This window comes from Gobius niger (assembly GCF_951799975.1).
Source record: "Gobius niger genome assembly, chromosome: 1".
Lineage (NCBI taxonomy): Eukaryota > Metazoa > Chordata > Actinopteri > Gobiiformes > Gobiidae > Gobius > Gobius niger.
In genome coordinates this window covers 62,307,177-62,451,355 of record NC_136852.1, presented here as the reverse complement: position 1 = coordinate 62,451,355, position 144,179 = coordinate 62,307,177, and the positions used below count along the sequence as shown (strand labels likewise).

The 144,179-nt window shown below is 41.6% G+C and overlaps 1 protein-coding gene across 1 annotated transcript; it reads left to right on the top strand.

The window, feature by feature from the left end:
- Nucleotides 1-40,875: 40,875 nt before the first annotated feature.
- rtn4r (reticulon 4 receptor) lies at nucleotides 40,876-108,834 on the top strand. The gene is made up of 2 exons (XM_079554234.1): nucleotides 40,876-41,421; nucleotides 106,760-108,834. Exons 1-2 carry the CDS (start codon nucleotides 41,400-41,402, stop codon nucleotides 108,130-108,132), a joined length of 1,395 nt encoding a protein of 464 aa, XP_079410360.1. The 5' UTR covers nucleotides 40,876-41,399; the 3' UTR covers nucleotides 108,133-108,834.
- The last annotated feature ends 35,345 nt before the right edge of the window (nucleotides 108,835-144,179 follow it).

Here is a 144,179-nt window from a genome sequence, read left to right as displayed (position 1 = left end):
TCAACTCTGTTGGTTCTCATGATTGCGATTTTGTTCACTCAGTCACTGCGGAAATGCTAAAAGCCCAGTGATCAGCAATCAGCTGTGGGCTTTGCAGAAGAGTAAGTGATTGTTTGATGGTGGTATAGGAGAGGTCGCAGGACACTGAGGTGGGGGTTGTGAGATGAAAGCTGTATATTTTTTGTGTGATATTAGGCCAATATGGTTTCAGCTTGATGACTAGACAAGGTAAAGCTGCATGGCAATATCCCTGTCAAGAGGTGAGACATGGACATTACTGGTGAGGATGTGTCTGAATGTTAAGCTTGTGATCGTTGCACAAAATCCCACTAAAACAATTTTTAAATTGTAACTAACTGAACATTTTCCACATCTCATATTTCTTCTGTCAACAAACTATGTACTGTGTATTAGTGTGGACTAGTAAACCGTAATATTTTCTTGGGTCCTTCAGGTGGTATTGCAGGCTGAGTGAGTTAAATGTCTTACTCAATTATTCATTGTAAATCTTTATTCGCTTTGCTCTCTGCTGATCACATGTCAATCTTTTGTACAGAAAGAAAAAAACTACTGCTGAACAGGAACACATGATGGATCCTTCTCTGGGTAATCAGAATTCAATATTAAGCAAATGCATCGCCTGTTTTTGGCAAAAGTGACCAAAACAGTTATTAGTGTGAAACATTTGACCTCATTCTGAATCTGGATAAATCTAGTCAGGTCCTCTTCTGCGTTTACAGCTATTAAACCTTTGAGAGATATTCAGTTATCAAAGTGCTTTAAAAATCGATCACAGACAGATTGTTATGGCTTGCAGACTGTGTTTTCTGAGCAGTAGCTGTAAACTCTGAAGCCAAAACACACGGAAAACATTCAGAGACTGCAAGATGAAAAAGAGATTTGTTTATCTTACATCTAAATCTAGTGTGACATTGAGCTTTCATATGAGAGATATAAATGTGCTAAATAGACGACTCCATTACAGATTGACTTGTATATGAGAATATTCATAGGCCTTTGACTCAGTGTTTTGGCTTTGAGAGCGAGCAGTGAAGAAGAATTTATTTCAAAACCTTTCCCCTGCACTCCGCCAAGACAAAATAAATAAACTATACAATTTCTTTGTTCTAAACAAACAATTTCCATGAGATGACATGTTAGATATTAAAGGAACAGGACAACGTTTCTCCACACCGAGATATGTTCTTACCTGAGTTTAGACGAGCTGATGAGTAGCTGGATAGTGTGTGCGCTCAGTCACGTAAAAAGACCAAAGATGTTGTTAGCATTTAGCCTCTCCTCCTCTCCTCTATGGGGCAGAAGTTGAAGTTAGAAGCAACCAAGCTCTTCCACATTTTCCCTATTTAAATACAGTTACCCCCAGATTCCACATTCTCCGTGCTCGCCCCGCTCCGTTCCACTCTGACCTCCGCAGCAAATGCGTTGCTATGTTGAACGTTCAGAAACATTCCACATCGTCCACTCCGCTCCGAGGGGCCTACGTCGCCTCTCCGCCACTCCGCCGAAGTGCTCCTAAGGTGTACAATATAGTACCCCTTTTAAACCGCTTTGAAAATCAACATGTTTGATTATGTGTAACTCTACTTGGATCGTGTAACTACTCAAGTAACCATATTTAAATAGGAAAAACGTGGAAGAGCTTGGTCGCTTCTAAAGCTGTCGTTCCACATAGCACGAGGAGCGCGCTGTACAGATCGTCATTAACGTTTTGTAAGCCGCGATGAGAACAAATGTGGACAAATACTGCCTTCTGTTGGGAGTTATGGAATCATTCAGAGGTGCCAAGCTGTATTAAAACAGATAAGAAACCGCTAAATACAACTATGAAGGTAAGGTACATACACATTGTTATGCTAACACCAGCTTAAGTTGCGCTAACAGTGGCAAAATCCCCTTGTAGAACAGTGGTATGATGTTGTGAAATATTATCCGTATGACCTGCCTGTCAATAGTGAGGGCGGTCCACTCTCTCATAGCCAATCAGGGGCCAGTTTGTTCACGTCACATCAGACACAGACTAGCGCGCTTTGGCCGCAGCCAGAGGTCAGTCCCAAAACCTATACCTGGTCAAACTGGTTTGGTGCTGGCCTTTGTTATGGAAAAGTCTTCTTGCGTGACTGAGCGCACGCACAAAGTCCAAACAGGTACGCAGCAGTTCGTCAGAGTGTGGCACATTTCTGTTTCTGGTGATGTAGAAACCGTGTCATGCTGATGAATCTCGTTGCTTTACACAATACGTTCTTGAAATGTTAGAAAAATAAACCGGAAGTAGTTTTGCATGAACTTTAGCTCAATGTATTTCGAACCCATGGAGTAAAGAACAGCTTGAGTTGAAAAACATTGCAGCGCACAGCTTGACAAGCAGATGGCTCACAACTGTACAAGAATAATTAAAAAAATGAACCCAGTGTTTGCTGTTTGTAATAGTGGGAAGCACATTAAGCGGTAGTCTTTTGGACACATTGTGCTTGTTTACAATAGCTGCAGTGACCCCTTCTGAGTCCGCCGCATTACACACTGTTAAACCAGAATAAGAAATAGCTGGTGTGTGTGCATGAGCTAATGTCATGTACTATTTGGCTCACTACAATGGACTTTAACACCAGCACCCGGCACTATTTGCATTCTGAACAGCCATGACAAATCTTTGAGCTGAACTGAACCAAGGAGAGGTCAGGGCGCCGACAAAAGCAATTTTCTCTTTTTAGAAACACACTCCACACACAGTTTCATCACAGGAAATCCGTTCAACGTACTTAGCTCATATATTGTATTCCATATTCCAGATGTTCCACAGCTATTACAGTGAGGATCATGTTGGAAATGGGAATGGTTCATTTTCTTGTGTGCCTGAGAATAAAAACAACAATGTTAAGAGTGTAAAATGTTGTCATGTGTTCCTGTGTAGCTTTTATTACTAATGCATTGACATGAAACTATTTTAACACAAATTTCTTATCAGGATGAAATTCTGATCTTTTGCAGACCTTTTTGGACTTACTCTATTAACCAAAGTCCCAGAAGTGAATGCAATTGAGCCTCACTTACTATATCTGTCATAAACCACCAGTGTGAAAAAGAAAAGTAATAAATAAACACGCCTTTATTTTATAGAGCGTATTTTCTTTAGTATCATGCTTTTTGCACACTACGCTGAGGTTACTTTCATTTGCTCTGTAAGCACTATGGGAATCTAGCCAACACCGGTGGATTATACGGATATTCTTTGTTTTGTGGATGACTCCTCGCAACAGGACTTTTCACTAGCGACACATGAGGAAGCTGCCATGTGTTTATGGAGTTTTAATGAGGCTAAACAGACGTAATGCTACGCACCTCAATGCTACGGGTGAGTCCATGTTTACACCACGGTTCACATCTGTGTTGTTAACTTTAGCAGGACATAAACAGCTCCTTTATGCTCTTATGTTCTTGTGCCTAGGGTAAATGCATTGTTAGGTAATAGTCTGCTATTTAAATGATGTTATGTAGCTGCTTGTCTGACTGCCTTGCCTTGTTGTAGGTCTGATGCTCTGGGCATAAGAGTTGTCTGTAATGCTTGTTCCGTGGGTATTTGCTGATAGTATGTGCCAACATTCTTCTTTTTAGTAATGCCTTTAGTAGATCTGATAGTAAAACCAAAACAAAAAAACAACATGAACACCTTGTGCAACAGCCCCACCTAGTTTACATCACCAGCCGCCACTGCCCCTAAATAACAATCCACAGATGACACACAGGGGAGAGCTTTTTCCAATCGCTGGTAAATGACCAAAAACACACAGTAGGTCAGTTTCGTAATTTATAATCCTGTTCGAATGTTAACACGGAACAGCCATTAACACGGCATCCACAACACACATCTGCCCTTCGCCGATTGGTTCCTCCGCTTCCTGTTTGCTCGCGTATGTTCTGCTCCAGAAATGTAGTTGATGCCACGGTCCCCAGACTCAATCGCTGCTACAGCAGCGAGTCTGGATTTTTCCAGGCAAGCTCTGTGGCTTTTCTTTGTGATTAAAGGATGAAGCTGAGCAAGAGATCGAGAGGTGAGGAAAGCATTTCCTGGAAACAAAGCATCTCAGGAGGAGCTTTGTGGGAGCTGCTGCTGGGGAGCTATGAATAGCTACTAGAGAAGATTCAAAGATTGTTAAGACTTATTAAGACGCGCGTGTCTCTAAAAAGTACATTTTGAATAATATCCTGCCTCCCAACATGAAAAGTAAGCATTATGGGTTAAACTCCGAGCTCTGCTGTCCTATTCAATAAAGCCAAAGACATTTTCTCACGTTGTTAATGTGTCCACAATACCTTTGCCAATGTGACTTTTTGTCTTTTAATAGCTTCACTGATGATGCCTCAAATTCATCTATATGCACTGTAGGTCTTCTGCTAATCCGAAGCATTGACCTAGGAGCATTCAGAACTGGTGCAGATAAGAGAATCGTCTGAATATTTGCACTTGCAGAGCTGTAATATCATAGCAATATTGTGTGGAAAATCAGTTTGTCCTGCATATCCTTGTCTGCCTTCGCTATCCCCAAGTCCACATTGTTATCTTTTAATGGAAACTTCCAGTCTGCCTCATCACCCTCAATGGGCTCTAACAATGTCATGTCATAATTAGAGCCGCTTCCTTTCAGGTGAATCATCCAATGAATGGTAGAAAATGACAAAATAATGTTCACGTGGGATGATACGTTTGGACATGTCGGGATAGAAATTAAATTATGATGGACGTTTAATAATTATGATCACATTGAGCTATTGTACTATCATTTTTGGTTTTAAATTTAGACTGTGGACATACCACAGCTTTACTACATATAATTGTAGCTTTTAGGCAAGCTTGTGGGTACCTCAGCATTGATAACGCCAACATGGGAAAGACAATAAAGAGCACAAGCATGAGCTGCTCAGGAGTGAGAATAGCTTGTGTTACATCCATTACTCAAATAAATTCCAAGAAATACAAATCAAATTGCTTCAGCAGTTGAGGAAACAATCAACAAGTAATGAGGATTTCACAAAGCTGCATAAATGAAGTATGTTTTTGATTAGGTAGCAGCATACAAAAGCCAGAGTACATTTAGCATATGCCCCCAACACATGTCATCCCTAAGATAGAAAATACATAAGATTTAACAGATTTTATTTTTCTCAACTGTAAAAATGCTTTATAATTCCTATAATACTCCACAACTGATACCTCCCTGTGGTGTTGCAGTGAGAAAGCAAGCAGAAATAAATTATTCATACAGTCCCATTACTTGAAACAACTAAATGTTGTTAGCTTTTTACGTCTCACATGAGAATTTTGCTAATGACTCATTTATCTGCCTTATAATAAAAAGATGCTTGTACTCATTTCTGTCTGTAGCTCATTGGTTGCTTTAGAAAAGGCTAGTGACTTTACAATTGCCATAGCTTCTGAAATTGGGCATAAAACATGAAACAATAAGGTGATTGCATTTTGATTTATTTTTACAGCAAAAAAATAAAGGCTTCAAAACATAGAGGTGGTCAGTATTTGACCTGGTCAGTAATTTTAATGTGTCATGCACATGGAAGCCCTGTTAGTATTAATAGCTCACCCTGTATTGTAGCTCATTTCCGATAGTTGCCCTGTAATTTGAATCCTTGAACATCAATCTTCACAAACATTTAGGCACATATCCAGTATAAGCATTGACGTACAGTGAGAGACTCAATGCAGTCTCACAGAAGGCGAGGAAAGTTGCACCAAGAATTTTATCAGTATGAACCTTAAACGGCGCCCTCCAGAGGCCAATAATAACTGAAAACTGCTTACAAGTCGCTAATTTGCAGTTAATGTCATACTATAAGACCAATACAATCAGAGCCAGAGCGAGCCTTTCTGGTCTTGTGAGAGTAACAATTTGGGTCCGCCTTCATTGGTTGAGAACCATGCCTTTTCCTTTGCCATGGCCAGACTGCTGTTTAGCATGATGACGCACTGGTAAACAACATGGCTGCCCCCTACGAAAGTCAGAATGAAGCTGTCCGTGGCAAGATTTTTGGAAATAAACCACTAAATCTTTGTTTGGAAGATATGCGGGACAAGGAAACTTGCACTAAAGCCACTTTATATCCCGGGGGAGTCATTTTTGGCTGGGACATTCATTTTGAGCTAGCACACAAAATGAAGAGCGGAACGCGGTGAAAGTTTCAGTCTCATTTAGTTCTGAAGTTATTGTCAGTTGAATTAAACATAGAACATGTGGTCAAACACGACCTTAGGATCAATTCAAGTTTTTTTTTTTATATCGGACTATTCAAACAAATCGTGGCCCACAGTTTAAGAACCACTGATTCAAAACAACTTTATCAGACTACTGAGATTTACTCTGAAGACAATACATTTTAAACCATCCACACTCAGAGAACTTAAGGAGCAGTTACTGAAAGTAACTAGACTGCTCTTAGAATCAACTCCCCTTTGAGCTAGCTAAATCTGCTTACTCAGTTATTCTCTACTTGGACGCAACCAGTAGACGGCTTAATCTGTTTTTGCAGCTTTTAAGCACATCAGGAGAAAACATGAGGCGATCACCACTTCAAACATCGAAACATGGAAGACAGTACCTCGCGGGATTACAGGGGAAAGTTGTCTACCCTGACCTGAAGTGGAGGAGAGGAAGGCCTAGTGCTCCACTTAGATGTTATGTGTAACAAAGTTTAGGGGAGTGAGAGAGAGAGCGCTATCAGACTTGGCCTGTCGCTTTAAATAACAGAACAAGACTTTGATTTGTCTGAAATATGGGGCCCTTGCGGCTCCGGGGGCCATCTGCAGCTTGTATAATCTGCATATAGGAAGAACTGGCTCTGAATACGATCCAACATAATAATATTTTTTTCCACTTGCTATACCTGTATGGAAGAGCCTAAAAAGTAAAGTGTTCTGAGCCCAGACTCTTTCAAATGTAGATAAGATAATCTGTATCACCCCTTCCCGTCCGAGCCATATTTGTTAGATCCATCTTTAAAACACGTATAACAGGGTTCCCTTCGGGAGTCAAGACTTCCCTGAAAAAGGAAAATGATTTGTCTCATCTGTGTCATATTTTACCATAAGACTATGTGAGCGTTTAATCAGTTACTCATGATGGCTGCCCTCACCCTCACCCTATTATTATTTATTCTGGATACAATCTGCTGACACTGGACACATTGTCAGTTATACAAGGGGCTTTGGGGTGTTCTGGGTCTTACCACAATCCATCTTTGCTCTTCTAGCATTGATATTATGGGACTTTAATTGGCTTCATCACATTATCACAAATGCAGTTATCTCCACCGAATAACCCAGTGATTATTAAAAGATGAAACAACACATCAAGTTGCAATCTTGTTTTCACCGATGCTTCTCTGATTGGCTGTCCTACACCTCAGGCCTATTACACTACACACTGACACACAACGCGGCACCAGGACGGACACCACAGCCCCAGTCAGAGAGCTGCAGAGATGGGAAATCAGAGCGTTTCAAATGCCTAAGCAGAACCTGAGCCGTGCAATCTGCTGGAGCCTTTTGTGCAGGGAGAGTGACAGTGGGTCAATAACTGTGATTAATTAACTTCTAATGAGTTCATCTAAGCCACCAAGTTGGACACATCCCATGGCCTCTTTGTCTCTGACCTATGGCGTCTGCCTCAACTCCTATTGACATAATAGAAATGTGTGTAAAAAGTAATGGGTGTAATCATAATAGTAATAGTAGTGTAATGTTGTAATGAACAGAAAAGATCATGTGTTTGGGGTAATAATCACAAACACATCTTTATCATGATCTTACACTTTGTTGGTTTGAAAATGCAATATTGATCTAAGACAGCAAAAACAGAATATCCTGTAGTTTTGCTTCCGATTTTCACACATTCTCACAGTAATGGGCTCGACACGCGGGAGGCGATGTCGCTCCTCTTCAATTAATTTCCAATGGAACTAGTGCGAAAAGGTGAAAATTGTCCTTCCTCCTCCTGCTACTCGACAGGCGACATTCGTTCATGTGAAATTTCACAGTCGTTCGTCCATGTAGACGTGCACATACGGGCATGAAAGTTGAGAAATGTTCAACTTTTGTCGCTGTTGCCCGACGGGAGGGGTTTTCCTCTCTTAAAAAATATGTTCCTTCATCTCCACACCATGTTGCTAGAAATACTGTCAACTGCATTTTTGTCGTGTCTGTTGGTTTTCACCTCGGAGGCGATGGATTTCGCCAGTCGCTGTCGTTTGTCGCCTCCCGTGTGCGAGCCCATAAGCCTGTAACACTCGCCTCCATGCCCCTCCTCTCGCTCCCCTTAGCTGTTGCAATAAAGGGAAAAAAGAAAGAATGGTAAATGGTCTCTACTTATACAGCGCTTTTCCACCTACATTAGGCACTCAAAGCGCTTTACAGCAAGGATCCGCTCACCCATTCATACTCTCATTCATACGCCAATGTACGCAGACAAGAAACCTCAAGAGGAGGAGCTTTTTGGGAGCTGCCACCTCAATAGCCACCGGTGAAGATTCAGCGATTACTCAAAGATGTGCAAGTGGCTAAAACACAACTCCAGGTGTGGTTCTGATGAGAGAACAACAATCCTAACCAGCACCAAAAAAATCTCCATATTTAGGTACAAATGTTCAATAGATTATTAAGTTTATAGACTGAATTTAGACAAGAGAATGTTCCATCGTTTACTAATTTATATTTGCAAATGCAATTACAAAGGCCACCTATTTATTTATTTTTTGCCTAATCCTATTATTCTAATATATGCCTAATATTTTGTCATATCTTTCCTCTCAGGGGTTTGTTGTTATTCAACAGTTAAACATAACCCTTTAAAATGACCAGCAGTGATATAATCCATAAAAATATTATTGGTTTTCTTTTGTAGCCCCATGACTTCTCTTGGGACACAGCTCATAGCGTAACCTCATTGCTAACCGTCCTTATTATTGTGTATCAATAACATGATGCAAAGTGGAGATCGAAGCTTATTGAGTTGACCTCGTTTCCCCCTGGCCAAAGTTAGCACAGGGGGGCTGTTGTTGGTAGACAGATGCTTCTAGCGCGTGATTACCCCAGAAATCATTATGATCCTTGAGATAATACAAGTGAAGGCTAGAAGTGCTGGAGCAATGGAGACAAATGGTCATGTGAATGGGCAAGTGCATTGGGAGAACAAGGCAGCTTTGTCTGTCCTTCTTCCCCTCTCCATATCTTTTCTGCTGTGAGGGCCACGCGCACGCTTATTTGTCTCACTGTGAAATTAGTAATCGTGCTGCCATCCATCACTGGCTGACCTGCTATTGATTGCAAGCACACCTTCTCTTTTCTACTAAATTATATTACGAAAAAAGAATAACAAATGTCCACCGATGCAATGTGGCTCATGCTACTGCTCGCCTCAGCAGAAGAGTTTTCTGTGTGCGACACCAATGGGACATGTCGAGCCGTCCCATTCAAAGAGATTAGGGTTGTTGTTCGGAGGGTGACAAGTGCGGCTTAAACAAACAGAGGATGTGAAGTGAGGGGGATTTTAGCTGGCAAGGCTTGTTAAGAATTGGTGACACGGCGATGACAAATGCTGCATGCTGTTCCCTTGTCCTAAACAATATACACCGTGGAACATGCTGATACAAGCATCAACTTGTGAATGTTTTAAAGGCCTAACTCACACACTCCTGCAATGGCATTCTGCACAGCATTGTGTCTCTAAATATAAACCCTCACTTTCAGCTATCAAAATGTACCGCAGTGCACCAAATTCAGGTCAAGAGCAGCCCACATTTTGTCTAGACTTTCATGTAACACAGTCAATAGCAAAGATGGCCTTTGTGGTGACCAGAGCTCTCTGTGATTGATCATAATGCTACACAAGTATTTTCAAAGTCTGACAGTCCACACATAGCGCACTGGCGAGAAGAGGATTCCAAGATAGATGCTCTAACCAGAGGATGTGAATTTAATCATCAGGCCAGGCAACCAGCCAGTTGCAAATGACAACAAACAAAAAGTGTATAGATTATTGTCTAGAATTCCTTGTCCTTTCAAAGAGTCAATTTGATCATTTGTATGTTGTTTACATTCTTGTTAATAATAGGCGATATAAATTTCCATTATAGATTAAGTATTCTACACCACAACAGACCAGAGTCTTTCACCTGAATGCTGATATATTGTTACTTTAATCAGAGCATATAACAGAGCAACAATTATTCACCATCAATGTGAAAGCGAATGGGACAATGGATAATACAAACACATCATCAGTCTATTTTTTTTTATATAAAATCACCAAAAGGCACATTGGATGAACTGAGATTAGTGTCATGTGGTCTAGAACACGCTTCCACCATGTGTGGGGCCGTGCATGTGACAGGAGAAGATGGAACATTTCCTGTGTTAAATCCCCTCTCAGAGAGATCACACCAGGCCGAAGCACTACGTACACGGCCTTTCAAACAGAACCACTGCCTCGCTATTAACCACCCCCGATTCACTCTTATTTTCCCTATTTACAAATCCCTAATCCCCGCCCCCAGAAGTAGGACACTTTAGTGGAATTCTCAGCCATATAATCACTACACAGCGACAGTAATCCCACAGGCTCTCCACTTCCAAGTGCACACGTCTGAAAGCACTGTTCGACACGCAAGACTTGGTAGAGGTTAAATCTTGGCGCCTCATATATTGGACACACTTTGTCAGATAATCAAAAGGTTTTAATTGGAAAGGAAGGGAGCAAAATAATGTCTTATTGACCTCCCCAAATCCTCCTCTCGCTGTGATGCGCACTAAAGATTCCAAGCCCTCTTCCCAAATTCTTTCTCATAGTTAGCTGTCCGCTCTTCAGGGTTTGAATTTCTCTCATGCGTCTTGTGTATTTTGGACTTTGAACTGTGGATGCCCTGGGCGTCCTGCGGAGATCTGAGCGGGTGGGTGGTTTTTCGGCCTCCAATCTGTCATATCTGGCCTGCGGCTATGGACAAACTCACTGTACGCTAACACACATCACAAGTATCGATCCCATCCACGGCCCACTGCTACCAGCTCCTTCTCAGATTGCGGTCCAATTGAGCTTGCGTGTGGAAAAATAGATATATGACACCACTTCAAAATAGACTGCTTAGCCACACAACAGATCTGCTCTGGCCTTTATCAATGCTGCAACAGATTGCTATTCTCGCTCCTTTGCCAAGTTTGGAATGTTCCCAGAATCAGAGGCTTACCGCTAAAATTACCCAAAGTCATTGTCACTTCCTTTTTCCTGGGAATGACGTTGATTATATGATGAACATTTTATGCTCTGGGAGGCCTGTGTTCTTCCTGATTTCGCAACACATGTTTCACCCCGATACATTCACGAAAGTGCGCATTTACCTTTTTGAAGCTATTCTCCACGAAGTCAATGCCGGCAAATTATCGGAGGAAAAAAAATAAAAAATGAGAGGCTGCAATTGAAGGCTCAAACCATTAATTTCCCTGGAGAAAGTGTGCACTCTGCTTGGAGGGCCGGAGTGACCTTTCCCTGACAGGAATGCAGCAGCTCAGACAGGCACAGTGGACAAATGAGATATTAGAATACAGAGGCTACAAGATAGAGCAGAGTCCAGCAGCGCCACACAGATGTTTAATCAATAGGCTCCTTGTGTCATTGTGAGTCATTGTGAACAGCGTCAGTCTGTGATGATGTTCTGGTCTTGACAGAGTTATACGAGGTCATCTTATCATATCAAATGATGGGAACAGCCTTTGCTTTGCTTGAATTGAGAGTAATTTCATCCAGTTTGTCTTTGAGTATTGAGCCGTTCTTCTCATTGAAAAAAACAAACTAAGGAGTATTTTGTTCTAACTGCGTATAGTCCAAAGCAGGGAACATTTACTTCACTCCAATAGGGACATGAAGTACTTTAAGGAGCCAACTGTCTAATCTAAAGAGAATAGAAGGAATGCAGGTAATGTCAGAGTTTGCAAACAAGCTCGCTCTTCATTATGTCAAAGCACAAAAAACCAAAAGCATGTCTTCTGTGAGCCCACCCGACCCGATTATATAGATTCAAAGTATTTCTTCCGTCTCTGGTATCATCCATGTGCTTATTGTGAAGCACAGGGAAATTCTGTCACTGCCTGCACTCTGTCACATTGATGGACAAGATTACTTAAACAGTCCACTGCACCGGCACACTTCCATCAGCTCTATTGTGAAATCCATGAGCACTGTTTGCTGTGAGACCGGGGGTAGCCTTATGAGTGAAGCCTGAAAGTAATAAAGCGGAGAAACAGGAGACCAGTGACACAGAGTACAGCACACCCGGCAGAAGGTGCTGACTTTTCCAACTGCACAAGGCTAAAACTCAAGTCAAGCTGAATGCAATACACCGCTGTCACAGGTATGGAATATGTACAGGAATTGTTGTTTGCTTACAAGGCGTTTTAGACAAGAGAAGCGTGGTAGTTTGTGAATGGAGCACGTGGACAATCCCAGTGCTCATACTGTAAATGCAGACTCCCACATTAGACTGGTGTGAAAAGGTCTTAAAAATAAGATTTAAAAACATTGCATTTGCTCTACTACGGTCTTGATCAAGTTTAGATAGTGTGTGGCATGGTGGGTGGAAATTTTAATCTACTTGTGATTTTAATAAAGGTTGATCACAATATCGCGTGGTGCGTTTTAATCGAGGAGAATTGAAAAAAATATGTACGGCGCAATGCTGCACCACATTTGGTTAAAGCAGTACTAAGCACCTCATGCCCCTAGAGGCAATAAGTGCCACTGCAGGGGTCGTAGCATGTTACGTTTTTTTACTCATTAATTGTTCGTGAGAATAAATACTACGTTGACAGAAAAGACGAAAGGAGAGAGGGATATTGTACATCCAATTACACAATGGAGATTTTTTTTTTCACTCAACCTTGTCGGTAAATACTGTTTAAGCGGCGCTAGCCCACAGTTAGCTTTGCCTGTTAGCCTGTTAGCTTCTTCTTCGTGATTTCATCAGTGTGTATTGATGACACCTACCCACAATTGTGGTTTTCTGGCCGGAGACACCAGGGGGAGATGAAAGCCCCCCAATCATCCCATTAACACTTGTATTACCCCCAGAGGGACTAAGAACAGTTAAGGGTTCAGCAGGTTTGTCCATTCAGTCCAGTTTCACCAGTGAGTTTCACATTCCCAGCTTAGCTTTCTTTTAGTTCACATTCTGTTCAAATTTTTTTAAATATTGGAAATGCCAGTACGCACAAGAAGCAGTCTTGAACAATCCAGTGAACAGAGCAACAGTTGTCAATGTCTCTGGGTTCCTATACCTATGAATGAGAGTTAGCATGATGTTAGCACACAAAGCAGGAAGTGCTTGAGGTCAGAGAACAGGAAGCTAACCTGATGGGCCATTCAGCTGGCAGGAGGGAACACAACAGGTGCCATGTCACACAATAATTGCTCTGTGTCGATCTAATATCCAAATTATATTAATATCAGTATACTTGGTGGTGTACTTATTTTGACAGCTTCTCATCTCATGGAATAAACTGACTGATGAGTAAGGCAAGTTCATTTGACCCTTGTTGCCAAAGTAATCAGGCATTACTGAATGTAGCCTGACACAACAAGGACAAACATCGTGGAGCCCAGAGCCAGGCCAGTGGGGCGGGCTGGTCATGTTCAAAGTATGATAATGAGTTCCGTCTCTGTGTTATCGGAGTGGAACATCCATGGAACATCCACTTCTACCATGGGCCAAATGAGGCATACAGAAGCAATGGAGGGCAGCATGATATGAAATGATGAGTTGGCTTGACCTATTTAATTTGGTAAGACATGAATGACATGTCGCTATACTGATTGTTTCCTTCTCTCTTACTGCGGCGCACAATTCTTCAGTGTTCTGACCGGTCTTTCATTCTGTGTGAGCTTTTCCAAAACTCCAATACTATATCACTCTTTTCAAACAAACAAATCCAACAAAACCCACTACCCACACCCACTGACAGCAGATATATCAATAATCAGACAATGCAGCTGAAAGAAGAGTCTGGGGTGTGTAAAGTCTAGGATAGAATTTTCTTCCCCTCTCTGGATAAGGGGTAGAAAATTAATGGGTGATACTTCTTCATGCTCTTGTGTCGAGTGAAGACTGACTTTTCCAGGGAAAGCTCTTGAAGCTCTAGGAATTGCCACATACTGTTACTGGATATATTTTTAAGCTTTCAAGATTCTGTTTCACAAACTAATTCCTTGTCTTTTATGAAAAATAAGCATCTACCTGCAACATTTCCCTTCTTCAAAAGCTAACCGCGAACAGTGGAGGTGTTGAAGGGCACATTATGATGTCTCCGTGCACCAGGAGCAGCGTGCTTTCAGTAGTCCTCTTGTTTGCTATTAATTATAATGATGAGGATGTGGATCAGTGTGCTAATCTCATAATATGCATCCTCTGCCCACACGGAGTGCCATTCAACAGCAGTCCCAGCGGTGACTAATGACTAACACCCACATGTTGGGGCCAAACTTCACAGTAGCCACTTAATTCAATGGATATGCGGCACTAATGGACACTGCTGGAGCTTAGAAAGAGTATGACTGAGAGGAGTTTATTAAAACCTGTGGTGAGGAGTTATGAAAAAGTCAATTATGAAAGTCACAGCCATTAACAGGTGTCTTGTTTGTTGTGGAAATGTGTCTGCTTGGTAAAAATATTGAGTATGGAGAGAATCTATAATAACACTGTAGGTATGTAAGTGAATTTTATTGAATTGAAGGACTTTGTGCAGAGTTAAGGGTGAACATGTCAGAGTCAGAGCCAAATGGCTCTCCCTTGAAAAAACCCAGTTTGCGACCTAAAAACAGAGCTGAAGAGTTTTTCCAAAACCAATAATATGCAGATGACTATTTGAAAATGATAGAAGACTCCTGCATAACTGAGCAAACACATTACAGTATGATCAGAAAAAACTAAAAATTCAATTCAGCCCAAAATCTCTATCACTATGTGATCTTGCCTGCCTTACCCGCTTGTTGGTAATCTCTGATAACATGAACCCTCTTATTCCCACATTTTGCAGAGAAAATGCTTACTGGATGTGATGTATCTGACACCCTGATAGCGTGTGTGCAGAGAGAAGGCTCTAATTGGTTGTGAAGTATTGACTGCTGGCTGTGTTACTGGTGATCGATGCACAGAGGTTGGTGGTCAGAGGGGAAAAGCCGCCCTCTCACTCACATCTTTTGCCTTGAGGTCATCAGAGAGAGTATCAGAACACTCAGCAAACCACCCAGACACACTACCGGTGTCTTCTCCAGACCTCTGCAGGCGTTAGGCCTTACCACACAGGTTAACCCGGTGAAATACTGTACAGTTTGTATGCTTCAATGTTGGAAAAAGTACTCGACATTTTGCACTACAAAATGCAAATGAATGTTATGGCTTTAATGAAGCCATGTTTTAATGAATTTTCCATATCTGAAGATTAGATTACTACTACCCAAACTACTAGATCTTCCCCTTCATACATACTTTGTTGTTTGCTGTGGAGCACACATGCCACATGAGAAAATGAATCCTTACAGTGTGCTTTTGTGACACTTAATACTCACACAGCTGACAAAACAGTGAAACATACGAGCATATGTTAACATCGTTTCTCATGCTTTGATGTCTTAGAAATAGATAACTATAGACCAACAATGAGATGTAAACATGCAGTCTGTGTTCCAGGGGTACAACAAACGCTATTTGCATAAAGCAGAAAGCAGATTCACACAAAGTTGAATGTCCATGGGAAATTGCTGACTTGTGTGAGAAGTGAAGCATCTTATTTTGCCGCTGGCACATCAAGAGATTTCTTGCTGGCTTTGACATGATGTGAACATGTTGGATTTTGAAGTGTTACAGTAGCTTCATACACTGCCCATCAGCCCAGGAAACACTGCAGAAGAACACTTTCCCAGGGGGTTCAGATACATTCACTTAAGTTACATGTACAGCAGGCTTTATTGTTGTGCAGACATTGTCACTGCTAAATAATGACAATACAGGAAGAGGTAAGAATAAATGTTTTAAATTTGAAGTGTGCAGAAAATACACAATTTATTTGTATTTTGTCTGAAATACATCCCTGCCTATAAAAGGCCACTACCTTCATCTGCACTTTCCCTCACCTGACCTCCCACCCCGTGACATCAGACGCTGGTGCAGTTGGCATGGCGGCGAGACTGGGGCTCCAAGCTGTTGTTGGGCACGATTAGGCGCACCAGAGCTTCTGAGGGCATCCAGCGCAGTAGCTAGAGATGGTGGCGTGGGCATCGTGGGTAAGCGTTGAAGCAGTCTCGTGGTTTTAAGTAACTTGTCTGGTGTGCAGCTAACGGCCCTATTCTTTCTAGTCCTCGGCGGCTCGGGGATTGTTGCGACTGTTGCGGGCCAAAGGGTGGCGCGGCATCGCTGTACGTCTCGGTATGTCCTTGGTGTCATGTATTTTTGTTTATATGCTTATGTTGCCTATTTATGATTTTCTGTCACATTTATAATGTTTTTGTGTGGGCGCTGCGGACTTGGGAGGCCCAGCCTGACTCCAACACAGGCAGTGGAAGCTGTTGGAAACCACTAGTCTAAATAAAGAAACACATTTTTATTTTTCAAAAGGGAATGCATTTACACCCGAGAAAGCCTGAGTCTGCCTATACACATCAACAAAGCTGTGTTGCTTTTGACATGCTGTGAGCGGTGCCGGTTCAAGGGACTGTTTGTGTGTGTGTCTTTGCACCAGACGCAGTGTTACAGTTGCTAATGCGAACCGCCCCTGAAATAGACTATTTCATTATTACAGTGTAATTGCAGTCAGCATCTTGACATGGTTAATCCTAACACTCTTTTCCCCCCTCAAACCGCCCGGAATTGCCTTCTTCCTATTTTCCTGTTTAAAGCAGCCCACCCAATCATGACATCACAGCACTTCACAACAAATTAGCTGCGGTGCTTTCCCCCTAATGATGTTTATCACTTGATGTGTAGATGTAGGGCCCTAATCAAATCACATTCACTGGCTTAAAGACTACGTGTGTATCCTTGAGCCAGGCTAACACAATTGTGTTTAGAGATGCTGTAAGTGCCTCATGACTGGAAAGTTATCTACAGATGGATGTTCAATTACACCCTGACAAGAGGGGAGGTGTTTCAGACAGTACGCAAATGGCTTTTTCTCCTTTCAGCCAATTAAGATCCTTTGACTCTCACTTTTCACGAGAGCCTTGACTGTGGTGTGTTCACGTTTAAGTATGGCTTTATGAAAGGAAAATAAACAGTTTGGAGCATCATACAAAATAGTTCAGGATATTTAGCATTTACCCCTGAGCTAAAACATCACCACATTAAATCCATGTGGTTATGATTCATGACAAACCCCTTGTATTGCAATATTGGTAGTAGAGCTGTAGCAACATTTGGTATTGGTTGTGAAAATAAATAGTACCTGTTTCAGTTGCTACGCCTGTGGTAACATTATGGATACAAGTAGTACTTTCTACTTCTATTTCTACTTCAACTCTCTCTGTAAACGGGCCATTTTGATGCCCTGGCCTGTAAAATTACCTCTCCATATTAGAATCAACGGCGTTAATGACCTTTATAGGATTTAAATACAAATTTTGCATTTTGTGAAGGTGATAAGTCTCTAGTGTGATCCACTTAAATACAAAGCGAGGGAAAAAAATATCAACACTGCACTGTGGTTGCTTTGGTATCAGCGGAAAGACCCAACTCTCCTGTTTTTCTTTGATAGGCATCATGTGGGGCAACTGGACTGAGGTGCATATTCATATGGCCATGTTGTTAGAAGTTAGTTATGGCCCATTAATGGCCCATAGTTGAAATGGAATAATATGACCTAAGTCAAGTTTATTTATACCGTGCATTTCGTACACAAGGCAACTCAATGCGCCTAAGAGTTCACTTCTACTTCAGAGTAAAAGCACTGATTCTACCACTGAGAGAGACCATTTGTTGTCTCCCATATACTATAAAGGAACAGGCCACTGTTTTTCCATACCGAGATATGTTCTTACCTGAGCTTAGACGAGTTGATACGTACCTGTCTGGTTTGCGTACGTGCCTGTGGAAGAGCTTGGTGGCTTCTAACTTCACCCCGTTTGGAGCTATAGGAATATACTGGGAGTGGACAAATGCTAACAGCATCTTTGGTCTTTTGCTTGACTGAGGGCACACAGTTCTTCCATACTGTGATATGTTCTTACCTGAGTTTAGACGAGTTGATACGTACCTGTCTGGTCTTTGTGTGTGCCCGTGAAAGAGCGTGTTTTTTAACTTCACCCCCGTTCGGAGCAATAGGAGCTGACTGAGCGCACTCACAAAGACCAGATAGGTACGTACATACACTCGTCTAAGCTCAGGTAAGAACATATCTCAGTATGGAAAAACGGTGGCCTGTTCCTTTAAAGAGGACCTTTCCCCTTCAATTGACCCCAAGCTCCTCCCATGGCGCTATACGTAAGTGCTCTTCCTACCTCAATCTGTAGCACAGTTCATTCCTCCAACAGGCAATACAATCTGCTGAAGCTTCACTACTTGAAAGTAACACATTGCTGCCACTCTGATAATATGCCTGCCATGTCCAGACAGAAAGCTACATCTGGAGCCGGAGGTTTGTTTTGAAGGGCAGCATGGGGATGAGGGGAGGGGGGCTTCGGGACAATGCACATGCTGAACTTCAACTTACCACCAGCATCTATAAAATGCACTCCTACCGAAGATTCTGTGGGACCTGCCGAGCACTTTCTATATCTTTTCTGCTTCCTTTCTTTCTCTCATTCTCATCCTAAAGCTAGATCTTAAATAAATAATCCTCGTTGCTTCCCGGTGCGCCTGTGTTAATTGGCCTGTCTTCATGAGCCCAGAGGGTGTGGGTTGACCTTTAGCGCAAATAGCCATTCGCCCCGGGCCATGTTCCTACAGAGAGACAAAGTGGATGTGTTATCAGCAGGGCTAAAACCGTGCCACTTCTCTTGCTCCAGCTATGATAACCTCAGCCATGTCAGAATCCATTTAGCCTCACCTGTGATCGCTGCAAAATTCTAATTTCACCTGCTTTGGAAAATAGCTTGGTTCAATACAAAACATTTTCGTGCAGTTTTCAGTCCTTGATGCTGCTGACTCAGGCTGCTACAACTTACATGACAACAGATTAAAATAGCGTTAGCAGCATTAGCACTTCTCCCACCCATGGTCAGTCTCCCCATTAAGCCCCTTTGAAACGGCATTAGCCCAATAGGATGCCTTTGAACTCTGCAAAAGCTTCCAGAGAGGTACAATGTTAATGGAACTGATCTTTCACGAGGAAAGTTTTAAGTAATCTTCAATACTTTTGACCCAAGTAGTTGCAAAGCCAGTTAGATTAAATCCATGTTTGTTTATATGTGTACAAATCTGAAATCATCTCTATGCTCCATGTTCCACGCCGAAACTTAGTCTTTGAATTCCTTTGGTACTCCATTTTGGAATTAGCTCTAAATATCAAAAATTCCATGGGAAACACTTTTTGACCTGTACAACTTCTGTTTTTTGTGGCATGTATATTAGGAAGAAATAATGATTTGAAGAGGGAGCTGAGTCGGGGGGCAAAGCTCTCGATTTACCGATCGATCTACGTTCCCACCCTCACCTATGGTCATGAGATTTGGGTATTGACCGAAAGGACAAGATCGTGGATACAAGCGGCCGAAATGAGTTTCCTTCGCAGGGTGGCTGGGCGCACCCTTCGAGATCGAGTGAAGAGCTCAGTTACCCGGGAGGAGCTCGGAGTATAGTCGCTGCTCCTTTACGTCGAAAGGAGCCAGCTGAGGTGGCTAGGGCATCTGTTCCGGATGCCTCCTATTTGCTTCCCTCGGGAGGTGCTCCAGGCATGTCCTATTGGGACAAGGCTTCGGGAAGGCCCCGGGCACGCTCGTGGAACTATGTCTCCGAGCTGGCCTGGTGTCGCCTCGGGGTCCCCCCAGAACAGCTGGAGGAGGTGTGCGTGGATCGGGAAGTCTGAGCATCTCTGCTGAGACCGGCCCCGGATAAAGCGGACTATGGATGGATGGAAGTTGATTTTCTCAAAAACATGTTTTTGCAACTTTCAATTTAGTTCATTCCAGTTTATTTACTTAAAACAGTACTAAGTAATTTGTCACTTAGTGACAAGCTACTTGTAACTTAATATATCCTTTTCGTAGTCCCTCTGGGGCTAATACAAGTGTTAACGGGATTATTGGGGGGTCTTTCATCTCTCCCAGTGTCAAACCACACCTGCAACTTTCCCTGCACCTTCAACTTTCCCTGCACCGAGTCAGAGGCCCCAACTCCACTAATGGAATCACGAAAAAAAAAGCTAACAGGCTAGCGGGCAAAGCTAACTGCGGGCTAGCGCCACTTAAACAGTATTTACAGCCAAGTTTGAGTGAGAATATTATCTCCATTGTGTCATTGGATTGACAATATCCCCTTCTCCCTTGGTCTTTTCTGTCAGAGTATTTACTCTCACTGACAATTAATGAGTAAAAACCTGTAACATGCTACGACAGCTGCAGTGGCGCTTATGGCCTCTAGGGGCATGAGTTAATTAATACTGCTTTAAATAATGGTGCAAATTTCCATCCATTATTTCTCTGAACACACACAGCAGTAGCTGCATAACACATTTACCCTCTTCTATTTTTGTCGTATATATTCACACCTATAATTGACAGATTTTTTTATATAAATGCAGAAAAGCTCAGGCCCAAAACTAGCACAATAAGAAGTTCAGTTGCCTAACTCCGTTAGTGCTGTAACTGCTGTGTCACTGATTTCCAATGTCTTTATCATATTAGTAGATCAATTGTATTCAAGCCTGGAGGGGTTTTACATTAAAATACAATGAAAATGATTCATCAGCAGAAACTTGAAATGCAATTTTAACAGGTTCTACTATAACAATTATAGCTTATATTCCCGTGGTGGACCGCTGTACAGTGAGGAGACGGAAATTTGCAAGTCTAATAGCTCAGTTCGAGAATGACCTCCATAACTAACAAATGGGTGTAAGGCACTTTTAACTATGTCTATTATTCTGAACGTGCTAGGAGGCATTACCTTGGATCACCAGCATAAACCTGGGGTAGCATTGGCTGAGTTCAACAATGAAATTAAAATAACACAAAGCAAAGTTTTAAAGTGGACACAGCATGAAACTTTGCAGTTTCTATTATTCTTTTTCATTCCTACCATTGTCTCCAATTCAAAATCCTGAACAATGCAGTGTATAAAAAAATAAATAAATAAATAAATCATCAATGCTGCAAAAAACACTTTTAGAAGCTACAATTATGCAAAATGTGCCCTGTTATTTGTGAATAATTCAAATAAGAATATTTATTCTTGTTTGAAAGAATAATATCATTATTTTTAAAAAAAAAGAAACAAATTAAGTAGTAAGGAATTCACTTCCATTAAAACTATTGCATGCCACTGACAGGCATCGCAGATTGTGTTGGTGCTGGTGAATCTATTCAATTGGATTCAGTTTTCCACCCTCTACTGAACACTGAACACTGGCAATCCTCCAGTCAGTTAGGCTTGAACTACAGAGGCTGAACATGCTTCCCCCCTGCTGTGGTTTTACAGTGCCCTGGGGAGGTCTGCCCTGCGGTGAGTGACATGGATGTGTAAGGAATTGATGTAAGAAATCAATCAATACAGCATCATGTTTGAACAGCGTTTATGAGAGAATAATAGGAGAAAAGGTAGCGCGGTAAAGTAGACATACACTGTGTTTCCACAACCTTATTTATGTTAGCCGTCCCTACCATGGGCCACCGGTGGGGTCTGGACTAGTTTGATATTGGAGGAGCTTACCGCTGCTATGCATTGCTTGGACTATTATTCTTTTATTTGGTCAAGACAGTGCATGTTAGTGAACAAACATGTGACTGGGCTAATTTTCATTCGCAGTCCAGCACTCACAGAAAAGCACTCTCAATCATATGTTTTTAATGGTAGGAGGAAACTTGTAGGATGGAAAGTTAGAGTAATTTATATATATGCGCTAATATGTTAAAAAGTAAGGAATAAAAGGCTGCCTTATTTGCTCTTTCCGGTTGTGAACTTGCTTTGAGAATGAAAAACGCTGTATTTCTTGTTTTAGAAGCATTTAGGAAAAAACTTTGAGTTAATAGAATGTACAGTGGTGCAGAGAGGTGCAATTAATACAACGAAACTGGCTATTAACTCGAAGGTTTTCCCACAGCTGTAGTTTAATCTCAGCCACACAGCGCGACAAGACCTTCGGGTCACTCCCACAGTGGTCTGTGTCGGTTTCCTCTCAAGCCTTCTGAAACACAAAACAACTGTACTGTTCCTGAAGAAAGACGGCTTATATATCGCCATCCATCTTCTATAATGGTAAAACTTAGTCACAAAGACATGTCACTGTGTGCGTTAAAAAAAAAAGCCTTTTAAAAATCCGTTTCCCTCAGACACATTAACATAAAAAGTACTACCCACCACCCTCTTTCTTAACACTTCATAATTTATCCTTCTTCAGAACTGTTTTGACACGCCAAGAGACAAAAGACAGCGGGAGACACTCTGTCATTATTGTCAAGCACCATGAAGCAGACAGCTGCCTATTTGTGACTCATGTAAAAGATCCATGGCTTTGTTCTGTTATTACGTGGAGAGGAATGTCTGGTATAGAACCTACTTTCTCCTTGGAAATCACAAATATGAGTCCTAATTTTTCACAAAGCCCCATTGGACGAAAGCTGAAATAAAAGATGATTGTGAATCCGAGATGAGTTTCTCTTCCATCACTTAGGAAAAAAAGGCTGCCATCCAAAATGCTGCATATTTGCAAAGAAGTTCTGATATATTAAAATGGACAAAATGTATTTTTTATTGAGGAAATTGGAGACAATATGACAAGACAAGCATTTCAAAAGAATGAGCTTTATTGTGTGGTAAAAGTGGTGTGGTGGGCTAAAAACAGACTGTATTAGCATTCTCCTCTTCTCTCTTTTTGAGGGATGTCACAGCTAACATTGTGTCCCATTTCTCATTCTGTCCATTGTCCCGGGTTTCATCCTGTATTTGTTAATGACAAAAATACTTGCCATTTTAAGAAACATACCATTATTCTAGCAAGCCGCTTTCAGTTTTGTGCTGGTCAGAGGTGGATTGTGAGAGAGAATGAATGGTGTGAAATGAGCCAGTCTGGCAGATTAGAATAGTCCAAGAAATATTGCGTGTTTTATGGCCGAGCATTGTGCACAGATCCTCCTTTGTCAAATTCAATCTAGACGTCTTATCGTGTTTGTAAGCTCCAAGAAATAGATTTAGATTAAATGATTGCGTATTTTCATAGAATCTTAATATAGTACAGAGCACTATATTAATCTGAGAGATTTAGCAAGAGAACATGCTTGGAATCATCTATGGAGATGGCATCTTGTGTTATACACATGTCTGCCACACATTACAATTTGATAGCATCTGTGTATCCCGGGAGTGCGGAGATCTCATTATATGATCTTACATCATAAACTAGTAACGGTGGCTGGAGATGCCAGTTGAATTTCAATATTTGACTGTAGTGAATCGAAAGATCGGCATTAGATAAAACTCAGTGGAATAACTTTGTGCCGCATCGGGTTACGAGGGCCAAAAAAAGGAATAGCTCTTGACAGTAATTGTCTTGAGGAACACAACAAATCAGATTGAGCCAGGCAAAGGCATTCATGCAACCATGCCCTCAGTGTGATGCTGTCCCAAACACTTACACAGAAAAGAGCTGAAAATACACTACGCTTAACAATCCAATCGGATTCATGACTACAATGAAATCTGCCTCCACACATGTTTGGAACAACACAAGACCAAAGCAGCAGAATTTGGTGTTTAAATCCTTAAAGGGCCTATAGGGAGTTTAAAAATGTAAAAAATATGTATTTTCCTCCCCCTACATGTTCCTGCCATGTCCTAATGTGTAAAATGAGCTCAGACCTGTTCACCACAACTGCCTCTAAAATCCTGCACTGTCACTCAAAAATGTGTCACTTCGGGTTCGAAGTGCCGTCATGCACGAGCTTAAGGTGCAGTTACACGTATGACCTGAGGTGGCAGTAGTGAGTATAAAATGGCCAACTTGCATCCAGCCCTTTTAAAGAGGGGTATTATGCTTTTTTTCAATCACATAGCACCAGTCTATAGCACACTACAATGATGACGAAACCTTCTGTTGGTCTGTAAATGCAGTAAATTAGAATAACTGCCATGCATAAAATTGCTCTCTCAAAATGGCTGTAGTGAATGTCTTGAAATAGGCCTCTGACTCTTTAAGAACCTCAGACCCTTTCGGACACGCCCCCTCCACACGCTGTCTGTGGCATCAGTGGGGAGGGGGTTCTGCTGAGGAGCAGTGGTTGGTTACTCGGCTGGTGACGAAAGCTTGGAGGTGTCTCCAGGAGATGGAGGCGTTCCTAGGAGGACTCAGGCAAACCTATCCCTAAAATGGCTGCCGTCAGAGTTTTTACAGATTACTCAAAAATACATGAATGTGCCAAGGCAACACTTCAGGCATGTTTTTAATGAGGGAATGACATAATAACGTATGTAAAGCTTGAAAAAGTCGATTTTGCATGATACCCCCCCTTTAAATATCTTTTATTATAGAATTCTGAACACATTTGCTGCCTCACAGTCCTGTGTTGTAAGTTATGTTGTCCCACACCGCATCAGTGACTTGCGGTCCCCAAAGGACATATCCGACTTCTTGTAATTTTATGTAACTGTGAAGCACTGTGAATTACCTTGTGTATGAATCGTGCTCTACAAATAAACTTGCCTTACCGTCACATATCTGTAAAAGCCGAGTTATCCTTTTACTGCCCTTGTTCCCTGAGCTCACCCGTCGAGATGCGCTGCAAGCAGAACGCACTGCACCAAGCATACAGTATATTTTATGCTTTATTTCACAATTATGCAGCCCATCTAGTTAAACCAGCCAATGCATATTCCACACGGGAAAAAGTCAGAATGTCACGTAAACATATCCACACATGTCTTTTCAAACACAGCTTGCTGGCTGTACTTCTCCGTTTGATTGACAGTTGTTGCAGCTGGCTCGGTCCAATGAAATGCGTTAAAAGTGTTAACGTTTCCAAATTGTTTGAATTACCTGCACACTAGGGACTCCCATCTGTCTGTCCGTCCATGGGAGTGGGTCTCTCCTTGCTGTGGTTTTGAAATAGTCTCGGCCAGGAGAAAAGAAAAGGTCTTGCTGGCCTTGACTGTCTCTGCCTCGCATACAGGCGAACTGAGAAGATGCCGGTGAATTAATGTTGGCAGCTCAGATTACATTGACTGAAGCAAGCCAAATTACCTAATTCAGTGTATAATCGGCTTTATCTGCTGTGGACTGGGTATTACACAAATCTGGAATAAGAAGGTGGGGAACTGGGGATGAAACCTGAGTGTAAAGATACTTCCATGAGAACTTTTTAATACTTCAATCAAGGACAAAGGTTTTCAAACAAATATAATATGGTGAGATACATTATATTAACTTCATTTACAATGGAAAAACTGTATTTACATTATGTTACTACTACGTATATGCACTAAAATGGGTCCATTAATAAGTGTGTACTGTTACACAGACTACATAGGTTTTGTACTTGGTGTATTCTTTATTTTGTTATGAAGCCTAGGCGTTAATTCAACTTGGGAGACTAATGCATATAACTGAAAGTATATGCATATAACTGAAAGTATTTTATCTACACAATTGCCTCTTACTGTAATTGATTAATTCTATGTTGATGTTTTTATTGATTTTATTTATTTTCTTATATTTATGCAACTGTGAAGCACTTTGAATTGCCTTGTGTATTGTGCTCTACAAATAAACTTGCCTTGCCTTGCCTAATTTCAGCATCACATACCTCCAGCCAATGATCGTTTCCGAGAGGGCCACACCTCCACCTCTGCCATCAGCACAAGAGCCGCACCTCCGTAGCAGCCAATCATCGCCCTCGGTCCCGCTTTTAAGCCCCAGCAATCATGGTTCGTTCACTTCCCAGCTGCCCTGCGACCCACCTCCACCCCATCTCCGCCTCTTCCGTCCACGGCTTCTACCTGCTGCGTCTTCACGGGTCTTCCATACCACCACCAGGGTCCAGGCTCCAGGGGAAGACATCCCTAACTACAAGCTGTTCATCCATACTGACTTTCATACATCGATGTCTACCGGGTCTGATCGCCAAAACTAATATACATGTCAATAAATCTTCCTAATTGCTGCTTTTGTCTGTTTGAGTCTATCCAGGTTGAAAGGCCTTTATTCCAAACTTTCAATCACAATTTACAAAACAATAAAAATCCGTACAAGACCTGAGTGGTGTTCAACAAATTTTACAACAATATGTAATAATTTCGGTTCAGTACAAATGTTTGTGTGTTTTGTGATTGCCAAATTGATCTTAAACAGGACATGTTCAATGGAGCAAGTGATTTGATGAACGGAACAGTAAAATCAAGTTAAGAATTTTCACTCAATGCCGTGGCCAGCCCCTGAGATGCACTTCGGACATGTCTTTCACAGGTGCTACAGTAGAGTATTTGTAAACTTTGTATATTGTGGTACCGCCTGCCCTGAGCCCAACAATGCGGTTGGTTATATCTCTGACTGACGCATGCTCTGACCCAGTGGACAAACCAAAACCCACCAGAGACATGAGAGGCGCTGGTACTCACTGGAGCATCACTCTCTTCTCCGTGTCTTCCCCCCGTCTTCTCTGCACGCTGGGCCACATCTCAAACAGACAGGGCGGAGAAAATCAAGGTCAGGTCAGCGAGCATGTGAAGTTGCAGGAGAATAAATTTCCACACACTTGTCCTCCCCAACCCTCTGACAGTCTGGCAGAATGTAGCCTTGTCAGGCCAGGTAATGTATCACTAGTGAAGACGTATATGGCGTTTTCACGTCGGGCATTCCGTCTTCACTTATGGTACGCATTCTTAGTCTTCAGGTGACATTATTTTGGACTTTTCTTAGGCTTTAGAGCAGGTGAAAGGGGGGGGAAATATTTAAATAAATTTGAAACTTTTGCTGTAGATTACTGATATAAATAAAAAGAAAAAAAATAGTTTTCAAGTTGTCTGCTATTTTATGTTTTGCAAAGAAATCAATAATATCCATTATTATTATTATTGATTTGAAGTCAGGTTTAAAGGTGTTGTTTTATTTTGTTCATTTATTAGTTAAATAAAGATTTTTACTGAGGGGATGTTTAGTTTTTGAGAATCTGTAAAAAAAAATTTAAAAAAATTTTTAAAAAATCTTTGAGGTTCAAAGCTAATAAACTAGGCAAGGAGTTGAACATTAAAGGTGCTTTATGCAACCTTTTATGTGGAAAAAAAGGTTGATATTTTTTTCCACATAAAAAATATTTGAATATGTGGTGACACATATTCAAATGTGTCACCACATTTGAATATGTGGTGACCCGGCAGCTGTAAGAGTGGTCAGCATGGCACCTTAACTTTCCGTCACAGTGGTTTCTAGGACGCTCCAGGATCAATTATTTGGAAGGTTTTCTCTGGTAACGGACCCTTTCACCAGAAAACTAACATAACAATTGATGCTGGAGCATTGTAGAGGCCACCGTGATCGAAAGTAAAGGTGCCATGCTGACAGCTCGTACAGCCGCTGGGTCACTAGTCAAACATGCACAAATATCAACTTTGTTTTTTTTCACATAAAATGTTGTATAAAGTACCTTTAAATGATTCCTCAGAATGGGGGTCTAAAGGAGCTACTTAAGTGCATGTTGTTGGAAGAGTGTGCTGAAGTGTTGTTATATCTGCACATTCGCCCGTACATTTCTCAGCTGTCTCAAAGAAAGGAAATGGCAATAATTTGATTACATCATCTTGGTCGTCTTTCGTGCAACACATGGATACCAAACATGTCATTATTTGAGAATGAAGACTAGAGTGAAAGGGACCACCGCGCGAGCTAGCCGGAGATATATTTCCTGAATGCTATTTTTTTTCCCCTTAAGATGGGAAAGGGCTTTTTCCATTCATTTGAGTGTTTTTAAGGTTAGGTTTAGGTCTTTGGATCAGTTTAGTGGTCTTTCCCATCCTAGGAAAAGAAAAATTGCATCCTGGATATACTGTATCTCCAGCTTGCTAGCAGACATAACGTTATAAAATTTCAGGATTTTTGACATAGGGCCTCATTTCCTAGTTATCCAGAGTGTTGTTGATTTATGGAGATATATATTTTTTAATTCATGCAGTCCTTATATTTGAAGAGTTTGGTGGTGCTTGGCTAGTTCTAGGCTAGTGCATGTCTATGGTAGCTAGTAGCCTGCATTAAAAATAGCATGACCCAAGTACAGCGCACCTGAGGTAAATCACTTATATCACCAGACTACCCTTATAAATGTCTGCGTTGAATGAATATTTTTTTTTAATATAACCATTTTGCATTTAAAATAACTTATATTTAAGCAGCATCAGCTTCCTGGTTGTAAGCTACACAGCGGCAGAGTGATCTGCTAGGTTACCGGATCTTCAGTAGTTTGTTTACTTGCGGCCGGCATTACTACACGTAGAATTCACAAAGGAGCTTTCTACAAATCAGATATGGCAACGTGTGGAGGACTACACAATGATTTTGAAGAGGTTTTTAATGCAGGCTACTAGTTACCATAGACATGCACTAGCCTAGCACTAGCATAGCACCACAGAACTCTTTAAATATAAGGACTGCATGAATAAAAAATAAAATAAATCTCAGAAATCAACAAAACTCTGAGTAAATAGGAAATGAGGCTCTATGTCAAAAATCCTGAAATATCCCTTTAAACTATTTAATAACAACAATAATGTAAACTTCCACTTTTGTTGTAACATTGATACATCCTAACATGCTCAACGGCTAAAAACAGTCAACTATGCATAAGATACAGCCTTTAAAATTCACTCAGGAGGAGATTGGATTAGTGCTTGATTTACAAGTCAAAATTGACCACATCGTCAGTGTTTTTTTATTGAGAGAAATCTAATTAAAATGGCAAAAGGGAATCGCAATGAGAAAGAATAATGAATCAGCATGATTACAGCTTAATGTAAACAAGTCTACACTGTCTTTATTCCAATGAGTTAATGAGGTTACAAACAGGGGAAAAAAACACTTCCATCACTTCTATTGTCTTGCATGGGCCGCAGAAGAAAATGAGCTGTCACCCGATCTTAATGGTGACAGGAGGTTCACCCAGGCCAGAATGAATATGTGAGTCCCGGGCTTAATGAGCGAGAGGAGGGGCTGCAGTGTCCTGTACTGCAGAGGGGAGGCCATGCGCAAACAAGCTAGGGGCGTGGCATGGAGATATGACACAAAGAACAAAGGTAAAAGTGGTTTGATTGGATTCAAAAAACTGTAGAATCTATATGAAAAGGGGGTAAACAGTGGATGCTATGAGAACACAAACCACTCGCTGTACTGTTTCTCAACGTTATATACCTTTCAGCCATTTGACTGCTCTCTTCTTATTTAAGAGTTAAACAGGTTTATTGGGGATGTTCTTCTTGTTGCAACCATGCTACGACCAGTTCTCTTTTTCAACTGGGCAACCATATTCATATGTATATAATTCTTTTGACAGGCCACACCAGAAATTATAATATTATAATATACATATCATATTGTTTTATGTGCGTCATGTGGTTGAATATGCAAAGGGCATGATTTTAGCTTGCAAGCAAATTAAATTCTTGTGGTATTTGGGTGAACGAGTAGAGAATCCATCTTAAACTGCCCTCACCGTTCGGACAGAACCGAAATTGGTTCTGGCAAAAAATACACTATTTAACAACGCGGTGATTACAATAAAACACAAGGTGTGCTGTGACATATAACACAAACACAATAACTTATTTCATAACTAAACATTGCTTGTTCTTGATCCAATCAGCAGCAAATGCTGCTCCAAACGTGCGACCTCTTCCCAAACAATTCAAGCCAGAGCAGTCCCAGATTGATTATTGGCTCTGTAATAACCGTCTGGCTCTTGCCAGGTTAGGCATGCTTGTATTGAACAAATAAACATGAGCATGCAAACTAAAATGGAGACACAGGTTTAAATACTAAATTCAGTATTTTATTTTAGCGTTGCTCTGTGCATTGCTTTTCTGATTGACCTATCTGTGACCTTTTGATTCTCAGGCAAATGCTTGGACTAGACCCAGACACCTAAGTCTATTGTCATATCATATCATTATCTAATAATAATAATCATCAACATAATTAACATTAAAATAAACCAGTTATTGATTATGAAAGTAGTTCTCAGATTTGTGTACAGTGCTGATGATTGTGCCAATAAATTATGCCATGATCAAATTAACTTAAGAATGAATAGGCTTTTATTATGTTTGCGTCTAGTATTTTACCCATTCAATAGTTGAAATCATTGTGACAAAGTAACCTGGCCAGTGAAACTTGTCTTACCCCCCAGTGCTCCAGCATTGACCAAGTGCTCAACTTGACAATATTCCAAATAATCCACAATGCGCTTAATTTTACACTTTACATTCCAAACAATCATTATTTCCATTCTGTGATTATAAAAGTGTCTGAAATATTTTCCCAAGGCCAGTAAAATGTTTTAAAATTTCTTCACTGCTCCGGCTCTGCAGCACCATGCCCAGGAATTCCCTCTCCATACCCAATTTGCATTTCTCTGCTTTATGCATCCCTCGTCCTTTCATCCAATTCATTCCATATTTTATCCTCATCACCCCATGCTGAGGAGCCGGTGAGGAAGTTCTAAAAAGTGTTGCGTAGCCTCAAGTAAAAAATGTGCTATTGCATCCATGCTTCACAGTGCCACTCTAGTGAGGTAAAACCTGCGTGTCCCAGAGCTGGGGAGGATATTTGCATACTTTGGAGGAGTTTCATATTGAGCAAGTTGCCGGTAGACTTGTTCAAACAATGGAGAGGACCTCTGACATAGAACAGGATAGAGATAAGGCCCAGAGGTATTAGAGAGTAGGCTTATCTCGTCTTTACGGTGTAATTACTGGCCTGACTGTGGCGCTCTGGTTAATGGGAGAGGTTTTCAATTATCAAAGCAAAGGCCCCACAATTGAACCTACCCTATTTCATCCGGGGACTCTGGAATATAAAAACCCAACAGCAACAAAAAGTACCATCTGCTTTGGAGCAATGGCTTTACCCATGCTGTTGCAGTGATTAAAGATACACTTGAGTTTTTCCCTCAGTGATATTGCAATGCATTTACTCAAGTTGATTGGTTGGTCAGGCTGACACAAGAGGTAATCACAGAGCAGCAGTCACTCCCACAATCTTGTAATACATTATCTAAATGCATGTTGCTGTGAAGGAGCAGGAGGGAACACAGAAATATGGGGAAGAAAGTTTGGTGCAGGTGTCAGGGAATGTGATTATATGCACTTTGCCAAAAATGCATAGAGCTGTTTTAGTCTAGAAAACACACAAATCAGGCATAAATGCTGTCGGAATCTACAGTTATGGGAGGTGGTATTTGAACATTCTTTATATTCTTTATATTCATAACTGAACTTTATTTTTTTGTCTGGAGTGGAAGAGGACATGAAAGATTTCTACTCCTGGCTCTGAACAGTTTTTCCAGTTGGGGCAGAGCTGTTGGAAGGATATCAAGAACCAGTTTTGGTGATGTTGCAGTTGCGTCACTCCCCACAGGTATGGCTACGAGGGGTGTAACAGTACTATTACAGTTCAGGTCAACCATTTGGACACAACCACTAGATACAAAAAAAACACACATACACACTACAAAACCAATTAGTAATCACTGTCACTGATAAATGCGCTTAATAGTACGCAGTACACATAATATTCATCATCATTGTTATAATTAAAAACGTAAAAACGAGTGAAATATTTCTTCCGCTGCACTTAAACTTGCACGATTAAATGAATGGACCGAAACTGTACTCAAGGGGATCGACCCAAACGTGCTGAACCGACACAGTTCAATATTCCCTGTGAACCGTTACACGCCCAATGGCCTTATCAGTCACAACACACAGCACTGATGAAGCCACGTGATCCAGGTGCTAACATGATTTGCCTGGCGCTGCCATACTATCCGCTGTCCATTCCACACAGGGAAGATAGTCTGGTAACGCAGCAGCTGGAGCAGTTTGAACAGGCGGGCCTAACGCGCACAGATTGTCGGTGAAATAAACCAATCAGCAGTTAGCGGACGTGACAACGGCTGTAGTCCAATACAGAAAATATGAACTGAATATGAACTGGCAAAATCCTTGACGCCTTTATCCGTGATTATGTGGCATAGCGAGCGATTAGCTTAGCAGTTTTAACACAAAGATGCCAATCAACGCCAGCGGGAGATGACCAGAACTAAAGTCTAAGCTCAGGTAAGAACATATCTCAGTATGGAAAAACGGTGGCCTGTTCCTTTAAGTCATTTGTTTTATTCCATATTTTCATTTAGTTATCATTTGATACCACATGCAACATAATTATTCCAATAATAAGGACCAAACAAACAAAAAGGGCGAAGCAAAAGTGGATAAAAGGCAGTGACGACCCTCCTTGACCAAAGGCGTATATTGACGTTAAAAAGGCATGTGTCACTACCACAAGTACAACTTACAAGTTACAATATTATTATTCTTGTATCGACCAAGCCACAAACCTGAGCGGGGGCATTTGCGTGGCTTGGCGCTTTGACAGCGAAGTCCGAGTCAACTACAGCTGATCCCCTCAGCAACCAGCTTGGCCATATACACGGAGAGTATGGACCCATGGCGGCGCCAAGACAACTATACATTAACAGGAACTAGTTAGCACCAACTTAAGTTATTGAATTTAGGGACAATACTAATACTACCTTAGATGGTGATCGATGAGGAGCTACAACCACCAAACGGAAGACTGGAAAGAAAGATCATATTGTCATCGATTGAATATATGGAAAACAAAGTAGTTTGGAAATGTGTGGAAAGTTTTGTTTCTTTCTGGCCCTTGGTTTTGTGTGGTTATTTTGTGCAGTGGATGTTCATGCATATGGAATGTTGATTGTGGACCAGGATTTAGGGCCGTGATGCCAAACTGTTGCTGGGCGAATATATCGCATACCTCAGACTATTGATTTAAGAACATTTCAAACATATAATAGTAATTTAGGGACACTGTATTGTGCTGTTTTGCAAACCAAACAAGTTAGTTTGGTGTAGATTTGATTCAAATACTACAAGTCTAAATACTGTATATATTTGCATTTCAGTTCACAGGCTGCGTGTGTGGGAGATGTGGGCCGCTCCAGGGGGTGATGGGCCTCAGCAGTTACTTCCCAATGTATGATATAATTCCCCAATAGATACTATAATATATATCTATTAAGGAGTGCCTTGGGGCCCGGATTTAAACTCCACGGGTCGGATGTTTGGCCTCCCTGCTTTAGGTGATTCTGACTGTGTTTTGATGGCCAAACACAGTGCATATTGCATGAGCTGTGGAATATATACTGTACAGTGTACTTGCTGTAGTCCTTTGCTCTCTGATTGTGAGGTGCCACTCAAAGACACAAGACACACACACATCAGTTGTTTCTTTTTCTCAGCAAACAGCGTACAGTGTATGCATTGAATTGGATTTGTTTCCTTATTTCTTATATCTTGCACAGCCATTTAAATTGAGTAGTGATTCATTACCATATTATGCTGCAGTTTCAGCAGGTGGTTTCAATCGCATGACTCACCATTGTAGTCTCCAAAGCCTCAGGGATGAACCTTTTTACTATCAACAAAAAATACCGCTTCCTACCTGTGATTCGTTGACTTAAAATGAAGAGAAATGCCGTGCCTCAGCCTTGGGAGGCCTAACAGCTTGCCTCGTTTCATTACCACTATGAATTAAAGATCCCCAATCTCCCTTATTTTTCCACCGGCATTGGAACACTCATTTACAGTCAGGCGACGTGTCAGACATGGCCCTCAAAGCTCTTGTGACAATCTACCTGTGCCTTTTCCACCAGCATATCATTGTCATGCACTGTAGTATAATGACACAAGGACTGTGGCGAGTGTCAGCGCGGTGTGAGCGAGAGGCAGGCTCTTGATCAGGGAAAGTGCACACTTACAGGGACATGGTGATAGCTTCACGACTAAATGAGTGCTTTTCTATAAGATGGTGCACAGAAAGACAATTCTGGCCATTGTGTGACTAACAGGCTGAATTCATCCCATGATTATAAACAATGATGCTTTTGTGAAAAAGAATTGAATGCATGCAAAACAAAAATAGGTTTTACTGCACACTGCAGCATTAAAGCCCTATTCTTCTATGAAAGGATGAAATTGGAGGCCTAAATAGTCATAGCCATTTTGAAGCAGCAGGGGTACCATTAAAAAAAAACATCATATTGCCGGAGTCCTGCTGCGACCAAATCATCACGATTATTAAGAATACTGTTGATGTTGTGAGTTTTCAGTGACTTATTTTACTGTACAAGAAGCAAAGGAAGATTTGTGATCTCAGTTAAAAGGCAACCGTGTCTAAACTGTATTATTACACACATGGAGCTGCTGTTTACATATAGAGCCAAGTGCAGTTGTTTCTAAATGTTACCAGCAATATGGTAATGTAATCAGAGTGAAAATAAGAAACAGGCAGTTTACAGCAACATTATAATGACACTTATGTATGTCATGAATTTGAATAGAGGTAACTATAATGCATAGTTTTGAAAAAGTAGTATCATGTATGACGGTTTGGGGCACTTGAACAGTGGTATTTTTTATATTATATAGTGGCGAGAAAAAGTAAGGAATTTTTCAAATTTCTGCCTAAATTGGTCTCTGAATGTGGTCGGATCTTCATCAAAATCACAAGAATGATTAAACAGATCCTTCTTTTTCAGCAATAACTGCTTCTCTGTAGTTGCAGATTAGACGCTCACAATGATCCGGATGAATCTTGAACCATTCCTCTTTACAAAACTGCTGCAGTTCAGTGAGATTCAGGCGGTGTATTTACTTATTCCACGCTCTCCTGTGAATGTTTACATGTTGTGGCCAATAAAAATATGATCAAATGTAAATGTTTGGGTGGTATTAGTTCAGGCAGACACTGTTTAATCATTCCTGTGATTTTGATGAAGATCAGACCACATTTATTGGTCAATTTAGGCAGAAATGTGAGAAATTCCACAGTGTACTTACTTTTTCTCGGCACTGTAGTTTCATTTCCGTGGATGAAAAGAAGACCACTATAATCCATTATTTGCGTGTCAAGGTTTGGTTAGAGCCCCCTCTGATGGCAGCGGTGAGAATTAAAAAACAGTATGTAAGCCTCAACCTTATCAACTCCTTAACCTCGACACCCAACTGCATGCTAACAAATCAATGGTTCTTGATTAATGCAATTTAAGTTTACAATACTTTTGGATTCTATCTGCAATATGATGCGACGTATTTCTGGACTGCAGTAGAATAATGAATGACCAAAGGAAACAGGATTATTCAACTGTATGAATGAAGCTAAACACTATTCCAGGTCTGTTTTGTCAAAGCAATCTTGGTTAAAAGGTCCAAAAGGGCAGTTTTGTATGATATGTTGCTCTTACACCTAAGCTGCTTCTTGTTCAATGTGAAACTCTATTCAATATTTTAAAGATTTGTGTGTGTTCTCTTCCATTATAAGCTGTATATATTTCCAAAGCTCCTCCTGACTCTGTGAACCTTTGCAGGCAGAGCACACAGTTGAAATGCATAAGCACATTATGCTGCCCGGCTCCTGTGAATGCATTGGGACATATGAGGGACAGTGCAGAGAGTGGAGGGTGACAGCGCTCTCTCTCCACCCCGACTGACCTACCCTCACAGCGGGCTCAGGAGTGCGTCTCCAATGACCATCTGGCCTCGCTGCTCCTGTCTGTTCGGCACACTGAGCAAACACCAGACTGCTGCTCAGCTTTGATTCAATATTGGAGCTATTTTTCACATAGGGTTAGCCAGCCTCCTACATTCTCCCTACACCATGAATACTGCTTGCTTTGACTTTACTCTTTGTAAAATCAGCGGAAGACAAGGAGAGGCTGCAGGTATATCAGGACAAGAGAAATAAATTCCCCCGCCTTCACCAAGCGCATTTTCTCCGGTTCAGCTTTACCCAAATCTAAAAACGTACAACCTATAGGCCAGAGTAATGCCTCATTTGAAAGCTTAGGCCTATAAAACACATCTAATTGGATCATTTTCCTTATGTTGTTGCTGCATTGCCGTCACTTTTTGAACTTTTGCTTTCATTGCTTTTTTAATGCGTTTTCATCACGTTTTTGCCACATTTTCATCGCATCAATAGGCTTGTTTTGCTGTAGATTACTGATATGAATATAAGAAACATTTTCTGTCATTTTGTGTTTTCACATATAGCATAAAAGTGGCCAAAATGTATGTGTGTATGTACACTTTCAGCAATGAAATCTAATAAATTTAAACCAGGTTTAAATGTATTTATTGCATTAGTGTACTAGTAACAACATTTCTTGTTTTGTTTGTTGCGGAGGGGATTTGAGAAATCTGTAATTTTTGAATAAGCAATAAGTGAAAATATCTAAAAGAAAAAAATCTGTTTTGTGTTTTGCAGCTCAAAGCTCAATAAATCAGACTAGGAATTAGATATGAAAGAAATCCCTCTGAAAAAAATAAGAAATTAAAAATATTAGCAGAAGACTGAAAAGTTTGGAGTCTGTAGGAGCTAAAGTGGAGATATTGTTGGAAGAGTGTAAACAAAGGTTTGTATGTTTCTCCCATCTTTAGCTGCGGCTCCCAGAAAGGAAATAACATGACTGCTGGACCTGAGCGCTGCCTTTGACACAGTGGACCACGGGATCTTACTTCACAGGTTAGGTGGGAATCTCTGGTACTGCTCTTAACTGGTTTAAGTCCAATCTCGAGGACAGGACATACTTTGTTGAAATTGGCAACTGTGTCTCAGACAAAATTGCCATGACCTGTGGAGTCCCCCAGGGGTCAATCTTGGGACCCCTCTTATTCAACTTGTACATGCTTCCATTGGGTCAGCTAATAAACAGCAACAATGTGTCGTACCACAACTATGCAGATGACACTCAAATCTACGTGTCACTGACGGCTGGTGAACATGGGCCTGTAGATACTCTCTGTCACTGCATCGAACAGATCAGTTTGTGGATGCAAAATAACTTTCTCCAACTAAACTCAGACAAAACTGAGATCATTGTTTTTGGCCCACAGGCACAAAGACAAAGTGTTATCAGTCACCTGGAGTCTCTCTCTCTAAAACCAAAAAATCAGGTTAGAAATCTAGGAGTAATCATGGACTCAGACCTGAACTTAAACAGCCACATCAAAGCAATAATATCAGCAGCTTTTTACCTTCTGAAAAACATTGCTAAGATCAGAGGAATAGTGTCAAAACCAGACTTAGAGAGACTTATCCATGCATTTGTCTCCAGCAGGTTAGACTAGTAGACTAACGGCTGCTCACTGGCCTCTCTAAACAAGCTATCAGACAGCTACAGAACATCCAGAACGCTGCTGCTCGAGTCCTGACAAGAACCAGGAAAGACGACCATATTAGTCCAGTACTCCGGTCTCTGCACTGGCTTCCTGTCACTCAGAGAATAGAATTTAAAACAGCTCTGCTTGTGTACAAGTCTTTTCATGGTTTAGCACCAAAGTATATCTCTGGCATGTTACCGCCATATGAACCATCTCGGGGCCCTGAGAACTTCAGGGAGGGGCCTCCTGGTGGTTCCCAGAGTCAATAATAAACACGGTCAGGCTGCGTTTCAGTTTCATGCAGCTAAAATCTGGAATTACTGTTTGGCCATAGTTTGTTTTTCAGAGACTTAAACAAGCAAACAAACAACAACAGCAGAAGAGATTTATGTCCAAAAGTGTAACAAACTGCAACTGTTGCTGTGCCAAGGTAGCGCGCGGGATATTTACTCATGAAAGAAAGGCACAGGTTTGAAGTTCTGACCGGTGTGACATCTGTGCATAAACTTTGCTTTTCTTGTGTCTTCAAAGGTTTCTTCCAGCTGCTCCATTTTCCCCCTAAGCCTCCAAAGAGTGCGGGACTGGTTACTGGGCATAATGGTATTTGCTCAGGGTGACCTCTGTGGCTGCTGCACTTGCACATGTTTACAGGCAAACGGGACATTTCAATTGCGTATTGTTACTGTGATTCAACATGGGCGCTATTGAATAAAAAGAATTAGCCTTCCTCTGGACTACGCAACACCCACCTTTCCGTTGTTTACTTATAATACTGTTTCTGCCCGTGCCAAGACGATGCAGATATGCGTAATACAGAAAACCGCAATTAGTGCAAGCTACTGATCCACTGCCAATGCAAATAAAAGAAAAAAAAGGGCTTGGAATATATCCGTATCCTGTTTAACTGATAAGCCGCTTTTCAAAGTGAGAGACTATTACGGAGAGCTGGAAACTTTCCCCCTGCTACTTTTTTAAAGGGAACAGTTAAAAGCCAGAGGGTCTGCGAAATAAAATGGAAAAAAAAAAAGAAAAGACAAAAAAAAAGTCTGTGATGCATTTTTAATAGCCTAACACCTACAAAGGCTTTGCTGTACAATTGCATGTCAATGGATTCAACTGTTGGGGTGGGAAAGTGTGTTGTTTGGAGCAGTTCAATTCAAGGGCAAATGCCTTTAGTATGTTATATAAAGTAGGGCAACGTTTGAGGGAAGGGCATCTGACACAAAAAAAAACCCCACATAGGTTACACTAGTCATGTGCAGTCATGGCGTTGACATTGTTCTGTGAAGGAAAAGAAAAGAAACAAATATAAATGACAAACTTACAATTCTCCATTTAAAGGAACAGGCCACCGTTATTCCATTCTGAGATATGTTCTTACCCTAGTTTAGACGAGTTGATGCGTACCTGTCTGGTCTTTGTGTGTGCGCGTGGAAGAGCGTGGTCACTTCTAACTTCACCCTGTTTGGAACTATAGGAATATACAAGGCCAAATGCTAACAACACATTACTGAGGGCACACCGTTCTTCCATACTGTGATATGTTCTTACCTGAGTTTAGACGAGTTGATACGTACCTGTTTGGTCTTTGTGCGTGCCCGTGGAAGAGCGTGGTAGTTGGAAGAACTTCACCTCCGTTTGGAACTATAGGAATATGCTGGAAGAAGCCAAATGCTAACAACATCTATGGTTGTTTTGCGCGACTGAGCGCACGCACAGAGACCAGACAGGTACGCATCAACTCGTCTAAGCTCAGGTAAGAACATATCTCAGTATGGAAAAACGGTGGCCTGTTCCTTTAAAGATGGTTGACTTTTGCTTTAACCTTTAACCTTTACCAGAGAGCTTACAGCCTATAGGCCAGTGTAACGCCTCATTTGAAAGCTAAGACCGTAATGTTTTTGTCGCCCCTGTGTTGTCACATTTCTGAAGTGTTTTTATCATTTTTCATTGCTTTTTTCCACTCCTTTGTTGCATCGGTACCGTCACTCTTTTTTTTTGGGTGTTCGCTCTTCTGTGCCTTACATGTACTAAAAATGTACATGTACATTTTTAGTACATGTTTTCGTCTTCTTTCCCCTGCTTTTGTCATTTTACTGTTGCTTTTTCATGTTTTTTTTCTCTCCGTTGCAATATAAAATGCATTTGGTTAAGGCGGGGGTTAAAAAAAATATATAAAACAATAACTTTTCATTATTTATTCGGTTAAACATGCACTGCAAACTTGTAAAGATTCTCACTCAACGTTTTTGTTTTTGGTTACATCCACCATGCGCGTGCACATTTCCCACATTATCCACTCCCCGCGTCTACTGTACTGTATTTGAAGAGTGTGAAGTCGCCAGGTGCACTGGGAGCTTTTTTCTCTGTGCCTCTGACGGTGCTGGCGATACATATTGTTAAAATTCACCGGTAGGGGGCGTGTGTTACCAAAGGATAACAGCGCGATGTTGCTGTGTATGATGTGAACCCGCTCCTCCCGGGCTCCGCAGCAGACCAGAGAGAGATTACACACACCATCCAGATGCACTACCCCACTGCTCACTGTTATCCGCGCCCATCTTCCGCACTAAACGCTTTCCGCGCACTTCATCTAAATAAAACAAACAGGTGTGGGGGGCCCGTTTATCTTCACCCCCCCCCCCAGCAAACGCGCAGTCTGGAGTCTGACTTTTCAGTTTGCTCTCGCTCGGTCTGCCTGGTTACCGACTCAAGTTTTCTCTCCATCTCTATATATGCGTGCCGTGTCCGTGCTCGGATTCAAATAGATTCCCCTCACGTCAACCCCCCCCCCCCCCCCCTCGAATAAAACATTCATTAGGGCGCTCTGCGAGAGACGTCTCCGCGAAACAAACCATCAGCGCTCGCTTCAGGTCCAGCCAAAGAACTTATTTATCACGTTGCAGAAATCAGTGCGCGCGCTGGGCTTGGTGCGAATAACTGTAGGCTACGCGGACAAACACTTCGCCTAGAACTAATCGAAATACATTAACCTCTCTTTCTCGAGCAGATTAATGCCGCTTGTTTGGTTTTTGATTGATCTGAAAATCCACTTCGAGACAGAAGAGGAGCGAAACATTTTTTTTTTCTTTTTTCTTTTTTCGTGCAGCCTGATAAAGACCCATAAAACATTCATATCTCTTATACCCTCCCTCCCCTCTCGTTTCTCTCTCTCTCTCTCTCCGTATCTCTATCTATCTCTCCCCCCTTTCCCAACGCACCTCGGCTCCCCGCCCTCGCCTCCCACCTCCCCCCGCGGAAGACGCACTCTGTCGCGCACCAGAGCGGAGTGGCCGGCATCCAAACGGGCACTTTTCTCCTTCTTGTTTTCTCCTCCGGTGGAAATACGTGTTCAGGACAAGTTGAGTCGGACAGGGACTGGATACGTATGCGCTATGGATCCCGTACTGCTTTTGCTTCCCATGTTCCGTTGATTGTGTGAGGGGCACTTTTATTTTATTTTTTTTTTTTTTTTTTGGCGCGTCCTAGATTCCCCCCCCTCCCCTGTTCGCGGAGGTGACTCTTCGGATGTTTATTTGTTGTTGCCGGTTTTGAAAGCCTTCTCCGCCCGAATGACTGGACTCGGGTGCCACCGGAGACGCGGCTCTCCACTTGGGAAGACCTACGGTTAAAGTTTGACGATCCGCAGAGGAGCTGTCCGTCTCCCCAGCCTGGATTCCCTTTCACATTTCCTATCTGGGATTCAATCTGCTCGGATTAAAACAGCTCTCGCCGCCCCCGTTTGCACCATGAAGACCACTAACATGGACGGTGAGTACAGCTCTTGGTAAAGTTAGCACGGACTGACGGGAGTGGAGACGCCTGTGTTATACTGCGCACGGCTTAAATCCACATGGGCCAGCATCTCTTCATGCAGTGGACTTAAACACGCACACCATACATGTTGGAAGTGAAGTTTACTCTACTGATCTTTATCGCATGCGTAAAATGTCACTAATCTAAATGATTCCCACAGACTGACTTTACGACCTTGGCTCAGAATCGGGGCATATTTCAAAGCAGTTTCTGTCTCGGGAAAGATGCTCGTCTGTCTGTCTGTCTGTCTGTCTGTCTGTCTGTCTGTCTGTCTGTCTGTCTGTCTGTCTGTCTGTCTGTCTGTCTGTCTGTCTGTCTGTGAGTTTACGTGTGTGGGTGAGTGTTTGTGGTCAGTTTTCATTGCGCGATATGGCAACTTAACCCGCGTTTTCTCTCCGCGCCTTTAATGAAGTCTGCAGATGGTCAGTTTGGCTTGGCTGGCCGTGTTGTGGCTTGGGTGCCCAATAATACCAGCCTTCCCCTCTCCAGCCTGCGGGTCCTTGGCGGATATAATTGGTGCTTCTATTTTGTGGCATCGTCCCACTCAGGGCACCGCCAAAGTGACAGGAATTACGCCTTGCAGTTTTCGGCACTATTCTAATGAGGACTGTATTGTCAGTATAACGCTTGGTGTATGTGCGTGGGGGGGTGCACGCGCTCGTATAGGTAGGGAAATTGGGAGGGAGGAAAGGGAAGCACCTGGCGTCAGCGCGCGTTCCCCCTCACGCCTGTAAACATGCAGCAGCAGCAGAGAAGATGGCGTGCAGAGAATCAGATTGTGCGCATCCAATTTGTTATGTTAAGAAAAGCTGGTGGGAAAGACTCATCTCCGCCTGACACGCCCTACGCGCACATGCACGCGCACTCACGTGTTTCCTTGTGCACGCAGGACCGTATGGTCCATAATATAGGGGTGTGAAGTGCAGAGACTCCCAATTGTGAAATCACAGTTAAAAAAAGGGGGGAAAAAAGAAAGTAGACTTGATATAAGGAATTTTAACTATAAGCGCATTGACTTAATTATAAGACAAAGTGTGTTTAATTATTCTGATAGATATGCTTTCTTTCAAGAACACAGTCAGTAGCAGTTAGATTGTGGAAAAATGCATTCAAATGAGAAAACCTTTGAAGAATTACAATTTCATTTACATGAATAGCTTGTTTAAGAGAACAAAATAGTGTGCCTCTTGCAAAAAAAAAAAAAATCATTAACACAAGTCAAAGCCTGTGCTGGCCTACATTATACTGTATACAGCAATGCTGCATTAGAAAAAGAAGATATCATGAGGAAGAGGCAATGACTTCCTGGAGATTTCTCAGTACAGGCATTACAGCCTCTTCAGCACATTTGTACATTACTATCTTATTCCTCCTGTACTTAAAGGAGGGCAGCACTGTCCAAAGCTGTATCAACAATACGTCTCTTCATACTTGACCACAGAGAGACAAAGACAGTTTAGGGAGAGGGAGTTGTGCTTATGCAATGTACTTTCCGCTGGCTCTTCCTCCGCGCTCATTACTTTGCTAAAACTGCAGGATTATGGGAAGAAATCCTGAGATTACTGTGGCTCTAGCAAGTAACTGCATTTCACCACGAGGAAAAAAAAAGAAATCAAAGCGGCACGATCTACTTGTACATTCTCTTTGATATGTCACATGGTGATGCAGATTCAAGTGCACACACCTTGCTTTGGCACCGAATGGCTGCAGGTCCCCAGTGCCCCGCAGCCAGGTTTTCATCAGTCAATGCACAGAGATTTGACTTACAGCTACATACTTTTGCTTAAGGTGAAGCTGTATTGTATTGTACGTATTGTGTGAAGTCATTTTGATTATTGTGTGGCACAGTTTTGCAGATTTAGGAGCTAAATAACATTCTGGCAACGATGTCTAAGTTTACTAGCTGCATACAAAGCATAAAACAGCAGTGATTTGGTTTTAGTGTTACCTTCGGCTAAGGCATTCTTGAGCATTGGAAAGACATAAGTTCAGTTCACAGTATGGGAACCAACAGTGGGAGCAATATTGAACAATATTTCTGCGTGTGTGCCAAACAAGCATATTTCTCCTTCAAATATTTCATTCTTCAGCAACCTTGACCTCAAATCAAATCAAAATCTCTTGCTTGTTGTTCATTACTGACAGCAGTGTTCACCTCCTGGATTTACACGACTGCATTGTTACAGTATCTGCGGTTAGCCACGAAGCAGTAACTTTGGAATGCGTCGACTAAAATTTCCCCAGTCCCAGCTGGATGATAAAACGATCTCATATTGCCTGTAAACGGTTGCATGCTTTTAATTGAATCGTTATGAAGACATAATTTTTGTTTGATATTCCAGTGAGTGCTTGAGTTGAATTGGCAGGACTTACAAAGGTAGCAAATGCCCATTTACAATATTTTTAATGCCATGAACACAAATGATCGACGCATATATCATTTCTTAGTATTTGCATACATTCAATCCAACAGAAATGAGGAGGAATTCGGACAATCAAAAGCAAATCGGGCACAAGGGGACAGCTTTTGAGCAAGCAAATGACAGAAAATGACAGAAAAACCTTCAAATGAATGTTTCTATTTTTGAACAAAGTTGTGGAGAAACACTTTTGAGCATTGCTTTTTAAAATGCTTCGTGGAAACCCTGATTATTTTGGCAGTCTCTGACAAGAGGGCATGGATTGGAACCATTTTATTATTTGTAGCAGTGTAGCTCCAGAATATGCCAAAGCCGTAACCTATAGTTAGTAGTAACTTTTACAAAAGGTCTAAAAAACACATTTCAACAAAATGGCCATGTCAGTGTTTTCCAATATCCATGTAATATTCTCTTGAAGTTGTCGAGAGTGAAAGACATCTCCGGTAACCCAATCTCACCTTGTCGCATTTTAGCCTTTGGTAACACCCCTTAGTTTGTGTTTATGCTTTAACCATCTCGGAGACCCATGATTGACTGTGCTTGAAATGTCGCTATGTAATTTCCCAGCCCTTCCACTCAGTCAGGATATGCATGATCTTAAAGCCTCTCGTGTGTGTGTGTTTGTACGTGTGTGTGTGTGTGTGTGTGTAGGGGGGGTTCTTTGTGGTGCCTCTCTACTGCCAAGCAATGCTAATAAACCCCAAATGAATGGATTGTGGCAGAGCTAAACAGCTCTTTTTCACAAGTTAAAGCAACCAGAGAGTTTACTTTCTTTTCTGTCTCGGAAGTGCTTTGCCAGAAGTTCCGCCCCGATTCGGAATTTAGGCCACTCATTGCCGTATCTGAGGTGGCCAGAAAGTTGTTGGGAAAGGCTTCAAGGACTTAGGGAGGAAAGGGAAGAGGGGTGGGGGGGGAATACAATAGCTCATTTGCATAAAAAGCTTGAGGTGATATCAGACATCGTGCCATAAACTGACAATGAGACGCAGCATCCTCCATTTCTTGAAAGAGAATTTGGGATTGAGCCATCATTGTCTCTGTAGGGGTGCATACAGTACAAACAGGCGGCATAATGTGTGTGCGGGGGTGATGCTTATTTTGGCTTGTGCTTATTAGAAAGCAGAAGAATCAGTGTAAAGTGGGGCTGCACAATATATCGCAAAAAATATCGTATCGTATATACGTTTGTTGAGTGACGTCACGACTTCCGCTTCCGGGTCCTAGCATACCGGCTAATATGCGAGAAAAAAAACATTAAAAACTCTTTAATATAACAATCAATATTTCTGAAATTCAACGGGGAGTGACTGAACCTACTTATTTCTCTGACTCATTAGCCAAAAATGCCGCACCTATTGATAAAAAAGTAATATTTACTAAAGTCGGTACTTCCGGGGTTAGCGTAGCTGCTGCGCCGTTAGCATTTATCTCAGCTAAACCGGAAGTACCGATTTTGGTAAATATTTCTTTTATAGCAGTAGGTGCAGCATTTTTGCCTACTGGGCCTGATAAATAAGTATGTTCTGTATGTTTCTGTTGAGTTTCAGAAATATTTATTGTGGTATTAAAGAGTTTTTTGTAGTTTCTCACACATCTACAACCCCGGAAGTAGAGCTGTGACGTCACCACTTAACAAACGTATTAGGTGATGCAATAACTGTATCGCAAGAAGCCACAATATATCGCAGCATCACTAAAGTCTTCATCTGACTGAGATCGACTGAAACAATGAACAGAATTTAAAAAAAAAAGTCTCTTATGATTTGTGTTTGGAATGGAACATATTGTGTCGAAATGGTTTAGTGAAATATCGCAATATCGTTATCGCGATATTTCACAGCCATATCGCATATCGCAAGTTACTTCAATATCGTTCAGCCCTTCTGCAAAGCCACACTGTGCACATTTCACCCAGTAAATAAAATGAAATCCCAGCTTTGCAAATGTGGCTATTGGTTTCAAAAACTCTCTTCCAAATACTTTATTTTGATAAGCTACACCGAAAATGAGCACTTTTCTATTAGCCAAAAGAGTTTGCTAATGTTTGAGTCCACCAGCCACAGGTCTGTGTCAGCTCGATGCTGCAGCAAAAATAAAATGCATAAAAAGTTCATTTTTCTCGGCTACATGGCCCCAGCTTTGCCTAATACCATTCAAAGAGCGTACCGTAAGCGTTCTTGTGAGTTATGGCCGGCTTTTTTTCCGCATTATTCAAGTCAAGGTCGGAACCCGCAAACGCAATCAAAGCGTACTTTTTTTCAAAGAGAAATATACCGGATTTTCAACAATCCCATAAATGTGCATAATTTATGGATCGCTGTAAAAAACGTTCAGTACAGATGTCATATTGATTCCTTTGTCAGTGAGATTTCTAGTTTTCATATCTAGACACTCCTGGACTCTTCGGTCTCATTTGTTCACTTTTTTTTTCCCCCACCAAAAAATCTTTAACAATTGATGTTGGAGCTGTGAAGGATGGCTTTCGGGTTTGGAAATAATAAGCCTCATTACTGGCGCTGGAGATCTGCACAGCCACAGAAGCAGTCATACAGATGAGGCGTGAATGAAAGGGGAAGCGGGTACGGGGATGATGCTGGCCGATGATTTGCATAGAGAAACCATTGCGTTTGACTCTGGTAATGGACTGGGGGTGGACAAGTCACTTCTTTAATGGGCGTGGTGTCAGCTGGTGGCCTGGATATGGAATATTAGTTTTGGCACAGGATCTGTATTTTCATGGCACGCTGCTAAAAAGAGAAACTGGATCATTCTTTGACTGATATCGGATAGTAGCCTATACACAGCATCTTCTTAAAGAGGGGGTATTATGCTTTTTTCAATCACAATGATGACGAAACCTTCTGTTGGTCTGTAAATGCAGTAAATTAGAATAACTGCCTTGTATAAAATTGCTCTTTCAAAATGGCTGTAGTGAATGTCTTGAAATAGGCCTCTTTAAGAACCTCTGACCCTTTCCGACACGCCCCCTCCACACGCAGTCTGTGGCATCAGTGGGGAGGGGGTTCTGCTGAGGAGCAGTGGTTGGTTACTCGGCTGGTGATGAAAGCTCGGAGGCGTCTCCGGGAGGTGGGGGCGTTCCTAGGAGGACTCAGGCAAACCAATCCCTAAAATGGCCGCCATCAGAGTTTTTACAGATTACTCAAAAATACGCGAATGTGCCAAGGCAATACTTCAGGCATGTTTTTAATGAGGGAATGACATAATAACATGATGTAAAGCTTGAAAAAGTCGATTTTGCATAATACCCCCCCATTAAGATTGTTGCGCTGTATTAAACTAAAGGAAAATAAAATACATTTGCTCTCCTCCCTCCAAAACAACTTTCATCACATTCCTTTACATCTGTAAATTGGTTCCATTGGCTATCGGCTTTGATACAGAAATGAAAATGAATTAGCATCAAGACAAGAACAGCATGGCCAACATGTTATTCTTTAATCTGGAAGTTGTTTTCTATAAGTTCTAACCGAACAAAAACAAAAGTAGTTTTGGATTATTGATCTGGAAAAAACTGAATGCACTTCACAACATTATGAATTTGTTTTGCAGCTGCGAAGATAAAGCATTTACCCCCTAACTTGACCCTGGTTTGTGGATAGGTCTGAAAACAACTAATCTTTCATTTATACCCATGTAATTGGATGTAGCACAATTCTACTGGTGTTAATATAGTCTTAAGGGGAAGCTTACTTTTCTATTGTTACATAGAATATTAAACCTTTAATGCTACATGTTACAACTTTGGGCTCAATAAAGTTTTCTTCATTCATTAAAAGGTTTTTGTTGAACTCTTGAAATACGAGCAACGTAGTACAAGTCAAGAACTCAGCAGGCAAACATAATAGGACAAGGGCGCTGCATACCTGCGCACGATGGTATTGAATTACACGATTTATTATTTAAATCCTCTCAGTGATTCAGATCCAATTCATCCAATTGTTGGCATTTTCATGTCAGGTCAGGAGTTGTGTGGTTGTATTGAGGTGATAGAATTCCTACCTACACTCTAGGTTATTGGAAGACTTGTAAAACGCCTAGATCTATAAGGTAATGTGTCCTGTGAGTATGACCTATCCTTCAATGTCACTGAAGCAACAAGGGAACACACTGCAGCACTCAGGGTCCGTTCTCTTCAGCAATAGGTCACAATTACTTACTTTGAAGGGGTCAGTTGTGCTTATAGCATGGGTGAAACCTACAAAACACGGGTCAAAGATGTATTAGCTATGGATTTTTTATGGATTCTTCAGAGCTTATGACTAATCGAAATCGCAATCTCTCCTTGGCCAATCTCAATAATCGTCATAGAACTTTATAATATTTCTTCGGCACAAACAGAACTTAGTTTGGGAGTTTGGGCGAGACAATGGATGACGTTTGTGTGTTAAATTAAATTGGAGGAAAGCCTTTGTTTTTGTTTGAGCTTAGCTTTGAATAAAAGATGAATTTAATTTTATGAATCAGCAAGCCATATTTAATTTATCATGGAAAAAAAAAGTTGAATCGAAAATCGAGATCGATCAATATGGGGAAAATAATCGTGGTTGCTTTATAAAAATCGCCCAGCGCTATTATGACATCATCAAAAGTCTAAAACATGAACACAACCTTGCCGTACCTGCATTGACGACAAGGCACTTCATAAAAGCAATACAAGGCACAACAATTACGATAAAACGGGACCTTTTTTGAAGTTCTTCAAGTTTTAGAAGTGGCAGGTCCTGAAACAATTTGACATTTCCATTTCATGATTCTCGGCTATAATTACGCATGTAGGACCGCCGTTTAATCAGCATATCGCTTTCAAAACATCGCCACAGTCTTTCATTTCACCCTGACAAGCTGAATAGCTTTGCATTAGCGGTTTTGTCAGTCATTGCACTTGTACATTTCTTATCAGCGACTCCAAAGGATGCAGATGTCAATAGCGAGGCCTCTTATTCACGGCGCTCACTGCCTTAGTTACAGTGACAGAGACGAGCCTGTATCTAGGAGAGGATCTGCCGTGTTGCTCACTGCATCCTGATCAGCGCACTCCTTCAGGGCCCAGCTCTAATTGCCCCCGCCCTTCGACTGGGTCTTGGTATTTGTTTATACAGTGCGCTCCTTAAAATACACCCACGCTCTTCCCTCACACCCCCCCACCACACACACACACTCTCATAAAGACACAGGGGCTTCCAGGTCTGAGATATCCTTGAAACTATCCACGCTCTAGGTTATTGCAGCCTTTCACTACTAATCAGAATGAAGGAGGTAGTAAGTGGATAAACGGGGCAATTGTAAGTGCTCAATCAAAAGAACTGCATTGAAGATGGAACAGTATTTTGGAAGGGCTTTATTTCACCTGGCAGAGAATTAAGATATCTAGATGTATGACATAGCACGGTGAAGGGTGCTCATCTCGACCATAAATGCAAAAAAAAAATCGCTTTTCTGTATTATGATTGTAGATGTTGGGCAGCCTTAAGTGTGACATTGACACTGAAAGATATGCTACGAAAAAAAGTGAAATAGAATCACACGCTTTGATTGTGACAACAGTTTATTGTTGTCACACAGGAGGACCTCTCTCTAGAGCTCCACGATCCCTGCATCTCCCTCGCCCCCCATGCAGCCCCAATATAACCTTCTAAATAAAAGCATTTTGTTCTAAATGCCAAAAATCACTGACTTGCATGTACAGTAGTTTGCGGTTTAGCAATTACATATAAATATCAAAATGTTTACTTTAAATGAGTGTTGCAAGATTAGTGAGATTTCCCTTTACCTCTGAATGCACCATCCGCGGAGTGGAGAGGAAGTGAGGGGTAGATCTGCAGCTAGTGTCTTGCCCAAGAACACAATCATCTGCACTTGCGGGAGTTGGGATCCAAACAGCCAGCCTAATGTAATAGGCTATTTTTCACCACTCCTTTTCTACACGATCCAAAGTAAAAAACGATATAGCAGAATATTCTGTCCTGCTGGTGGCAAAATGCTGATGTATTGTCCTTCTGCACTACACCTGCTTTTTTTCTACTATTGGTACGGAAATGTTCTTGTCCTCCTTTAGTCTATTGACATTTAATAACTGTGCACTTATAATGCGTTTCTTGCAGTTTCATGAACTTACAGGCAAGTTTTCTATCATTTCTGTGACAGTGACCCTGAAAAGTGACCCTTAAGTTGTGAAATGTGCCAATAAACTCGCCGCAGTGAAGAACCGGGGTGCTACAAATGGTTTGGAGACTTAGGAATGAGTTTGAACACAACTAACATTATAATTCAGTGGCTTCCTCTTTCATTGTTTGTGACATAAAAAAGTACAATTTTCACTGATCTTTGTGTTACAGTAATATTTGAACAGAACACTCTCACTCAAATGATGAATTACCTATCATTACGGCATTTAAGTGAATCTTTGAGAGTTGGGTTTTCCTTAATCCCATATAAATTAGACCTAAATCTGCTTTTCCATACTGTGTGGGAAGGTAACTGCATTTTAAATACATTCGACTCCGGACCCTTGCCTGCAAATTTCAAATAAGATCAAAACAATCAGTGTTCAACTTGAGGATTGCGTGTGGCCCGGGCAGCAGGATGGGCGCGTTTGTTATGTAACCTTGGAGCGTCCGGGGCGGGTGGTGTCATAATGGGAGGATTTACTTATGCCTCTTTACTGAAATCCACCCCGACAATCTATCATAATCCATTAAAGACCCCGACATGGATCAAACCCGCCGGCGTTCCCAAAGCCCTTAAAATATTGTTTTTGGTGAAATGTGTGTGCGATTGGAAAAATACATCAGAGAGCCTCGTTCACACCAGCTAACATGAGAGCAGACCTCCCAGGGGGGCTGAGCACGCATCAGCTGATCCCCCCCCCTCAACACGGCAATAACATTATACGGCTGCGGCTCGTAAGCACGCACAAACAGACCAGGCTAATTTGGCAAAACATGCTTCCCATCTCACTCCAGCGCACAGCATCGTTATTCAGTCTGAGCTTCACACTTGAAAGGGTTGGAATTCACTAATAACAGGAGGAATAAAAGGCTTCCTAATTCAAGCAAATTAGAAGTCGTAATAAAAGTCCCATTTGCTAGTGGCAGCGATACACTTTTCCAGTAACAATATTAGAGTTTTTTTTTGTTTTAGCTCTTAATCTCTGCGGCGAGAGTCCTTCACATCCTTGTAGCCATCTTATATACTAAAAAATGTATCTAATATGTCTGCGTCAGAGTACTGCCTCAGATGGGGCAGCGGTATGTGACAGTGGTTGGAGTGGTTTGAGCTTTTGTCTTCATTTAAAGGAGATAGATCATGCGAAATCAGCTTTGTTAGCTTCTAACCATCTCATCAAAGCATCTCATCAAAACATACCTGAAGTTAGGGCTGCTCGATTATGTAAGGTTTAATATATAGAACGCTTGTCATTATCGGAAAAAAAGTACCGACAGGGCGTACCGGACCCCAACGCGTAGTAGCTAGCCTAGCTACTTAGTTGAAGGTGCAGTTGGAGAGGAGGAATGGTGGTGAATCTCTGGGTAAGTTGAAAGTCGGACTCCCGCTAACTTCACGAACGATTTCCCCAACTTCTCTCTCAGTGACAGAGATAGTGTCCACTACTACGTACGTGCGGAGTGATATGAAAGCACAAACTCCGTTGCCATTGGCAGCGGTCAATATTTTTTTCAGAGGTCCTCTATCAGAAAATGATGACCGGAAGAACGTTGGAAAATCCCATTCAAATCAATGGAGCGTTTTACTTACGTTGTGAAGAGCCGTATAATAAAGACAAAATAATAATCACGATTATTTTAGTCATAATCGAAATCTTGATTATTCATTATATTTTTAAAAGAAATCTATATTTTATTTATTATTTTTTAATAAATAAAAACAACTATGCAAAACATTTTCTTTGGACAGTAGAAAAAATAACGTTAAATATGCTCACGTTTCTAAACTAATCCTCAATTGAGAGGTACCTGCCTACTGCTGGCCAGCCCTCCCACCTGTCTAAGCAAACAGAGCTGCACAGCCTGATGACATCATCACACAATGCTAATGTTTTTATGTCGGACCAAAGCATGAACCTTTAGCATGTGAAATGCAAAGGGAACAGAAACAATCATCACAGTGGCCTGAAGTAATATGAGTTTGCTTTGAGCTGCGTTGAGATCTGCTCCTGAAGAGGAGTTTTAGACTCTTCTACTACACAAAACCAGTGCCTGGGCAAAGGATATTGAGGCTTCGAAACAGCTGTTCTGCTTTCAGCACAAGGTGAGCACTTAACAGTGGCGTTATCTCAAGAGCTAGGTATAGAAAATATTAGTATGATATTATTAACAGTTCTATCACGCTGCGCTGGTATTTCAGCTGATCAACCGTGCACACACAAACCACGCAGGACGGACTTTTTTGGATGGACAAGTGGGAGGGCATCCTTAATATTTTATTTTTCTCTAAATCATAATTGAATTTCGATTCATTGCACAGCCCTAGATCACAGGTAGATTGCTTCATTCATACAGTTCTGAGTTATTCTGTTCATTTTGGTCGTTTCTTTCCATGCTGCTGAAATTACTTCGATCTGAACTTCCTGGATTTTATTGTGTCATAGAGGAAATACTGTCCTCCCTGTTTGTAAAGCCCGTTGCACCCTAAGGGCCCGATCTTGTGCATCAAAACGGAGACGATAGCGTGACATTTTGCGCTCAGTCGGAGCGCACTTTGTGATCTTGCCACTCCAGACTTAGCGCATTTACGTGGGTGGAGATGCACACATTTTCCTCCAACCAGATCGACTCCGCGTCCAGGAGAGTGGTTGTGTGGGGTGAACATGTGCTTTTGTTTTGCCTCGCGTTCACGCCAAGTGCGGGCCGATCCGCGCCACAGCGGACGCTGTAGCTCTTTTTCTCTCGAGACGTGAACATGGTTTAGCTCACGATGGGGTAAATAAAGTTTTTTTTAAAGAACGCAAGACAGCGCAATGTAAATAAACAAGGAAGTGAATGTCAGCCGTGTTTCCATCAGTGCAGTCACCTCCTCTTGTGACGCTCCCTCACAGGTGGCGGAGGCGAATGGCACATATAGCGCCGCCACTCGGAAAATAATTCGCCAAGAGCCTGCGCCGCCCCATGCGCCGCCACAAGATCTGGCCCTAAGTGTGTTCAGGTGACACTGAAAACTTGTAGACACTGTGTCATTACTGTGTCCTTGGCCAAGTCTTTTTCTTTTTTTTTACCCATATAGACAGTGAATAGATGTGTGAGTTATGGGAGAGGCTGTTGACGCAGATTTGCAGCTACATTTCCATTAGTAAGCCTCGTGACAGTTGTGGCTGCATAATCAGCTTCCTCGTCATGGACAGTGGACAACTGGTGTGCTTCCCGAAGTTTGTCAAGCCTGCGAAGTGCAATAAAAACCTGAAACATTCGGCGTTCTTCCCAAAAAATACCCCAAGGCTATAGATGGAACAACAAATTTTCGCTACGATTTATGACTACTGAAACTAATCCCAGTAGTGCTCATGCAGTATCCAGCTACCTCAGAAGATTTGAATTGTTCTCTCCCTTTGGTAAGCACTCTCTGCGTCAGACACCATTCCTTTCACGTCCCTTACACCGTTTAGATGCCCACTCTCCATTTCGTTCCCCCCTCCAGGATCTATCCTCCTATATCCATGAAAGTTGCATGCTTGTTCTAATCCTGTTGCAGATGTGAAAGCGCGCCGAGCTGCTGCCTGAGCGCGGCGACGCTGATTCTCCCACAATGGGGAGGCTGACTGATGGCCTAGTAAATTGTTAATTAGACAGAGCAGCAGCCGCTCTTAAATTAGACGCCTGAATGGAGACGTTGTCAGCCTTATAAGTCAAGCCCTGCTCGGCCCGCCCCGGTGTAGGCACCGGTGCCAGTCACGGAGATAAGGAGAGTGTAATTACATTGTCATTCACTGATCAACGCCAAAACAAGCTGCTGAGGTCTTATGTGAAACAGCTTCTTAAATTTTGAAAGGTAACTTTCCGATGACATGGTTGCTGTTGCAGTGGGGAGCCGCCTTGGAGCAGCATGCGGGGACCATGGAAACAAGCATGTAGGTGAAAGGTGCTCATTTAGTTTGTGGGTAAATCGGAATGTGTAAATTGAAGGCATTAAGATCCCAGCAGCATAAAACACTGGATTTATATTTACAAGATCTTTGAAATCAAGAACGCCTGTGCCACTGTAATACGTGCCTCCCATATATAACAGGACATTAAAGTGATTTTTGCTATTTTTAGCACAACAATAGATTCTGACGCTTCCATAAATAACTAAAATGTTGAGCCAAGAAAATATCTGGCAAACAATGGTGCATAAATGAGGACACTTAATAAATAAACCTATACGTCCTTAATATTGCTGTCGATGCGCTTTGCTACTCTACACAGAGGTTTATTCTCTGATTATTCGGTTGAGAAGAATACAAGTTTTTTATGCTTGGTCAGACATCCTTTAATAGAGAAAGCTCAAAGGTGGCCAAGAGAGCATTGCATCAATACTTGTCTTTGTGCTGGTTTTCTTACAATTAGCCACGCCATTTTGCTGACATTCGCCCGATGTAAAAGCTAGTCAGTAGGTAGCAGTTTTTCCAAGCAAGACTGTCAAACACAGGACCAAATAGATGAAATACTTTTCTTACCTCTATGTAATTAGAGCAAACAGACCTAAATATATTTTTGGTCTCAATTATTTCAAGGTGCAAAACTTCCTTCAATGCCTCTAGTTCGAATGGCACAGTTTAGATAGCAGTTTGGTTAATGAAGCCTAGGTGTGAATTCAGCCAGGAAGACTAATTTCAGCATCACCTACCTCCAGCCAATGATCGTGTCTGCGAGGGTCACACCTACACCTCAGCCTATCAGCGCAGAGCCACACCTTTGTCGCAGCCAATCATCGCCCTCGGTCCTGCGTTTAAGCTCCAGCATTCATGGCTCGTCAGTTTCCTAGCCATGCTGTGACCCACCTCCACCCCTTCACCTCTTCTTCTGTCCTTCACTGGTCTCCCATACCACTACCAATGTCCATGCATCCCTAACTCTTACCTACCCATCCATGCTAACTATAATCCGTATATCGACGTCTCCTGCCGGGGTCTGATTGCTAAAATATTGATGTCAATAAACCTTTCTAATCGCTGCTTTTGTCTCTGAGTCTATCCAGGTTGAAATATCGGTGTGCACATTTGTGTTTTGTACGAATGGCAATACTGCATGCTGATTGCTGCATGTTTAAGTGTGGGTAAATCGCTTCTGCGCAGTAAGGTAAAAAGGAAAGTGAATTTGCAGATCCACAGGATATGGTTATAAATAGCTTCAGAATTGTAGTGCTGTCCTTGTACTGTTTATGCAGGTCTTAAAATCAAATGGGTTTTCCTGTGGCATTTTCTGGCACTGGACACTGAGACTTTTACAGGTCAAGAGTGGTATTGATTCGTTTGTTTGTCTACATCATTGTTTGGTTGGCTGGTTGCGAAACGCCAAAAAGTGACTTTTAGGCCACTCTTCTAAGTCTTAGATAGTTTACACATTTCTTCCACCTTCTATAGGATGCATTTTGTTCATACGAGGGTGCCTTCTTCACATTATGCCTACAACAACAGTTTTGCTCAAAATAAACACTTGGAATAGTGTACTGAATAAACTGTTTCGACTGGATCGCCTTACACTTGCACCCCAGTTTTTTTTTTAACAGCATCCACAGTGGACTTGACCAAAAAGCTCACAAGCTACAACGTTGTGAATTCCCCATCGCCACACACCCTCTGCTTAGTAGCTAGTTCACGTTGCAAAGGCCTGTATTGGGAACTCTTCAAAGGAAATAGGTCGTCAGTCCTCGGCAAGGGGGGAATCGATCTGTTATAGATGTGGAAGCCCTTTTGAGCACCTGCTAAACATATTTTATACACCCCCGTTCTGCCCGCTGTATTCGGGAACTCCGCAAATTTAAGGTGGGAGATAAGGCCCTTTCATACACAAATCAGTGTCCTCAGTGGCAGGTGCGAATGAAAAGGATTTGTTGAGCACGAAATGTATAATCCTGCGAGTGCTGCAGGAGCAAAGTCAGACTTTCCAAACAGGCTCGCCAGCAGAAAAGTGGAATCAATAGAGATCCCACAAGTCTGCTGCACTACAATGGCCTACAACCTCCATTGTATAGGAGTCACACTAAGATCAGCGAGTTCTATTCAAATAATAATATTAATAATAATACGTGGTCAAGCAGTTTCATGACAGTCGTTCTTTTGGGAATAGACAACAAATTAAATATATAAACACTATGGCATGGATAAACAAATTGATAACTAGACTTGTCGCTATTCTAAAAGCTGATGCTTAGATGGATGTAGCCTTTTTCATTTTCTTTGCCATTACCTAAATTTAAGGTAATGCCTTATTTCCAGAGACAGCAATCTACTGTCAAATTCACTGCCTGACCAAAAAACAAAAGTCACCACCACCTTATACTTCAATGCACCGCCTTTAGCTTTGATTATGGCACACATTTGCTATGGCATTGTCTGAATAAGCTTCTGCAATGTCAACATATGATTTCCTTTATTGTTGATGGGAGAGTATGACCACTGCACAAAGCCGTCTCCGGCACATCCCCAAGATTCTCAATGGGGTTAAGCTCTGGACTCTGTGGTGGCCAATCTGCAGTATGTGTGAAGATGACGTCCTGTGCTCCCTGAGCCGCACCTGTTCGCAATGTGATCCCGATGAATCCTGGCATTGTCATCTTAGAATATAAGTAGAAATCCGTTGATAAAATAACCTGGTCATAAAGGATGTTCAGATCGTCAGCTGACCTCATTCTTTGGACACATGGTGTTGCTGAACCTAGACCTGACCAACTGCAGCAACACCAGGTCATAACAGTTAATTAAATCCAGTGTTTATAATACAGATAAAAACACACACTTAGTTAACTTCAGTTTACACCCTCAGTGTTATTTCGTAATGAATCAGCTATAATAAGTCCATGCACCTTCATCATATCCTCACTTAAACACCCTGATATATTTTATGGACATTTTGCATATTCTGTCCAACCATCATTGTTTAACAGGATAATTGAACAGACAAAAAGTCTTTAACAACTTCTATCGAGTAGCGTCCGAGTGAATCAGGTCTCAGTCATCCCAGGGACCCAAAAAGTAGGCTATTCTTATTAAAATGCAAATATGACAAGTGCGCTTCATTGCTCCTTTATCCCAATGGATAGTGCTCTGAATACATGTTACTCCCATTCTCTTTGGAAAAAAAAGAGAAAAAAATTCTATTACCCCTCAGACCACACACGCACACACTTGGTTGCTCATTTCTCTGTCTTCACTCTCAGGTGTAAATGCTGATTATCTTGTGTAGATATCAGGCCACGGCAAATTAAATGTGACCGCGGTTGGCCTGCCAGGACGTCCATTATAATGATATCCGTAATCTGCAGCCAGACTCAGGGGAAGGCTTCAGGTCAGGGGAGGGTGGAAGAGATAGGGCCTCCTTGTTGGGGCAGTGTGGCATATGGAACACTACATTTCTTAAGACGTCCTGGGTTGTTTTAGAGGATGAACGGACGAACGAACCTTTAGCAGCAGGCTGAATACAAACCAATCTAGCAGGGAGTGACTAACACCAATATCGTCAACCCTTTCTTTCGTCTCAAAAAGCGCCTCTTTCACATTAAGACAAGCCTTCACTGAATCATCCGGGGGGGCTTAGATACAACTTGTCCTCCGCGTGAACAGAGTTGTTGAGTTTACAGAAACAGTGTGGGATATGGTGTGGCCGGTGCCAGTAGACAAGCTAGACAGGGATTTCCAGTGATGAGGCTTTGATAGGACTTAGCACCATATGGGCACAGATTTAACTCCCATGAACCAGATTGCTGTCCAACAATGAGGCAATGTCCAAAGCTGAGGTCACATATTTGTGGTGGATAAGCCAGTGAAAGCATTCTGATGCAGGCAGTAAAGCCATGCTGTTCTATACTGATATAAAGATCTGTTGAGCTGAATTGTAACTCGGGAGGAAGACAAATGATTCTTGTTTTTCCTCAAACAAAAAGTTCAGGCACACTTCCTGTAAACATTACGCCTGTCCCAAGCTTGAACAAATTGAGTGGGTCGCATCGATTCCTGCCATCCTGCATGGAAGTTGAGGCCGTGCACGCTGCGGGTGTTAGTTTATTTTTGAAACAGGAGACTGTAAATAGGGACCACTGTAATGACCTACTTTACGCCACATCTTCAAAGTGCATCACATACGCCTTGAGGAAATTGTCCAAGTCAAACATCGCTTTGGCTGGTATACACAGTGTTTACTGTTGTCTATTTTTGAAACATGCAAGGAGAGTAGATTGGGAGTAGTTCTCTCAGTCTGTCATCAAGTTCATCTATTTTAAAGCAGTGCTAAGTAACGCGTGCACCCTAGAGGCCATAAACGCCACTGCAGGTGTCGTAGCATGTCGCGCTGTTTTAGTTATTAATTGTCTGTGAGAGTAAATACTACGCTGACAGAAAAGACAAAGGGAGAGAGGGATATTGTACATCCAATTACACAAAGGAGATAATTTTTGTCACTTAAACTTGGCTGTAAATACTGTTTAAAGGAACAGGCCACCGTTTTTCCATACTGAGATATGTTTTTTACCTGAGCTTAGACGAGTTGATGCGTACCCGTCTGGTCTTTGTGCGTGCACTCAGTCATGCACAACAACCAAAGATGTTGTTAGGATTTGGCCTCTCCCAGCACATTCCTATAGCTCCAAACGGAGGTGAAGTTGGAAGCTACCACGCTCTTCCACGTGCATGCACAAAGACCAGACAGGTATGCGTCAACTCGTCTAAGCTCAGGTAAGAACATATCACAGTATGGAAGAACTGTGTGCCCTCAGTCATGCAAAAAGACCAAAGATGTTGTTAGCATTTGGCCTCTCCCAGTATACTGTATTCCTATAGCTCCAAGCTGGGTGAAGTTAGAAGCGATCAAGCTCTTCCACAGGCACGTTCGCCTGGTAGCTTCTTCTTCGTGATTCCATTAGTGTGTATTGGTGCTCCGACCCTGTGGCTGTCAAGTTGCAAACATGGTTTTCTGGCCAGAGACACCCGGGGAGATGAAAGACCTCCCAATCATCCCACTTGTATTACCCACAGAGGGACTACGAAAGCTATTTATTAAGGTAAACAAGTTACTTAGTATTGCTTTAAAGTGTTCGAGTCACTTACCAAAAACTCTTACTGCCAGCACAGTAGACCTGACAATCGAAAAGCCCCTTGTCGATAATTGTGATTACTGTTCTGGTACATTGATATCAGTATGCAACTCTCGGTCATATCCGGTCACAACACTCTGCACCGACCAGCCAAAGGTCAAATGGATAGTCTAAATTGCCCCCAGCGAATAAATGTGATTAGAAATGGCTGTCAATCAATGTTCGTCGCCAAAGCCCGCATGAAGCAAACAAACATTATGTAGACGCCCAGCTTCAGTCAGTGTCATTTCCCCCCCCCCCTCTCTCTTCATGTTGATATCCGAGAATGGTTTGGAACAACCTCTGGGGCTATCATGTGTTACTCTTCACGCTCTCTCTGTACTGTCCTTCCCATTGTTTTGAATTACTGCGCGCCAGGCCAGAATGAATGTACACAGTATTAGCAAAATGCAAGCGATGTGTCTTGCTTTTTACCATCTGAGCGATGCGTAAACCATCTTTGAAGACATGTCAAGTGTGAGACCTTTCATTGTGGAGTTTGCATGATCATGTTCTGTAAGGGCTGGGTGTTCGTTGAGCCACGTTGCACCGCCAGGGATTATATTAAGTGGCATATTTTATATTTATGCCGCGCCATTTCTGCTGCTGTTATTGCGAAATAGATCACATCTTTTGTCCCTGTGGATTTCTCTTTGAAGGCTCAGTCTCATGTCTATAAACAACCCATAAAGGCATGTGTTTGCTTTCATAATGCGCCATCACACATTGTCATATGCTAACAATTGACGAACATCTATCTTTAAAAGCGATTGTATCAGAGGATCGTCACGGTTTGAATGTGGAATAATTCAACCTGCGAAGCATTGCTTTTGACATGCAATACGTTAGACCGGCATGTGCAAAGAAAAGAAAAATACGTCCATGAAATCCTTTTGACATTCGCTTTGACATTGCGGATCACAAAGCAAAGGGGGTGGGGGGGAATTGATCTGATCGGGGGGGAAGATTGCGGCTGCGCCTGTTGCTATCGCCCTTGTGTGTCAGCTTGGCTCTGATCAGAAATAGCGTTCACATCACATCGCAAGCCTGTACGCGTTCCCAGCAAAAGCCCATCATCACAGCAATTATTCCAGCGAGGCACGCCACGCGCTGCCAACACTCAATCTCCGAGCTGTAAACAAATTGGGCTGAGGGGGTCTGGACTGGAGGATGGCTGTGAGAAGTTGGGATATTGGGAAAACCAGCGCCGATGGTCCCGCTGTGCCGGCTGTGAAGAGCAGGGAGCGGGCCAGCCAAGGCTCTCGGGTGAGGCCTGGGCAGATCGAGGCTATCAGTGGAAAGAGGCTCTCTAGTACAGGTCTCAGTGGTGTTGTTCGCGCTTAAAATTCACTTTGAAATGCGTTCAGATGGCATGGTATCTGTTGTATTCAAACTGCTAGCTTCAAAGTATGGCCTCAAAATTTAAGGCTGCGTTTCCCCGAGACACGCAGTGAATCCAAGACAGCTGACTTGTAGTATGGTGTGTGTGAAAGTATGAAAGTGTGGACAACTGTTACTGGGCGGGTGGGTGAGAAGCCCTCCACCTTAAGATTTCTACATGCTTTTTCTCTTTTCTTCATGTCTGCAGATTATGTTGAACTTAATCTGCAGACATGATAAATATGGATAACTTACAGGGGCAAGCTAAAGTCATAGTGTCATTTTTATTTTGTGAAAGTGGCTCATGGGAGATCCCTGATGTATGGAACGTTGCATGGAGACACTGCCTTTCTTGTTGACTGACGTAAATGGAATCCAAATGCTGAGTTTCCAAAACAAACCAAGTGGTAATCTGGCATTTGGTGTTATATGTAGGCCCACAGGGTCCTGGCAGAACTTGTAGACTCTTTTTGTTCGTAACTATTGGTAAAGCTCTGCTGCCTTAGGGTGTCATTAAAGTATCCCGATATCAGCGACATGATATAATCAAAAACGACATATTGTCCCAGGTATTAGCCTCCTCATCGATCTTATTTAAAATCCTAAAAAAGGGCCTACTCAAGCACCAATCAGATTTAATTTACACTGGAAGAACCAGCACAAAACACTGTCACCAACAAGCTGCAATCTGCGCACTGCACTTGTTGGATAATGACATTGGACAGATCCGTCTCGTGCATCAACATGATTTAAGGGCCTGAAGTTCCACCTGGCACTCTCATGTTCAGCACTAAACAATGAAGACACAATTGCCACCATCTGCCATCACTAACTTAAATTTAATGCCCTTCCACTCGCTGACGTTAACACAGTGACGCTTAATTTCGCTGGCATGATTCTGTAATTAGTCCAACTGCTGCTGCCTCCTTGTTTTGATCAATTGCACGCCTTGGCTGTTTTGTTTTGCGAAAATTCCCACTTGTTTTTTATAAATCTTTCAACGGTTTTGCCCACAGGTAATTGACTGGCTATGTTTTCTTCCCCTCCTTGAAAGTAATCAGCATATTGTGTGTGGTGCCTAAAAATGAGCCAATTTGAATTCAGATTTGAAGGCGTCACACAAAAAATAAAGTAAAGCTTGTCATGTAGATTACTAGCAAGATCATTAAAGTGTTTGTGGGCATGTTGCCCGGCCTGCCAGACTACATGCTTTTTAAAAGATACTTTTTCAAAGTTCTGTAGTCTGGGAGCGTTCGTGATCGCAGCCATTTCCCCGTGGGTGTGATTGACAGATGGGTTCAACCAATTAGAGAAACTTTTTCAAAAAACATCCTTCAACGTTTCAACATTTTAAACACTTTCAACACTGTTTCTCCAGTATATGGATTTCATATTTTCAAAATATTAATCGCCGCAGACGCCATCTCTAATGTTTTGGAAGAGTGCAGTGACAGCTTCTGTCTCTTGGTGTGATGAACTCCCGCCTCTCGACCCGTGAGTGGTCCGATAGTGGTAAAATCGGGAAATTATTGGCTGAGAGCTGCCCAGACGGTTCTTCTTTTGAACAGAGAAGAGCGTCTGGGTGGCCAAGCACGTGGGCATGGTGTTCAACAAGTGAACATGTATTTACAGACTTATTTGTCCGCTCCATTTTGACCCACCTCCTTCAACCAGTGCCTAAGGATAAACTGTCAGGAGGAGTGATAACCTGTTTCCAGATCTTTACCTTGTAAATTGATAATTGATTGATGTTCATGTAAGATGTTTTCATCAGGTTTGGATGGAGATTACACATCCAACAAAATATAAAACAATAAACTTCTAACCTATTTGAAGGAACAGGCCACTGTTTTTCCATACTAAGATATGTTCTTACCTGAGGTTAGACGAGTTGATGTGTCCCTGTCTGGTCTTTGTGCGTGCCCGTAAAACAGTGTGGTAGCGTCCAACTTCACCCCTGTTTGGAGCCATAGGAATAAGCTGGGAGAGGCCAAATGCTAACAACATCTTTGGTCATTGTGCGTGACCGAGCGCTCACACAAAGACTAGACAGGTACGTATCAACTCGTCTAAGCTCAGGTAAGAACATATCATAGTATGGAAAAACGGTGGCCGGTTCCTTTAAGAACCTCTTTTACATCGCAGAGAAGGGGAAACTCCAAGGCTATCGTTCACCCTAGATTTTTTAAACAATCCAATTGATTCTGCTAATTTTATTTGTGATATGCCTGCTGCTTTTTATTTATTGCATTTTCGTTCTTCTTGTCACTCACTCGTGACCTTCTCTTTTCAACAGGTCCCTTGCATTTCTCCATCACCTATAAAAATGGAAAAAAGAAACAGCTGGAGAAGGCATGAAGAAGGCTGTTTTTGTTGCCTGTGAGATGTGGAATAAATTTACACCCAACAAGAAATGCTTTTTAGATATTTTAAATCAAATAGCCCCTCAGAGTTTTGACTGAGAAAGATACTTTTTGTCGTTCAACCCTTTTGCCTCAGCAGAAATTGAGCTATTGTCTTTTTCAATTAGTAATAATTTATTCTGAAGGCTTTGACTGAGGCAGTAAAAAAACAAAAAACAGCACACAGATGTTTTATTTTTTATTAGCATAAACGGATGAAAGTGCAGATTTGGCTGAAATCTGTCACGCGAAACCCTCGCTTTTGTACCTGTCTGCCTTCCACATCGCGGGCTCTGACCCTCATGCAAATTTCGCGTTTCCCCACAAATACAACAAGAGCCTTGCCAGATCCTCCATGCTGTTTGCTGACTCATCCACGCTCAGGTGGAAAGCAGGCCGCTGTGCATCTGGGAACAGGGCAATGGGAACAAACAGCCTTCCCATTTCCCACACTCCGGCTCGGAAAATACAGCCGTGAAATAAGAAAAGCGGTCCAAGTTAAACACACCTGAACCCCCGACACATTCAGCTGTTTATCGCTGTCTGCTCTTCCATGACTGGGGGATCCGACCGAGCGTTCCAAATGACGAGACGACACTCTCGCCGCGGCAGCGCTGACAAAACAAATCAAGCCGCTAATGCAATTTTCTTCAGACGCCCAAATGAATCTCGTCTGTCACTATTTTACATTACGTCTCTTAGAACGGTTTTCAGGGGTTTTAATCAAAGCTGCACACTGTGAACTTCATTTCTCAAAGCATTTCTGCTCCATTAGGCATTCTTTAGCGAGAATTATACTCCGAAATAGGGACATTATATTACTACAAATCATGGACTTTTTTTCTTGCATACTTCCGAAGCAGGTGGCTGTATCTTGCATGTCCCGAATAAGCTTCACATAATGGACAAATTGATCGTGGCTTGACATGTGCATTCATAGTTTGCCTGCCTGGTGTTTTGATTATCCATCTATGGGATTTATGTGACTCTTGGGGCAAGTTATAAGCGTTATAAAAGTTATAAAAATGTCTTTCTACTCCTGCAATGAGGAGACGTTCTGATTTCATAGTGTATATATAACATTTCTATCATGATTGAATGATTCCCTATGTGAGTGAGCAGACTAAAGGGCTCTGCCACTGGCTTATACTTATAATTCGGGTTTACAGGTTGTGCACCGCAATTGAAAGAATATTGAATTCCCCAGTTGTCAGTCATCATATGGCTTGGTTACATTGCTTGCCTGTGTAGTTTCTCTACCTCCACTATAGTTAATTCAGAGTAAATTCATGGCCTGTCAATACACTGTACTTCGAAAAACATGTGTTCAAGGAAATGCGTCCCTGCAAGGCTACCATACCGAGTTCACGGATTCTCACTTTTTTTGCCGCATTCGATTTTCTCATTTGCAAACAAGTTTAAATATAGATGATGCTCTATACCCTGCAGTAATGCTTATGGGTGTTCTTCTAAAGATATACTTTTTATGCATATGCTCACCTGGCAGATCTTACACAACGTGCTGTATATACCCCCGAGCTGTAGGAGGCCTTTAATGTCAGCTTTCCCTTTAATTAGTCAGCCATCAGATGGCTACATGTATATACCCACACATAGGATGATGATTAGTGTTCTAAACCCATGGAGAGTTACTTCGCTTTGTAAATATAATTAGACCATATACAGGTCAGGAAAAGCACAGCTTTTGTGGTAAACAGTGCACTTGAAACATCCCAGAATGCAACGCGGCAGATATGCACAGATTAAGAGAGAAATCCCCATATAGTAATGTTTAACGGTCTGGATTATAGGATTTACCATTTCACTTTTGTAGAGTCAAAACCTGTTACCATAATGTGTCTAAAAGTGCACCCACATACAGTAAATGAAAGATACATGAGCTTTAGGCATGTGTTTGAATATTTCATATCCGTCCCAGAAAGCCTCCGCAGCACTTGCAGAAAGCGACCTGCCCGCATACTCAGACTCTATTCACCTGGTGTTTATGTTTCACGCACTCACTTATTGAAGCGGCCTTTCAAATAGGCTGGTTCAAATGTTTACTGGCCTGGCACTACATAATAAATGGAAAGTAAAGTGTGTTTGAGATAAATAGTGGCACCAATATACCGGTTCAGTCTGAATGGGCCCCTGTGAACGGCAGAATAATAAGAGCGTTAATACAACTTGCACGGTAGCACAGCGGTTAGCACTCGTGCTTCACAGCTTTAAGGTCTGAATTTGATTCCCACCTGGACGGGGCCTTTCTGTGTGGAGTTTGCTGCATGTTCTCTCGTGTCTGCGTAGGTTTCCCCATTGGAATTAATGATGACCTTTCACAGTTTACAGAAATTTCCTGTATGTAAGCCAGAAAGAACAAATAGTAAGCAGGTCCTTTACTCTCTTAGATATACCGGTATAGTTGCTGGTTGGCTCCATGTGCTAAATGTTATACCATTGCATATATACTAATGCATTTCCCCGGCCTCCGCAAGAAATCAAGTCTTAAAAATTAATGTTGTAGACACACATTAGCCGGCGTGCACAGCAGTTCTGGTAAGGATTCTATTTTCGCAGGATGCCGCAGCACTCAAAGATCAAGGTCAGGAAATTACACGAACCAAACAGGAAGGCAGGCACCAGCCAGGGAAGAAAACCTGTTGAATTTCATAATAAAATCAGCAACAAACTTGTGCTAAGTTGTCTAACGGAAACAATACGGTGAAACAAAGCTATGGAGCCACGTAGGAGCTGTCAGAGGATCACAGAAGATATTTGTGCAGATTTTTTTTTTTACATATAAATGCGCTTTGTTTACTAGTATTTTGTTATGTACAAAGCTGTTATTGCGAGAAACCCAGTGAAGCCGCGGTTTTGTGAGGCACCGTACACAAACTGGACACAAACCTGCACTCGATCTAATCTAGCATTAGAGACTAGATCTTTTTTATTTCATTAACATTGCATGCCATGATTTTAGTGAAACCTCTCCCCCCTTGGCTCTTTCCTGCTCCGACGTTACAGGTGCGCCGATCTAAATGCGGCCCATGAAAATGTCCCACTAAGCGGATACATTTAGCAATCCTAGGAGCTCTCGTGTAGTGCGCTTCCCATCACTGTCTCTGCTCCTGGCTGCGTTGTAATAGAGACCTGTTATTTCAAACGGGTAGGCCTCGCGCATTAGGAACCCATAAACAGCCATTAGCTCTCTCCATATCGCGTTGTCCGGCGCGCGTATTACTCAGCAAATGGAGCGTTGGAAAGTTATCACGGTGAAAGCAGATACGCTTCATTGGCACAATAGGTCTCGCTCCTTCATAACACACTCATTGTCCACCATTTAAATCTTTTTTGTGGGGGTAAATATTGTCTGCGGATGGTAGAAATGTACTTGTCTTGTTTGATGATGCTTCTTCTGGCTTTATCTTCCAACGCGCTCCAAAGATTCCTTATTATGACAGTGAGCTGACTTTGTTCCCTTCAGCTGACAATATGCCCCTTTGATATTTTGTCTGTTCCAGTCAAAACTTCTTTCCCCTACAGTAGACTTGACATTGAAACAGCTCCTCCTCAAGGATCCCTTTGTTAAAACAGCACGCTCTAATTATCTGCCTTTTTCAAATCTCTACTGAGCGCTGCCTGATACATCTGCTTTGAGACTCCTATATTCCTGACAGGCTCCCTGACATGCCCTCTGTCCACCGTGATCCTATATCTTTTCTGCTTTGTTACTTGTGAGCTTCAGCCAGTTCTGTGGTAATTTGTGTCTGCAGGTCGATGCTGCTGCTGCGTGAGTCACTACATTGCATTTTCACGATATGTGTTAAAACAAAGGTGTTAGCTCGCTATTGCCACTGAAGCCTCCACAAAGCTTACGTACAGTCAAGTGTTATTGTGTTGGATCAAACTGGTTCCTCTAGTGTTATTTATCTCTTATATGGCAGAATTGCTTTTCGTCAAGTCATTGAAGTTCTTGTAAAATCATTGTCTCTGTTGTATCTGGCAACGCGAGCTGTGACCATGAGTAAAACTAGGGAAAGGCCCCGACAGATGACGTGCTCAGCCCCTTTACACCGGATGTGCCAATAACTGACTGAGGCCCAGAAAAGTGCAATGACAAAACAAGTATCCAAGATGACGCCCATACCTGAAGCACAGGAAACTGGCAATATTGCCTCATTGTCGCTTGGAGTGCCCTCCGCTGGCAGTTCTGAGAAATACACATGAAAAAAACAGCATGCTAAATAATCAAGGGCATCGTGATAGAGGCAGAGCGAGTGCAGAATGGCCCAGATCCGGTTGTGAGATGGTTTACGCACTTTGAAAACACCGTGTTAGACACTTCCAAGTGCTGTCTAATACGCAATGAAATACAGGATTAATTCGCGATATTTAAGCGCTTCAGCTGCAGGAGAAGAAACAACCACATTAACTGGATTACTCAAAACTGTATGAATGAAGCCAAAATACTACTGCTGCTTTTGATAAAGGAACAAAATTCTGGCATAGTTGAAATGTAAAACAAAACGTCTATTGTGGGTGAGAAGTTTTAAAGCTGTTGTTTCTACCAGTGCTACTGCTTGTTGCTGTATACAGTAAAATGTCTGTGCTATTTGATTTTCAACGGATGGCTTCATTTACTTCTGTTATTCAACTTAATATGTGAAACTAATATATGATATAGACTCATTACATGCAAAGTGAGATATGTAGCCTTTATTTGTTATCATTTTGATTATTATGGCTTACAGTCCACTTTTAGAATATTTAAATTTCTAGTTTTTACAAGCTGTGAGCCATAATAATCAAAAATGATAACAAATCAAGGCTACATATCTCACTTTGCATGTATTGTGTCTATCTTATACTAGCTTCACAGTTTAAGTTGAATAACAGACGTAAATGGACTTTTTCATGATATTCTAATTATATGACGATTATTGATTCTAATTATATGACGAGCACCTGTATACAAATGTATAGAGACTGTTTTCATGGTGGTCAAAGCTGAGAGTGCCATTTAAATCCATAACCCACAACAGGAATTCAGATGAAGTGATTCATGTGTATATGCGTATTGTGTGTGTATTGTGATAGGTTTCCTTATGTGGCCTCTTTCCACCACCTTTTTCAGTGTGTTCCCAAGTCCACAAGGCTGTACCAAGACTGTATTACCATATCGACGTCTCATCCACTTAAGCAGGAGAATCAGCTCTGTTTCCGACTAATTAAAGCCATTAAAGAGAGGAACACGCTAATGCATTTGGGTGCAGATAAGAGAAGGAAGGAGCGTCACTGGCTGTTCGGTGCGGCAGGTCAAGATGAGAGTAATTAACTGAGTATTAACGGCGCAGTGTAACATGAAAGAGAGCCTGCGGACGAGACTTAGAGGCCACGGGTCTATGTCTAAACAGAGTTGCTTACTATTTAGTCAAATGTTTAAATTCAACAAGAGAGGCGGGTTTGCGAGTTTGTCCCAGCTTCTATTGTGCATCCTGTCGATATGTTCTTCTTGGTGGTATAGGAGCCAGAGCCCCCTTTGGAAATTCATCGTTTTGCTGTTACATAGAAGATTTGATGTTATTAAACTGTTTAAAAGTTGAGTGAATTGTGTATTCCTTCCACCTTCTCAAGGACACATATTTTTTGAGATATCTTTATTTTCTGATGCAAGGATTTTATTCAGACTTATGTTGAAACAGATTCCAATAATGATTGAATGTAAATCCGAATCAGAAAATGTATGGTTTCAAAATAACCAGACACAATCTCAACATTATACCCGTTTGGGCCCCAACCTGTATATCTCATTAATATTTTCTTGGTAATGAAAGGAAATTAAAGCCTTTCTAAACAGGCCATTGTTGGTCGCATGCTCGTTTGGAAAAATAATTATTTGGATGTTTTGCGTTTGCATCAGGCACTAAACCTATTAACTCTCTAACGACGCTGAATATCAATATTCACTGGGGCTGAATCCTCCGCATTCCCAGGTGACAGTGTGGATTCATTGGTACGCAAAACAGGCTCGACAAACACTCCACGTAACCACTCTAATGACTGCGTACTGGCGGAAACAAAAGAATCCGGACCCGCAGCTGTTCCCCCCTCGCTTCGAGAAAAAAAAAAAAAAAACAACAACAAAAAACAAGTTACTGATGAGGCAACGCTCGTATCCAAATCTACTGTGAAAATTAAACAGAATTAAGCCCAACGCGCTGTGAATGCAAAGCAAGAAATCTCATTCACTCTAAACAATTTCTGGGCCAGCTGCGAAACTCAAACACCTTATTGTGGACCACTTGTCTGTTTTTCCAATACTTTACATTAAAGCAAACATCCCAAACAAACATGGAGTAAATCAGAATTATCTAACTGAATCCAGCATGGCAGATTCCATTTTTGGATACACTGCCTGACCAAGAATGTGTGCTGTAATCAAAGCTAAAGGTGGCCGAAATATTAGAGTGTGCTGGCTTTTTAAGGCAATGTAGAAAATCTATATTGAGCATGCATGAACAAGGGGGGAAGAGGAACTTCTCTATTGTATGTCACTATGATATAGTAACTATGTCAACCCTACACTGTGACTCCTCCTGACACTTGAAAGTCCTTGCACATGCTGCGAATGCTGAGCCGAACCCCAGTGACATTCCAGCTGAAAATACACTTCGCTTTGCAGTCTGCTTTTCTTTCGAAGTTTCCTCTTTGCATCTCCCAAGTCCCATCTGCATGTCCTCGCAGCAGGAGCGCACCTTTACCCCCCCCCCCCCCCCTTTCTCCCTGTTCTCCGCGAGTCAGCCACAGAATAATGCCAGAGATCAAGTGTCGTAAAAAAGGAGGGGGAATAAAATGCCTGAAGCTCCGCCGCTGTCACCAACATGCGTGTTTAAGATGAAACAAAGGCTTTGGAAAGAGGATGGCGCATTGACTGGTGATGGTGGTGCAGAAGAGAGCGGAGACACACAAAGGAAGGGGGGGGGGGGGGGGGCGGGGAGTTTGCATGCTAATGTGAATCAGTCTCCAGGAATTTTAATTTGTTTCCTCCAAAGCAGAATGCACATAATTATTGTTTCCAGACCAAAATTACATCATCAGTATTTCATTAGAAAACATCACTTCAGGGGCCAAAATGATCAGACTGAGGAAACAGATTGCAAGGTGGGACTTTTATTGATTTATTTTACTTTTTCTTTTCTTTTGGTCGGAAACATGGACCTTCTTTGACATGGGTTTATTGTTGATTGATGGACAAAGTCATCCGGTATTTTATTGATTGATTATCAATTCTTGAACCTGTCAGGAGCAGTGGGTGGACACAGGAAGCGCCTGGGGACCCATCTCCAGATCAGGTCCACCTCGTATACCTATGCTGCAGGATTAACGGACAGTGCATGGACTAGAGTGAAATTGGAGTGGAAATTTTGATTGCTGAGTGGCATATTGTGGGAGAGACACTATGCCACTCAGCAATCAATGCTCAAGAGTAATAACAAAGTAGTTCGAGAGGGTGTAGATGCAGAAGAGGCTTATTGTATATTGTATATGAGGCGTCTAGCTCGAGAGGTTGGACACGGATGGAATGGGAGGTTGGAGAACGATTAACAATGGGAGAATCCATGACAGGGGCGGTGGTGGGTTGCAGCACAGTTGGCAAGCAGATGACAGAGGATTCACACAAGTATAAATGTTCCGCTTTCCTTCGCTCTGCTTGTTCTACATCCTTTGCGAGCCCCCCTCAAGCAGGAGCACGTGGAGGTGGGGTTTGAGGCGCAACTGAAGTGCGTGAGCCAATTTCGCACAGGTGTTTGGTGTTCACCGCCACGAATGACTCTGTATTTGCATTTCTGGTCGCCAGGCTGCATTGGGAATGAATGGAAGCTGGCCACTCGTTTCGCTCCCGCCACTGTAGGTGTGAATGCTCTGTGAGGCCGTGGGGGAGAAGGCTTAGATGCAGAATCCTGGGCAATGATTGGCTGCGGTCAAGGTGTGGTTGTGATGCTTATTGGCTGATGTGGAGGTGTGGCTGGTGATGAGGAGATGAATGAGGATGAGGAGGTTGAATTTACGCCTAGGCTTCATATCCTTACCTAATTTATTAAGCTTTGAACTTCATAAAACAAGAAATGTAATATATATATTTTAACTGATTTTAGTAATACATTCGTAGATTAAAAGAAGTCCCAAATTCCTTCGTTAAAAGTCTTTGTACCATAATATGTTAACAAAATAACTACATTTAAACTAACTATTATTTCATTTTTGCCACAATTTTAGGCATGAAAATCTTCCAATACAAATGTTCTTATTTTTCTCCACAGCAAATGTTTCAAAATGTACTTTTTTCAACTCACCGGCTGTACCTCGCCTCAGGAATAGCACAATAAATCATGTTAAAAGAAGAAAGATGAGCATTTCATTCCTTCCTTTACATCCGTTGCTGAACTTTCCACCTGCACTCTTTGACGGAATGATGGCCCCAACGCCGTATTCCCATTTAGATAAGCACTTGAACATTGGATTACTCCTATTAATCCGCCCCATCCTTCCCCCTTCATAAGTCCATTACCTGAGCCTCGACCTGTGGAGCTGTCTGCGCCGCACAGAAGTCATTTACCTATGGCATAATGCGGGTAATAACTCGGAGCTGTACATTGAGCGGGCTAATTGACTTAGGAATGATGGAGGCGAAGATGTTAGCGGGAAGATAAACGAGCGGGAGGTGCGCAGTATATTTCCGCCATTAGCTGCGTACTGTATCAGCGTGAATACCTCAGTCTTACTTTAAATGGCTTATCTATCACAGAGGAGGTGATGAAACCGTGTGAAAGTGACTAATACAGTCGGCCGCGCAACACCGAGGGATTTAAAGGGCGAGATTCAGGCACCCATATGTCCATATACGGTACATATTGAGACCGGCTTTAGACGGGAATAATTGAAAGTGTTGGAGCCAGATGGCATGCTGGGAAATGTCGTAAGTGAAGCAATAAAATGGTAATGAAGTGGGGATGAGGATGATGTTGTGCCAGTGCAATTTTAGGACACAGGATGGATGGAAAATGCAACTGGGAAAACTTTTGAAGAATCTGTTTTTCCAAAGCCAGTCTTGATCTTGAGCTAAAAGCACTGAAAGAACAGATCAATGCACTGTGACCGCGATGTAGAGTCGCAGGTTTGACTTGGTGTGCGGGGTTTCTCCCATGAACACTTAAAATGAATGCAGTACGTTTTTAAGTATTGTTTAAAATCAATAGACAAGGAGAAAGTATTCAAGAGTACGAATTCACCACCAGTACGGCAACATGTCATGGACAAACAGCGGGATGGACAATACATCTGCACTTTGCCATCTTTAGTGCTTGAGTGTGCTGCAGATGTTATGTTATAAAAATGCCCTGGTAAAGTACAAATCTCCAAAAAGCTCTACTTTACAGTACCGTGCTTAAGAACATGTTCTTTATTACTGACAACAATGCAAAGCAATAACATCATTGTTCCAACTCACCCATTCCCCCTGACATTCATTCCTCAAAAAAGGACAAACTAATTTGTAAGAGACTGCATTCTCACAGAATAGTAAATGTACACACACAAAATACCTTGTTGAAAATTGAATCAAAACCTGCCAATCCCGGATACATGCTAATAAGTTAGTTTTGAAAGCCTGTTTGATGGACAGAACAAACAGTCACCCTCTCACAAGAGGTTGTTTCCACTCTGTTAGAAACAATACAGTTTCTATTGTTGATTTTGAATTTCTGTATGCTCCAGTGAGTCCAGAGACATGCAAACTAATTTAATTGGCAGCTCTCTTGGTGGTGTCAATCACTTTTGAGCGGTGCTTTCATTTCCCTTGCCTCACTCCTCTACAGCTTGTCTTGTCTTAGTAACAAGTAACATTTAACTAATGCTGGAACGCTTGAAAATCAGAGATGTGGCTGTGCGGTTTTCTAAGTACCAGAGCAGACCATTAAGATCTCATGCAGTCCCATGAATATCCATAATTAAATAATTAAAATGTTGAGTTTATCACAACAGAGAAATTCACTTGTTACAATCGGCATTCAATAAGATCACTCAGGGTGTACAAAACAGACAGGAAAGTGCAAATATTTAAGTAGTAGAAATAAAAACATAATTATTTTAAAGTATTTTGTCATAGAGAATGATAGAAGCAGTTCGGAAACCTTCTATCCTTTGTAGGTCTGTTGTGGCGACTCGCGAGTCTTTCAAGACTCCAGCACACTATGGAGCAAAGAACAGATCTGACCTGACTTTTGTCAAATGCCAAATGGCAATGTTTAACTGCAGGCTTCTATGTCAGACACAAAATGTCAAAATAGAACTTGCAGAAAAAGATGAACCGGAGTTGACATAAGGCCTCTGTGTGAGCACATCCTGCCACCAAGGCCAAGCCTCACAGCAAAGTTTATGGATGTCTCCCGGTATACTGCAGGGCTTTAACTGGAGGCAGTGTTGTGTTGAATGAAGGCCAAGAGCAGCTCACATGTTTGGCTTGTTGTGGCATGGGGCTCATCAGGTGCCAGAAGTCAAATGCTGGGGTGGCCAAGCTCCGATATCACCCTTCGGAGACAGCAGCCTGTTGAGCTATTTATTTTTAGGATAAAGTAGGATAAAAGATCAAGAAAATCAGTCAAATTTGTAAAATGGGTTTGTGGACCATTGTTGAACATTCACAGGGTTTTGAGTAATCCTGATATTACTCTTCTGTGGCATGCCATTCCAGCTGCAGCATGTGGATGGCGTTGAAGGCCATTTCCAAATCCTGACCGGTGTCTTGACTGTTTGTTACATTGTTTCAAATTCTAGAAATGGAAATCCACACAGAGTTACCCAAAAGAATGTTCTGAAGTCTCAATTATGCATGATGGTGTCCACTTTAAGTTTAACATTCAGCTCAATACTATCCCGCCCGTAATATAACACACTGGGCTGCAATGTTCACACATAGGAGGTCTCTTGGGATCTTTAAAAGCCTTTCCGTCAATAACTCAGCTTTGATTTGACTTTTCCATGTGATATTTCGTGTTATTAGCTGATAAAACCTTGGTTGGACACATTACAAACACAGTTAATACAATTCTGGAATATCTGTTTTGGAGATAGATTGTTTTGCACAAAAGAGCAACAATATTCTCCTATCTTGCAGTACCTGGAATCCGTATACACTAGTTTACTCTGAGCACAAAAGTTGTAAAGAATAAATCAACACAAACAGATAAACGGCCTCTTGTTCTTTTCGCACACATTTATGGGTTTCTCATAAAACCCGTAAATTCATTTTAAACCACATTATCACTCGATCATTTTGGATTGAAACTTCAAACCACAGCTCCAAATTGCGTAGTCTCACAAACCCGCACCCCGATTCCTCATGTGAATGCATTTCAACGCGCATTTACGACTTTAAAAATGTAGAAGTAAAGAGTTTACCAGAACGGCAAGGCCAACATCCTTCAGCGTCACATTCTGACAAAAAGGCACATGTTTTCATCTCGAACTGGCTAGACGGGTTAACCATGAGACAACGCCGCGCACAGACACGGCTTCAAAGACACTTATTTGAAGACGACAACAAGGCTGATGATGTGTTATCAAATGAATATGAATGTTCTTGGCATCTGTAGTGTGAGCGTGCGATGCTTTGTTTGCATTCAAGTGAAAATCTTTTTAACCATTGCACAGACATATTTTTTGATTGATTGGAAATTTACTTTGTTTTCAAATCCACACTTTCTTTTACAGTGACAATGACTGTAGCACCGGCAAAAAAGAAGTCTGGTGTTTGAGACACTGAGTTTATAGACCTTTTCTCTTTTGTTTTTAAGAAGAAAAATACAGCAGAAGAAATGCACTCTGAGTTCCACAGCCCAATTCTGTACCCAAGATGCAACAGGTTTGGTTCCCCCTCCCCACCCACCACTCGAGCAAAACCCCCTCTATCAGTGAAGTGTTTAACGACCCCTTGACCCTTGTCCAGATAAGCGTGATGGAGAGGGTCCCTAGCTGACTCCTTTGGGTGCCTATTTAAGGAGCTGCCAGTCTGAACACCCTATTCCATCCATGGCACAAAATGGCTGCTGGAGAGGCCATGATTGATGCGGCCTCATCTCTCAGGCTGTCATGCTCTTGTGATGGGCACGCACTTTATTGACTCCCTTTTTCAGAGTGTGACTTGTCTCTTGGCTCGTGAGCCTGTGAGCGACCGAGTTCCAAATGGTGTTGTTCGGAGTGTCGGTGAAAGAGGAAGGGGCTATCAGATACGGTCGTCTCGCGAGGAGAGTGCTCGGTGTCCAGGTCAGAGATAATAACGGATTGGTCCGCTCTTTTGTATCCTGGATTTTTACATGAAGAGCCTGCGTTGACAGGAAGAAAGAAAATATAAGACATGTTTACTGTCAATTTCTGCAGCAAACACGTCCAAATAATATTCATGGCAAGTGATGCATTATCTATATCGCAAGAATGTCTTGATATATACGGTATAACTCACTGAGGTCTTCAGTCCGAGATTCGTACAAAACCCCTGATTGACGCACTTTGTGAACTAAAATGCAATCCACAACTCCAAGCCTCTACTTTGCCGCAAACAGGGTCATGGCTTTGCATTTTCCTTTCCTAAGTCCTGCCGCCTGAAGAGAAAAAGGTGCAAGCTTCCTAACAAGAACTGTGTAATAGGTTTCTTGGCCTTCAATGGCCAGACGGTTATCTTGTCCATTTTGGATCTTTCGACCAGACTGATGCGCTTCAGCTACATCGGGTTATAACCTACATGTCCTCTTCCATGTCCAGTGAAAATAGCGAGCAGTAGAATGAGATCTAGAGTGTTCAAGCTTTGGAAACGCAGAGAAAGTAGTGTTGTACCCAATAAAACAGTGTCAGCTCTATCAGAAACTTGCCAATTTCTACTCCAGCACCTTTCCCCTCTTGTATCTAGCTTGCGCTGTGTAAGGGAAGTTGCGCAACCAATTTGTTCCGCCAAGACTAGCTGTAAGGCCCAGATAATGGAACAGAGTTTGAGAGACACACCTGTGTTGTTTCCCTACGCCCCGTTATGGTGTAACGAGCCCAAAGGTTGATGTTGGAAATCACTTATCAACTCCTGAATGGAAGTCATCGCAGCGTTGGATGGGGATAAATGCTTCATAGCTTTTTGGATGACACCCACAGCATTTTTACACATTTTCATTCAATTCATTGGGATTTTAATTATACACCAAAAGAGATGTTTGGAGAATTGGGGAGGAAACCAACAAGAGACCGGGGGATGATGGAAAGAATTGACTCTGTTTATGGAAATGTTTGATTGATACAATAATGAGTGTGCTGATGTTTTTAGTGGGACGTACGCTCAAGGCTTCTGGGATATGAGCTGTCAAACTGCGGTGCTTTTCTTCCCGTTCAAACAGATGGAGGAGACAACACAGAGGAGCTCATCCCTCCATTACAAGATATGAACACATGGGCGTCACTTGACTTGGCTTGACATAAATCTCCTTTTTTCACCAAGACACGCACGCAGATGTTGCCTCAGCAGACGACATCAAGGAGGGAATTTGAATAAAGACAAAAAGCAGTGAGGAGAATTTTTTATGTGCTAACATTTTAGGGGAAGGTGTCAGAAGTATACTTCTCGTCTGCTAAAAAGGGTAGATTTGACACCATTTAATCAACACCAGATTCCGGTGCTGTTCAGGCAAGGCTTTAATTAACTAAAGTATAGAGCGCTTTTGGCAAATTGACAAGTAACGGCTGGATTTAATGTCACGGTTACATCTTAAAATATTAACTCACCAGGAAAATGGCAGTTTAGTTTATCCAACTATATTTAAAGCGTTACTAAGTAACTCTTGCTCCTAAAGGCCGTAAACGCAACTGCAGGTGTCATAGCAAGTTGCGATTTTTCAACTTATTCATTGTCCGTGAGAGTAAATACTACGCTGGCAGAAATGGCGAAGGGAGAGAGGGATATTGTACATCCAATAAGCGGATTCAGCATCTCACTGAGTGCAAAGCATCCTGGTCCAGGTTAAAGGTCAGGACTACCCAGATCATATCCCAAACTGTTAACATGACCACGTGTGACACAGATACTGAATATATTGAGTGTTGAAAATCGATGTTTTAAAACAATTCTGTAAGAAATGGGGACACAGTGTTACTGGGAAGAGAAAAAAACTTGTGGTCCTTGCTAAACCAAAAAATAAATAAATAACAGTTGTTGTATTACGTATATAGACGCTGTGAGGTTCCTTTATTGCACTCGTGAATAGAGCAAAACTCTTCCATAGACTGAATAAACCCACGTGGACAGTCTCACTGCAATGGAGAATGAATGAGAACCTGGCATATTGGCATAAAACCACTTTAAGCGAAGTTATAGTCACTAAATAGCCGGCTGTTCTACTATGATAGTATAGTTTTAATGGGCTTTGTTGACACCGTGGGTAGTTGTGAACTTTGACCGGAACATTACCACGCATGCGCACTGACAATGCTGATTTGGTTTATTACGCGATGGAAATAATTTTCACTTAAACCTGGCTGTTTAAAGTGGCGGTAGCCCGCAGTTAGCTTTGCCCATTAGCCTGTTAGCTTCTTCTTCGTTATTCCGTTATTCTAGTAGTGTGTAGTGGTTGCTCTGGTCCGGTGGCAATCAAGTTGCAAGTGTGGTTTTCTGGCCAGAGACACCAGGGGGAAATGAAAGACCCCCCAATCATTCCATTAACACTTGTATTACCTCCAGAGGGACTACAAAAAATCTATTTGGTAAAGAAGTTACTTAGTATTGCTTTAAGTTTCTTTACATATTGGCAATATCAGAACATTTACCAAAAATGTTGAAATATTGTAGAGGAGCTATATATATATGTAATAATATCAAACTTATCTTACACTTTAGCAAATGCAATGTTGATCGAAAACAGCTGAAACAAAATATCCTCCTGTAGTTTCATGTCCTGTTCCTCGGATCAAGCTTTATTAAGGTTCTCCCACTCCCCGCTCCTCTTGCTCCCCTTTACTGTGCAGCTGTTTCAGAAAAAATTGACTGACCTCAGGAGGAGCTCTTTTAGGAACAGGAGGGGCTGTGGTCACGATGCTAACATGCCCAGGTATGTCCTATTGTCGAAGGGATTTTCAGATATTGGCAACTGGATTGCAGGGTTGAGTAGAGGATGTCTTGCTTCCATCTTCAGAAACCCCCAAAAACAAATGTGAAAATGTCTCCTGTGATGAAAAACAATTCTGGGTGACTGAGTGGAGTAGCGATGTGACATTCGAGACAGGACAGAACAGCTCTTAAACGTGAGCGGTTCAAATCTGATTTCATTTGTAAACAGATATTCAATTTTATGAACAAAGATGGAAAGACAAGTGAAAGATTTATGTATTGAAATTCCTGAAAGTGTGGCTTCTTCTCATTATTTGTGGCACAATGGTAAAAATCAGCCCCATTAGAAATTAACCCATTAGATCTCAGAAGTCCAAAAATGAGCCCGTCTTATTGCTTAGACTGCTTGTCTGGGTTGATAAGTCAATTAAGAATCAGAAAATGTCTGTTTATTTCCCTGGGTGCACAAACCCCTGCACTTCTATTATCTGTAGACAATTGCTGTAATCCCATAAACATATTTAATTGAAACAGTCATCTCATAAGGCCCCAATCCAATTTAATTCCCATTTAACAACTTCCTGAGCACGCAGAACGTAAAAGCTTATTATTTCCCTTTTTTTTTTCACCGACTGCTATTGCTCTGTCAAATCATTGCACATTATTAAATCACACCTGCTGCTGGCGATACAAAATGGAGAATTTCCAGCGCCGTGCCGAAGAAGGTCCCGGTAATGGCCCACATAGGTTTTTCTATCTTCCCAATAATGAATCCTTCCTTGAGTGTAGTGCGCACTTTGATGTTGTGATCCGCAGGCGTCGCCAACATTAGTCAGAAAGCTGTCTCCTCCTTTACCATCCCGGGCCTTTGTTCATCTCCGTGGCACGCACGTATAGCCCGGCTTTTGATGCTCGACAGACTTCTGCTTCATTATACAACGCACACCCGCAGCCTTTCAAATTGAATCTCCGTTTGAACATATAGAGCACTCAAATGGAGAGGAGTCGATGCCTATGATCAGTTAAATTAATGATACCTTTGCTGTAATGCTACATAGGTGATCAAAACACTGAAATGTGCATGAGTGACCACTGCAATTGTCAGCTTTTATTTGCGTCAGCCACAAACCGCATTTATTATTCATAAACCAATGATTAAGAGGAGATCCAATAGCTTACTCTCATGTGCACGTTCACCTGGAAACAAATACTCGCCAGTTCTGAAGAATAAGGTGGATAATTATTACAATGAATCAGCATATCTCCAGAGATTTATAACCTCCAGAGCTGCTTTCCCAAAATGCATTTTTCTCACATTGTGGCGGTAAGAGTAGCTCCCACAAACGCCACATTCCTGAAGCTTTTGGATGAAGATTGAGCGACTACAAACACATCTCCAGGCTATGTTTTTGATGAAGGAACAAACAGGGGTAGAAAAAGTTCAAAAAGTTTGATTTAGCATAATAAGACCTGCACAGAGAGAGAGAGAGAGAAAACAGGGAGAAAGAGATTCATTTTTCTCCTCATGTTTTGCAAACGTGCTGCTCCTCATGTGTGGCTGAATTAATAACATCCCATACTGTGAAAGCGATTCTGTCTGTCTCTCTGAACCAGAATACAGAGAGATAGCATTTTTTCTTTTGTTCTAGGAGATCTTTTCAGGCACTCTCTTAACCACTAGGGGGCAAGCTTATCCCTTTGTCACCCGTCCAAAGCATATTTAGGCAATTACTGACTGTGTGCACTGCTTTACACTGGTGTGTGTTCTCCACGCCTCGCTGACAGACTGTGAACTAACACGTCTGCTAGTTTTGTATTTGTGGGGGAGGGGGGGCGCGGGGGGGCATGTCAGAAAGCGGGGCCGTGCGCCTGTGCATCCTAATCGTCTCCGCTGCTGTTATTTTAGCGTCACGACGGAGGCCTGTTATAGACCTCTGGCATTCTGGATTAAAAATATATGCATTCCCCCCAAAATGTTTCCTACTTTTCAGTCCTCCCCCTGTCTCCTCACCCGGCCGCCGTTTGTCAGGGCCTGTGTTGTTGTTATACGAGCTGTCTCTTTGGATACACAGTCCTTAGGTTCAACTCTCTATTCACTTTCGCTGGGCGCTCCGGCAATGAGCGGGGTCTAAATTCTTCTGCCTCCTCTGCCTCTCCTCTGCTCATTACCCGGAGTCTAGGCTTCTTTGCAGTGTCGGGTTCAATTTGCATCACTCCCCGGGTTGCGCCGTGTCAGCTCGGGCCTGCTGATCAAATCCTGGGAGCTGATGACTGCTTTCATCCTACATTTAGCAGGCTGGCGTTCTACCCCCGTAGCTGCCTCGCCGTTACCCACAAACCATTGCTGGTGCTTCTGCAATGCGCGCTCGTGATGGGACGGGGGCCTTTCAAGGAGACGTTTAAAAGACTGGCTATTTTTTATGTTGATTTATGTGATGAAATCAGTTTTGTAACTCATTATCAAATTGCTCTGAGGCACATTTTATGACTAAAAGCAGCCGGAATTACAACTGGACTGCTTTTTTAAATGAAAATATTCATAAGAAGAGGACGATTTAAGAGCAAATAAAAGAGCTTTCACTCATGTTTCCTGTTCCGTTGGTTCATAACAATATACACACCTGGAGCAAGGTTCATAAGTACAGTTGTGCTCAAAAGCTTACATACCCTGGCAGAATTATTATTTTTTTAAACTATTTTTCAAAGAATATGAAAGATAACGCAGTTTTTTTTTGTTCATAGTTAGTGGTTATTTTTTCCATTATGATTTAGTAAACTCAACATAAATGGCTTCACATAACCACTAACTATGAGTGAATAAAAACATGTTGTGTTATCTTTGATATATTCTTTGAAAAATAGTCAAAGAATAAAAAAAATCTGCCTGGGTATGTTAACTATGAGCACAACTGTATATACTTCCTTGTACAAAATCGTTTCCTTAGAACAGAGGTGTTGAAGTCGTTTGGGAGCCCCGACAGTGGGACACGGTTCGCATAATATTGTAAAGGGCTGTGGCCTCATAAATAACGGCTTATTGTGCTTCAACAGCCAGTGTCACATGTTTCTCAAAGTGCTACATAAAGTCATTATTCATTCACTCCACATTCAAAGGCAGTAAGCTACTATTGTAGCCACAGCCGCCCTGGGGCAGACTGACCATTTACCACGTGGCTATAATATGCTGTTTATATCCTGATCTCTTATTATGTCAGTGCCCTCTGTGGACATGTGTGGAATTCGTTCCTTTTTTTTAAATTTAAGCTGCCCCCTAGTGGCTGGAGTGAGCAAACTGGTTATTTCTCCTCAGGAATTCATGCTCCTCAAAGGGCCACCTTAGAATTGCAAGGTTCTATCTGACATTTTTTGTCAAAGTTGAGTTATTCACTTATTCTTCACTCATTCTGGACACTATATCTAGGTTTCTGTAGAGTTGGATAGTTTTTTGAGGTTTTCATTAACAAAATATTACTATTTTAAAAAATGTATATGAGTGGTCAACAATTTACCTTAATAACTGAGAACTACTCAGAACAGAGATAGAACCTTGTATTTCTAAGGGGATGAAAGGTTTATACAATGGCCAGTGGAGTCTATTTATATCGGCACTCAAAGCGCCTAATGCCCAAGAAAAAGGCCCAAGACGTATTCTATAAGTAAACTTGAGTGAGTCAGGTCTATTTGTTAATACATAAATTATTAAACAAATCATTTTACAGGAGCTGAGCCATAATCTCACCACTGATTTGTTAGCAAGCTGTTAAAAATGGTTGCTTTTCGTACATACTGTACGTTTAAGCTGTAAAATGTGAAAACATGTTAAATGTTGTATATGTCCAGTTCTGTCACGAACGTCACAGGCTGCCGTTTCCCTGTAGCTTCACTGCCGTTACCCACAAGCCTTTGCTGCGTGCCGCTGGTGTGGTGCGTGCCTGCCTGCCTGAGTGAGTCTCTCTTTGTACATGGGCTTTGCGTTGGGTTGTGGCTGATCCGGGAACAGATGGCGTGCTACGGTTACCCCCGCCGAGCGCTGGTGCTGCTCAGTGCGGGATCGTGCAAGATTGCCTCTTTTTTTTTTTTCCTGCATAAACAACCTCCGTACCCAAGACCAGTATACCGTGCACATTCATAAATATGAAAAATACTGTAAGCATGGTTCCACAAGAGGTTTGAGTGACAACGAAGAAAATATGGCATATTACTGCAAGGTCCTTTAGAGAGATTTGCCATTCACAACTGACATAAATGGGATACAGATATCAAAATACTTTCACCTTTTTTCTTTTTTTTTTCCACCTAACTCTGTCTTTTCAATGTAACAAATCTGCTACAGTCACTTTTCTAAAACTTGAACTTCTTGCTCCAACATTGTGAAAAATCTTAACATTCTTCATATATTTTAACTTTCAAGTGCAATAAGACATTGCAACATTCTTTAGTCTCTTAGTTGGACCTTTGTGCACCATCATAGTCCAAAAAAAAAAAAACACTTGCCGAGATATTCACAAGAGACTGGTTACTCGTACTGTATTTCTCGAGATGCCCTTCAGAATAACACAAAAACTCTCAAGAGGAACCATCCACCAAACACTAACTAGGTGCACTAATTCATTCCATAAAAGGTTGTATTTAATTTCCTGTCAATGAAAAAAGCCAGTGATATTGCCAAAGCAGGCAAATGGCTCTGATTGGTTTGTGGCATGCTGGCATAGTCACAACAGGCCCATGTATCTTGTAGCAGTAAACGGTGACACTCACAGATGAAGTGCATTTTAACTGCTAATGAATCAGTTGCGCTTGGGCCTATGCCAGACACTCAGAAGCCAAGATTAAAACTCTTCTCTCTTGCTAATCATAACAAAAGCTGCAGGATTAGTCATTGGAGATAGAGTCAAGGTCCTTGCCCACACAGCTAATTGAGCTCTTATCTTGGCCCAGCCAGTAATGGCATTAATCATAAATGCTGTGGCATGTACACAGGGCGGTATGGAGGCACTGAAGGCTTTCACTGGGTTCAGAATGCTGCAGAGTTCCTGTTTTGAATGTCGGATCTCGCAGCGGTGATAAACATTAGATGTGCCTATAGTCAAGGTCTTAGCACCGCTATGGCCTACAAAGGGTAGAAAAGTTGTCGAAAAGGCATGATGAAATGTTACATTTTAAACATACAGTTTGTGCTATTTATTCATTGATTACCATTTCCTTAATCCTGGAGAAGTTATGTTGAAAGAACACATTGATCCTTGCTTTATGCCAGGGGGGGTCAAACTCATTTTCAATTCAGCTCCCACAGCAGGTCGCGGGCCACATGTAATGTAAACAGGAAAATTCTATAGAGAACATTTTTCCAATAAATGAATAATAATACTGAGCTGTGATTTGGTCAAAGCCCCAACTTGACTGTAGCTTAATGAATAACAACGGCTTATACTTGTATTGCACTTTACAAGCCTGTGTCACAAGTTTCTCAAAGTGCTACATAGTTGTAAGTATTTATTCACTCCACACTTGGTGGTTGTAAGCAGCCACAGCCGTCCTGGAGCAGATTTACCACGTGGCTATAATGTGTTGTTCATATCCTGATCTCTTGTTATATCAGTGCCCTCTGCTGGACACGTGTGGAAATATTTCCTTTTTTTTAATTTAAGCTGCCCCCTAGTGGCTGGGATGAGCATTCTGGGTATTCTTTAAAAATTCATAGCTCTGCACAGGAATGGGCAAGAGACTTACTTTTTTTTGGGACATACACTGGATTCTTTGCTCTACAAATCAGGGGCCAGATTAAATCATCGGGTCGCCTGTTTGAAACCCCTGCTTTATATAGTTGCTGAGCAAGAGCTTTGGGAGCAAACACATATTGTCTTTCTTCACTGTTACTAATAGTACATTGCCTATGGACATATATGAATCAAATAGTCGTTATTTGATATTTTGTACAGAATATGGTTGAGGTCCCAGGTACACTGCTGCCCAAATTTTCAGATGACAGTGTCCACATCTGCAGTGTATTTCCACCACAGCTAAATAAGGCTAAATGCTTGACAATACCTTCAGCTTTTCATTTTTCACATTTGGCAGAATTGGTGAATTGTTCTGACCAATTTTCCTCATTCTCTCCAGCAGCACAGACCCCCCGTCTTCTAACGCCAATGATAATATGTGGGAACAAGACATGTTGCTTTGGCTCCACATTCCTGTTTACCCCGTGCAATGCATCAGTGGGCAATTTGCCGTAGATGTCACCAAAGACAACACACAGGCAAATATGTGCCTATTGTTAAGCGCTGCAGCTGTTATGTGTCTATGCCCTGTAGTCACGCTGTGTTTCCTGTGAAGCTCTTGCCTGTGGATCTTTAGCCTTACTGCAACAGGCACTGTCACCTCTGTGACCTTGCACTGTCGTCTCATGACCTCTGACAGAGATGATTTTCTCCCAGAGAGAGCACAGCAGCATTTCTACGCACGGATGTGATCAGATGAGGAGGACTTTGAGCTACCTTTTACTTACTTACTGCACTGTCTTCCCATGCTGCTGTAGGTGCATAAGGCAGAGAGCATTCTTCTCCAATGAACCTGTCCTTGGCTCTGGCTTTCAGTTGTTCCATTGTCTGAACATCCCGTTCTTTTTCACAGTTTTGCCCTTTTGCCCTTCTGTTATATCATGTACAGCAGCATCTCCAACCTTGCAGTGGTATTCTCAGCTGATCTTATGGCATATCCCCAGTATGGCACACTTATTAAAATAAGTCACTAAGTCCGGTCTACAAATTATTTTTTGTCTCAAAATTTAAAAAAATGGCCTTACATATACATGCACAGATCAAGACATGCTAAAGTAATAATAATGTAATACGTTCCAGGGCAGTGGGAGAAGCAGGGAGAGGTTTTCACACACAAGCTCTTAGGTTGGACCAGTGTTGTTGTATCCAGGGACATGGCGCTTTTCCTACTTTTCCTATGTGCGAATGATGATCGGCTTCCCAGTATGGAGAGCAAATAAACCTTTGAGTTCCTGGAAAAGTGCTATACCATAATCGTTTGAGATGCTCTATTGATTTATTACGCATATTTATCATCGAGAGTAATAAGTAACAAGATGCATATGAAACACATAGTTGCATATGCATGTGAAGGCTACAGCCCAAATATTTGCATTAAAATGTAATTTTCTTAAATGACATGCATGCTATTTTTAATTGCATCAGCTTTTTTAATACCCAGTCAAGTCAATTATTCAACTACAGGGACTCCTACATGGGCTCTGTAGAACAAACACACCCGGCATTACTGTGGTTCATTTGTTCATCTACTATGACATTTCATGCAAACCAATGACGCAATTCTAATTATCCAAATGGCAATTTGGATGTAATGAAAATGCATAGTGATAGTTGTATGACCCATCTTTAATCAGTCTAGAAGTCACTGTGCACCTGGCACGGACACACGCACGCACAAGAAACCATCAAATCCATACAGCTAATCCGCTCTTAGCCCTGTGCATTGATTGGCTCTGGTAACATATAGAGGCAGGAGGTGCAGTGCCGTATCTGTGCCGTGCATCTGTAGTAGCTGGGAGATATGCGCGTGCCACTTCACATTATGCACATGTTTGCTGGCGCCGCTTGACACAGATCCCCGGTGCAGAACAACAAAAAAGAAGAGAGCAATAGGCCTAAATCCCACCTGATCCGTTCTCACAGGAAATCCACCTTTCCCTGCCAGTGTACTCGAGGACTGAACGACGGCGATAGCGTCCTGTGTATCACCTGACAGCGGGGATGGAGCAGAAAGTGCTGAGCCCGTAGCCTTGCTAGTTCCCCCCACACGCCTGCTACTGTCAGGAGCGTAACTGAAGCGTAGAGATCGGGGCTCTGCTTTTATAGACTTCGGGATTTGTAGTTTTAAAATGGTACAAGCTGTAATGGAGATCCAACAGTGTTTGTACTGTAGTTTCCGGTTTATAAATACTGGTGGTACAGTACTTGCACTTTCCGGGGTCATCTGCAATTATAGACAATTATCAGTTTTAATTACAATACATCTTTCATGCTTTAGTTTTGTTTTAGCATGGTTTAGACCCAGTTAGATATTATAGTTTCACACATGGATTGGCCACCACAGAGTCCACATCGCAACCCCAATGAGTGTCTTGCTGGAGAAGGCTTTGCACAGAGGTCAAACTCTCCCATCATCAATACAAGATCTTTGTGAGAAACTAATGCAACACTGGATTTCATGACATTTCAGAAGCTTATTGAAACGCTGCCACAGCGACTGATGCTGTAATCAAAGCTCAAGGTAGTTCAACAAAATATTAGCTTGTGACCCTTTATATGGTGACTTTTTCATTTAGTCAGGCAGAACTATGTAGAATTTAGTGTTGAATATTTGAGAACTATAACAAAGCCTTATAATATAATTTCCGTAAGCCCAGGGTTAAAACATCATTCCTAACTACAGTATGTAGTGGTGGAATGCCCACGAGGCATAGGCCTTCACACATATCACACACTGATATGTAAAAGATGCCCAGGCAACCTTTTCCTGCCCCCTTGCCCAGAGTCTATTTCATCTGGACAGGTGCAGAAGTCTGCCCACACAGTTAAACTAGCCAATGCCTCGCAGTACACCACACGGGCCACAACATGTTAAAAAGTAGAAATAGTACGCTTCGTCCAATGAAATATGTTAAAATCACCTTGGGCTTGGGGACATCTAAACCCAGGCTTCTGGTTGGCTCGACGGTCAGCTTATGTTCTGCTGTATTTGCCTGTTGTTTTATATGGAGGAGCGCCTGCAGAAGTGAATCTGAAGGCCAAGGCAGAGAGCTCTCCGCAAACAAAGGGATGTGGGTTATTATGTGCACGCCTTGACAGCATGATACCACTGCCAAACAGTATATCTTTTCAATTAGCTTATGCTTGTGTGGGAACAACTCAGTAGATGACAAACACTTGAGTAAATAGTTAGAGGTTTTCTAAAATACTGGGGTGCATTCATTGAACAGTTTATAGCACAAGCCCGACTGCAGTTTTTCCCGTGCCCCCTTCTTCACTTCCACTTAACCTAAGACCCACCCCCTCCAACAGTGAGAGGTTGTATTTGGTAGTTAACCTCACACATTTATGGTGTTTGGTTGCACGACACAGAGCATTAAGCACCAATCAGTGTTACCCCAAATGGATCAGCGCTCTCCTTTTAAAAGCTACAGTAATGTCTTTATTATTCCCCCTTACTGTCTCAGCCCCATTAGCGCACTTGCAGTAGAAATGGCATCCATATTACCAGCAGCCAGGAGCTGTACAGGCCCAGAGCTCCAGGGAGAAGGGAACAGCTGAAGGATGCAGTTTAAAAATACCAGATTGTTTTTCTCCAGGGCTGGAATGACTCATTACCCAGGCAGCAAAGCAGGAAGCCTTGTCAGTTGGGTCGCCCCATAGTACAGTGACACGCAAATTGTGCCGGCGCATCACTTACTATACGGCTACAGCAACACGGACGACGACAACAGGGACAAGTAATGCGATAATGGTCAAGATATCAGGAAATGAAGTAGGCAGATTATGAGCTAGTAGTTACACAAAGATATGTCACAAAACACAAACAAGACCATGGCCTTAAACCTGTTGCAGTTCTACACAGCCCCACTGATTTGTTAGCATGCCTTTAGGCAAAACTGTTTATTTGTTTAATAATTAACCCCTTAGTTAACCCACGAATTGATATGTACCTGTCTGGTCTTTGTGCGTGCCCGTGGAAGAGCTTGGTCGCTTCTAACTTCACCCCGTTTGGAGCCATAGGAATACATTGGGAGAGACCAAATGCTAACAACTTCTTTGTTCGTTTTGCGTGACTGAGGGCCTAAAGTGTCTTTAAAAAAAATGCTTTATACATGTGTTATAAAAGGTAAAATATCAATGCTGTGTTCCAAAAGTCACAGTTTTATGCATATGTGTTCACAATGCAAATGACTCTTTACTGACTACTCATAATGAGGTTTCCCTGCATAGTGCATCAGTATAGCAATCCTAAGAAAAAAATATCTATAGGGGAGTTTCGTGGTTAAATAAAAATCACGTTTAGGCTTGTACATGTGCAATGAAAGTATATATATATTTATTTTTTCGCCATCCAGAATGACTCTTAGCAGACTTTTTATACCATAAAATATTAAAGAAGTCAAAGACATGAGCTTTCATGCAGAAAACGTATGTTACAAGCCAGTATCTTGCTATTCCAAAAGTGCTGTATGATCATGCTAGAGTTCACTGTATATCAGGTCTCAAACTAATCCATCATTCTTCATTAATATTACTGGTATTAATACTAAATAAGACAAAGAAACTTAGCTAATACCTGTCTAGACTCTCTTGTTTGAGCTGGGAACACTCTGCACTTGCTGGAAGATTTATTTCTGCAGACTGGTTGGTCCATAGACAGCGACTATTGTTTCACCCAAATAAGAAAATACAGTTATAAGACCAGATTTCAGGGGGAGATATTTCACTGCTCTATTGAAGTACAATCTGACCACAACTATCTCCCTTCCTTTCATCTCATGGTTGGCTTAGTCAAGTAATCCATCCGAGATAACCAACCCTCCCCAATCCCGATACTTGCCTGTACTGTGGCAGATCTGCTGTTATCTGATAGCTCTGGTGTCAAAAGTGCTTCTTCGACATTCTGGATGATGCCCAAGGTCGTAGGTCGCGCGGGGCCGTGCTGTTGTGACACTTGGATCATTTCTCACAGGGGAGATAAAGTGCAAGAATGATTGCTTCCCACATGAGACGAACTTTGGGCAGCACGCGACCTTTGCAGTGACGGAGGTGAGTGATCCGCGGAGGCCGCTGATGTAGAGGGGTGCCCTTATCAGGCGGACAGTGAGGAAGAGCAGGAGATAGCGGAGGGAAAGGGCCCGCCGTGACTGCACTGTAACTGATGCTGAGCTGGATACGTGTGGATGATCCTAATAGGTTTCAGCTAACGATAGTTCACACTAGTTCAAGGACTGCAATCTTCGGATGGGCTCGGTTCCCTCCACGATGGGGTCTTTTTTTTTCCTTCTATCTTTGGATGTCCAGCAGAACAAGTGTATCAACCATCAGTGTAGGAGACGAAGATGTACACACTCAATACAATCCTACTGTATTGACGGGGCAAATCTGTCTATGCATCCGGTGTGGGTTTTTTTATGATGCAGGGAATGTCAAGAAGGGAAGGTGGCTTTTGGTATGACTGTGCAGTAAATTGAAATTCCCTTGCTCTAAGATAGTATTCAACTATAAGTCACACTTTTTTCATAGTTTGGCTTGGGGTGTGTCTTATATACGGAGCAACTAATATGTCATTTTTTTTTCTCTTTTATTTATTTCAAATATATAATATCACATGCCACTAGAGGGCACTACGGGCTAATCGAGCAGCAAAAAGAAAGTTTGGAGTGAGCGAGAAGCGCAATAAAGAAAACAAAACAAAGCTAATCACGGGCTAAAAGCTAGATGGCCACAGCTAGAGGAACAAGTTCACAAATGAGAGTTTGAAAAACGTGCTGCCGGGAGAGGATTGTCAACGGTGCAGTTACGCCTCCGTGCCCAGGTCGTTGCCAAGGCGATTGTTCAGAAGTGACACCGAGGATGAAGATTTCAATGGATTTAGTGATTTGGAGTGACATGGAGAGTTTGTTCTTTATGCTGTAGTTATCCGAACTGTGACGTTAAAATACCAGACACCTATTTAGTTTGTTGTTTATGCTTCATGTAGCTAACCATCAATGTGTTATGTTAACATACCGTACGCCTATTCAGTCTGTTGTTTTTTTCTTCATTAGGCATTTTTTGGCTCGTGCGACTTATAGTCCGGAAGATACGGTACACTGTTAGTAGTAGCCACGTTGGCAATACTCGGCTGTCTGTAGAGCTCGGTGAAGCTAGTTTTGCGATAGCGTTTGTCAAGTCCACGTCTCTCTGTCGCCGCACTAGGAGCGCTGGAATTGGCCTAGCGTTAATCAGCTGGATAATGGAAGGAGATGGAAGGAATACTGTGTTTTTGAGTTGTGGGACTTCACACTCATTTTATGACTAGTTACACGTTTTGTTACAACTATCTGGATATGTATAAACTTCATTGCAACAGAAAAAGAAATATAAAGGTGATGAGACTCTGAGGATACACTTCACACGCTCCTAGAGACCGCCGCCACATGGCGTTTGAATGGGGGCCGAGGCATTTTGTTTACAACTCACAGCCAGACGCACATTAAACATTTCACAGTGAGCCATAACATCATGCTGTTGGGCTTAGAACAATATAAGACGATGGTAAAGACGACCAACGATAATATCAGCGTTTCCGTTGAGAAATAGATTTTTGAAATACTTTTATTTTATCTACTGTTACTTTTAGAACTCACAACTTCCATAAATAAATACAATAAAAAAATGAATCAGCAAAATAACATGAATAGCTTTTTTTGTGTTTCAGTTAAGATTTGGTGCTTTCCCGTTGCACTCTTGAGCAGCGATTCATCAAATGGACTGGTCCCCAAAGTGGAACAGTCTCTCCGAAGTTTACAGAAGTAATGCAAATATAAAAGTGCAATGTCCCATTCTGAACTGTAGCTCCGGATAGGAACACCGCATCTGTTTTTAGTCACTCCTGTCCTCCATTCCCCTTCTCTCCTCCTTCTCTTCCTCCTCTCTGAGCTCCTCTGCAGAAAAAAATCCATTCTCCTGCAGCGGGCCGCAGTGGCACCGAGGCAGCTGGTAAATAATTCAAGCCTTCCTGCTTTCATTCTTTTAAAGGAGGAAGCATTCCCTATAAGACCCTCTTAGAAGTGGCCTTATTAAAGCTGCTAGGCTGGAGCTGCTTCTCTGCCTCCCTTTAGGGGCAAACTTTAAGATGTCCTTAAAATATCCCCACAGCTAGCAGCCGCAGTACCCTGGCTCTTCCGGTGAAACTAAAGCAATCCAATTGGAGGAGGCACAGAGCCCCTGGAGGTGCTAAGTGTGCCGTTAGCGTGGTGAGAAGGCAGAGATCCCGCTCACCTGAGCGCTGTGGGTCAGACACAAAATGGCTGACAGCATGCTCCTGACAACCTGCTATTTACAAGCATTTTCAAGTTAAGGGTACTTTACATGTGTCAGCTATAGGTTATAATATTGCATCACTTTACAGATTGTTTCAGTGCTCAAACTGTTTCACTTCCTTCTGTGCCAGACAGCGCCTCTACTGTAGTACTAATGACCACAATTCTTACATTTAAGGGCAATGATTAAAACTTTTCTATCTGTTTAAACCTTTTTTTTTTCTTTTATTCTATAACAAATGTGTCAGGGATGTGTTTTTTGGCCCTTTAAAGCATATTACGGCTGTATCTCCTTATGTCATTCAGCATTGATGGAGTTGGACAGCGTACACAGGCAGAATTTCCGGTACTTCCGGTACTTCATTCAGGTGCGGTCCGGATTGCATTGTTTCTATTGTAAACACATAATGCGGTCTGATGTAAGCCACTTCTTTTGTGGCTCAAGTATTGTTTTTTTTATTGCCTTTTATGCCTCCATACATGCTTTGAAATCTCAGCTTTTTTGATGTTGCTCTATACGGCATTATATGGGCTTCCTTCAGAGGCTGGAACAGAATGTTGACCTTCTGGTGCACTGCAAGGTTCCTTTTTCTTTACTAAACACGGATATATGAAAACAAATAGCTTTTTAGTTAACACAGACGGATACAATTTGAGCGTTATGAATCGAGGATGAATCAGTTGTGCCGTGTGGAGGCAGATGCAGTGAGATCCTATATCCCACCAATGTCAGATTTCCTCCTACATAAGACCAAGGCTCTGCAACTTGTGTTTATTTGCTTTCAATAGCGCTTTTCATCCTTTGATTGTTTGACATTGTCTTTGGAGGCTGTGTATTTGTTTCTGGATCGTGTAAAATGATGCCCCAAATGATTTAGCTTCAAAGAAAGTTTGGCTGCAGACGTACACTGTTAGGTAAACAGTCAGGTCCCTATGTGGCTCAACTCCACGAACATGATTGGATGATCTCTTAAAGGAACAGGCCATTCTGAGATACAGTATGTTATTACCTTAGCTTAGACGAGTTGATGCGTACCTGTCTGGTCTTTACGTGTGCGTTCAGTCTTGCAAAAAGACCAAAGAAGTTTTTAGCATTTAGCCTCTCCTCCTCTCCTCTATGGGGCCAAACGGGGGCGAAGTTAGAAGCGACCAAACTCTTCCACGTTGTCCCGATTTGAGGCGAGACACTGCTGGTGAATAGGGAAAATAGATAGCAATGTGAAACTTTTGCTGCAGATTACTAGCACAAATGTGAGAAAAAAATATATTGCAAGTTTTCTGTCATTTTCTGTTTTCATATAAAAACAAATGCCCAAATTTCCCATCTTTTCGGCGCCGAAATCTGAATAACGGATTGAGCTACATTCAAATTTATGGTTTTATTTTATCGATTAATGAGCTACCAAGACTTTTTCAGAGGGGATTTTGGATATGTTGTTTAGTTTTAAAATAAGCTGTTTTTTTGCGGAAAAATGTGTTTGATTTGTGTAACTCTACTTGGATCGTGTAACTACTCACTCAGGTAAGAACATATCTCAGTATGGAAAAACGGTGGCCTGTTCCTTTAACTGTATTTATTTACATAATGCTCCCAAACATTACTGATCAGACCATGAACACGTGTTTACATTATATACGGCTTGCCCAAATCATTTTTCTAATCTTAACCATTCCTGACTTGTAGACAAATGTTCTTAATCAGTCTTCATTACTGGGTTGTTTTACGTTTTTTTTTCTGTAGAATAAACATGGGTGTCACCAATACCCAAATAAAGCCCTTTCCACTAGATTATATTATTATTATTATATTTTCAACCTGCAGCTAAAAGATTGTACATATTCAGACAAAGCTTCTTGACGTAAGAACCGAGACTCTCTCAACACTAAAACAACCCGGTACAGATGATAGATCAAGTACTTTTGTCTTTGATTATATCATGCAAGTGGTATAAAAGCCCTTTCCCATAATCACACAGCAACCAAATGTAAAAAAAGACCATTCATGGAAGTTAATGGAACATATGTGCCACTCGTTGACACCTACCTTTTATTGTACTGTTTTTTCCCCAGTTCTTTTATTTCTTGAAAGTGTGCCGTGCAAAACTGGCCTCCTTTTAATGACCCTAATACTTGCAAAAGCTGGCTCAAAAGATGAAAAGAACAGGGTTTGCCTTATCCAGGTCAACATCCAAATTAGATCTACAAGGCCAGCAAGTCAGAATTAGTTATCATCGCGCACACTGATCAGCCTAATAAAGGCATTCATTTCCTCGCCTTCATCTTCTGGTAGTCTCCGGGTGAATGTGTTGCTTTGCAGATTTCTTACAGATGCTCAAGGCCATGGAGAGAGGCTCTTTCCGCCGATGCATGTCTGATGAGTCATGCACCGCAACTGCACAGGGAATTTTGCTGTCATTGTCGGAGATAATAGATAACTAATGGCAAGGAGATGAAGCGCACGGGCATGTGTCAATGATGGAGTTATCAGTAAATAAGGAGAGAGAACGTAAACAGATGGTGCACTGCCGATCAGATCCATTTAATAATAAAAATGGACAAGACCAAAATAAACATAGGTTGCTGTGGAAATCCTATGAAACTAACAGAAGATGGGTTTCCCTGAACTTATAATAATACATAAATAAATGGCTTTGTGAGACTGTGAATGATTACTCTCATGACTTCAGAAGAGTTTTACATTTGCTTCAGTGATACAATATATTGTGCGTAAAGGAAAAATATCCGAGGATAGATATTGACGGAGATCTTGGTGTCAAGTTTCTCCCTGTCAGTCGCATCTAATTATACTATTTCTATAGGCACGTCCCGTATTGTCAACCTGATTTCCTTTTTCATCTGCCGCTCCATATGTCGCTGTGTAGTTTTTACTTTGCATTGCAGATCGGCGTTTGGTGTGCGACAGCGCCGTGCACCATGGGATATCGCAGTGGGCTGTGACACTCTTGTCTGTCTGCATTCTGAGTGTGAAAAATGATTCTTCCACTCAAACTGACTGGGAACATGTGCATTTTGCCGCCTGCACTGTTTTTGACATGTGGCGTATAAGGACAGGGTGGAAATGGCAGACTCTACAGTTCGGAATGCTTACACTGAACCAGGCGAGACCTATATGGGAACAGGACGTGCCGAGCATGAGATCGAGAGGTTGAGGTGGCTGATGGTTCTGTAGATGAAGTGCTGGTTATTGTTGAAAGGGAAATGGAAGAGGGAAAGTGCATTTAGTATATGGATGAGAGGCAAGGAAAGAAAAGGAAGCAACGGAGATTCAGCTTCCGAACAATAGTCCTATAAATAGTCCTTTGCCACCCTTTTTTCCATCAGGCTTTTGGATTATGTAGCGGATCAGCATGCTGTAACACATTTGTAGTGCGCAATTCATACACAAGGTAATTCAAAGTTACATGAAATTACAAGGCAGATAAAATCAATGTACAATTTCACTAATTAAATACAGTAAAAAGGAGATAAAATACTTTCAGTTGTCAATGCACGGGTAAAAAAAAACAGTTTTCAGTCTGGATTTGAACATTAAGTTGAGGCCTGTCTTTTCTCTTTCCCTCCCCTCACGATCTTTCGTAAGAATATCCAAATCCATGCACTCTCATCTAGCTCTGATGTGATATCCATTGCGACATTTTAAAACTGTTTAGTTTCCGTGGGAAGAGCAGAGCGAAACCACTCGGTGTTAAACGGTGAAGCTGCTTTTAGAGAGAGAGCCCCGCGCGGTCAGAAAAACAGCAGCGCTGTGTCTCTATTTTAATATAATATAATATATATTAGTTATATTCGTGATTTTATTTACAGTGCAATCCCTGCAAAGATTTTAGGTTTACTAGGCCTACATATGATCAGTGCGTGTGTCTGAGGCGGTGTGGCATCACGATGGTGGCTCTCCATCGTGATGTTGCTCAGCCATCGGAACAACCCTATTTGGCAACTCGCAAGCTGTCTTGAAGCTAAAACGTCCACTACGCTAAACAACGCGGTACAGATGATGAACAACCATTCTCTACCCTGGAGCTCCTATGCAACTGGAAGCCTACACAAACATCTAGCAAACTTGCCAGTAACATTTAGGCAGGGATGAATATTAAGTTATTCCCTATACCATTTCAGGATCAGGTTTAATGCATTTACCAGAGATTTTCCGGGTATTAGTATATTAGTGCCTAAACCAATTCGCTGATCTGATACCATGTTGTACTTTTCTTATAAAGAACCCACAGATGCAAGCCAATGCTGTTTAAATACTGGAGGATCTGATGATCCAATACTCATTTAGATCATGTTATCTCTTTGATGCTTTTATTTAGTCAGTAGAGTGGAAGCGCTGGTTGAAAGTGACTTGTTTGGGGCAGGTACAGATTACTTAGCATAGGCTTGCCATTATTTTTACATGATATTTTTATATGCCCCTCTTTTTCATAATAATAATATAATGCATTGGTTTTATATAGCGCTATTCTGGACACTCAAAGACGCTTTACATTGCATTATTCATTGACTCCATACAGGTAAGCAACTACTGTCGCTACAGCTGCCCTGGAGTAGAGTGACGGAAGCAAGGCTGCCAGTCTGTGCCTGCGGCTGCTCCAACCTTCACCAACCACTCACTCATGCACTAAATTCACCCAGGCTTCCTGGTGTTCCCATCCAAGGACCAACCAGGCCCATCCCTGCTTAGCAGCCGAGGTCTGGCGGGATCAGGCATACTTAAGGCCATATTTTTATATGTGATTATTTATTCAACATTACTATCATACAGCTTGCACTATTTTATAATGTGTTAACTGGACCTACACAATGTTACAATGTCATTTATTGCCATTTAGTAAGCATACTATGTAGAATTCAGCCTCAGCTGTAATAAAAGCACATCTCTGGCATCCTGCTCACTATCTAACTGCATATGGGAATGCCTAAACCCATTCGTGACACCAGCATGACTGAGGGCTTATATATGCCGCATAGACCTAATACTGCAGCCTTGCCAATTACTGAAATAAATATGGAAAGTGATAAAATATATGCACAGGCACATAAAGTGATTAGTCACGCATTGCTCTGCTTTTCCTGCTTGATTTAATTCCACGTTTTATTGGCTTTGAATATGACAATACGCATTACTATAGTTACAAGGCTTTGTGAATGTAACCAAATAGGTGGAGTATGCTGTGGTCTTACTCATTTCCATATTATATGTCTACAGTGGCAAAAATCTGATAACATTATTCTTATTTTTTTTTAATTAAAGGTAATAGGCCAAGTGAGCAAAGTGTTTTGCCCAAGGACACAACAAAAAACTGGACCTGAGGGAGCATGGGGGATGCCAATGTAACATTGTAATCATTTACCCCATCTAACGCCCATAGTTGCCTGGATAAGCTCAACTCCAAAGGCAGCGTCTGTCGCGTGTTTCAGATTTTCAAGAAGATGAGCATCATTGTTGGCATCACCAACTGGCCGGGCTGTGGTATTTTAGACCTTGGACGCAGGAGACGAGCTGAATCACCGACATTATAATAAACACGTGTGGGTTTTCAGATTGGTATTGTGCAACTCCCACCGTGGAAAAAAAATAAAAATGAAATGGCATGAATCACCATGGTCAAATCTGACTCACGTTTTCAGGTGGGGTCCACAATAGCAAATGTTAAAGGACCCGAATCTCTCACAAAGATTAAAGAAAATGTAGGATGCTATCTGCAGTAAATATTGGGTGATAAACTACTTTTATAATAGCATTGGGTAGACAGTATCAAGGCCTATATCAAGTAATGAGTGTACCGGGCACCAAACAGCATGTAATGAGGGGTCAGACTGTTGGATGTCATTGTAGTCTGTCTCTCCTGAAGGCTGCTTAAGCTCTCCAAGAATGCTCTGTTCTGCTGTACGGCGCTCGTCTCTCTGACAGCTTCATTACCGGAAAACTGTGTTTGGCAGTGCCCTCTTACGCTGGCAGTTGTGTAGAAGAAAAGTGAGCTGGATTAAGTTTTGTTTGGAGGTGAGTTACAACTGGAAGAAAAAAAAAAGTCCATCAAAAGCAGAACAAGAACATTTTGATCAAGAAGTGTTTTTTTTTTAGACCACAAGGACTGCGCCTTTGATATCAGTCTTTGAAAATGTTAGCATGTTCTATTTAGCTGCAGAATGGACTTTGTAGTAGCCAAACTTATGGAGTGTCCCCGCCGCCTGCGTCAAACACAAGTGTTATAACTAACCCCACCAAAAGGCATTATTTTCCACATTGCTTTCATCACAGCTTAGAAAATTTCATCACCGTTTTGTTTTTCCTTCAGTAATGTGTATTCCAGTGTGTGCATCTGCGAGAACACCGCCGGCAACAAATAGCAGCCCATTATTAAGTGGTAACCCTGCGTGTAGATTAGATACGTGAGAAACCGAGTACTTCGACCGAGCCCTACTGAATTTTTAATTTATTTATTTGACAGGGACGTTGCACAACAAATGTGTTGCACAGACCAGAGATAACTACAATCTAATTTTCTCTGTAGTCCCTGAGGAGAGGCAAAGTGACAGCAGGTTTATACAGTGGCCAATGAGCATTCTTACTAAAGAGTCCATTCACAATATAATAGAAGCGTGCTATGTGGAACCATGGCTTTAGTTGGTCAAGCTTAATTAACTGCTGGAGGAAACAATGTCAAGAGTTTTTTTAAAGGATATCCAGCCCTTCTGTACTGTTAGGTATATGGAAACCTGACTTACCCTCACAAAGCCTTTATCCCAAGCATAGCAATGTCATTCTGCGCGTGCTCTAGGCTCTGCTCAGGTGAACGTACAGTGGTATTTGAGTCGAGCCATCCTTCATTCATGTTCAAAATGTGCCGATGACAGCGCCTGGATGAACAGCGTGCCTGAGGGACCCATCAACGCACTGAAATTGTATCCTCTGAGTCCTTCATAAGACAAAATCACCATTGACACCCTTTTTTACTGCCATAATGTGTCATCCAACCCTCCTTAGCTGTCTCCACTTTCTGCAATATTGCACTCAGCTAGAATGACCAGCTGACTGTGCAGACCAAGCTGGGGATATGTCATGTGCAATCTCGTCCAAGTCACAGGGTAGACTGGGTAAGCTCTCATAGATATACAGCATACTAGGACCAGTGGTCTTAAACGACCGCAAAATGCCATCCGGCTCATCTGCACCCAAGTGTGGAGAAGGCGCAGGATGTCCATGTGTCATGACACGCACAAACAAACACAAACAGATCCATATGGGCTGGGATTTGATTCACGCATGGCCAGCTAGAATTCCATTTTTCTCCGAGGACTTATCTGGCATTGTCACATGTGTGGATTTTCCCAAGTGCATCGTAGTCAATCACCCTTCTTGGCAAATATCAGCATGTGTTAAATATAATGACAATATACTTAAAGGATCTGTATCATGCTATTTTAGCCATCCCAAAGTAAAGTATAGGCATGTATATGATAAATTGTACCTCTACCACTATGGAGCACTATTTTTTGTGAGAAATATAACTATTTTCTGGGGGTATTTTGCAAACCCGGAAGACAAGACGCTTCGATTCAGTTAACACCGCCCCCTCTCTCCGAGCTGATCTGCCCATGCATTATTAGCAGTAAAATAAATATAAATATCACAGCAATAAGTGAAGTTACTTCACAATACAGTTATAAGGAGTTGACATCTGCAACACAGCTTCATAAATGGCTAACACACAAGCTAACACTCAAGCTAACACGCGTTTTGACTCACCACCGCTCTGTCCTGGCCTCTCCATCACATCGGGGACTCGCACTGGTTCTAAAAGTTAATCCACTTTGATTCTGGCGAAGGTTCACCAAACATCCATCAAGAGACAGTCACAGAAAAACACTAATTTGGCTGATAGTTGTTGAATCCCAGAAAGAAATTCCAATTCCTGCGAGTGGCCTCTTCTTTATGATGTCTGTCCTCGTAGCAAAACGCACATTTTTTCTCCGCGACGTTATCAGGTGTGTCCAGAATAGTTTAGCAAGAGAGAACGAGCTCCTTCTTCACAACCTTCAGTGCAAACATGACATCTGTTCAGACACTCAGGGGTGTGTGTTTGTTTTGTGTTTGTTTTCAGCCCTGACCTGCCATTTTTTTTATATATATATATATATATATATATATTTTTTTTTTAAGTTGTTTTATAAATTAAAATCAGGCTGTAAGGCATTACATTACAGAAGTTGTGCTCTTCCTGTTTGACACTATGACGTAAAAAACGTCAGACTGTCACAACTCAGTTGTTTTCCAGCAGAGGGCGGATTAGCTGCTCAGAGAGCAGGATTCAGGAGGATTTCTGAGAACTGCGTGAATGAAGCCAAAAACCACTCTGGGGGTGTTTTTGATAAGGAAATAGCATAACAACATGGCTTAAAGCTCCAAAAAGTCGATTATTGATATTGATATAGGACCTTTACAAATATACTACAATATACAAAAAGCACTTAAAGATGACATAGAAGAACAGCTACTACAGGAATGAGTAAAGTAGGAGCTGCCACATGTATTTGAAGAAAAACAACACCAAAAGAATTAACAGGCACAAGAAGAAAAACACAGCGCAGGAAAAGCAGCCATTACTCAAGTCAGTCAGGTACAAGTCTAATGCATTAACCCCACAACCTTTTCATTATTTATAGCACTTATTTATTTAGACAATTTTAATATTCATTTGGTTTTTTTTTGTATGACTTTAATCTCCTCTGAGCCCTCTCGCATCATGTTTTCCTGTGATTTCCTTTTTTCCCTCCTTCTGCAAATCCTCCTTAGTACTTGAAATGGAATGACACGCTCTGCATTAGACAAAGAAAGTGTGGCTCTTCAAATGTTAACACCTGTGTTGAAGTTTGCCCGGGAGCGACGCATCAACGCGAAACCGGGCCCCCTCATGTGTGCCCAATGCATCCATGTGGAGATAAGATATGCACTTGGTTAGGTTAAAAAAGAAATGCTGGCAGCCAACACGCCACAGAGAACACAAAGTAGGCCATTCCAAATTGTTTGCTCTCTGTGGCTCTTGCAGTGCACCCGGACACGTCCCCTGAAAGCCCGCATTATTTCCATCTTACACTACATGAATTATGCATTTGACACGGCTTCACACATGCACAAATTGTCCATGTCCATGACACATGGAGGCGGGACAGGGGAGGGCAAGGGAAGGCTCATGGGTAGATTTGACTCTTGACGCCCCTGTTGGAACAGCACACTGCAGGCTTCGGCAGCACTGGCTCTTGGCCCGATGCCCACTGTACAACGGACGATATGAGGAAAGAGACAATTCTGCCCCTGATCCAGTGGCATGACGCCACCACAACACAATTCATTTTAAAACTGATTGAAATGTAATGGAAACAATAATCTCTACTTTGATCAACCACAATAATCATCATGGGAATAATTGTCAGTTTTGCAGATGTTTCTTTGGCAGAAACAGCGACTAGTTTTGGAGTTTGGATGAGACAATGGGAGATTTTTGTGTGTTAAATGAAACTGGAAGAAAGCGTTTTTGTTTTTGTTTGAGCTGAGGTTTGTATAAGGCAATAGTAAGAAAAGTCATGGTTACCTTTGTGTGGAAAAAGGGGGGAGGCTTGTTAACCTCAGGAACTCCTCCGCATGTTTGTAAAGAACTATGGTGCAGATTGTTCAGAGTTGCACCTTACCCATGGCCCATAGTTTGCGAGGATTGCTATTCATTCAGAATAAGTCAATGATCGAATAAAAAATATCTGTGCAAACACAAAGGGAGAAACATTCCGGCAAAGTGTGAAGGGGTGGTATTGCGCTACAGCAGATCCAGACATTATTCTCCTTGTAGACAGCAAAGCCACATTCCTCTCTGCATTTTTTGTCTGAAGCACAATCCGCTGCAATAAAGTAATCAATAGATATAAGGGAGTGATTTGTAAATGTGGAGTTTGGCCTGAACGGTCTTGCAGTGCAGCAGCTGGAGTTGAGTCACTCATGCGGTCGATGTTAATCCAATGGCAGCTGTTAAAACCAAGAACTCCTCGCTCACTCACTCCCGCTCCGTCAGCATTGATCAAGGGGATTCGATCTGACAACCCTGTGAATTCTGGCTCTTTGTCCCAGTCTGTTGTGTAGCTGTCGGTCTAGCCGTATTTTTTGCTCTCTTTGTAAACAGTGGTTAATATTAATATCAAGCGTACAAAAACCCTCACTTAAATTCCAGTGATCCAACAGACATTTTACCTGTTGACAAGACGGTGGATTTATTATTATGTAGCATTCACATCTCTATGCTTTTGGTGTAATGGAGTACCACATCACATTTTCTGTAGTTCTGTAGTCATTTGTTTTACACTTTTTTGTTCTTTTACTCTTACATCCGCAGTATAGACTAATAGACTAGTTTTCCATCTTCTTCTTGACTGCAGTCTGTTTAGGTGTGTTAAGAATAGTGAGGAGTTAGTGGGGTTGATGGATTGGACAACAGCTAAGATAAAGTCTTTTCAGTATACTCCCCCTGCACACACATATTATCACACACATTTGGTGTTGCTGGTCGTGACTCGTGACCGTGGACCTCGGCTCCCTCAGTTATTCATGAGCCATCTGCCGGGGCAGTGCTGCGTCAGATGTATGTCAAACAGGACCTCATGTGTGTGTGTCCCCCCCTCCACCAATTTCGACCACGGCCCCCTCCTGTCCCTCAACTTCCTCGGGACAGATGCAAGCACACTGGTCCATCATGTCCTAAATTCACTGTTTGATCCGAAGTGTGCATCTTTATTTAAGATCACAGCAGCTGGCTCATAAAAGTTGTAGTGGCCTGTCTGTCTGCTGGTTTGTGCTCAGCTTGTCTGAACTCTCCCCGGCAGAGGCTTGAAAGAGACGCAACAGGAGCGAGATAAACTCGACTGGATTGTGTTGTAGCGCAGTATGTCTTAAGCAATATTGCATAAGTCTCGCAGTCTGGAAGATGGCGTGTCCGGTCATGGGCGCCACAGGTGGTAAAATAACTGCAGTCTTATAATTATTGTATATTATGAGTGTGTAATTGAGTGCACATTGCTATTTAGTACTTTCTAATGGTCGGATAATGGATTTTAGACTCTTAACATATAGGCTGAATTCAAGGCATTCCAAATGTAAAGCTAGTGTAATGTATTTTTCATACATTTTACAGTATGCACAAGCTCAAATTTATCAAAGGTTTGACATCATTATTAATGGTAAAAAAAAAAAAATAGTACTTGTGCAAATTCTGCAAATGTTCTATCAAACCCATTTTAACCAGAAACTTGAGGGAAGTAGTTCTTTTGAGCACCCCTCTCTAGCACACAAAAAAGGCTGTCGTGAAGCAGCCAAAGTGTCCCTGTGATCACAGCCTTTTCCATGAAAGTACCTGCCACCAGCCAATCGTGTGCAATTCACAGAAGCTCTCACAAGTCAAGAGCATGTCTCCCTCATAATGGAACTCTTTGACCAAGCAAGAAAGGCTTCAAAGCAAACTTAGGAGAAAAAAATACTCCATGACAGTGCAACTGTGGGCCATTCTCTAATTTTAACGTCTCCAAAAGCCCCCTTTCACAGAAAAAGGACAGTCGCGTACTATACACATTTGTTACAGAGGACTTTCACTTTTTGATGTAAACAATTACAATGAATATAAAATCAAATCCATCTACATAGACTATGGTGTAAACCAATATGAGTGATAACAGTGAGCAGTAGTCATGTCAACGTCTCTGAACCATAGTTTATTATTTTAGGTTTACTGGGTCATTAAGGCCCATCAAATAAACAAATCTATAAAGGACTGAAATGACCATGGCTATCATACACTATTAACAAACAAACAAACAATAAGACCTTTTGTTTTACTTGAAGAACAGATGAAGAATGTTCTACAGTTTTCATTTTTTTTAAATATTTTCTCAGCAGTAACTAGTGTCTTTTAAAGATCATATTACAAGAATACTGTAGTTAAAGGAGTGAGTATGTTATAGTTTCTTACCACAAACTCTTCAGATCTCAGAAGCTAAGCAGATTTGAGCAGGTACCTGGATGGGAGACTGTAAGGAAACACCAGATGCCTGTGGGAGTGGTGTGTGAGTTGGGTCAGAGGGTCCATTGGCGCAAAAGCTGCACTTCTGTTAGTCTATTCCAAGAGCATCTGTAGCTTAACACCTCCCAGTATGGAGTGAGTAAAAAAAAAAAACTTAACCCCTGGGACTTGATTTGGGTAACTATGTGAAAGTGCTGTACAAAATAAGATATTCCCTTCTCTTTACCTTAAAATGTCTGAATGCCTTTTATGCAACGGTGTTGAATTTGACCAGCAAGCACAATGTTTCTAATCTCTTTCTTCCCCCTTACACTTATATTACACATGGCTCCCTTCATTTAAGATGCATGCCTTGACAGGGGAAGATCATGACTACATTAAGAGTGGGCCTAGCCTTAAGCAACATAATCATGTCAGGTTTGAGAAGGAGGCCATGAGGTCCCCCTGGAGAGCTGCTGTGATTCGGGGCTGACAGAGACATCACTTCCACTGCGGGCCGACGGGATCACACTGTCATGTTAGCGTCCCGTCCCAATCCTCAGCCCTTCAGAGTAAAGCCACCATGATAAATCAGGGGCTGGGCCATGCATTATCCCCACATGCCCTCTGCGTCTGTATGGCGGCTTTCAACGGCAACAAAAAGACAGTAAAATGATGGAGGATTTTCAGCTTAATAACCAGGATTCAAGCTGGTCTTAAAGCAGCAATATAAACTGTTCTTTGTAACCAACATGAATACAAAAGCATGTATATTTTAAAGTTTTGTTTTATTTAGTCAGACGCTTGGTTGGTTGGTTAGTTGGTTAGTAAGGATGTTTTCATACACACACACAAAAAAAATGACAATGCAATAACCCTAGAGTGAGACAAATAAGGTATTCTTATCCATATGAAGTTTGTCTTTATACAAAAGTTAGCATCACCACCCGAATGACATGTTTAGTATTATAACGACATTACTCACCAACAAAGGCACTGCATGGATTAAAAGCGATTCTTGACAAGGATGCATTGTTGCCATGTTTGTTGGCAAATCAGCAGTGTGAACACAAAAACAATGTTAGCTGAGAAGAGACTGTAGTCTCAAGAGTAGGAGGTGAGAAGTCTGGCAAGGAGTCACACAAAGGTTAGTGAGAGAGATTGCAGTCAATGAGCACAGCACACCACTGAAGCATGCTGTGACATCCAAATATATCTTTGTGAAACATATGGGGATGTAATTAGTGCAGATGTGAAGATGTTAGTGAAGAAAATATAATGGCGCAGAGAAGATTATACCGTCGATCTTATGCTGTCAATCACTGGAAGACAGCGTAGTTGTATTATGGTGGTAGTCAATGAGGAACCCAGCGTTCACACGCAATATGCAGATGGAATCGCCCCATTAATAGAGCACAGAAGGGGGAGAAATGAAGACGGCGGCGGAGATACATGAAGCGTAGTAGGCGATAAAATATTGCTATTGTTAGGCAGAGCAGGGGTAAAAGTGCTGCGGTGCAGAAAGAGCGGGGAGCCCTGACAGCTTTCCGGTGGCAGTCTGACGGCTGAGCATGGAGATTGGAGGGAAAGTGCAGCAGAGGGCCGCTGTCAGGCCACACCAGAGCTCCGTTTAACAAGGTCCAGAGATGAGGCGCTCCACAACACACTGCAGGGGAATGAGAGGGGGAACGGGGGTGAGAAGAGGAAGGGGCTGAGTAAGGCATACGCATTTTACTGAGGAGCTGCTTCTCCTGTCATGCCTGTAAGCTCGGCATTCCTCACCTGTGCATGGAAGATTGGAAATCCCTGGCAATCATGGGCTGACGACATTTCGGAAATGTGAAGCAGTGCCTCGGATTAAATTCTCATACAGGATGTGCCGGTGACATTTTGACACTTTGATTTATGGATCGAGCAAGGTCAAGACCCAAAATAGGCACCCTCTGCATCCCAACTTCAGTGAACTTTTTTCATATATGAGAATTCCATTTATACTGCAAGTTTACTTCGACTTACTTGGGGAAAGTAGTTGTGAATCACCAAAAATAAACCTCAAAGTTGTTCAGATTCCCTGACAGGAGATTGCAGAAGCAAAAGCAGATGTATCTAATTCTTTCATTATTTGTAGCACAGACTAGTGTGACCATCATAATGTGTTGAATACTGACTGTATGGTTGCAAATTTACTGTAAAGGATGTCAAAAACATGAATACACCAGAGCAAACACATACAAGAGTGATTTAATGTAGCATCATCACACCTCACCACCTTTGTTGCCATCGCTCCACCACGGCCCTCGGGCATCTATCTCTTTGCATGGCATGAAGGCTTATCTCCCAGCGTCAGGCTAAATGTCAACCTCAGGAACGCTACAGCACCATTAGTTATGTCTGGCCTCTTAGTGTGTTAGTCCATTTCCCATAAAAGCCACTCAACCAATTTGAAATGAGTTCAGTTTCATATGGCTTTTCTCATCTGTTCGAGGCTCTCACATCTGCTAAAGCAGCATGGAAGGAATGCGGGATGTAGCGCACAGCTCCAGCACAACGTCGCTACAATCATACATAATCCTCTCTATGCGAGAGGGAAGGCTATAATGTGATTAGATATTTAGGCTTTGTTGCTCTGATGCTGAGATATTGTACTTTGAAGTATTGTGGGTAATAACTTAATAAAGGACTGTAGGAATAACATAATACATTTGTCCAGTTTAAAAACAACAATGACTTGCCAGCCGACAAATAACTTATTACATTATCATGATGGTTATTACATCATTGGCCTGAAATATGAAAATTGTTCACAAATGAAACAAATTCAGCTAATTGCTTTTTATGCATTTTTCTCTGAAATGTTGGATGTTATTTTGTGGGTATTTCATCAACTTTTTTGTTGCTTGTTATTTCCTCTTTCACTTGAGGTAACTTGTAGGGCAAGTCTTCTTCTGACCGAAAGGTTACCAGTTAGTTAGTTACCTTGATCCCGCAGGTGCATGACACTGCTGTGTCCTTGTATGAATGTGGTGCATGAGTGAGGGAGTGGATGGTTGTGGTCCAATGACCGATGGGACTCATACTAAGTGCCATGTACCTATATCTGAGTACTTCTTTCACCATTGCCAAGTGCAGTGCAAAAAACAACAAGAACAATATGATAACGCTCATCCTCTCAACAAAATCTTTCCCTTCCTGTGACAGATTACTAAACTGTCCCATCAGCCCTTCACTCACTCACTCACTCACTCACTCACTCACTCACTCACTCACTCACTCATTACATTATTGGGCGTTATTATCAGCTGATATTATATTATCTCTGAGTTTCATAATCATTCAAGGCTGTCTTTTGTAACATTTGTTCACAGACCACAAAAAATAAAGCAAACTCAGCTTCAAGTCCCCTTTTCTGATGGCTAATTTCGATGCATGTTGAGACATACTGTATATTCCAGAAGACATTCTACAGCTGTATTTTAATGATAAATGTTATCTCTTTGTCTCTGCAGGGGGGCGCCTCCTGATCCTAGTGATGTGGCTGAACCTCGTGCCTCAGACAGACAGCTGCCCTGCCAAGTGTGTGTGCTACAGCGAACCCAAGCCCACTGTGGCCTGCCAACAACAAGGACTGTTCTCCATCCCCACTGAGATCCCTGTGCGCAGCCAGCGGATATTCCTCCAGAGCAACAAGCTGACTGTGGTCCAATCCACCAGCTTCAGCTCCTGCCATAATCTCACCGTCCTCTGGCTCTACTCTAATAACATAAGCTATATCGAAGCCGGGGCCTTCTACGGCTTGGAAAAACTAGAGGAGCTGGACATTGGGGACAACGGTAACCTCCGCACCATCAGCCCCACGGCGTTCCGAGGTCTAACCAAACTTCACACGCTTCACTTGCATAGGTGTGGTTTGTCAGAGCTCCCTGTTGGAGTTTTCCGAGGAATGTTTTCCCTACAATACCTTTACCTGCAGGATAACAACATTCTCACCCTGCATGACGATACTTTTCTGGACCTCGCCAATCTTACCTATCTCTACCTACACAATAACAAGATAAAGATAGTCACAGATAACATGTTCCGTGGTTTGATCAATCTAGATCGACTGCTGCTGCACCAGAATCGGGTTATTTACGTTGAACCAAGGGCTTTTAGTGATCTTGGTAAGCTGCAAACCCTCTACTTGTTCTTCAACAATCTTACCGTTATTACGGGAGAGACTATGGAACCTCTTGTTTCACTCCAATATCTGAGACTAAACGGAAACCAGTGGATTTGCGACTGCCGGGCCAGAACCTTGTGGGAATGGTTCAAGCGGTTCAAAGGGTCAAGCTCGGAATTGGAATGCTACGTTCCAGAATATCTGGCACAAGAGGACCTGAAAACCCTAAAGAGTGAAGACCTGGAGGGTTGCGTGAAGAAATTTCAAATTCAGACCGATCTTTTTAGCACCAAGGTCCAGTCAGGGAAATTTCCATCCAGTGAAATTCCTATTGGGGACACCATTCCGAGGTGTTGTCTTGGAGATAATGACAAGTCCTCTATCTTGTCTGGCAAATCCCATCACAATAACCAAGGGAAGGATAAGGGGAATATGTCCAAGCCGAAAGTAGGCGAGTCAGACCGAACCAAAAACGAATCCCAGCACAAACAAAACGACGGCCCGCTTGGAACCTTGTCAAACACGCTGGAAAATTCCTCCAACCTCAGCCCGGAGTTTATAGACAATCCAGAAACGTCAACAGCGTCAAATAAAAAGAAAAAGAAGTGTTTGAAAAAGCCCAAATCAGACGCCCAGTGCATCAAAGGCCAAGGTGCATCTTTGCAAGTGCTGCATTTTCTCTTCATTCCAACCATCTGGATATCGCTAGCCATGTCTTAGAACATTCTGATCTCATTGTGGACACTGGACTAAGATTGTTGATGCTCTTGACAATGATACAGAAGACGCAGTGACATCTCCAGCAGACAGAGACTGAGAAAAGTCTGGAGTCACGCTGACGCAACCATGGCCAACGAAGACAAACAATAACGAGAACGATAGAGTTTAATAAATGGATGCCTTTACAGAACAACCACAGAACTAATGTATATAATGATCGGTGCCCAAATTGTTTGTTCTCTATGTACTTTATTGTACCGTGTCTAAGCTACACTTCGGAGGCTCCACCCTTTTTCCTTCTCAAAAGCTTTTACTGCTTAGACAAACCACTGGATGAGTGAGATTTAAAAAAAAACAACTAAAAAATAAAGAAAAATAAAGGTAAACATTTCAGGAATTACGTGACAGAAAGCACACAAAGAATGCAGAAAGCACATAAAGAATGTTGGGTTTGTTTGGTGACTCCCCATAATTTAATCAAAGTGGTGCATTTGTTGGGTAATGTTATGTTTTTTTTATGTTTTTAAAGGCAAATGTTTTACCTCCCCAATTTTAGTTCTATTTTCATGACAGAAAGGGTATAAGGGTAGCATTTACGGAAATAAATGCTGTCAGTTTGTTTATGGAGGTTGCAATGGAACCATAGATATGCATTTTATTTTACTTGTGTACAAGTATGAATATATTATGAATAAAAGTTCTTATTTCGTACATCTCATGTGTTTTCTGTAAATAAGTCAGTGCAATAAGTGATGCACTCAAATGTTTTCATTTAACGTGTCTATATCCACAGATCGGAAACATGACAAAAGGTCAGAAAATGTGACGTCTTGCCACCATGAAATAGTCTCCAGTTTGACTCTCCATTGAAATAAATAAAAATCACCCGTTGCTCTTATTTATTGCATCGTGTTTACATTCAGGAGCTACCACTTTGTTAATGGTAAATTTCTTAAAGGAATAGGCCACCGTTTTTTGCATACTGAGATATGTTCTTACCTGAGCTTAGATGAGTTGATGCGTTCCTGTCTGGTCTTTACGCGTGCCCTCAGTCACGCAAAAAGACCAAAGATGTTGTTAGCATTTAGCCTCTCCTCCTCTCCTCTGTGGCCCCAAATGGGGGTGAAGTTAGAAGCGACCAAGCCCTTCTACATTTCCCCTATTTGAACATGGTTACGTGAGTAGTTACACGATCCAAGCATAGCTACACAAAATTAAACATGTCGATTTAGGAGTACTTTGACGTCCCTGCAGTAAAGTGAAGATATTACTGCGCGGACGTCGAAGTACTCCTAAGGTTATTGCGCCTTACAGTATAGTACCCCTTTTTATCCGCTTAGAAAATCAACATGTTTAATTTTGTGTAACTATACTTGGATCGTGCAACTACTAATGTAACCGTATTTAAATAGGGGAAACGTGGAAGGGCTTGGTCGCTTCTAACTTCACCCCCGTTTGGCCCCATAGAGGAGAGGAGGAGAGGCTAAATGCTAACAACATCTTTGGTCTTTTTGCGTGACTGAGCGCACACGCAAAGACCAGACAGGTATACATCAACTTGTATAAGCTAAAGTATGAACATATCTCAGTATGAAAAAGCGGTGGCCCATTGCTTTAAAAGTCACATTTATATCAGAATCCTCATCTGACTGTAGAAGCAGCTGCAGAGTTCAGGTATCTGTTTTGCTGATGTTGCAGGCGTTACACTTTTCACCCCATGATGTAACTGTTTCGTTCTGCACTGGTCAACAAACTCTTGAACTCTGAATAACCTAGTTCTTAGTAATTATTATGAAGGCCTCTTTTTGATCTCACATAATTACATTCAGTGTTTGTTGTAGCATATCCTAGGGCATTCTGAAATGATCAAACAAATCAATGACTACGGCGCAACTGCTTGTAAAAAAAAACACACAAAAAAACAAGGTCGCCATCACTGTCAACACGCATATGATGGTGAATATTTATTGGGCAAAATGATGAGTGCACTTTATTTCTGAGGCTTGAGGCAATGAAAAGAACTTGGCATGTGATAAGAAGTTACAAACACTGACACATTGGAGTAAATTATTTAGCAGTGAGCAAAAAAAACAAAAAAAAACCTTGGGGAATATTCAAAACCCAACTCCTCACATCATAACCTTGGCTTTGCGTGCAAAACAACCCCTCAAGGCCGCATAATAAGTGCTGTTTTGCTTTCTTGATATGCCATATATACACTATGAAATTTGAATACAAAATAGTGTGCTCCGTGTCATGCAACATTGCTAGACGAGCGGTGGATTCAATGGTGGCATGGCCTAAGGATGCAGACACATTCACTCAGAATGAAGAAAAACCCTGGCTATGACACACGCACAAGCGAAAGAATTAGAAGGAATTGTGTGAAATCCGCAAGAGACTCTTTCTCTGTCCACTGTTGGAAGTGACCATGACTGAAGAAGAGTGAGAGAGGGAGATATTGATCGGGAGAAGAAATCAATGACATCTATACCAACACACCTCCAAACAAAACAAGAACCTGCAGGCTTGTAAGACACTTCCCAATTCTGAGAACAAACGTTATACAGTGAGGGTGCACATAACCCATTGTTCTACACTCAAAGCTAAGGAGTCTGGAAAAGCATGTCCTCCCTAACAAATGGCCTACAAGCTGCTTGACCCAAACCCATTACATATCTTTGTATCTGAATTTGTCACTTGGTACGTAATTCATCAACAAAATCTCGACGAAATCTGACAAAGTAAACAATATAGGAACAGCTGCTATTCAGTGGACATTGTCTAATACAATGGTCTTTAAACTTGTCACAAGTAGACCTATTACATAAAATATTTTGTTCTCCAAGTACCACCAGGACTAGCTCAGGACCACATCATGACTGAACCAGGTCATTTCTTTGCTTCTCTCCATGTCTCTGTATCTTTACTGGGTAGAAAATTCAGCATTTGCCACATTAGTTGTGGAGAAGAAGCACTTTTTCAGCTGTTTGCCTCCAACTGTTCGTTAATACACCATCTGTCTCGTTATCTATAATAGCACGGCGATAGTTTGATAATGTAAGTGTAAATCCATACAACAAAAACACTAAGCCTTTAATTATGAATGTGCCTGCTACACATGCAAGGAGGGAAACTTAAAAAAAAGCATAATTAAAAAACATCACTCTAATAAAAAAATTAAAAAAAAACATTGACATGAAGGCAGACAAGTTTAAATTAGATTGATTGTCACATTTGGGCAAAAATAAGGCCGGTGGATGTGAGCCTTTGAGAGTTTCATGCAGAGAAGAGTTCCTCGTAGCGTGAATAACATCAGAACATTTGGCGGGATACAAAGATCCACCCTCTCAACACATTCATTCACACATTATATATTCCAAAACTTCACACGTAGACTTGAAGTGATACCTTTATTGTTCAATCTCTTTTACAGAACAATGATACTGCAAGAAAAACATTATTAATCATTATTTGCAAGGATTCACTCTGCGCCACATGGACACTAGTTAAAAGCTCCTATTTTACATAATTGCTTGATGCATATTCAAAAGTACAAATAAGTGTGTACAATAGCAATAATATTAGACAATCATTCCCTTGTAAATGTAATCAAAGTGTAGTTAGCCTACGGTCCTATGATTTGAAATACACTTACAGGGTACATTTTCAGTTTAGGATTGGCTACAGTAGGGGAGACCGGGGCTATTTGTCACGCGGGGTAATTTTTTCACATTGCTTTTTGTAGCCACACTAGAGGGCGCTGTACGCTGGTACTTATATATAATATGTGTATTGGTATTCTTCATCTCTTCCAATAATAATCATCTAATTTGGACTGAAGTCACAAGGACAGGGCACATTTGAATTGTTTTTATGCCTTTCCCTAAACTTTAATCTCTGGGTTATTTTTGTAGTGAGAGCTTTCCTTTTGTTTGTGCCATAAACAAAAGGCACTGATCTGAAAGACACACTTTGATTTGAGCTGTTTTAGAGCTTGCATGCTAAAGCTGTTTGTTAGCTAGCTCACATTGTTGGTAAAGTGGACACTCGGGGTTATTTGTCACAAAAACTGAGGGGCTATTTGTCACATGGGGTTTAAATGGGGGAATTGTTCTTTTTCTTTGTGGCTTATATGTGTTTATGATCACTTTATTTTAACATTTGCATTTATAGAGGCCATATGTTTGGGTCATTTTAGTGAATGTGTACAATATTGACGACCAACCCCACGCATTGTGACAACTTGCCCCGCATATTGGGCACATTGTCACTGTTGATTTTGTTTTGTTTCACGGTTAATATCTCTCGGTCTATTTCAAGTCAAGGGTTCAAGCTTTCATTTAATGCAGGTCTGACTCTTGATGAGCAGCGAACTCGAGAAAAAAACTGTGACAAATAGCCCCGGTCTCCCCTATACTTTTGCACCATAATAACAAATACAGAGGGCATAAAAAATGGCGTGAAAATATAAAGCTTCAGCAACACATAGGGTGAATGACAGCTCTTACTTTGTTATCCCCTTAGAGGCCAATTAGTGAGGGGCACGGCTAAACACAATGTGAGCTGGCTCTTGTACTTTTAGACACATTTTAATGGTCGGAACAAGGATTAATTCAACTGCATGTACAAAGTTTATGAGCTAAAAGTTTGGTGTGTCAAAGCGCAGGGATTACTGTCGTACTGTCATACTGTCGCTGACTGTTTTGTGGTCTCCGGGAACTGCTATTTCCTCATCTCATCCAAAGCAACAGACTGCTAAAAAAAAAAAAAACTCACCTCAAACCTATAGTTGCTGGAGCAGCCTCTCACGGAAAGCAAACAGGGAACAGGAATCTGGTTTTGAGTTGGAACTAGTACAGGTTTTAACTGAATACTGTTTCTGCATTAGGACACAATAGATATATGACTGGGCATGATTCTCAGTTAACCTTTGTGTTTATAACTACATAGAGCCGGATTTACCCAGGTGCACTTCAAAATTAGAACATGCTATTTTACAGCGTGTTGAATTTGATTTATCATTACAAACTGTTTAGATAATTAGTGGTGTAACTCTGATCTGTGAATGAGTTTGCACCTGCCTTTTGCACCACTATCTGTTTTGCACATTTGCAAACACTCAGTAAAACAGCAAGACTCAGAGCTTTGCAGATGCCCCTAGCATCCCAATTAGGTCCTCGTCAAACTCGTTCAACTCATGCCAACATTTTTCTTTCTGCTAAAAAAAACACCACCAAAAAGCACACGTACTTCGCTTGCGTATATTGTTAAGCCTGATCAGTGCATGCCTGTATAACTTTAGAACTGGCATACTATTGTGTATCCTAACTTCTCAAAATGGCTCCTGTGCACCTCCATCTAGTTACTTCCCGCCGGGACCACCGCTGCCCATCTGCTCGCCTCTTTTCTCTCCAAATATGGCATTCATCTTCATTTAGTGGACTCAACAAGCCTGACCTGCAGCCCTGGCCTTCTGCTGGACGTCCACTACAGGCTCCTCAGCTTGACAGCGCCAACCTTACCCCATCCAGGGAACATTTAACACCTCCCCCACTCCCCCCAACCAACCGTCGGAAAGTGAAGCTAATTATACAGACTCCATCTGCACTGACGGTCCGGATGCAACGTGGATTAGCATCTTGGCAGGAATTCAAATAACTTCGGGAGATGCAAAAGACAAGGGCGGTAAAAAGCAACAAACACTTTCAGCAAACCCCAAAAGGTAGCGCTTAGTTGGGAATCTGAAAGTGTCGTTCCTATCAGGAGGCTTGTCATATACACACTAGAATGCACTGTTTGCAATAGTGGCAGCTGTTTGGGTGCGAGAATACGATAAGTGATGAAGACTTACAAGAAATAGGCTCACCCCCCCCAAATGGCAAATATTTAAAACATGAATAAAACATCAAGATTGTTATCAAATTAATTCAGAAACATGTTTAAAAATTAACCATTGCAGTCTAAAATAATTGCATAAATTATTAATCCTCAGTTAAAAGCTCTTCTTTATTGTAGGGGCAGGCAGTAAAGCTATATGCTAATGTATACTAAGCGCTAATTGCTGGTGGCCATAGAATAAAAATAGTCCCAGCGCAAAACACAATATTGGTAAGACAGCTCTGGACTCATTAATATGGAAGATCGGCACTACAGAAGAGAATTTTTGATGCATTATTTTCATGGAGGGCATGCTTTTCATTCTAAAAAAAAAACCCTGAATGGTCCACACTGTGTGTCTAAAATCATTAATAACAAATAACTAAAAGTTGACGCTCATTTGGCTTTGGTTGTTTTGCTCTTGTCAAGGTGAAATGTCATCTCCATAATCCTGTCAAAGAAGAAGAAAATGTGGTTTGTGTTCCTTTGTTTTCCAGTAACAGTTACACATTTTCAATCTTAACATATATCTATCTATCTATCTATCTATCTATCTATCTATCTATCTATCTATCTATCTATCTATCTATCTATCTATCTATCTGACTAACTATCTATCTATTTTCTCAAACAAAGATTGACTCGGCTTCTCAGACCCAAACACAACAACAGTACCATGACTATTCAACTCACTAGAAAACTACAGGGGGCTAATCCGCAGGTGGTTCGAACCTGTCACGTGGCAATATTGCTGCAAATAGGGGTGGTGTTGTGTTTTATCTGAATTTATTATTGATGCATGTTTGTGTTTTTACTTTGTTTTGTGCATGATTTTGGTTATTTTATTTTTTTGCACCTCCCCCTCACTTGTGGCATGACCAATTACACATGCACACCTGGGCTCTGGCGGCAGGTGTGGAATAAAAGGCGGAAGCGGCACAGAGACGAGAGAGGAGAGACTGACCCGAAGGGAGACAGACGCACAAGGAACGAGACCTTAGCATCCGAAGGGCCTCTGCGGGCACGGGGCAAGAGACGAGGGAGACCGGCGCGACCTGGCAGGCTGGCCTATAGCACCGGGGTTGGGCGACCTGTTTGACCACGGAGCTGCGCCGTGAGCTGTCCTGCTTGGCCCCTTCGGTCACCCCCTGGAACCTTTTAAACCTGTATGGCCGACTGAGTACACGGTGCCACTTTAATCCATTTTTACTAATGTTTTGTCCTCAGACAGATTTTAACAGTTTTAGCCAAGGCTTTTAATAAATTGTATTTAATTTCTTTTTTAAACGTTAATCTCTGTTATTGGTTACACCTCCCATAAGCTCTCACCTCACCTTCACTGCAGTAACTTGTTCGGCCACAACTTCTTACCATCTATACCTCAACAATAGACTCCACCCTAAGATTGTGACAAATATGTAAAAAAAATATATATATATTTTAAAAGTGACAACAACCAGGAAAAAGATCTGTTTAGATCTGTTTTGTAGGTCTTAGATTTCTAATGAGGTGTTGCACTGGCCTGTAGGCTCGAGAAGCTTTTAGATTTGAGTAAAGCTGAACTGGAGAAAATGTGCTCAATTCATTCAATCCATTCCAAATGGATCTAACTGTGCCAAAGTTATTTGCAGTGTAATACCAATCTGCTGGATTAAAACGTCCTGCTACATACTGTAAGTCATTTTAAAATAAGTCTGTAAAGCAGAAACGTGTACTCAGTGTGTCAGGATTGTTGATGGAATAGAGACCCAAGTTGGGACTCTAAAGTACAGCTGATGAAATAAGTTCTCTTTTCAGTTCTGGATTTCTGACGAGTCACTCAAACAACCTACCATCAACTCTTCTCATGCAAATTCCAGCAGACGCTCCATGTCTTCCCGTGAAAACACCCACCTTTGATCATCAGTAATAAGGCATTTTTCTCAGCTCCGAAGAATGTGACTGAAATATTTGACTTTGTGGCCTGGGGCAAAGACTTATACGAGGGAGTCGAGACTACGCTGCAGTCCCAGACTTGACTAAAACTGTTTGCCTTCCCTTCTGCATACTAAGCACCGCAGCTCAATCACGCCTAACTCTGTCTGTTTATTTTTGTCATGCTCCTCATATCCCACTCACAGTCACCTTTTTTCAGCAGGCAAATGCTCGAGAGATAATTTATGCCTCAACAATCTTCAAACAGCAGCCTCTGAAATAAGTGTTTGAGCCTGTTAAACATACACAGTGTTTGCAATCTCTGCATGTACGAGAATTTACCAGGATATCAGACAAAGAATGGAAAAGGCGGGTGAGTACTCTTGCTTCATTTCTAATAGTAATAAAAAAAAAATGTATTATTTAGAAGAAGCACTGTTGGGGGGTAATCCATTAGTAGTACTTTTTCAACACTGTCACACGTTAGTTCAGGTCATCACCTGTTTCCAACTTCACAGGCATTGGAGGTTTGGTGAGTGCATTTACATCATGAAAGCACTTCACTTTATTTTGCTAAAGCAGGTAATCTGTGTGCTTTACCCATCGTCATGATAGCTGCAAGAGCCAATTTCTTCATCTTTAGCCAAGTATCATTGCTTTTTTAAGATTGATAACATGTTGCAGACTCAGACTTTGTCAGTATATACACAGCCTCAAGCCCAGAGAAGCGGATTCATCAGTATTTATGTATTTAGAGCAATCTGATGTTTGCGTGGTTTGGGTACTACAGCTCGACTTGTAAAGTGGAGCGTTCAGTGTTAAAAACTTTCCTAACAAAGTAGCATCAACGTAATGGGTAACAAGGCAACTTAAGCATGGTTTGAAAAAAAATAGTAACCTAAATACATGCTTTGGCATAGTAAGTGCCACCCTGTAGTGATTACAAAGTTTTACCAATTACCTTGATGTCTTGGTTCATTTCGTAGTAGCCAAGTTGATGTTTACAACTTTGAGAGCACAAAGCTTTGGTCCAAAAGTGGCTGTAATCCATCACTTGTTGTTGATGAGATGTGGGAGCGCTCCAGTACACACACCAGTGCACCCTCTCCATCATGTCTGACCATCCTTCACTCCGTACAGGTGCTGCCTCTGGGCATTTCCTCTCTGTCAAGACCGAAATGGACCAATAATGCCGTGGCACGTACTGAAGTCTGTCAAGCTTTGAAGCTACTGTTTTCACGTCTACTTCATTTACGGTTTTAGAATTTAGCACAGCAAAAACATGGAAAATGGAAAAAAATGGAAAGGACATTGCACCTAAGGACTACAAGGTGTAACTAAGGTGTATAAGGCGTAACAACGGTGTAACAAAGATGTGTGTAACTAAGGTGGTGATGTATAGATGAGTCAGCTTATAAAACATACCGGTTTCATAAAATAGTTAAAATAATAAAGACATGATCTTTTTGATTTCAAATCATCTTACTTTACAGCCCAAGATCACATGTAGTTACACTTATGTAGTAACGATGTACTTCTACATTACGCTTTGTATAACTTTGTTGAACATGTCTTTGTTACACCGTAGTTACGCCTTGTACAACTTTGTGACACACATTTTTGTAACACCGTAGTTACATCTGTACAGCGTATTTATGTCTGTATACCGTAGTTACGCCTTGCACACCGTAATTACATCTTGTACAGCGTAGTTACGCCTTGCACACCGTAATTACATCTTGTACAGCGTAGTTACGCCTTGCACACCATAATTACATCTTGTACAGCGTAGTTACGCCTTGCACACCGTAATTACATCTTGTACAGTGTAGTTACGCCTTGTACACTATAATTACATCTTGTACAACGTAGTTACGCCTTGTACACTATAATTACATCTTGTACAACGTAGTTACGCCTTGTACACCATAATTACATCTTGTACAACGTAGTTACGCCTTGTACACCATAATTACATCTTGTACAGCGTAGTTACGCCTTGCACACCATAATTACATCTTGTACAGCGTAGTTACGCCTTGCACACCGTAATTACATCTTGTACAGTGTAGTTACGCCTTGTACACTATAATTACATCTTGTACAACGTAGTTACGCCTTGTACACTATAATTACATCTTGTACAACGTAGTTACGCCTTGTACACCATAATTACATCTTGTACAACGTAGTTACGCCTTGTACACCATAATTACATCTTGTATGGCGTAGTTACGCCTCGTACACCATAATTACATCTTGTACAGCATAGTTACACCTTGTATACCATAATTACATCTTGTACAGCATAGTTACACCTTGTGCACCGTAGTTACGCCTTGTACACAGTAGTTACGTCTGTACACAGTAATTACATCTTGTACACCGTAGTTAGGCTTTGTTTACGTAGTTACGCCTTGTGCACCGTAGTTACGCTTTGTATACGTAGTTACACCTTGTGCACCGTAGTTACGTCTGTACACTGTAGTTACGCCTTGTACACAGTAGTTACGCCTTGCATGCTTAGTTACGCCTTGTGCACCATAGTTGCGCCTTGTACACTGTAGTTGCGCCTTTACACCGTAGTTGCGCCTTGTACACTGTAGTTACGCCTTTACACCGTAGTTACCTGTACCTCGAGTTTATATCATCTTAACTGAAGCCAAAAACCCTTATTTCTTGACTGAAGGACAAAGGTGCAACATATTCTAGAAATACCTGTAAGAAACTCCCCATTGATTCCGTCTGTGGTAATGATGATATCTGAATATCATAAAATGCAAATGCACTAAAAGCTTTAGTCTTTTCAGTTTTGGTGCAAAGATTTTTCAATTGATCAGTACTGAAATTGATTCAGAACTTGGGTAGAAGTTGCAGTACGGAGTAGGATAAAGCTCTACAAAGTATCACCAACATCAAATGGTAACTCTATTGGCTTTTGCTCCCGGGAGCCCTGTGCTAGCATATCAACAGTATCTTTTCCTTGATCCTCTCTTAAGAGATGAGGATGAGTACTGCAACCAGTGGAGGCCATGCTTCTAACGGATAATCTTTGAGCATTTTAGACGGGAGTGGGCAGTGTATGAAGCGTTTACTTGGTGGAAAGGGGTCATCAGTCCCTGTTTCCATCATAATATTCACTAGTCCTGCAAAGCAAGCACTGTAGGAGTGAAGTAGTGATGGTGTTCAAAACAGCCCTGCTTCTTCTCTTGTTGTGTTATCTAATTATGAAAAGCGGAGAGGGCTGGCAGGGAGGTGAGCTGTTAATTCTGCAGTGGATAATCTCATGAACCATTTATGTGGGCTGAGCTGCACATTATTTCTCAGTCATGCCTGGATTTAGGAATGTAGAGTGGCAATTTGTTCTCAATCCTAATTCAGCCAAATGAAAGGAACGCAGTGTGTATGATCATTTCTAGGGGCTCATCGGGACAGACCATGAGCTGCAGGGCTTGTGCTGTAGATTAGGCCGATAGCCAATAGGATTTGGACGTATATACCTCGTGAAAGCCCTGTAGAAATGCGTCCATTTTATAATCCAACCTAATATGATTAAAAAAAACCTAACATACTCTGCTATACTCCTGACACACTGTTCAGTAAGATAAATGCCAGTCATTCAGTCCACCCACGGCTTTATTTGCAACACCTCAGACAGTTAAACCGCTGGAGTAAAACGATGATCTAAAATGATTAGCTTTGAGCTACAGAAGTGTGGCTTTGTTTGGTACAAATGACAGAACAGTACAATCAGATCTCGAGCGTATTTCCTGTGGATCAAGCGTTAATTCCGTTTCCTGGAAGTGGCGCAGCTGCTCCGTTGATCCGTCACAAATTAAAGGCCAGGCCAAAGGCGATGTAGCATAATCTCTGATCTCAGGCAAGAGGCGCAAGGCAGCGACAGGACAAGCAGTCAGTCAATCTCCAAGTGGAATTATTCATTTATGTACTTTCATTTATTTCAAGCTGACTGAGTTTGAGTTAGTAAGTGATTCATTCATGAGGAGTTTGCGTGTTCTCCACAATACCTTAACAAATACTAAATCCATAAATAAAAATAAATAAAAAGTTAGACTCCTTATGACATACACTTGTCATGCATTATGCGCAGTTGGAGCCCTTGCAATAACACATTTTTGCATGTTGCTGATTAGAAGACACGCACTGTGGCATTTGTGAATTAAAAGCACGATGGCTCACTGCGCTTTCTCTGAGCCGGATCACTTATTTATATCACGTCATGGATTATCTGTTCAGATGCGTCTGGGCCATTGGAACGTGTGAATGTTTTTTCCGTTACGACCAGCCCACTTCCAGGGCACCGCTGAGATGTAGCCGCAGGACTGTAAGCTGCTGCATAACATGTAGCGTTAATGTTCTCCACCGAGCAGCCATCTTTAACAAGCCGATCACGGCCTTAACAGGGGAGGCCTGGCAGACTGACGTATCCTGATGTACCACGAGGGGCTCTGGGCGACTGATGTCCAATTCTTTACACTTCCGTGCCTCCAATTTTCACTTTCTAATGGAGTGCAACATGTTTCTGCGCTGAGAGCTGGAAGCATCTGTTCCCCGTAGCTCTGTAGGGTCCGGCACCATGCTGCAAAAGAGACGCCAGGATCCATCTTTCCTTTTTCTGAATCACTGTGAAATATTTGATGGTCTAATAAAAATATATTTTTAAAGCCTTTTGACGTGATGTGAAAAAGGAGTGAGGGAGTAGCCAGAACAGGGGCGAAGGCTATAAAGAAACAGTGGAAAGCAGATGGGACTGGACAGATTTAATGCCAGAGTGGGCTCCTGTTAGCATAAAATATGCGATTCCTCAAGGCATATTAAACTTTATTGAAAAACATTAGTGCAATGGAAAATATAAATTGTTAGTTTATGTTTTATGATTCTTCATTTAAAACTTACTTTTATGGTAAACCACGGACAACAATTATAATGTTTTAATATGCAGAAAATATACAGAAAAGGAGAAACAATCTGAATAAATAGAGGATTTGGCCTAAGCATACAGAAACAGAAAGAAGGACATGTTGTTCAGGTTGTGACAGAAGTGATAAGCAGCAATGGGTAACTTTTGACCACAAAGTTACCCATTTCTGATAAGAGTAAAAAGGAAAACTGAATGGGAATTTGATAGGTCTGCTACTACCCTACTAATACCCTACTAAAATGACATTGCACGAGATGTTCTACTGCTGGGCTTTTATGAAAAGGGTTTAGGAATAGGCACACACTGCATGCTGGGATACTATGCAGGGAACACTTTGAACAACCATTTGCACAGACAGATACTGTAAATAGACAGTGCTGAGAAGTCGCTCAAAGAGCCGCTTTCAGACAGCCTGCTATTATGTACGAAGTCATAGAGAGGCACTTGTTTTTGTTAAATAAAAATCATGCACATTTAGAGCAAGACTGTTTTTAATCATTACGTAAAATATGTTTGTAAATAACACTTTCCACGACAATTTAAGAAAATATAGACAACAAATGCTATGCTTGGTCAAATATTTTTGGTGGTAAAATGAATACAAAAAAAGCACTTTAAATTGATGATGGTGAGTGAGCCTTCCTTTACTCACCTTGGTGTTTTACTCGGGATAAAGAGACCACACCATGTTTTTTAAAGACTCACAATGAAATTGTCACTTGAATTAAATTCTTTTTGAGAAAATGTAGATAAAAATTGTGCAGGAAGAGTGCCTTGTTTTTGCTTTTCTACTACAACAACATGATCCAGTTGTTGTCACACATGAGGTATGGTTGTTGCCATGTGTTTGTTCGTTTTTTTTCTTCAACCGTAAATAAGTCACATTTGTCTTCTCCATGTATTAAGAAGATTTATATGTATTTATCTTTAGGAATGGCCTTATTGTACTAGGTGGTGCCAGTAACCCGCGGCTGCCGCTCCACAGGAACAATCCCCTGCTGTTCTCTCCAGTAAATATAAATGAGTCTCTGGATCCACTTGGTTGTGTTTTGATTTGTCCCTGAGGTTCACCTAAATCTTTGCTTTAATCAGCTAGGAGTGAGTGGAACTGGAAATTAAGTAATGGGATCGTAATTGGGTGATCATATGTCCCAAAAAATTTGTGACAGTCTCGAGTTCATGACTTTTGCCCTGGATCCCGAATCTAGCCCAGACTGTCCAGAAAATGATCCGATTAGTAACTGCCTCAATTAAAGACCAATACGCCCCAAACGCCTCGCTTGAGACCTTATAGTCCATAAAGAGAGCTGGAGCGCATACGGGTGCACAGTGACTCTACGCCACACTCCCGTCTGCAAAGGCTACAGATGCAGAATCACGGGTCATTTCTGCAGAAAATACATTGGTCTGGGACTGTGACTGGCACAGGGATCGCTGTAACTGTGATGACAGAGAAAAGATCTGCAGTAAAGAGGCAAGAAAGAACTTCAAATGTGTGAGTTTTGGGACTTTTATGTCCTTTTCTCTCTCATAAAACAGCCACACTGCTCACTGTGTTGCATTTCTCACTCATCCCCACGCTATTTGTAGCCGTGTCTGCATAGGTCTCCTCCAGGTACTCCGGTTTCCCCTACCACTAAAAACATGTTCAATAGGCCAGGATGAATAATGTGTGTGCGTGTATGAATGAATGGTGGTGGGCATAAATCGGATTTTTACTTGGGTGACTTGTGTCATGTAAAAAAAACTATATACTGCATGATTTGCGATACCAAAGCACAACTCATCATCACCTCTTCCATATGCCCCAACTCCATAGACGCTTATCTGTCCTCTGTAATCTACAAACATCCAAGTGTCTGAGTCCGTGTCACCCATATGTCCCGTTGTCCCGTGATCGCTGCAAGCCTCGGATCCCGCGGCGTCAACACGGTGAAGTCTGTCCTTGGTTCCCGCTGCTGTTCTCCATTAAGTCCTGCTTTTGTTCTTCTTGAGAATTCTTAATGAAATCACAAAACTGAATTGAAAATCAATCAATCAAACTGAATCATGAATCGAATCGAGCCCATGTGGAGTAAATCGAATTGAAGCGGTTTTGGAAATCCGAATCGATGCACAGCCCTAGGAATGATATAATTAAGAAATGTGTGCATTAGAATACAATATAAGCAATCATGGACATAACATATAGCCTTTTTCCCACTGTCACCATTTATAATCTCGTGCTATGTTCCCTTATCTGATTTGGTCCAAGTTCCTCGGTGTGAGATTACTAACATCTGGCGGGTCATCTCCCTCAAGCTGTTATGTGGTGTGTGGGGGGCAGCTACTGTACGGCTAAATGGAATATCCCCAGAACACACATGACCTACTGGAACGCTTGGTCATTGCAATGAGATCTAGCGCCTAAATCCCCTCTGGAATGTGGGGATGTGATTATAAAGCGTAATGTGAGAGCGTTGTATGGACTGAAGTGCAGTGTCACTTCACTGCGAGCCCCTGTCCGCACTCTCACACTGTCTCCTCTTTGCTATCTGCTCAGCTAAAGTGCCATAGCTGTTAACAGGATGAGTCTATGCCTGGACTCAGAGCACAATTACATAATCTTGTCTGAAGATATCAGAGATTTACTTAGTTAATACATTCTTACATACATTTTCTTTCACTTATCCAGGGCCGTTCCACAAAGAAACTTCTGGCCCAGTTTCTTCCAGGCCATCCGGGAAAGATAGTCCACCCACCTTGTCTTCCCTGGGGCGGGAAGGCATCCAGAAGGCATCAACTACTGACATCCGAGCGACCTTAGGTGGCTCCTTCAGATGTGGGGTAGCAGCATGTCTTCCTAGAGCTCCCCTTATGTCACTGATTTCTTCACTCTTTCTCCAAAGGACCATCAAGCCACCCTGTAGAGGAGACTTATTTCGTCCAATCAATCTGGGGTCTCGTCTTTCGCTGTCATGACTCACAGATCATGGCCATAGATCAGAATAATGCAGACCGATCGGTAAATCGAGAATTTCGCCATTTGCCTCAACTCCTTCTTCAGCTCAACAGTCTGGTGCAACGACTGCCTCAATGCAAACTAATGATGTGCGGTCAGGGTATTGTCCAGCCCATATATATCTGATCACAGAAGTATGGATGACAGTATATACAGGAAACAGCAGTAGTCTTGGCTGGTTGGCCAATCTAGAACCCCAATGGTCCTCTGGTGCCAGGACTTCCCAAGACATTATGTTTAGAATCTACAGTGAGTGAAAAACTAAGAACACTATTTGGAATTTCTCACATTTCTGCCTAAGTTGGTCACTAAATGTGGTCTGATCTTCATCAAAATAGCAGGAATAATTAAACAGTGTAATAATACCATCCAAACATTTACAATTTATCATATTTTTATTGGCCATAACCTGTAAACATTCACAGGAGAGTGTGGAATAAGTAAGTACACCGCCTGAATCTCACTGAACTACAGCAGTTTTGTGAAGAGGAATGATCCAGCAGAAGGTTTTGATGTTGATGTGCTGTTCCATTTTTACTCCACACATGACGTTGTGTGTTCCGCCCAAACTATTCAACTTTGGTTTACGAAAGAGCACTTGGATGCTCCACAGCACTACTGGAAACATATTCAGTGGATTGATGGACCCAAAGTCATCAATAGAAAAATGAATTCACAAGTTTATCAAGAAAACTCTGAGACATTCACAACATGCATGGAATAAGCAAGTGAACCCCTGTATTAAATAGCTGCTGATTCTTCTTTTGTAGCAATAACTGCTTTTCTGTAGTTGCAGATTAAACGTTCACAACGATCAGGATGAATCTAGGACCATTCCTCTTAACAAAACTGCTGTAGTTCAGTGAGATTCAGACGGTGTACTTACTTATTCCACATCCGTTTGTCCGTTTACATGTTATGGCCAAAATATGATAAAATATAAATGTTTGGGTGGTATTAGTTTAAACAGACACTGTATAATCATTCCTGTGATATTGATGAAGATCAGACCACATTTGACCAATTTAGGCAGAAATGTGAGAAATTCCAAACAATGTACTTTTCCTCGCCACTGTAGTTGTTGTTCAGTTTATAACTCAGCCCACCATGGTGTTTCATACATCCCACTTTTGAGAAAGTGTGTAGGTCTCCGATAAACAAAACCCAACTCCACCATTTACCACTGGCACACTAATTGTTTGTGATTTTAATTATAACAATCAATGGAACAGATGTCTGGCTTTGAACTCTTAATTATTAGACAAAAACTGGTTGATCTGTTTCCCATCTCATTTTGTTGCCATTTCAAAAGGACATACCGTCCCTTAAACTGGACTTTTAAACCAAGGCTGCTCCAATGTGATAAATCTGTTTGTGTGAGAGACACAAATTATGGATTCCTGCTATGAGCCCACACTGCTCAGTCACCTGCAGCACCTGCACACACTCAGAAGCAGATTTTCGCTCAAGCAGAATGTGGCGAGAGCGAGAAAACTTTGAAATGAACCCACTTCCACCTGCGCCGGCTCCCCGCGAGGTCTCCATCAAATTTTCACTGTTCCCACTCAGTTTGTGAGTGCTGCAGTGCAGATGCAAAGATTTTCTTTTTTTTCTTTTTTATCCGGAGGCGGAGGTGAGAAGGAGCCGTTAATAAACAAATACCTAAATCTCCACATCTCTATACCTCTGCCTTTCTGTTCTCTTCGCACAAACAGCTGGTGGCACAAAAAGCCTGCGTTTGTTTTGATGTTTGTGCAGAGTGGAGGCAATTTATTGGACAGGGATTTAGCAAATCTGAATTCATCGCAGAAACTTTCTGATCCGGGAGGTTCAAGGGCTCTGGATAAACAAGACTGATTGTTTCAGAGGCATGCATATATTAGCCCCTTTGAGATGGAGCTATTACACACAGACGGCTATGGGAATATAAGCCTGAGTCATTTCTGTAGGATTTTGCACAAGAAATATGGCGAGATCAATGGATTTCTTTAAGAAAGTGCAGTAGATAGGATATTTCTTTACAAAACACTGATGGACAAGGTGTTCAGTGTCTAGGGACCGGCTCAGTACAATATACTGTATATGACAGGGGTTATCAGAGATCAAGACAAAAAAGAAGAGCTGTCATGTTCTTGCTTCACTCTCACTGACAAAAGAGAATACCAAAATACAGCAAACATAAGGAAGAAGCTCAAAATATCACTTTCTAATAATACATTACAGACAGTGTCAGGACAAGACCTTAACATATTTACCCAACTTTCTACAAAGACATTTTATATTTTGCTCTTGTTTATGTGGATACTGCTCTCAACATGTATTTGCTCATAATATACTGACTGACAGATGAGCTTTTTCTACCAACTCGGGCACAATTACATTGTATAATGTTGATTAATGTGCACTGTCCCTTCCCAAACAAATGAATAGATAGAATTCTGATTTTTTTTTTTAGTTCAGCTGTAATGATATACAGCATGCCCCAGGCCTATTTGGTGGTGAATGTGGGCAGAATTAAGTGACCTACACTTTCTTATTTTATAGTATGTCCTCTTCTGAACGTTTTAGTTTGCTGAAATATAGCAGCTGATTGGGTCTAGCTGAGTCTAGCATGTTTACTATCGCTGGCATGTTTGTTTAAAGCACTTTGCTGCAGTTTAGTTGCTCTCATGACACCGCAGCAACATACACATAACCTGAAATGTTCATAGCATTGCTTTAAACCTTTAGTCGTGACTCCAACTAACTTCTAGATCTCATTAATTCTGATTCTTCACAAGTGGAATTTAATGAATACTGAAGAGCCAATGAAAAAATGAATGTGTGCTTATAACTTTATTTTTTCTGGCTAACTTTTTAATCGACATATCTATCTTGGTGCAATAAAACTGAGTCTCAAAAGTGAGTCCTTGTTGACAATGAACTCTAAATATTATTATTATCAATATCATATTATTAACTGACAACCAGTTTGGATTCAAAGCAAAACTGGGAACTAATTTATGTATCTTTGGATTAAAGGAGACCGTACAAATGTATGTAAGAAAGAACTTCCATTTTAATGGGCTTTTTAGATGCATCGAAGGCCTTTGACAGAGTAAATCACCATACGCTTTTTGTCAAACTTAAACAGAGGGGTGTGCTTGACAGCATTACAAGAATCAAGTGGTCTACTGGTACTCTAATCAGAAGATGCAGGTAAAATGGTGGAATACCATCTCCGCCTCCTTTGGGGTCAGCAATGGAGTGCACCAGGGTGGGCTTCTGTCCCCGGCTCTATTTAACCTGTACATGGATGAGTCGTCCCATCTACTAAAGCACTGTAAAACAGGATGTGTGGTCGGTGATACACTGGTCAAGCATTTCATGTACGCTGACGATCTGACCATTGTTTAGTGCTGGATTTCAACAACTGCTGAATGTTTGCTCGGAATATGGACTCAAACATGACATCATATACAGTACAATGCGAAAAAGAGTGCTGTATTGATGTGTCGGACTAAAGGAGGCAAGGACCTCTTTTTCCCACATTTCTACTTGTCTGGGCAAAGTCTTACTGTGTGCAACAGGACAAAAGACTTTATTACAGACCGCCTTTGTGACGATGATGATATTAATCGGCAGTGTCGTAGAATTTATGCCCAAGCAAATATTCTGGTCAGGAAATTTCACATGTGCTCTGACAGTGTGAAAATTAATCTGTTCAGAAGTTTCTGCACACCTCTGTACACAGCTCCTCTGTGGTGTAAATATAAAAAGGCCACGCTACAGAAGCTCAAAGTCGCATATAATGATGCTTTTAGGATGCTATTAAAAAGCCCAGGTCCAGTAGTGCCAGTCTGTTGTTCTGCCAGGCTCGTGTCAACAGCTTTCAGGCACTAATGAGAACTTTGTATTTTAAATTCATTTGTCGCCTCAACGACTCTGTGAACTCTTTGGTGGTGGCTCTGGTGAACCCCAGGTCTTGTGCTGCCGGTACCAGTCTCCTTTTTGGAAACATTGGTATAGCTGTCTTTTATAATCTTGTATGTATTGTTTATGTGACTCTTGTCTATATATATATATATGTCTTTTTATACTATCGACATAGAGTCTGAATAAAGAATGATGATTATACTGTATAGAATAGCACAGCCACTCATTGCTTTAATGCATTGACAGCATATTGCAGGAGATTGCTCGTCATTAGGCGCCTATGCTTTCAGTATTCTTTGTTATTTTGGAAGAATTTCCAGTAATTCACATGTGTGCCATTTCAAAGAATACAAGATGTCTCTATCCACCTTACACCTTACTTTTCTTTGTCAAAGGTGGGAAACTGCTTTCAAGAAATGGTGTGATTTTGCCTGCTCCACTTCACCAAATATTAAGCAATGCATCGTGAAGGGAACACAGTAAATGGAGTTGTAGATCAAGGGCAATGGCCCCAAGATTACAAAGTAGGGAGATTTGCTAAACTGAATGCTAAAAACCTGTTTCAAATGAGATTTAACCTTTCCTCCAATGCTTTTATATTTTTCAAGGACATTACTTTGAGACTTACATTACATCTAAAAAGACACAATCTTTTTTTTTCACCGCTTCACTCATAAAGTATTCAGTCCACTGCACAACACAGAAGTGAAAATGAAGAAAGAAAGTGCATAGGGCAGGGGTGACTAGTCAGAGACCAAGCCTTGAGGCTTATTATATTTAATCCTACTAAATTATAACAGTATGCTTATCCTTAGGGCTGGGCAAAACATCGATTTGAATTAAAAATGAAGTTGGTAAGTCAGATCGATATATTTTTAGCATTAATAAATTGGATGTTTAAAAATCTTTTAAGTTTTTTACATTGATTGCTATTTTTGGGTTTGTTTATGCACTTTAACTAAAAACTATGAATATACATTGTATCCAGGAATGGTAGGGTTGTCAAAAAGGTCCTTTTATATTGTAAAATTGGGACTGTATAAAGATGGGGGCAACGTGTTTCCAATAGTGTTTCCAATAGTGGGCTTACATGTGTTGTATCTGCACTTATTAGTTACATCATGCTTTTGAAGAGTTGCTGGGCAAATAAATCAAGTACGTTTCTAAAAACAGCTCAATTCACTCCACAAGGACATATTATTTTATTTATTCCCTTTTTCCATTTTTTTCTGCATAGCTGCAAAAATGATTAAAAAAAAAAAATACTTCAAGCTAGATTTTTCAAACTAGAAATATTTGAAGAAACATTCCTGTATATGAAATGACCATGACTTTCTCAGAGTGCTGGCCCTGAATCCACCGGAGTTACAGTACTATCCTCTTTGTAAACAGACTATAAAAGGCAAGGTCTGTATTGGTAAGAATAGCAAACTCCGTACATTGTTATGTAAGCTCTGACACCTCCACACACCACAATGCTTTTCCTACTCGGGTTATATATTTAAGCTGTCCTTATTGTACGCTTTCCAACAATAGTGCCATGGGATTTCTCCAGCCTCCTCTCGTCTACTTGTGGACAATGCGTTGTGTATTGAGTCCCATGCATTGTGCAACATAAGCAGCTCTGCTCCTCCCCTCTGCCTCCCTAGTACATCTATTTTCACTCGAGCTGTTGATTAATTGGGCTGAAGAGCACAATGTCACTATTAACAGAAGGGGACGACTGTGGACCCCTGGGACCGAGCTACAGTGGGAGTCCCGTTACACACTGCCAGGCTGCATCCGCAACCTTGTGCAGGACAGGAACATGCCATCTGCACAGGCCACTAAAGCCCAATGCATGTGTGACAGCCACATTAGCTGTCTTTGCGCAGGAATGACCTACCCTGACACTAAGTCATTTTTATGCTTCCCTGGGACCCCGATGAGTTTCTGACTAGAACAGAAAATTGAGATAGCATTGCTCTCAAATTGCAAACAACTAGATGAACGTATATACACAGCAGGGGTAAAGGGGGGGTCAAAGGTTGCTGTTCTTGAAAGGGAAGGGCTATGGTTTATAAGTGACAGTAGAGGTTGGGAGGGAGGCCGGAGAAATAAAAAGAGTTTACTGTAATTTAATAATAATAACCCACAACATTTTTCACAACCTTACTGCTATACGACGAGGCTTATTTACAGATGTTTACAGTCATACTGAATATTGTGTCATGTTATCGATAACAATGCACCTAGATTTGATCACATAGAGCGCTACACAAGTGCTTTAATATGACGTACCCCACTTATCTGCACAATAACTCAGACAGGGGCAAACTTTATGGCCGTCTTCCTACAACTCCGCCCGCGATCGATGTTTACTGCACACCGGGGCTGGAAATGGAGGATGCCCTCCCGCACCTGTAATGTTGCTTTGGGTGCAAAATAAATATTATGAAATATTATGGAGGGACAAAGCGAAGCATGGGCTAAATTCATCAAAAGTCAGGCAAGGGCGATTCCCCCACGGACCCAGCTCTGCCACACTCGGTGCAGCTCCAAACCAACAATGGAAGTAAGAAATGTTTTTCTTTTCACATTTAGTTGGTGCGACTTATATTCAGGTGCTCAGTAATCCAAACATTACGGTATATTCCTTACTGCTAATGTGGATGGAGCTGTTTTTTAATCGGCAGCCAAACAAAAACAATTCATAAAATGTTTGAAGCTCTGTTGTTCCACTGAGAGATAATATGGTGAAGAGTTCAGTTCCCCGGGAGGAGCTCGGAGTGAAACCGCTGCTCCCCCTCATCAAAAGGAGCCAGCTGAGGAGGCTCGGGCATCTGTTTCGGATGCCAGGCATGTCCTATTGGGAGGAGGCCTCGTGGAAGACCCAGGTTGCGCTGGAGGGACTGGTAACACTTTACATGACGACCCGGTAATTGCTAGTAATTGCAGTAGTAATTACTACTGTAATTACAGTCGCCGTCTTTCAACTAATCTTAAACTTTTGATAGGGACTGTATTTGTACATTGCAAAGAACACTTATTTGTGTATTGTCAATTATGCTTCTTCTTATTATGAGGGCTACAATATGTGATTCAGAAACATGTCTGTGGGCCTGTCATAAAAAGATGATGATGAAAACTGATTTAAATCTATCTCATTTATTATTGACAGTATGTCTGTGGTACAATACAATAGCACTAAAATAGCAATAGCAATTTTAAATCCTAATATTTTGTTAGGGTGACCACCCATGCATTCTCCCGCGGTTACATTAAATAGGTGATTTTTAATATTTTTAACAGCAGGGGCACAAACAGGGCAATTATCTGTATATTCACCTGATGGGAAAAGATGTGTGTTGAAAATGTAAATTACAAAAGATAATGGAGCCTTAAGATATTACATTAGTTCAGAAAAAAACACTATCTCTGTGCTGTACTCCCCATCATGCACATTCACATCACGTTTTGGTGTGTATTGCCCTACAGATATGGAATACCCACAAGTGCTTAGGTGCCAGAGATGTTCCAGGAACTTTATGATATGGCACTTTTAAAAGAGGAGTGGCCCGTGGAGAGGCTGAGGTCTAAAGGAACAGAGATAACAGTGTTAGGGCCAGTTTTCTCAAAGAGTGGGGAAGAATAAAACACCTGTGTGCAGTGGGAGAACCTCTGTGCCTCAGACAGTAAATTATTCTAGTACTGCTCACTCGCAGACCAAAAACAAACATACATTTTTGAGGGCTTCTCGAAAGAAGTATCTTCATTTCAAAATACTGTCATTTCTCTGCAGTATAGCCACAGAACCTAAAAATCAAGATTTAAAAAAGGCACAATTATGTCATGACTTCAACATTTGAGTTTCACTGCTGTTAAAAGTGACTGGATAGAAATCGTCAGTGTTTTAAAGCATTCTCTTTCAAAACTCAAAACCATTCTAAATATGTGAGATTGTTGATACAGAGCTTCAGATTAGATGATCAAAATGCAGCGCAAATCTTTCATCTAGCTCCATGCGGACGCAACCACAAAGAGGAACGGCTTCATTCCGCTGAGTATGGGAATTAATTAGAGAGTGTTCAAACATGCCAACTGTCCACTGGAAATATATCACTTGTGGTCCACTGATTATGGTGATTACTGTGACACATCATACCAACACACACAGCAAAGTGAAAAAGAAGATGCACACTTTAAACCACACTGACACATATCAACAGTTAGCGCAAAAATAAATCCATGTATGAATGAGGCAAAACATTAACTGTGACAGCTGCCGTGAGCAACAGTGATTCTTCCTCAAGTGATTTTTTTTTTTTTTTTTTTTTTTTTATGTGTGTTTGCTGCACGTTCCTCTGAGTTTGTTTATGAATCTGCATACTGCATACTTTTCACAGTGACCCATGTCTGTGGCCAGATGACAGGATGTTCTGAAGCAGCTCTTTGAGACTTGTTGTAAGGGACAGCGATCAAAGAAAATACACAACAAAGAAAGACATGATGCTTGATTCTTCCTGCTCCGATTTGGTTCCAGAAAGAAAGCAAGTGATCATAAAGTTATCCCAATATAACTGACTAATCACCTTCAGGATGGTAGTCCTGACCACATCTTTATTTATTCTCTTTTCATGGTGATGCAACAAGAAACAATCAGTTGCAATAATACTGTACATAATACAGTACATTCCATGGCAAGAAGAACAGGAGTAGGATGAAGAAAAAATCTTATAAACTCTTATACCCCATTTAATTATAAATATTTTTTAAATCAGATGGCCTCACCAACGCCAACATATATCAAAATCTGGAGACGCGTCCCCACATGCCGCACTGCGCTCACGCACTGTTGTTCTGGCATACACTGCTAAACATCTACATTTGCAAAACAACATTCTTTTTTTTTTGCGTGTTGCACAATTAACATATGTGCAGTTAATACATTGTATATATACTTTTTAATGGACTAGTTTTCTTTCAGGGGGCGCAGTCCTTTGATTCCCCCTGCACTCAGATTCAGTCCGAGTCTCAGCCTGACTGCAGCCTGAGTGCACTGTGCAGAGAAAAAAAACACTAACCAACATGTTGGGCTCTGCTCTGCACCTTGTATCAAGAGCGAGAGCGAGAGAAAGAGGGGGAGAGATGAACTAAAGTTTAGTTAATCAGCAGCAGCCACATTAAAGCAGTACTAAGTAACTTATGCCCTAAGAGGCCATAAGTGCCACTGCGGGAGTCATAGCATGTTACGTTTTTTTTACTCATTATTTGTCTGTGAGAGTAAATACTACGCTGATAGAAAAGACAAAGGAGAGAGAGGGATATTGTACATCCAAAAACACAATGGAGATCATTTTATTCACTCAAACTTGACTGTAAATACGGTTTAGCCGATAGCTTTGCCTGCCAGCCTGTTAGCTTCTTCTTTGTGATTCTATTTGTATTTGTATTACCCCCAGAGGGACTGCGAAAAGGATTTAAGGGAAACAAGTTACTTAGTACTGCTTTAGCTATCAACACAAGTGTAGGGCTATTCTTTCAGGATTGTCTGAGGTTATGCAAATTAGGCATGTGGTAAAATTGCGTTTCTAAATAAAAACAAAAGTTTGCCTTTATGTGGGCCATGTTGTTATAGGATAATGTTTAAAAAAAAGTGAGATCAAATCAAATCAAATCAAATCACCTGTGGGATCTGAACCGCTAACCCTCCAGTCACAACCAATACCTGCGCAATTGTCAGCCCAAATTATGTGACCCGTTTAACCTGCACTGCGAGTCAGAGTGTGTGAGAAAGACTGACGAGATTCCGATCCCTTCTCTGGAGTTCGGGGGAGGAAATACATGTTGCAAAGTCTCTAAATGTAGATGAAAATGTCACACTGCGCAAATAATAGATACATATCTTTTTTTTTTAATGGATATACGGAAATCCTGCAGGCTTCGAGGTTATACGGTGTATACCTGTGTATCACGTAGACTACACCATCTAGTTCTCTTTTGGAACAGTCCAATTTTGGGAAGCCTATGCATTTCGGTGCAAGTTGCCCCTTGTTTGTTGTGCATCCATCTCCTGTTGTTAGGCCCTTCCGCAAATGGGCTTCTCTTGACTCGCCAGAATAACCAGGGTATTTGATTTTAGCCACAGCAACTGAGGTAATCAGGGGGTGGCCAGTAGTGCACTGGCAATTTCCGGAAAGGTCACCCTTCTAATGAGGAACATTAGCCCACTCAGCAGCTGCAGCCGAGCCAAGAAGTATTTTGTGGTGCTGAGACGAGAAACAGGAAGAAGACATGCTAGAGGTGTTTTCTTCCTGTGGGTAAACCTTAGTCTGAGCCTCAGAAAGCAGCAGGCGACCTCCAAACTGGATCATTTTGGATTTTGGAAACAGCAAGTGATCCGAACTAAACTGTACTTTGTCCAAGGTTGCTCAAGTTAAAAGTGCTGGCTTCACTGTGTAAGCAGTAAGGTCCTCGAACTAAGAAAAAAGCCTAGCTTCACACAATACAAAAGAGATTCATATTTACTTTGGGAAAGAAAATCTAATTAGTTTATGCCAAAAGAAACAAACAAAAAATATCCAAATGGACCAAAAATTACCACACAGTTAAAGTTTCACCACTTTTCGCCATGTTTAGTGCTGTTCAAATGGCAACAGATCCGATCAGGTAGAGATAGAGATTAGAAAACATTTGGAGCTACTTTTTAATTAAACTTCATCTGCTCGAAATGTTGATTCTCACACTCTTGAAAGTTGAAAAATATGATTAAGGCCTTGTATTAAAGGCATACAGTAGAAATAGCTTTGAGTTTGCAGACCTTGGCTGCACACTCGGCCTTGTGCTTTAATTGGTTTTGAATAGTACTCTTTACCTGTTTCATTTAATTGCTACAATCAAAATTCAAGCAGCAAGGACAAACTGCTTCCTCAAAACAGGAGAATCTCAACTTGTTAAAAATGTATGTATTTTGATTCATAAAACAAATAAATAAGTGAGATACAGTTATTGCATATTGAGAGCACATTCATGTCGGTCAAAGGGCAGAAGATTATGAATAGAATATGAGGCAAAATAATGGCTTTACAAAACAGAGACTAAAAAAAGCTGCAGTAATATCTCAGTGGTAAAGCTGATGATTTCAGAGGCTATCAATGATGACACGTGTGAAATAAATAATGTTGTATTGTTATAGCAGTGTTTATCATGGCGTTGTATCAGAGAATACGAGTGAAACCACATGCTCAGTGTCCCACTGGGAGACGCATCTAAAGACACTCTCTCGAAGTATCATCAGGCTGTTGGGATGGACATTCCTTCTCATGTAGATGGATAAAACAGATACATCTATCCATCATCCCTTTCTCAAATACATGCTTTTTTTTGGCATGTATTTGCATGCATGTAGTGAGACGGGTGTTGCACGCCACCCGTCCCCTATAAAAAACGCTCTTTCTCTCCTGCGCGGCCCACCTGAGCAGAGCAATGGCGGCGCCTGGTACAAGTCTTGTCTAAGTCTAAATCTAGCCATCACTCAAAAGCGTCAAGCCCTGGTGACGAAAGTGCTATATGATTCATGTTTGTTATCTGTGAATGGCCGAGTACATTTCAGCAGTCCTGTTAATGCTGAGTACAAGTGCTAATGTAGCTAATGTCTGTTTGGTGCGGTGTTTGGCCGCGGGCACGGTGTAATCTGTGTTACCAGCAGCGGAAACCTGCGTTAAATGGCAGAAATGTCGAGCTCTGGTATGTCCTTCACACCTTTACTTGTCCATGTTTTTAAGAAGCCCAAATGTTATTTTAACTTAAGCTGTATACTACAGACTCCTGTCGGACCAGGCTCTCCTCTGCATGGCCTGTCTCCTGCTGTGCTCCCACGAAGTGTTGCCTATTATTACTGTACATTCTGGACTGTGAATATCACAAGCATTCGGACAGTAGTCGGTCCTGCGGAAGAAGTGGGCGTGGCGTCAAGCAACCATTTAGTGAGAGCGGTAGGATGCAGTCGGTTTGGTAACGTGGAGGAACTGACTGAAGTGTTTTTGTTTTAGGGACAATTCGAGCAGCTCGAGGAAAACCTGCTCATGTGTGGGATGGGTTTGTTTTAAATGTGCAACTTAAAGGAACAGGCCACTGTTTTCACACACTGAGATATGTTCTTAGACGAGTTGAAACGTACCTGTCTGGTCTTTGTGCGTGTGCTCAGTCATGCACAAAGACCAATGATGTTGGTAGCATTTGGCCTCTCCCAGTATATTCCTATAGCTCCAAACGGGGTGAAGTTAGAAGCAACCTAGCTCTTCCACGGGCACACACAAAGACCAGACAGGTACGTATCAACTCGTCTAACCTCAAGTAAGAACATATCTTACCTGAAGAACTGGAAGAACTGTGTGCCCTCAGTGGAAGAACTGTGTGTCCTCAGTCACGCAAAAAGACCAAAAATGTTGTTAGCATTTGGCCTCTCCCAGTATATTCCTATAGCTCCAAACGGGGTGCAGTTAGAAGCGATCAAGCTCTTCCACGAGCACGCCTTTTACTAAAAGAAAATACAAAAGTAATACATTTGATAAATAAGAACTGTGTTCTGGTCTCTGCCCTCCCAGCCTTATAACCTACTATGTGACCTTACATTGAGAAAATGTAACTTGGACCATAAATCAAGGATGGTGTTGTCAATTTAGTTAGTTCTTCCAGCTAAACTCCCTCAGTTAACCCTTGTCTTGCTATAAATAAAGTGTAATGTAGAATGCTGACCAATGCAGGTTAAAGAGTCATCTCTAGACAGATCCATCCAATCTTTTCCAATCCAATCATGCTATTGATGGACTAGCATCACCATATCCATCACATGCATATGAGATGTGATGAACTTTTCTCATAATAGGCCTTGTGGTCAGTGTAGCCATGCATTACTTTATTTTGCCGCTTCTATGCTTTCGCTGGTCATGCACCTCCACCTCTGTCTCCACCTCTTTATGTTGTTATGATTAAACAGCAAGTGAACATGTTCATTCTAAAGGACGATATCTCAGCAAAATAAATGATACCACCCCTTTTAAAAAGCCCTTTAAACTTTCAGTGGTAGCCACACCATAAGCTAAATTGATTTTGTCAGTGGCTTTCTACAACCAAATTAAACTGCCATATCCCTTTTAGGCCAACACAATCTGTTACAAAGAACCGAAAAGGTGAAAAGGCTGAAAAGGTGTTGGACTGGCATCATTAACGTCAAAGTAGTCCAAAGCAGCCTATAAACTTAAGCGGCAACCGGCAGAGTAAACATCACAGTTGTCAGCTCATTACCACAGCTTCAGTGTGTGGCAGAGGACCGGACGCCACAGGCTCGTGGAGTAGCCGGGGTAAAAAGCTTGCCCTTCTGCCATATTCCCAGGACTCATTATATACAGAGGGGGAGCTGTCAGGAGCAGCGTCGTCCGAACGGGGAACGTTTAACTGTTGAGCGCTATCGATTTGAGGCGGAGACGGCACGTGAGGCAGCAGAGTAGCTGTGTCGAACCCACAGGAGCACTTTAAACAGGCTTTTGAAATCGGATGCATTTAAGTGGCCGCGCTAATCCGCTAACAATGTGTCTGTGCATTGCAGTCAGGTTTCCTCAAAATGGACTTGTGGGCGCTTTGAATTGAAAACGAGTGAACATACAGTAGGTACCTGAGCGCGGAGATGAGTCACGTGAGGACCTGACAGTGTTGTTGGTGGCAGCCTGACAAATACATGGCACAGGCAAGAAAGGAAAATGATCATAATCAACAACTGCGCACTCATATTTTCTTGTCAGGTTTGATATTCATTCTCCTGCCAAGAGAAGAAGCTATTTTCTGTGTCACCTAATTTAATCCATTCTCTTTGATCCGGTCTCCTCAAATTAAGCATTTTTTAATCAGTCGCCTTCAGCAAATTTATCTAGGTCAAGTGAAACACAGCTATTGTTCATTTATTTTTCTGTTTGGATGCAACCTTGAACATTTGCATAATTTTAGCAACTCTTTTGATACTTTAATCCTGCCATAAAACAACTATTTCTAACATTGCATGCATGCCCTGACTCATTTCCTACTCCAACCATAAACCCGTTTTAATAGAAAATAATCATAATTGCAATAGATCGTGTAACTGTAGTTGCGGGACATGAAGTGCAAAGACCCAAAGGTAAGGCATTAAAGTTACTATTATAAAATGGTTCTACAAAACTATAAAGGATATTTGATTGGAGAAGTAAACGGTTGGGCAAAGGTCTGGAACACACGAGATCTGTTTACAGTTTTATGGGAATAATACATACAACATACCTATAAATAAATTGTGCTATTTGTTATAAATCTTGCTGCCAATGTTGTCTTGTATCTGCACCTCCTCGTTGCTCACCACAACAGCCCTTGTTTGGTTTAGGTTCAGTTTTGGCTTAGAAAGTCCTTGTTCCTAAGTACTGGCTTGGAATAGGGAGAAAAGTGTCCAGGTGTTTTAGTTAACAACATTCCCATCTGCTCTATGGAAAACAAGCAGCTCCCATCCACAAAGGGCTCCTCACACGCTTTATGTAACAGTTTATATTCACATAAACGTTATATAAGGCTAATATTCTTCTGAGTGCAGAACTGCACTGTACTCGTCGCCTATTGCAACCGACTTCGCACTCTCCAAGTGAATCATCCATTTTAAATGCTGTTCTCCCCAAGGAAAAATATATGCTCATGATTTATGTTGCTCCATGTCTTGCCCTGAAGGAAGACTGACAATTCTTAGCTGTAATTGAAGTAAATGATGTTGTTTTGTATTTGTTTCCCCCCTACTTGAATTCTATAAAGTAAGCTTAGAGAATTCAGCACGCACCACAGGAAGTGTTGTTAGTTGCTGATGCGTGTAAACTGTCCGCTAATATTAAGAGCACACTTCAATATAATTGCAAATAAGGATTATGTATATGTGATCATCCAGGGGAAACTTAATTATTTATCACAAAATAACAATAGAAAAGGACAGAGGCTCTGACCTTGTGTTGAGAACTGCGCCAGGAAGGCCAGGAAGTCTAAATATGAGGTAAGCAGTTAGCTGGTGTTAATATGTTAGGTTAAATGGATGGATAGCAAACAAAATTGATTTTAACTGTTTGACTTTTCTCCCCATTGGTTTCTTTGTGTTTGCTGACAAGATGTATAGCTTTCAGTGGCATGAATGCCTAATAGGGGTGCAGCACAATGTGGCAGATAAATGTATTGATGTGTTTAGAAAAAAATAATGTATGTGTGCAATTGACCTTTCGCAAAACCCCACTTCTAAATGGGGCTGTCCCTTATTCTCCATATCTCCTGCCATTGAAAATAGTGTTAGTGAGTTATTCCCCTTTCAAGCCCAAAAACAAAGCAGGAGTAGTGCCTGCTAACTTGTAACCCAAGGTAAGACTATAGTTTACCATCCGTCATGTCGTTTGCTAAGAGTTTTATAAGCTGCCATTACTGGACGACAATAACAACAACACTCGTAGTTTTTTCAGAACTAAAGAAGAGATCTTATCCGGTTGAGGAGTATGACATGAGCATTACCTTTCAGGTAGCTTGAGGGTTTTATTCTAATTTCACAAGAGACGGGTGTTTAGTTGCACTGGTATTGCACCACACTTCTCCCCACTTATGACATGTGTTAAACTCTACCTCTTGATGGAGCTAGCAACAATAATCAAGGGGGCGGGGCTTTTGTGAAAGGTCAATTCATGTTGTCAGTGTTATGTAGTGCTCATACTGTACATGTGAAATCATCATTACGTCATTTTAACTTGCTCAGAGCTGTTAGGCATCCTTTTCTACTCTTCAAATGAGGCGGTATCTACTTGTGTTGTCCCACACTTCATGAGCTGAGTCCAGATGTCTTATTGGGGCATAGGTCTTGGTCTCGCTGCACCAGAAACTGAAGCCAATAGGAAAGTCCCATTCACTGTGCACATCTCCACCAGCTCTTGGCATCCAGTTAGTGTGGCTGCTGCAAAAGTCCCCAATCTGATTACTCAATGATCACTGCTCATGTGCTACTGGACATTAGACAAAGGGGCTCTGACATGAGCCAGAAGGTGCTGTAAGTAGCTTAAAAAGTGACATTTAATGGTGTACAGATTACTAATGTCACCTGCACTGTATATATGGTACCTGTTGTAGAAAATTCACTTCATCCTCAGCTTTAAACATGAATATATTACTTTTTTAAGAACGTTTTAAATAATGGTGGTTGCAGGTACCAAATGGCAGCCACATTTTGGTCTTTCACAGGCTACAGAAGAAGCCTATCGCCACTAATTTTGTGAAAGTGGAGTACCCAAGCAGTTTAATATATGACTATGTTGAAGTAGTAAACTGTCTCAAGCCTTTGGAGTTCTTTGGTTGTGCAGCTGCAGTTTAAAGGATGCACTCAAATAGTCGCATCCTAGCCCCCTTTATCAAAGCAACAAACATTGTTATGGCTCTTGCTGTCATTTTGTGCGCGGGCGGCTGGAACCGTGTCACATTTAAGATCACAATACTTTGCTCTGTCAACTAACTGCATCAGCATGATAAACAGGCTTCATCTGCCGCTATAGCGTTCACACAAGATAAAAAGCTGTGCAGTAATGGCTGGGGGCAGAGAGGTTTAGCATGCACAGATGCTGTTTGTGGTGACTTTTGGGGGCAGGGCGACACGTATTGCAGAAATTAAGAATTTGTCAAACAGCTCACCTGCTGTTACACAAGAGCAGTGATAGTGAGGTCCATGTTGTGTGGGCAAGTGTTCAGACATAAAAAAGAACAAGTGGTGAATAAATTAATCAGAATGTTTTATATTTGGATAAAAGTAGAACTGGACAGAATCTTTTCATCATCTTTGCAGTGATGCACTCCGCTTTTACTCCACCGCCACCATCACCAGTTGTACTTGTAATTTTGCACAACCTTTTAATCAGCCATCATGCCTGTGGAAATGGGAAATGTCCCAGATTTTTGAAGGTCCCGCTGGTTGACAGATCAAGTTGACAGTATATTAGTGTTCGTCTTTTAGGGTTTGGAAAGCACTTTTTAATAATGTGCCACAAGGGTGCACAGAGTAATGAGAAGCACTAAGTCCAAATGCAATGGCGAGCTCATTGAGGAAATGAAAAATTGTTCAAATGGAGGAGACAGACAGAGGCAATGCAGTCCACATGCAATAAACTTTTTGTGAAGAGAGTAAAATCTAGCTTCAGGTGGTCTGTGTCACAATCGGCGGCAGCATTCTGTAATCCAAACGCAGCTGACCACAACAAGGGCACCGTCGTGTTAATGAAGCTGAGGCACTGCTCGGGTTATCACAGGCAGTTCTAGAGGCATAACCTTGTCAACGTTAACATGGGTGGAGCAGAACCCCAAGAAGAGAGGGTGAGGTATGAAGGTCTGAAAGCCGGAAACAGTGTCAAACCCTTCCGTACTTATAGGGACTATACGGGGTTTAAAAATGTTAGAATTAAGTATTTTCATCACAACTGCCTCTAAAATCTTGCATCTAGTCTCTTTAAAGGAATAGGCCACCGTTTTTCCATACTGAGATATGTTCTTACATGAGCTCACTCAAGTGTTGTTAGCATTTAGCTGCTCCCAGCATAGGTATAGCTCCAAACTGGGGTGAAGTAAGAAGCTACAAAGCTGTTTCACATTTTCCCTATCTAAATACAGTGATGTGAGCCGTTACACGATCCAAGTCTAGTTACACAAAATCAAACATGTTGATTTTCTAAGCCAAAAAAAAGGGGGTACTATGTAAGGCGTAGTAATCCGCGCAGTAAAGTGAGATATTACTGTGCGTCGAAGTGCTCCAATGTTATTATGCCTTACAATATACAAAGACCAGACAGCTACGCATCAACTCGTCAAAGCTAAGGTAAGAGCATTTCTCAGTATGTAAAAATGGTGGCCTATTCCTTTAATCTGTATGAACCGTAGAAATCAGTTTTGACAAAGCCTTTGCTGTGAAAAGTGAAAATATCCTCTACTCTAAACAACCAGTACAGATAGCCTCTTGAATAAGTCTTCCCTCGAAAAGGAAAACTCTTGAGGCTGCACATGCCCTGGTTACAACATAGCAGCATCACATTGTTGTCTACCATTTCTTTAGCTCATCAGTTAACAAGCAAAAAGTAGAACATAAATTATAGGCTAAAATAAAACTTCAAAACATAATGATCAAGCATTCCCCAGTTACCTTCTTTTTTTTTTTTTTTTTAATATGCCAGAAATACACTATAGATCTTATTCCAGATCACCTCTAATGTTTTGTTTGGTATCACAATATGTCATCACAACACCAGACTTGAGACTCGTCTTTGTATCATTTTCTCTTTTTAGAGCAACCGACTGTGAGGGTTTGCAAATGGCTTTCAGCATTGAAGTGTATTATGGTAGACGTGGATCTTTGAATTGCAAAGAGAGATTTTTGTAGCAGCGGTTCTGAAATATAGATCTTTTGTTGGATTTTAAAGTGCCGAATCCCAGAGGTTTACGAAGTCACTCGGGCCTGTCAGACTGTCTATAACAGAAATAGTTTCCCTACTTAAATAAAAAATCCATGTTTTGTTAGATGGAGTTTCAGCGATTGACGAAAGTGTACAAATTTACTTTACTGGAGGTGAAATTTTCCAAATCAGCTATATTTTACAACAGAGCTATTATTGTTGCAAAGTGTAAATAGATCTCTCTGCAATGGAAAGTGTGCATAAACTCCATTTCTCTGCCAGATAATTCCGTAATTCTTGAGTTCAGAGAAACTGTCTTGATCTATTGTTTTATATTAAGCAACATGTGCATTGGTCTTTACTGAAGATTTACTGAAGGTGACAGTCTAGACTCCTGTGTTAGTCCAGACTCATTTCATACATGGAATGCATAGGTTTCTGTGAATAAATGGTTTTGAATTACTATGAATCATGTTTTGTCACTTTGGATTTTTGGTTTGGTTGCATTTGCAAGAAGTAAAAATCAGTTAGGTGAGTCATATGTGGGAAGTAAATGTGCTGAGGTATTTTTTATCCTCTTTGAACAAAATATTGCCCGTTGGCGTCAGGTTTTTCTTTTTTTATGATGCACGCAGAGGGAATGAGATGTCATGTTGTCAGACTTCTCCAAAATTTGACAAGCACAATACCCTCCATCCCAACACACCTGAGAAATGAGACGGTTTTATTTGCTGTTAACCCATTTTCTAGCTCAGCGTGAAATGAAAGAAAGTGCTCTATCCTCATAAGGTATTCTCCATGAGGGACAATAAAGTTGAATTCATTCATTCAAGCGGGCTGGAGTAGAAATCCCAATAACTGCCACTCTCTGCATTAACGTGTTCATTTGTTGATCTTGTTGTCCTTCAGACATCATGCACACTTTACAGTCTTTGGGCCAGATCTTCCGCCTGGCGCAAGGAGAGCGCAACTCAAAACGCGACCTTGAACACGCGACATCTTTCTTTTGCGCTATGTGCCTGCGCCACTAGCGAGAGGGAGTTGCTTATTAAAAAAAGAGGTCGGCTGAGGGATGGTTTATCACAAACAGCACAGAGAGCGCTGCTCTTTATGGCAGCCTCACGTTCATTTCCTCTATACATCGTGCTGCCCTTCTTTTAGAATCCATGGAGACCTTTCATTCGTTCAATCGTCAAATTAAAAACAAAAAGCCAAATTACCTTGAAAAGTCTACTTGAATCTAATAAAATAAAATCACTCTAAACGGCTAAATATACATGTTGAAAGCACAGGCTCAGGGCGTGATTATATCATTGATTCTGATTTATTTGTTTACAACAGGAGCAGATTTTCTCTCTTTCAGAAGTCAAGGTGCAAGCACTGCTTTCACAATAACCCTGGAGTTTCCCTGTTACAGTGGTCACCAGTCTAACAGCAATAACAACATAAATAAAGTTTAACATGAATGGTCAAGCGAATGTCTGGTTGCACGCACGGGCCTACTTTGGCACAGTAGATACCCCTAACACGAAAAACAGCTATTTAACAGTTTTCTATAAATAAACAACACACGCCTTCTAGTGCTATAACATCACACCAAATCTGCGTTTTAAGTTGACATGCACCAGGGAGCTCACCATGTGCCAGATGTTGATTCTACTTTGGCAAAGTCCTGAAGAAATTTCCCACGTGTTCCCCGGTGAAGTGCAGAGGCAACGCGGACGGCCCGATCGTATCCCAGTCCACCTGTAGTTCTGATCGTATCCAAAAGTGCGTGTCCAGTGGCACCAGAGACAGCAGTGGCCTGGCAGCTCCATGTGCCACACATTAGCCACTGCTCCAAAACGCGTCAAACGTCTGCACGATGCTGTATTTACATTTGAAGACTCTACAAAGTGACACCTACTTCATACGTGATAGTACAATGTTAAACAAAGACAAAAAAAAA

Bases quoted from the DNA above. Each gene is read 5' to 3' on its own strand.
- rtn4r (XM_079554234.1), top strand. From the start codon at position 41,400: ATGAAGACCACTAACATGGACG. The intron at 41,422-106,759 runs GTGAGTACAGCT...TTGTCTCTGCAG, and splicing joins GAAGACCACTAACATGGACG to GGGGGCGCCTCCTGATCCTA.